At 36.3% G+C, this 144,179-nt stretch overlaps 10 protein-coding genes and 3 pseudogenes across 13 annotated transcripts; 6 read left to right on the top strand and 7 right to left on the bottom strand.

Annotated features, from left to right (window-relative positions):
- Nucleotides 1-2,424: 2,424 nt before the first annotated feature.
- On the bottom strand, nucleotides 2,425-2,895 carry LOC143620234 (uncharacterized). The gene has a single exon (XM_077091966.1). It carries the CDS (start codon nucleotides 2,893-2,895, stop codon nucleotides 2,425-2,427), a length of 471 nt encoding a protein of 156 aa, XP_076948081.1.
- A 2,448-nt stretch (nucleotides 2,896-5,343) lies between these two features.
- LOC143620311 (uncharacterized) lies at nucleotides 5,344-9,127 on the top strand. 2 transcript variants are annotated; one of them, XM_077092011.1, is made up of 9 exons: nucleotides 5,344-5,413; nucleotides 5,714-6,052; nucleotides 6,713-6,826; nucleotides 6,910-6,946; nucleotides 7,041-7,123; nucleotides 7,210-7,287; nucleotides 7,354-7,407; nucleotides 7,488-7,622; nucleotides 7,695-9,127. In XM_077092011.1, the coding sequence occupies exons 2-9, from the start codon at nucleotides 5,744-5,746 to the stop codon at nucleotides 8,853-8,855; spliced, it is 1,971 nt and encodes a 656-aa protein (XP_076948126.1). In that variant the 5' UTR covers nucleotides 5,344-5,413; nucleotides 5,714-5,743; the 3' UTR covers nucleotides 8,856-9,127. The 2 variants fall into 2 exon arrangements, with proteins under 2 accessions (XP_076948126.1, XP_076948125.1); XM_077092010.1 differs by lacking the exon at nucleotides 5,344-5,413 and having other exon boundaries at nucleotides 5,474-6,052.
- A 4,529-nt stretch (nucleotides 9,128-13,656) lies between these two features.
- On the bottom strand, nucleotides 13,657-14,958 carry LOC143620153 (uncharacterized). Its single transcript, XM_077091903.1, has one exon. It carries the CDS (start codon nucleotides 14,726-14,728, stop codon nucleotides 13,787-13,789), a length of 942 nt encoding a protein of 313 aa, XP_076948018.1. The 5' UTR covers nucleotides 14,729-14,958; the 3' UTR covers nucleotides 13,657-13,786.
- A 9,107-nt stretch (nucleotides 14,959-24,065) lies between these two features.
- On the top strand, nucleotides 24,066-24,779 carry LOC143620152 (dirigent protein 22 pseudogene; annotated as a pseudogene).
- Nucleotides 24,780-29,789: 5,010 nt separating this feature from the next.
- On the bottom strand, nucleotides 29,790-32,617 carry LOC143620233 (metal tolerance protein 4-like). Its single transcript, XM_077091965.1, has 6 exons — nucleotides 32,416-32,617; nucleotides 32,161-32,333; nucleotides 31,655-31,853; nucleotides 31,396-31,574; nucleotides 31,199-31,303; nucleotides 29,790-29,969 (listed from the first exon to the last, which is right to left on the bottom strand). Exons 1-6 carry the CDS (start codon nucleotides 32,615-32,617, stop codon nucleotides 29,790-29,792), a joined length of 1,038 nt encoding a protein of 345 aa, XP_076948080.1.
- A 2,940-nt stretch (nucleotides 32,618-35,557) lies between these two features.
- LOC143620232 (uncharacterized) lies at nucleotides 35,558-36,628 on the bottom strand. The gene is made up of 2 exons (XM_077091964.1): nucleotides 36,563-36,628; nucleotides 35,558-36,439 (listed from the first exon to the last, which is right to left on the bottom strand). The coding sequence occupies exons 1-2, from the start codon at nucleotides 36,608-36,610 to the stop codon at nucleotides 35,558-35,560; spliced, it is 930 nt and encodes a 309-aa protein (XP_076948079.1). The 5' UTR covers nucleotides 36,611-36,628.
- A 2,971-nt stretch (nucleotides 36,629-39,599) lies between these two features.
- Nucleotides 39,600-45,350, top strand: LOC143620309 (nucleolar complex-associated protein 2-like). The gene is made up of 11 exons (XM_077092009.1): nucleotides 39,600-39,805; nucleotides 39,896-40,011; nucleotides 40,362-40,436; nucleotides 40,523-41,074; nucleotides 41,565-41,867; nucleotides 42,403-42,732; nucleotides 42,999-43,205; nucleotides 43,293-43,379; nucleotides 43,901-43,995; nucleotides 44,208-44,375; nucleotides 44,928-45,350. Exons 1-11 carry the CDS (start codon nucleotides 39,787-39,789, stop codon nucleotides 45,214-45,216), a joined length of 2,241 nt encoding a protein of 746 aa, XP_076948124.1. The 5' UTR covers nucleotides 39,600-39,786; the 3' UTR covers nucleotides 45,217-45,350.
- Nucleotides 45,351-45,722: 372 nt separating this feature from the next.
- On the bottom strand, nucleotides 45,723-47,967 carry LOC143620308 (zinc finger CCCH domain-containing protein 14-like). Its single transcript, XM_077092008.1, has 3 exons — nucleotides 47,823-47,967; nucleotides 47,578-47,638; nucleotides 45,723-46,685 (listed from the first exon to the last, which is right to left on the bottom strand). The coding sequence occupies exons 1-3, from the start codon at nucleotides 47,902-47,904 to the stop codon at nucleotides 45,890-45,892; spliced, it is 939 nt and encodes a 312-aa protein (XP_076948123.1). The 5' UTR covers nucleotides 47,905-47,967; the 3' UTR covers nucleotides 45,723-45,889.
- Nucleotides 47,968-63,279: 15,312 nt separating this feature from the next.
- LOC143620306 (protein NRT1/ PTR FAMILY 7.1-like) lies at nucleotides 63,280-66,604 on the bottom strand. Its single transcript, XM_077092006.1, has 5 exons — nucleotides 66,566-66,604; nucleotides 65,822-65,900; nucleotides 65,509-65,726; nucleotides 64,763-65,328; nucleotides 63,280-64,552 (listed from the first exon to the last, which is right to left on the bottom strand). The coding sequence occupies exons 1-5, from the start codon at nucleotides 66,602-66,604 to the stop codon at nucleotides 63,715-63,717; spliced, it is 1,740 nt and encodes a 579-aa protein (XP_076948121.1). The 3' UTR covers nucleotides 63,280-63,714.
- A 3,528-nt stretch (nucleotides 66,605-70,132) lies between these two features.
- On the top strand, nucleotides 70,133-75,770 carry LOC143620307 (enoyl-[acyl-carrier-protein] reductase [NADH], chloroplastic-like). The gene is made up of 13 exons (XM_077092007.1): nucleotides 70,133-70,181; nucleotides 72,263-72,552; nucleotides 72,640-72,749; nucleotides 73,383-73,438; nucleotides 73,521-73,605; nucleotides 73,718-73,765; nucleotides 73,849-73,923; nucleotides 74,017-74,128; nucleotides 74,236-74,287; nucleotides 74,391-74,442; nucleotides 74,546-74,603; nucleotides 75,117-75,215; nucleotides 75,465-75,770. Exons 2-13 carry the CDS (start codon nucleotides 72,279-72,281, stop codon nucleotides 75,617-75,619), a joined length of 1,176 nt encoding a protein of 391 aa, XP_076948122.1. The 5' UTR covers nucleotides 70,133-70,181; nucleotides 72,263-72,278; the 3' UTR covers nucleotides 75,620-75,770.
- Nucleotides 75,771-76,756: 986 nt separating this feature from the next.
- Nucleotides 76,757-81,428, top strand: LOC143620151 (uncharacterized; annotated as a pseudogene). Its single transcript, XR_013151297.1, has 8 exons — nucleotides 76,757-76,986; nucleotides 77,723-77,832; nucleotides 77,911-77,967; nucleotides 78,055-78,355; nucleotides 79,388-79,635; nucleotides 79,730-80,036; nucleotides 80,120-80,393; nucleotides 81,032-81,428. The product of XR_013151297.1 is annotated as an uncharacterized LOC143620151 (transcript).
- Nucleotides 81,429-84,346: 2,918 nt separating this feature from the next.
- LOC143620150 (octanoyltransferase LIP2, mitochondrial-like) lies at nucleotides 84,347-85,099 on the top strand. The gene has a single exon (XM_077091902.1). The coding sequence runs from the start codon at nucleotides 84,382-84,384 to the stop codon at nucleotides 85,072-85,074; it is 693 nt and encodes a 230-aa protein (XP_076948017.1). The 5' UTR covers nucleotides 84,347-84,381; the 3' UTR covers nucleotides 85,075-85,099.
- A 14,750-nt stretch (nucleotides 85,100-99,849) lies between these two features.
- On the bottom strand, nucleotides 99,850-112,517 carry LOC143620303 (lipoxygenase 2, chloroplastic-like; annotated as a pseudogene). The gene is made up of 12 exons (XR_013151318.1): nucleotides 112,164-112,517; nucleotides 105,078-105,087; nucleotides 104,277-104,347; nucleotides 103,678-103,937; nucleotides 102,674-102,826; nucleotides 102,556-102,640; nucleotides 101,875-102,192; nucleotides 101,709-101,794; nucleotides 101,522-101,632; nucleotides 101,139-101,440; nucleotides 100,779-101,045; nucleotides 99,850-100,707 (listed from the first exon to the last, which is right to left on the bottom strand). The product of XR_013151318.1 is annotated as a lipoxygenase 2, chloroplastic-like (transcript).
- Nucleotides 112,518-144,179: the final 31,662 nt, after the last annotated feature.

Genomic DNA, 144,179 nt, shown 5'->3' with positions numbered 1-144,179 from the left:
GATTTGCATACTCATAGTATTCTACATCTAGAGCTGGTGATGCTATGAATTTGTGATTAAATAAGTACCTTAGAAATGAGGTTGTCTGAACGAGTGCATATAAATCATACATGATGTAACATGGTTCCCTAAGGTTGATTTCGAACGTGTAACCGTTGCCTTGTGGGGCTGTGGTGTAAGATGTGACGTAATCCAGGAAAATGCCAGGAGGAAATCCAAACCGTGAGACGAATTCGTAGATGGTTGGTTGTTGTGCAGAGGATGTGCAGGTGAGTGCTAGTAGGGCGAGAACAAGGACAGATACACGAAGAGTGGTCATGGTGAATTAATATGGTGAGTTGTGAAGACTCAATAGAGGCTTGCATAATGTATATATACGGGATAAAATATTTAAATTATATTATATAACATATTTAAAACGAGTGGCCTTAATAAAGTAGTATACATCCTTGATGGATATTTTTAAATATGTTGTTTTGTTATACATTTGTATTTTGTTTTGGTGGTTAATGATGAAAGTGGAGAGGTTGGCGATGATGGAATATTAGATGATTATTGTGTAGTTATATATATAAGTGAAAATGACAAGAATGGAATTATGCAGGTGGACGCTGATTTTATAATAATCTAGTTGTTATTTCTCGGTGCAGATGATTAATAAAACGTGTATAAATTGTTCATCAATTCGCCTAGTGGTTCTGTTACTTTTGTTAATTAGTTTTAAAATATAGCCATCCAAATCTAGTGCGGTTCAAAACTAAATCGTGTATGTATGACCCCGAGTCGCCTATTTTAGTAAGGAACCATGTAATAAGCAAGAACATCTATTTGATTCACCTGCTTCGGTTATGAACACGATTACACATCGAGGGTTTGAATTTGTATTCCGATTGGAAGATCCTCCGAAAAAAGAAGGCATTTAAACAGAATGTTAACCCCAAACCATGCAGAAGAGGAGGTTAGCTGTAACGTGGCGACAAAATAATTAGAAAACAAGTAGCTAGCTAGTTGTGATGTTTATCAATCACTGGGAATTAGGAATTGAAATGGTTCCTTTTGCTCATATGGTATGTTGAAGGTATGAAGCTTTATGTTGTTATATTCTTTAAATTTGTATTCAAGTATATTGTTCTTATATGTTTATGTGTGCATTTTACATATAGGCTTATTTGCTAGTTAATGGGAATTTATTGGGCTACAGTACACAAAGATGTCATGGGCTTAAGGATTCAAGAGGAACTTATTGGGCTAAAGTTGTTGGAGCTTGGTATTTGGGTTGTATATGGGTTTTCTAGAGACACGCCAGACATCCCCTACACGTCCGATATAGGGCTATACGAGACCCTATGTCTATACGGGGTGTCCCTAACAGGACCCTTGTAGTTTGATCAAAACAATTTAGTCATAACTTTTGGATCGATAAGCGGGATGTCTAAGTCGTGGTCTCCATCATCTTCATCAAAAGTTCTAATCTACTTGCTCAAGAAGAGATCATCTCTTCCAAACTATATCGTCGTCCCTTCGGTTTATATAAAACTCTTTGAAGATTGTGTAAGAATAGCATTCATCTTAAAAGATTAAAAAATTGTGTTTTTATTGGTCCCAACTATTGCATTTTGGTCATTGCCGGTCCCAACTCACGAGTTGGTCACTGATGGTCCCAACTTTTAATGTATCTGTTCCTAACGGTCTGCTGCTAACAGAATTCTAACGCCGGTAGTTTCAGGTAGCCAGAAAAACGTTTTTTGCCGGGAAAGTCAATTTTTTGCTAGAAAACACCACCTAAACACCGCCACCACCACCACCAATTGACTCACCGCCAACCAACCTCCATCACTTAAGCACCATCAACTGATTTCGACGATGGTTCTAGGGTTTTGGTGACCTCAATAATTGGGTCTTTTACTAGAAAAAAGTTCCTAAAAGTACGATACAAAGTTACCATGATGTTTGGGACAAAATTGTTGAGTTTTCGGGAAAAGAATGTGTGCTTTCAGGCTAAAAACGTTTTTCCGGCTACTTGAAACTAACGACGTTAGAATTCTGTTAGTCGCGGACCGTTAGGAACAAATACGTGAAAAGTTGGGACCGTCACTAGCCAATTCGTTAGTTGGTACCGGCAGTGACCAAAAGACGATAATTTGGGCCCATAAAAACCAATTTTTCTTATTATTATTAGAGCATGATGATCAATACAACCTATAGTGCTAATTATGTATAACAAACTAACAACAATATATTGCTTCATTTTATTTATCAATAACACATATCTCCAAACATCTCCTCTTCTACTCCATTATCTTTCTAGCAACTTCTTTCTCATTGTTTTGAAGCTGCAACGATTTGCATATTCATGATGTTAGTTTAATCAACTAAGAGTTCAGAAATCAATAGCTGGAGATGTTATATGATTAAAAGAGTACCTTAGAATTCAATGAGGTTGGATGAACGAGTGTGATTAGCACCTATGGGAAAACCACAAGTTGGAATCCACTCAAACTGTTCAATATCAAGATCTACTTTAATAAATGCGAGAGTGTAAGTGATACTGTCGTCGTTTAGTTTCATTTCATCGACTTGAAACCAGATATAGTTATCTGGCTTCCCTATAAGCCCTTTGTAAATGGTGATTTTACCATATGTGATGTATCCAGTGATCTTGGAGTCCAAGTGAACATATAAATCATACATGATGTAACATGGTTCCCTAAGCTTGATTTCGAACGTGTAACCGTTGACTTGTGGGGCTGTGGTGTAAGATGTGACGTAATCCGGGAAAATGCCAGGAGGAAATCCGAACCGTGAGACGAATTCGTAGATGGTTGGTCGTGCAGAGGATGTGCATGTGAGTGCTAATAGGGCGAGAACAAAGAGAGAGACACCGGGAGTGGTCATGGTGAGTTGCAAAGCCTCAATAGAGACATAATGTATATATATACGGGATAATATTATATCTAAATTATGTTATACTACATATTTAAAACGAGTGGTCTTAATAAAGTTGTCTGCATTCTTGATGGATGTTTTTAACTATAATATTATTTTCTTTTACATTTGTATTTTGTTTTGGTGGTTAATGATGAAGGTGGATTACATGGAATATTAGATGATTATTGTGTAGCTATCTATACTTTAAATAAGTGAAAATGACAAGAATGGAATTATGCAGGTGGACGATATTTTCTCGGTGCAAAAGATTAATAAAATGTGTTATATTAAAAACTTTACATGAAACTAAATGTCTCTAAAACATTTATAAACAAGGGTATAAATACTAGCCTCAGGCTATCGTGTACGTTTGTCTGGATCCTTACATATGTGGTGGGCACATCACACCTGGTCACAATTACGCTCGCCTGTGGGGAGTACGACCTCGTGTATACGTATAGGCACTCAACTAGTCGAACGATGCGGTGTTTGCTGGGGGAACCGAGTATAGAGACTTGAGTTTATAAATTGTATTGTTTTAACTTGATTATTACTAAGCCACGTTGGGCCGAGACCTACGCAGTCTCGAGGGGTGATTAATTAAAGAAAATATTTTTGCAGGTGATCAAGGTTAGCGCTTGGAATGAAGAAGTACTCAAGATATCTGATGGCTCGGATCTTTTTGTTAAACTTAATATAAAGTTAATGGTGGTTTTTGTAAAGTAAAACAAGTAATCTATAAACATCAAACGGGAAACTTTTAAATCGTCTTTTGTATATGTAAATATTACATTTTAAATCCACAAGTTTATAAGACTTCCGCTATTAAAACGTAACTCTGATTTAATTACAATTGTGGTACCAACATATGTGTCATACGCCTAGGCCGTGGTTTGGGGTGTGACAGTCGAACCGACAATCCGCCGCATGATAACGAATGAACTGAACCAGAATGTTACTGTGACATTCGTCAATTTTGGGTCCGATTCGTTTTCGTTATTTTATTCATATACTTATAAATCGACCCGTTTTGTAAACCGAAACCCCCGACATAATCAAAATGATATTTTTTATGTTACAATATTGTTTTACACTTGTTGGGTCTCGAAAACATCCTTTTCGGGCCTTAAAACGCGTTAAAAACACTTAAAACCAACTAACGCTTAAAACCAACTCCGGGGCCCAAACTGTCATTTTTGAAAGTTTAAAAATATTCCAGCCTCCACCTCGTCACGCCGCGCGACGGGGGAGCCTCCTACGGTCGCATAGCGCGAGCCCTATCATACCAGATTCAGCTTTTTGTGTTTTCTTGTTTGTTCTTTTGTCAAAAACTCGGTTTTTACACACCAAACCTCATGTTTAACCCTCCCAACCTTTCCCTATATATACAAGACCCCTCCCAACATCAATCCCTGCTCTCATTTCATTTCGACAAACCGCCACTGATTCCCGACTGTTTGTTTGGGGTGGTCGGGCTCAACTATAAACATTAGGCATTACTCACTAGCAATCCTTTTTAACACATCCCAACCCTCTAATAATATCGAGAAATGTGACATAAACCCGATAATGAATTCCTGATGCCGATGATTTGTTTCGAGCTTATCATGATGTCCCTCCGATCAGAGGTTGTTGACGAATTTCCGAGCTCTTAATCTAAGTAGAAGTGTTATCCAACTAATTACCAATACCCGACATATCATAAGTCGAAGTTATGCTAGAATCGTGAAGCAATTAAACCGTTACTGAACATGTCATTGTTTTAGTAAATATGCTAATCTAGCCAAACCATAGTCTAGGGTATAGTCAAACCTAAACATTATAATACTTATGAAAAGGTTTTGACAACATTTAAGTTTCATCATCAAGAATAAACATCTAGTAAGAAAATAAATAAAAAGTTTACTAACAACTTTTCTTAAATCTGAAACCGAACTGTTTAACTGCAGACAAGGCAAAGTAAAGTAGTGGTTCAATCAAGTATCTACTGCATTAACAAACATAAATGCTATGTTGCGAAAAGTATAGGCGTACAACAAACCGGTTATCTGGAAACTGAACCAAACCGTCAGTTTGTATAGTGGTTTGGGTATTTTTCAATCATACCGGTTTTAAAGCCGACTAAAATCAATTTAAACCAGTTTCTAAATCAAACTGGTTTGTCTCAAACCGGTTTGGAATATGCAAAAACCAAAACAGTTCGGTTTGTAAAAAAACCCGGTTTTATACACTTTAGGCCCAAGTATCAATCAGCCGGCCCAAAATATAGAACCAAAGCAAACCGATCGATATCGATCGGGTCGAATATAAACTTTGGTCGGCCATCCGCTTCGTCGACTGTAACACCGGGAGACCACCAGAGCTATAACAACAACAACAACAATAATAATAATAATAATAATAATAATAATAATAATAATAATAATAATAATAATAAATGTTGTCACCGGATCTCCACCGTTGTTCATCTGATTAACCGTTTCCGGTAACCATGCTCTTTCTCTCTCTATTTTTCCAATTTAATTTTAATGTATGCTAGTATGCTTGTCAAATTAGGGCATGTATGTTACCTTTTTATTTAATTAATTGCTTATTCTTCTATTTAATTAATTAACATTCTGTGCTTAGATATTATTCGTTTTGTTGCTCAGTTATTAGTGCATATCAAGTGTTTGTTCAATTTAAACTACTAAACACAGTTATTCTGAATAAGTGGATATTATGCCCCAATATATCACTACTTGATTAATAATTTAATATGCATTTGTGTGTTTATGTTACGAAGATTTGGTAAGGCAATGAACACAATAGCAAAATGAGTTCAAAGGTTCAACCGGTATCCATGGAGGACAATAATCAGGATGATGCTGTTATAACAACTACTGCGTCTGTATTGTCAACAGTGAGCCCTAAAGTTTCTCTCTTTGCCAAGAAATCTGGATTTTTAATACCCAAAAACAAGCTATCAGGTTCCTTGGTGCCTGTATTTCGTGGGAAGAAAACCCCAGGCGGTGCTGATGTGGAGGCCGAAGAAAGTGCTAAACAGATACTGAGAAAAACAAAATGGGGCCCCGATTTGACACAAGATGCTTTTGTTAAAAAAGGAAGAGCGTCTGCATATCAGGTACTTTTTAGTAGGCTTTTCATATATGAGTTTCGTGTTACTATGGTTCATTTTGTTATAAACTTATAATGATAGTTTGAATTTTTATTCATGAACACATTTGGTATCATACGTTCTGTTTTTATAATTAAGGAAGGGACATTTTATGTCTGTTGTTTTTGTGAATCTATGTATAGTCGATATCACTGATAATCTGATATATCACCTATATATCAGTGATATACCGGTTATCAGTCCCTTGGTAAAATATCGGTCAGAATATCGGTACCGATAATATCAGCGACATTGGACCGATATATCACCGATATTCCCGTTTTAAGTCTTAGTTTTCAATTTTTAATGTTCAATGTTGGTGTTTTAAGTCTTAATTAGTTCCTACTAGCTACGATTGTTAGTGTTTTGCAAGTTTCAAACGGTTAATTTGTTAATGGTAGAAGAGTATACTGAATTATTAGTGTTAATTGCTATATATATGAATTTTACATTATATTAAAATTACTGATATCCTGCCGATGTATCACCGCGATAACTAATATCTCAAATATCGGTCCTTGACCGATATCCGATATTTTTCCGCATTGATTGCTTAGCTGTGAATGTTCTGCATGTATTCCAATACCCAGGTGTCTGTTAATGACATCACTGCCTCTGTCATGGTAGACTAGACTGGATCAAATTACACAACAACTAAAATCTGGAATTCTGGAGTTTGGAGATGATCTTGATCATGATTCGTCAGCAGCTCAAGAATCTTCAGACCACCAAGCTCTTTTGGTTAAGTTTCTTTTTGGTACTTTAATTTCTATGTTACTGATTTCCTACTTAAAAACCATTTAAGATTATAGCTTTTGATGCAGAAATCAGAGTTGGAAGTTGAAAGGCGTGAGGTTATTGGTAGGTTAACCGTTAACCCGTTACATTAGTTTATACTTTCTATGCATGATACACGTGGATTCGAATTACATATGTTGTTTTTAATGTCTGTCAGGAGAAATATTAAAGCTGAATCCAAGTTATAAGGCCCCGCCTGATTACAAGCCGTTGCTTAAAGAGGATAGAGTTGTAATTCCGGTATGTTAAAAAATTACATGTTGGAACGTAGAAGGTAGAACTCCTTTATATTTTGTATGACTTCTTTTGTTTCTTTTGATGAATAGCTCAAAGAATATCCTGGACACAATTTTGTTGGGCTGATATTTGGGCATGCGGGTGATACTCATAAAAGATTAGAAAAGGTAACATTTTTCTCGATGTTAATGATGTCATTTTTACTTGAAACATTGTTACAATTTATGTGTTAGGAAACCGGGGCAAAAATACGAGTTTATGGAACCAAAGCCAATGCAAAGAAAGAGGTAATTGTACATTTTTACATTTTTATCTTGTCAAATGTTTCTTATCTGATTATTGTTAACTCGTTCTATGATTCAACTAGAGTGAGATAACTTCATCTGATGGAAATGAAGTTAATAGTGACTATGATAAGTTGTATGTGGTTGTGCATGCTGAAACTTATGAGAAAGTTGATGCTGCGGTTTCTCTTATCGACTTACTTGCCACACCAGTTTCAGTAAGTTATTTTTTAATAATATCTTTTAAAATATATATTTTGTTTTGCTCATATCAGATTTCCTTTCATTAGGCAAATGTTAATGATTCGGTTTCTGGAGATAACCTAAGCACAGTTAGTCTCAACCAAGACTCACCTGTGGCTGTAATTACAGGACCTGCGTTAGCACCACCGTTAGCTCGGTTCCAGCCGTACCCTAATCAATGGGTCCCACCCAGTCAGTTACAGTCGCAGTCACCACGATTCATTGCACCACCCTTTCCAACCCCTTCAAATTCTGGACCCATGACATCATCATTTAGTCCACGACCCATGGTTCAGACCCATAATATGGGTTATCCTGGTCCACCTAGGAATAATCCTTCTTTGCCACGTCAGCCTAGCTTTTTAACTCCAAATGAACCGAACCCGAACCCGAACGCGCGTCCAATGGGGTCTGCTATTCCTCGACCGGTTCCGCCTTATACATTTACTGAACGACCTTTGACCACTACCGGTTGGTCCCAACCACCGGCTCAAACCGTTGGTGCAAACGTGCCACAGATAATGCAGCCAATGGCTCGTCCTCAACCGTCACAGCCAATTGCACCGCCACCACCGGTTGGGTTTCAGACAGGGCCGCGTAACCCGGGTCCCACTTCATGGTTTTCCTCACCAACCACACCCACGCCAATACCGCCACCATCTATACCGTCCCCACCCGTAAACGCCGCCCTTAGACCGCAGCAACCAAGTTCTAATGATTTCACCTTTCAAACCAATCGTGCACAAATTCCTTATCGTGCCCCGCCACCTGTCATGCAAGGTTTTCATAGGCCACAAAATAGTCATCAAAGGGGTCAACATCAAGGTCCAGGTCAACAGCCAGTTTTTCATGGGCATGGTCCACGACCACCACCCAACCATGTGGGGCCCGGACCCGGGCCTAGGCATTTTGGTCCAGGTCCACCAGTTATTTCGTTCCCACCCAGATCTGGAAACTTTGGACCGGTTCAGCAAAGTCAACCGGGTTTTCGACCCCAGAACTTATCAGGCCATATGAATCAGCAATTTCGTGGCAATGTGCCATATTCTTTGAGTAGGCCTGGTTTGAACGCGTCTGGGCCACAACAGGTGTATGACCCGTTTTCCCCTACTGTCGTGCCACAAAAGCATGGTAACCTGCAACGTTCTAGAAAGCAAGATAGTGATCCTGAGTATGATGACCTGATGGAATCGGTTGGAGTGAAATGACGAGGTGTTTGTTATAGCTTTCTCTTTATGTAATGGACCTTTTATTTAAGTGTAACATGTGTGAGTTAGATGAAAGTTAGATGCACAATTCTTGACACATTCTACTTTGCATAATGGGTTTGGGTCTTTGTTTTAAGGTCATGTAGCAAATGCTGATATTGTGTCTTATTCTGAAATTATCTACTGTGGCATGTTATGCCGATAGTTGTGTTGAATTTGAGATTGTGAATACTTGTTCTTGAAATTGTCGTTGGCGGCAAAAAGTCGCATAGTTCGACCCGTCATTTACTAAAACACCAACACATAGGCTGTTACATGACATGATATGTTTTAGCACGATGAAGTTTAACCAGCTTAATAAAATGAATGTCACAACTAGGCATGTTCAAAACGGTTTGGGACTAGGAACCGGAACCGGTTCCTAACCGGTTCCTATATTCAAAACCCCCCTTTTAAACCGGTTCCAGGCTCGAACCGGTTAGGGAACCGAACCGGTTCTCCCACCCTCGGACCCCTAACCTATCTAACCGGTTCTTACCGGTTCCTAACCGGTTCCTGTACCGTAACCGGTTCCAACCGGTTACAGTGTAAAAATTTTTTTTTTTTTTCGTTTTTCGTTTGCGATTTGGATTCTAAACTACGATTCGTATTTGTATAACATGAAAAATAAAAAAAACAATTAACATAAAAATAAACAATTAACTGATGAGGAATACTCATCAGTGGGAACATTAAACTTATAAATATAAAGTTGTGACATATTATTTCTAGAAAAGCCTTCCTGTTCGTCGTAATTATTGAGCGGCGACTTCTTCCTCGGAATTACTTGTAGAAATGCCTTCTTGTTCGTCGTGCACTCGAACATCAAGTGGTGTTTCATCTTCGAGAGTGGTTACGTGTTGAATACGATCGATTGAGTCCAAGTGATCCTTTAAGCAAATGCACATCTCCACCGATTCCGAATTTAGTCTTGTTCTTCTCACCGATATTACCCTGCCACTAAGAGAAAAAGCGGATTCCGAAGCTACCGTAGAAGCTTGGACGGTTAGTAAATCACGGGCCATGGTGGCAAGAATCGGAAACTCGGTTTCCTTTACCTTCCACCAAGCCAAAACATCAAAAGTGCCATATTCCTCTTCGGATAAACCGGTAGAGTAATCATTTGCACTATACCTTCCTAGTTCGCTTGAAGGGGTGTTACCCCTTTGTTTTTTAGCCGTTACGTTGCGAACGGTGTTCATAAGGCTAATCATGGGATCTCGTACTCTAGTAGCACTTGAACTTGATGAAGACCCCCCCGGCATAGGCATGCGTATGTTTGACCCATATTTATTTAAATAAAAGTCATACATAAATTTAAAATTCAAGTTAAAATCATTTTTTGCCTCTGTTGAAAAGTTTTGGTCAACTTCATGCATATCTAAGGCTGAAAAAATTTCGTCTATCACACATTCAACCCCCGTAACATTTAACATTGGGTTTAAAGCGGCGGCGCAAGTAAAAACCGGTGGCAATTCAAGAAAGTATTTTTTTAATTTAAACTTCATTGGTAATATGATGTTTGAAAACATTGGACTTTTATTTTCAAATTCTTTAAGATTGTTAACGATTAAAAATAACTCCGAAAGAACCAAGGGACTTGTCGGATAATACGTTCCCGATAGTTTCGTAGTTGATGTTTTAAAAACTTCAAGAAAAGTCGATAAGTCATTGATAATTTCCCATTTCTCATTTGAAAAGGGGATTGCCAAATCATTCTCGGCAAGACTAGAATGAAACATTTGTAAAGTTTCTCTTTGTTTCAAAGCACTTTGAAACATTATGCAAGTGAAATTCCATCGATGAGGTACATCCCAATTAGCTCCCAAAGCTTTTCTTCCCGTATCTTTACAAAATTTTCTATATTCCATTTGTCTTTTTTTACTTTTCTTAAAAACTTCATGTATCATTAGTCTAAAATCGTTTATAACCGATGTAACCTCATCCGAAGCAAGTCCGTCTTGCACGATTAAATTAATGATATGTGCAACACACCTTGAGTGAAAAAATACACCATTGCAAATCGGCGTATATTTTAATTTTAATTTATCAACCGCCGATGTATTATTCGACGCGTTATCAAATGCCATTGAAAATATTTTATTTTCTAGTTTATAAGTTTTTATAACATAATCTAAAATTTCAAACAAATTATCTCCCGTATGTGGATACTCAAAGAGTTCGAAAGCAATTGTGCGTTTCATCATTTCCCACGATGACGGGTCTACCCAATGAGCGGTGACACAAAGATAAGATTCGGGTAGACCATGTGGAGCCGACCAAACATCACTAGTTAAGTTTATTCCCGTATTTATATTTTCAAAATATGCAATTAGTACCTCTTTGGCCTTCTTCCACAATTTTAAACAATAACGTTTAAGAGTATGACGACTTACGTGAGTGTATTGTGGTTGAAGCGTATCTCGAATCATGGCGGTTAAGCGAGGGTTGTCGAAGTGGCTAAACAGCAAAGCTTCTTGAATCACAAACTTCGCCATACGATCTTGAACTCGATCAATTTGGTATGTAAATATTCCGCCTTCACTATCCATTTGCGTTTGTTGCGAATCGACGTTCTTTTTCAACGCCTTGCAATACGGTTTTTCGATATGTTTCTTCAAATTTGAATTCGAAAGTGGGTTTAAATAAATCCCACAAAACTTGCACCGAGCCTTCAATGAATGGTCACTCAATTCAACCAAATCCCAATTGCACCAAATCTCTTGATTACGATTATGAGGTACAATACGAACGAAACTTGGTTCGGCGTTGGAACCTTGACCAACCGATGATTGTGAGGCAGCCATAACAACAAATATGAATATAGAAGAAGAGAAAACAAGAGATTAGAGAACTCAAAACGTTGTAATAGCGTTTTTTTTTGTATTTTTTTGCGTTCGGGTTTGCGTTTTGAGTGTTGTGATGAACCCATGACACCAAATACCTATTTATACTAGTAGTGGGGTGCTTGGGGGAGCCAAAAAACGGCTATTTTTGACCCCAACGGTCAAAAAACGGCCAAAAAAACGATTTCCAACGGCTATATTCGATCCAACGGCTAGAACCGGTTCCGGATGGTTCGGTTCCAGAACCGGTTCCGGTTCCTACCCGCCCCCACTCAGAAATGCAAGAACCGGTCACGGATCATCGGGTTGAATCACATAGGGTCCGGTTCCTACAAAAAACGGGTAGGAACCGGTTCGGGTCCGGTTCGGGTCCACCGGTTCGGTTCCAGGAACCGGTTTTTTTGTACACCTCTAGTCACAACATGAATGATTGTACACAGGTAAGTATAAGCATTTCAATAATAAGAATGGCATGATATTTTTATGATTACTGATTAAATTGATTAATATACAATGATAGAGCTAACATTATAAGGTAAAATTTATTAAAAATTACAATCTCACAAAACCACAACAAACTACTATTGAATGTGTAGATAAGTTAATCACTTAACACGAATAGTTAAGCATGTCATTTGTGTTGTAAATGGGCTAGGCGGTTTAAAACCTGTTCTTAAGCAGATTTTAAACTCATTAACGTGCCAATTTGTTTATGACCTGAACTCGTTTAATTGAAACTCTGACTTGTTTAACTTTATGTGAAGTTATGTTGTGTTGATAGGTCTTAATATAGATTGAAGGATATGGCATAAGTACAATCTTAAAACTTTGTAAGTTCAATGTTTTATTTTGATCAGATTTAACATCAAACAAAACCATAATTGTAAAGATTTTGCTACTAAAATCCTTAAATACTATTATTTCCAATTATCTCATTCGTGATTCAAGAGCTTCAACCTTGATAGATTGTTTTCAATGATCTCATTCGTGATTCAAGAAACACAATAATAATTAAAATATTAATAATTATACTAATGACTAATAAATTTTCTTTTGTTTATTTACTTTATTAGGGATTTTGTTTGTATTTAAGAGAGGGGGGGGGGGGGGGGGGGCATGGTTCGCTCCGTTTCCCCATTACTTAGAAAAGGTGACTCACCAAGTCAGGTACAAGATACTATCATTACCGCATGGGGAAGGAAAGACAAAAATGCTCCTCGTGTAAAGGGCATGATCATGTTTAATTGAAAATGGGTGTGGTTGGTATCACTATAAAATTAAAACCTTAATTTACGATATGTGAAAATATATGTTTTGACGGAAAGGATTAAATAGACCAAATCCTAAAGAACAAAATCCATAATTTACTCAAAATTAATCCATTTCAAATTCATCTTCTCCTGTAATGATTTGGGCAAGTCCAACTTCTCATGTTTATCATTTACTGATTTTTATTTTCATTTTTTTTAATTGGCAGGGTATAATTGAGAAGGGTATATTGATCATAAACATGGATTTAATCGAAAAATCTAATACTAGTAATTATATGATTAAACCTTGATTATTTATTTGTATTAAAATTTTGTTTATATCTTAATTAAAAAGGCATTGAATGTGAAGGCACGGCGGCTAACTAGGTGAGGGTGGCTACGGCTACCTACTCCATCCATCCAGCCAAGCCAAACCTTTGCTTCTACGACTCCAAACCCATCACTATCTTGGTAAATTCTCAAGTTTATCTATTTACTATTATTTTATTTCATTAAATTACTATATTATATATACTAACACATGTTCTTAAAAGGCATAAACCAATCATATTTAATTTACTACTTTCATATTATAACACGACCCTATACAAATTTGTAGTTCATACCATATGAACCCTTACTTTCTTGAAACACAACTTGAAAAACAAGAACCACCCCTAAAGCTAATAAAACAATAAATCAATCCAAATTCCAAACAATATAAACACACCACTTTCCCTAGCTTGTACTTTCCTTACAACTACTTACCTTTTAATAACTATATTAACACACCAAACTACCTAAAACTTGTCACACTACCTTCCATTTCCACCGGGGCAAATGCTTTTTCCATTGAAAGAAAGCTTTTCGATTCGTCAAGTTTGATTGCTTTATTTTGAGCCTCGATATCTTGATCATACTTTGTTAGTGGTTGATACTCAATTCTTCCCTCGTATATCTTATGCATAGCCAAATATAACGACATTGCGAAAATTGTCACCCATATTAAGTACCAACTAAATTGAATATTCACTAATGACTTAGCGCGTTCTAAGGCTTCATCCCCATGGCAACCGACCACATGGTGACCTTCTTCCAAGTTCAAGAAGCAACCTTTAGGAATCAAGCTTGGTGTCCAAAGCATAAATCCCATGACCATGAGCCAAAGACCTTGGAAGAATATGCTAATGGACCTAATGAAGCCAACTATGAAGCTTTTTGAATAACCAATGCTCATAAATGTGGTGATGAAAGACACAAGAATGAGTATTTGTAGAAGCATATGATATTGCCCTTCGACGCCCATATGGTCAGCCGAGTGAAGGTGAAAGAGGAGGAGTTGTTGCCCGAATGCGAAACCTCCAAGTAATTGAGTGAGTTCATATTGGACTTTGGGGACAAACTTGTCTAGTAATATCGCAAAAGCGGCGTAGACCAAAAAGGTCATGGAAATGAATGAGTGCTCAAAGTTGTGGAGATGATTGGGAGGAATGGTGCCATCGATGTCAAACGGTTGGTGACGATCTGGCCCGATAACTAGCTCCATAGCTATGGACATGGTGCAACCAACCATGATCAAGAAAAGTTCCAAATACCTTATTTTGGTAGAGGGAAACCATGGCAAAGAATGATAGGATTTGGGATTTTGGACATGTAGTTTAATATGGTTAAGAAGGTGCCATAAACCAATTACAAGAAATCCAAACCCCGGTGCAACATGTCCCACCAAAGTGCCCATGTGTTAGATTATGTGGGTTCAAAGTGTTGTGTGTGTGTGCAAGAAATGTGTGTAGAGAGAGAATTAAAAAGAACCTTAAAAAATGGATAAAAATTGAGAGAGAGAAAGGGGGTTTTAAAGGGGGTTGGGTTGAACACCTAGAGGCTTCCATAAGATGTGTCAAAATCTTTTTTAATATTAATCTATATGTTTCTTGTGAGTTTGAATGAGATTGGAAGCTTTGAACAAACTTGGGCCTTTGGGCACCTCATTTGATGGCTAAAGCCTAAAGAAATGAAATTAGCAAGAGTTGACTAAACAGCCTACACTTTTAGGAAACAGGGATAATCAAATTTTCTTAACACCATTTTTATTAGCTGATTTATAATGTTTTAATTCACTTATATGTATTTTAAATTGTAGCACTAAAGAACATAGTTTAACCTTAATATATTTCAAGTAAAAGTGTAAAAATGACGTTTTCGATACAGTTTGTTAGTGCATTATATGGTGTCCTTAGATGTTCGTTAAAATGTTTTTACTGTTTTACTACAAGTTTAGTTTTGACAACTACATTGAAAGTTGAAAACTATCCAAACTTCCAAAGGTGCATTACGATTCTTGCATCCTCTAAAATTGTTGGCAGTTTAATGACAAAACTATTGTCAAAATCCTTAATAACTTGTTTCTAGTGAAAATCATCCGCTTAAATATAGCACATTTCTTAACCTTTTTTTTTATCTTGGATGCTCACCATTTGTATGAAATTTCAGCCCTAAACCGCTAATTACGGTCTTAACTCTTATGAAAAGACCGAGTGGGTCTGCCAGACAATTTTGCTTGTTTGGTAGTTTGTGGTACTTTGATAGTTTGCACAAAGTTATTTATTTATTTTTTGCAACAATGTTACCTTTCTAACCGAACTTGAAAATGTTCGTTTTAAGTTCTTGCTAATAAATTTTTTATGATGTTGTATGTGTATATTGGTGCATTGATATATTATAACTATTTTTATTTAAATTGTATATTTTGGTTACTTTAACGTCCAAAAATATAGTTTGCATTCAAATCCTTACAAGATTTGGTGAAAGTAAAGTGAAAAAAATTTGGTGTTGCAAAAAGTTCCCCACTTCTACTTTCAAAGGTAGCTACGTAGTAAATTTTATGATTATTGGAAACATCAAGTCGTTGCGTTTTTTTTTAGTACTAAAGTAAGTTTGTTTTGATGTAATTGCTCTTTGGTTTGTGCTGTGGTTGTTTGTCTGTTGCTATTTGTGTGAATAAATTTTTACAGTTGATTAAGAAAATAGTGTTGTTGTCTGTGTAAATAAATTTTACGGTTTATTTAGAAAATAGACGCCAACCACTAAATCTTTGCTAAGTGATGAGGTGGCGCCGGTTTTAAAAAAAAGGATGAGGTGGCATCGCTAACCTTGCATATTTCTAGAAGTAGAAAGTTTGGAATTTACATTTTTAAATTATTAAAACGTTGAGCACACAAAATTAAATTCCCCTCGTTTATTTGTCAAACCAGTCCTGCTACTATGAATGATGGTAATAATCTATTTGAAATCTTATTTGTTCCCAATTATTATTTTTATAATTTATTATTGTTATAAGATAACTAGTTTTTATCCCTCGTATTACGAGGGTTATTTTATATTATTTATTGTTAATATTTATTTATTTTTTGAATTTTTATTTTTTTTATTGTATGAAAGTTAATAACATACTTATAGTTTGATGATAAATTGTTTCACAAATAAATGAGATGATATAACCTGGTTTAAAAGCTATATGGGTACCGTTTATTTTTTTTACTATAAAATCAGTTTTTTAAATATAAATTATATATATCTTTTTTTAAATAAATCATATATTAATTTTTAGTATATCACTACCTTATAGGATTTTTATATCAAATATTTGGTGAGATTAGTTTTTAATTTGATGAGATGTTATAACCCGTTTAAGAAATATCTGGGTTTGATATGACTCATACCTATGAATTCGGGTCAAATGCATAAGAAGCCTCCATTTAAAAATTAAGCAAATCTGGTGACTCCAAAAAAATGGAGAGCGGCCACATCGTGACACATAGGATTTTTATGTTTTCGTTTATATATATATTATAGATGAGTATGTTTGGCAGGAAGTTTTTAAGAAAAAAATTCTAATTAATTAAAAACATTGTTTGGTTCAAGAAGCTTGAAGCTTTTAGGTTAGGAGAAAAAACTTAAAACTTGAAGCTCCTACTAGTAGCGTTTAGAAAAAAACCACAAGCTTAAATTACTTAAATAACCTAACAAAATAAATACATATGCTATTATGTTTTTTTTTAGTTATGCCTATTTTGGTCATTTTATACATTTTATGAAAAGTTTCTGTTATTTTGTCAAACATCTAATTATATTTAAAAAGCTACCAGCTACAGCTAATAGCTAACGACTACCAGCTTCAAGCCACCATCTTACAGCTACAACTACCGACTAGTTTTGCCAAACATATCAAATATGTAAGGTTAACCTTTTGTTAGCAACCATGTGAGAAAAAAATAGTAAGTGTTAAGTTTAAATCCACATTTAAGGCATCCTAAAGAGACATAGGTTACATGCATAGCGTAAACTTCATTTTATCTTATTTGTTACTAAAATATTAGTGGTCGGATTTTTTATTTTTTAGACAGCTAATTTTTGAAACTTTCATTCATGACTCAAGTGAGACTAGAACTAATAAATATTGGTTGTTTGGTAAATTTTCTTTAAAGAAAACAAATTTTGACTTGAAAAACATAAACTTATAAATTTAAATGTGGTTTTCTTTGAAAAAAAATTGTGGATATTGTTGGGTAGGAAATTTTGACCAATAAAATTAATTAAAAACCTTTTAGAAAACAAATTTGTGACCAAGAAGATATGCGAAAGAAGTCCAATTAGTTCATCCCATCATAGCCATACCAACCCGGTTCAAACATAGCCACAGAAAAAACTTGAAACATTAAATAAAGGGCCTGAAAAAAGTAAAACAAAAGGTAATGACTAATGAATCAAATACTTATAAATGTTACATCTCGCAATTTTCTTTTGGCAGGTATCTAGAAGTGGATTAACTATAATAACTTCTATGTACTTATTTGCACTATCTATTTATATTTGCCCCGTCTAAAAAAAAGCCTATTAGATTTGTTATTCTTTTACTTTACCGAGTTTCTAAAATTTGACCTATTTTTTTACGTTATTGACTTGTTTTCCTTAAACACTTAATACAAATTTAATTATAGTGATAACTTTATAGTTTTTTGTTACGCCACACAACAAAAGACCCAAATCGAAATCTTTAGTTATTGTGATCCGATTTCGACTTAATAAATAATACATACATAACAAAAAATACATACATAATAAAAAATAAGTTATAAAATCTAAATGTCAATTCATAAAAACTTTTACATGCAATATACTGATATATTGTATTCTTATTAGAAACTAACATAGTTAAACATTATGCGAAATCATGATTGCTTGTCCACTTGGAACTACACAATACAAATAAAATTGCACACCCATAACGTATGTCTTTTAAAAACATGTAGCGTGAATAACATTAACTCAATCAATAAACATTTAGCTATCCGATTCAAGCTGTTTACATGATAATAAGACATAGGATAGTTACCCGATCTATGTGATACCGTTGCTAATTAACAAATTTTGGGTAATTAATAAAAAAAGAAAATCACAAGACTAGTCGTTTTTGCATTTTGATACACCTCTAGCTATAGGCATGTACTGATTATGTATACGAAATATTACAAATTAACTACTTTCATGATAAAAGAAATAGTACTACGAAACACTAAGAAAGCATTAAATGTGTATTTGGTGAAGATTTAGCATAATCATATAATATTGAAAATTTTCGTAATATATTATTATGTATTATTTAACTAGTGGAAAGTAAACATATAAATTAAATTAACGTGTTAATTGTGAGAATCAAGTACGGTAATTATATATATAAATAGAGTAATTATGTAATTACTCTATGATGTAATTACATAATTACTCTACTTATTATATATACAAATAATCTACTTGATTCTCACAATTAACGTTAATTTAATTTGTATTTGATCAAAACCCTATTTAACTATATATATGAATGCAGTGAAAATAATTACATAATGATAGTTTATTAAATCATATTTCTTGGTTATGGTTTAAACTAGTAATTTCAATAAACCGGTCATTACTAGCATAATAAAAACCTTTAAAATACTGAGTATTATTATTGAGCTATGTATAATTATACAATAAAAAAATAACTAGAAATGAAGCTTGATCAAGCTATACTTGTTTAACTTAATCAACCAGTGTATACTACTTTTCTATTATTTACTTTTTTTATTTTTATTTGTGGTTGTAAATAGGAAGCGTAAGGTTGCGAACCCCAGTTATTTTAATTTTGGTCTCCAAGCTTACTTCTTGCATTTTGGAGTTACTATATTTACTATTTAGCCACTTCAAATTAAAAAAAATAATAATAATAAAAAATTGTACGTGTTAATTATATAAAAAAAAAGATTATTACATAATATATTACATCTAATATAAATTAAAAGAAATAAGTATATGGATGAGTAAAATATAGTATTTGTATAATTTTAATATAAAAGGTAAAATAATTCAATAAACTCCTAATACGCATCTCGTTATTAAATAATAAATCGTTGATGCATTTAGATTTGAAAATCATATGTATATGTTTTAAGTTATTAATTGTTTGATTTTATATTGTTGAACATGGGACCTTCCATTGGTATAAGTTTTACTATTCTTTGTCAACGAATATTCTTTATCTTATAGCGAAAGAAAAGAATAGAAACTCTGGAAATCTATGGCGTCACGGCTGATATAAGTTTTGATGACCCCTCATAGCTCTTGTTAATGTTCAAGTAAATTACATATTTATCCATTTGCTTTGGTTCGGCTATAATCATAGTATTATCATATTGCATAATAGCAACTTAGTTTTATAAACCTTTTCATATATGCCTACGTATCCCTTGTATAAAAATGTTAGTTAGGGTTTTGTGAATTTTAACATGTTTAGCTTTACCTCTGTTCCCCTTGTATGAAGGTATAATAGTTATGTTTTAATTTTATGGTTTTTGTTGGCCGGCCTATGTGTATTTTGGTTTAGAGAGACTTGCGTAGAGAGGTGATAAGAGTTTTTACTTTTATGTTTGTTTAGGAACCAAAAGTAAAAGATTGAGTTTTTACTTTTATTTTGAATCCGCCATCTCATATATATATATATATATATATATATATATATATATATATATATAGTGTATTTAAATTAAAATATGAAAGTACAATAAGCACCAACTTTTATTATATAAGTGGCAGATCTAGAAGAAAAATTGAAGAGTAATACGTGATAAAAAATTTTTGTTAATGAATAGCCAATACATAAACGAAGAAGAAAAACAAAGTTATTGTCTTAAAAGATATTTCGTCAGGAATGTTGAGAGGTGACGCAGACTACCTCAACCTATGCTAGATTTAACATGCAATATGTAAGATGATAAAATTGTGAGTCTATCATTTAAAGCAAGAAACAATCATAATGCATGTTTGAAAAAAATTAACATATATTTTCAACACTTCTAATTTAAATGTTTAAGTTTTGTCAATGAAGCTAAGCTATCCTGTTACGTAACACCAGAACATATTGTAAGTGCAGGATATAACAATATTTAATATGAATATGAACATTAAACTATTAGATAAGAGATAGAGGGTGCGCTTGTTTATATTATAATCACGAGGATCATGAAGCTTCAAGCGTCAAACCAGTATTTGAATCCTTGATCGTCACGTACTATAGTTTCTTGATGACCACGTGATTCTTCTAACTCACTTTATTTGCTAATAACATTTAAATTTGAATTCTTTAATCTCCATGTTTGAATATTTTAATTACATGAAACAATTCGAATCGAACACGTAAGTATGTTACCCAGGTGTCAATATATCAAATGATGACCTTTTACTTTTCTGATGAAAAGGGTCATGAAAAGGTTAATACTTAATAAAACAAATAAAAAAGAGTAACAATGTGTAACCTAGAGGTGGGGTACATATCACATATGTCACTATATAAAAATATGGCACGAATATAATATATTCACCTAAACAAATTTGGATTAGGTTTAGATAAATCAAAACATATTAAAGAATTTATTTTTGAAATCAATTCATATCCATGGATTAACCGGTTGTCTCATATTAACTCACAGGTTAAATCCTGTTGCCAATTAGGTCAAAATTTATAAGTGAAATGAAGTTGGCTTACTATGGTATAAGTGTAATTGTTCTACATATATTTTTAACTTTGAGCATAAACGTATAATTTTAAAGCAGTAACGAATAGTATGAAAAAGTTAAAATCAGAGTGTTAAACATGTCATGTATGTGTCATCTTGCAAATATTCAAGTCATGCAAGTTCATTGAACTTTCTTGTCCGTATCATGTTCAACCCATCAATTCATCAGCCAGAAAACAAAACTTATTTAATACCGTAATAATTATGTTGGTGGAATGTCACATTATATTTATACTTGCATTTTAAAAAAATTGAGAATATTGACGGGGAAAAACGAAGAAAGTAACCACTCACAATTTGAAATGAAGTAATCTAATAGAAAATTAGGGGTCAAAACCATTACTTTTTTATTACTAAGCTACTTTTTTATGTTTATATTAGTTTTTATCCCCTGTATTACGAGGGTTGTTTTATATTATTTGTTTTTAATATTTATCTACTTATTAAATTTTTTAATTGTATAAAAGTTAATAATATACTAATAGTTTGATATTAAATTGTTTTACAAATAAATTAACCCGGTTTAAAAGCTATATGAGTTTGATGAGACCCAAGACCCGTTTATTTTTGGTTTTTTTAATTATAAATAACATATATCTTTTTTTAAATAAATCAGATATTAATTTTTAGTATATTCCTACTTTATAGAATTTTTGTATCAAATATTTGGTGATATTAGTTTTTAATTTAATGAGATGTTATATCCCGTTTGAGAAATATCTGGGTTTGATAAGACCCATACCCGTGAATTCGGGTCAAATGCATGAGAAACCTCCATTTAAACATCAAACAGATCTAGTGACTCCAAAAAAAGGGGAAGCGACCACATCGCGACACGTAGGATTTTTATATTTTCGTTTTTATATATTATAGATAGATAGATAGATAGATAAGATCTTTTAAAAAACCTAATGGTTACATATTAAAAATAGATGTCACTTAAGCGGCAAACGACATCTAAATTGAAATATTTTGTTAGAAATTTCCCTGGAGAAACTCATAATTAAATTACGGTAAAACTAATTAACGGGCCACACTTTAAACATCAAAGAGCTTCCTAAAAAAGACATAGTTAAGGTCGTGATTCTTTTAACGGTTCCTAATAGTCAAATATTTTGCCAGGTGAAAATAGAGGTGCACATTTAAACCAGTTAACCGTTTAACTGGTTTCACCTCAGAAAAAACCGGCGGTTAGTAACCGGTTATAGATTTTGGCCCAGAAACCGGTTAATAACTACAAAACTGTTTAACCGAAACCGGTTTTTATCCGGTTATTTACCGGTTAACCGGTTCAGTTATTCCCGAAACTGGTTATACTGGTTAGGTGTTTGTGCTTGAAAACCGGTTAGCATACGACCCGATTAACCCGACTAACCGATTAATTGACCGTTGACCACTAACCTCTTATTAAATTAACCTGTTTTCAAATATCCAGTTTGTGCGTGTCTAGATGAAAATGGGTTTAAAAGTCAGCTGAACGCCTGAACTGTTTGGGCTGTAATTAAAAATAATTGGGCTCACAAATGAGCCTTGTTTTAATCTACGGACCCAAGATTAAAAGAAGAAAAACAAATTTAAAGACGTTTTCTTTTGGGCGGGCAAGAAATTGAAATAACCGAAATAATCGAACATAATCGTAAAATGACTCATCGATTTTATGTTTGTTTAGGAACCAAATTTTTTGTTCGCTTTCGGCTTTGCATATACCGAAAATCAAACCAACCTGTAAAAACTAAACCGACTTTTATAACCGAAACTGATCCAGCAAAAACCAACTTTTAATATTTAATTTATAGATTATATTTTTTATTTTTGAATGCTAACTACATTATTAAAAAAGAAATAATAATAATAATAATAATAATAATAAACTCTGTAGCCAAAAAATTTAGACCCCAGGTCCCCAAATGTGTAATAGGACCAATCTTTTAAACGCAAATTTATTATGCTGGGTCATATTTTTCGGCTCAATAGTTAAAATTGAACTAGTTTTATCTTACTGCACTATCGTGCCTTCGGGCGAGTGTTTACGGGTGTTGTCCTTATGTGAGGGTTTTTCCCGGATCGAAAGACGAGTGTATCCCGATACAATGAATTTAGCCAGTATCCCATTTGAAAAATTCGTTGGCCGTTAAAAAAAAGACACATATAATTCTCTATAAATACTATTGAATCACGCATTTCCCCTTCCCTCTCAACGAATACAATATGAATAGCAGATTCAGCAACAACATAATTAAAACATCAATACTTGGCGATGGAATTAAAATTATGGTTATCGACCATAAGCAAGACTTTCTAGCATCTGTCTGAAATCCTGAAGTATAATTTTCATAAAAGTGTTCACAAATATATATACTTGATTTTAACAAAATCATATAAAATATATGCATAAAATCAGAAAGTGTTGTTAGCTTTGTTATTCTCACTTCTCAAATCAAATTTTGTTGTGCTTAATGTCTATTGAGATGCATTAAAAAAAAAAGAAAAATAAATACTTCCCTTCATTTATTGTTTTGTAATTTCATTAATGTGAACGGGTAAGACTGTCATGAAATTAGTGGTTTATTACCGGCTTGAAGTAATCCCAAATGCCAGTTCCAAACAATTCTCTACTATCAAATGTGTAATACGACCAAGACCCTATTTTTTACTTTAAATCAAAAAAATTATGAATTTTTATTAATCAATGAAAAATAGACTCTTTACTCTTTAGGTGATAATGCTAAATTTCTCTAGTTTTTTTATTGGCTAGTTATTGTGTGATCTTGCATATGTATTATATTTGATTATGAACATCTGGTAGACATGAGTGTGTTTTTATAAATTTTTACTAGCAAATGACTTGATTATGTTCATGTTCTAAATATTATAAAGATAAAAGATAAAAGACATTTCACATCTACTCTCCATCAAATCTATCAAAACTAAGTTTATTTAACATATATGATTAAAAGTTGAAGACACTCCAAATGAATGTAAACTAGTTTCATAATAAACATGCAAAGACAGGCAAGTTTTTGGTCCATGAAACCTTTCTTATAAATCAAACCAAACCTTTAGTTTCAAGTTTCAACACAAACATGGCCAACTTATGTTCAATCTTTACTCTTTCTCTTCTCACTTCCATGTCCCTTATAACGGTTCATGCCACCGCAACCTTCTGGCGAAAACCCCTCAAAAGCAAACCATTTAAGCTCGGATCAACCAAACTCAGCCACTTTCAGTTCTACTGGCATGACGTCCAAAGCGGATTAAACCCGACCTCCATTAACATTGTTAACCCACCGCCTAGTAACGTATCGCACACCACGGGGTTTGGCATTGTTAACATGTTTGATGACCCTTTGACCGCTAGGCCCGAAAATGGTTCAAAGATATTAGGACGTGCTCAAGGGTTTTATGGGCTAGTTTCGCAAGAGGAATACGCGTCATTAATGGTTATGAATTTTGTGTTTACGACGGGTAGGTATAGTGGGAGTATGTTGACGGTGATGGGGCGGAATCCGGTGTTTCAGAAGACGAGAGAAATGCCGGTGATCGGAGGTACCGGGCTGTTTAGGTTTGCTAGAGGGTATATTCATGCGACCACTCATACATTGAACACACAAACACGAGATGCTATTGTTAGGTACAATGTTTATGTTTTACATTATTGAAAGTGTTGTGTTGATATAATTATTTTAAAAAGAGAATAAAGATGTTACAATAAAAGTGCCATTTCACAATTTTACATAGTTGCAATTAGTTCAACATGATGCAAATGATACTCAATGTGGAATGATATGCATCTAGGATTTATGACTAGTTCGGCTGGTTAAACTTGTAACTGCGTGTGTTATAGGTCTGTTTACGAATTAACAGGTTGGACATAAATGAAACTGTCGATTGTGAGTGAACAAAACAAATCAGTGAAGACACAAAGAAAATTGTCCATGTTTCGAATTTAGCTTTCATTGGTTTTCTACCATGACCACTTAAAGGTCACTTCATATCACTTGACAAACATTACCTACAATTATCTTATGCACTTTGTTATCAGGGTATTGACAAGGTTTACTGGGTAATATGTTCTCATGCTTAAGAAAAAGGTCTATGCTTACTTTCGCCTTTAACGAACAATAGGAAATTATGACAAAACCTACAAATTGAACAGACGAATCATCATAACCACCAAATTAATTGTGTGTATTTCTAAAACATTTAGAATAAGCGAAATGAAATGTCACCAATCACATGCACACACGCTTCATTTTCCTTATTTAACTAGCAGTTTGCTCGTCCGGTGGACGGGAATATCAACGCAGTAAGGTGATACTAACATTAAGTCAATAACACATGGAAACAACTGATCATATAAAAACATAAGTCTAGCTCTGATAGTACTTAAAAACACAATATTAAAACATTAAGCGATACGGTCCTCAATCAAGGTCAACCCGATTTACAACACGAGCATTGTTAGTCCTCCTCTTAATAGGCACCCAAGCCTCTTCTGATTCATCTTCGGAACTTGCAATCTCTATCACATCCTCCCATTTTCACTTATCGAGTGCACGAGACCGTTTCTTGAGTCGGTCAGCATTGTGATTCTAAGACAAAATATGTTAATTAACTGTTAGTTATTTTCAAGTAAACACAAAGTAAGAAATAAGTACCTCATCCTTAATATCGACAACAATATCCTTTTGGCAAGAACAATACAGTGGGAGTTTATCAAAGTCCCCCCCCCCCCAAAAAAAAATAAATCTTCTTCCTATTAGTAGCATAATGGTGCAGGTGTTAGTATTTGATTTGAGTACGCTAGCGAGCAAATAAGCAAGTTAAGCTGTTACCTGCTTAATATAAGTGGGTTCACCAACGACATTCTCAGGTTTATGCAGCTAAAAACACAAATGAAAACCAGTTAGGAAGTTCGCGTAACACACAAACTCATATTTACAAGTTAGATCCTTACAATTAAGGAAACAATACACATAAAAAAATCAAAAAATAATGATAATAAAAAAGCTATATGTTGGTACTGTTTTTGAGTTTTGTAGAAACTTAGTATATATACAAAGACACAATCATGGTATCAAATTTCATATATATTATGTAATATCAAAATAATAAAAGTTCAGCAACAACAAAAAAGAATACATTAGAAACTCAAATAACTCAAACATGCTTTCCACCACATGTAACTCATAAAGCTTACTTCTTGTTTCAATAACTTTGTTCTACAAGTAGGAAAATATCAATCGTTAGAGGATAAAGTATAAGAAACTTGGAAACAAAAAAACTGAATTAAAGTACCTCCTCATCATACAAGGATGTGTGATGATTTAACTCTTTATTCATGACGGAAGCACTTAGCAACACAATTAAAAATGAACCTCATAACTACATTTATAAGCAAACAAAATCCAATTATATAGAGTGGTATGCACTACAATTTAGCAACTGCAACACCACATCCTAACTTTATAGGAACTGCAATATATACATTAACTGCTATGAACGAAAATAAAAATATGTAACTACCCACTACTACACCTATTCCCTTCCAACACATTTGATCCACCACACAAAATAACTACCCAATACATACATAATGTGGACATGGGTAGTAGGAAGTTAAACCTAAGTTAGTTACATGCACTTTTTTAGGTGGTAGAATTTAGTTTAATTATACTAATAGTCGAGTGGGAGTAACTATGTCTAAAAGTGGGTGGTTACACATGTAAATGGGTTAGTGGGGTAGTTACATGTAATGAAAAGTAACCGCTTTTTAATCCATCCTTATCAAAGGCCCATATTCGATCTTTGATCTTATCGGACGGCCATAATTAAATCTCACTCTTCTGTAACCTATTATTATAATTTATAAGTTGAATAATTACATACAAATGGCGTTGCAAAAATCCCGACTAGGCACCGATTAATCGCTAGTTCTCACTTCACTGTTTAATTTTGGGCTAGCCGGCCAATTAATCGGTCAACAGTCAAATCCGACCAAAATCAGTGTTTTCCGGCGATAGTCCGACCAAAATAAGCGGAATCCGACGAGATTCCAGCAAAAACCAGCGGTTTCAAGGGAGATTCCAGCCAGTTTCCGACTAAAATATGTTTTTGTAAGTATAAAACTGATAACTACATTTAAAAATGTGTGCGTGTATATATAAAACTGAAAAATATACACTAAAGTCGATTCCGATTAATTACAATTAATTGTTAGTCCCCATCTCACTGTCCGACCAACGACTAGTGATTTTTAAAACACTGCATTTAAAGGTAAAATAAAATGAATTAAATCCTCGCGTAGTCACTTTTCCATTTTTTTAGCTAAGCATGTCATCTAATATTATATTTTAATATAATAGAATAGCTTATGAACGTACAGTGATCACCGAGACCACTTGAAGATCTAATAATCTTCTCTTATTCTTATTCTTATTCTTATTCTTATACTACCTTTTAAAGGAAAAGTCTTTGTATTCATGAAAGCTCGCGAATAATTATAACATTATGAACGTACTTAATTTACGTGTCCACTTTCTTTCTTATTAAAACATTACCCACAAATGGTATTACAAGTTAATTCATGTTCTCTCATTCTCCAAGGTTCTTGTCCCATGGTCGGTGTTACGTGGCACCATATGATTCGTCAATATAAAACTAAAGAATAACACTCTTGAGTTGATATTCGGAATCCCTTTAACCAAAAATAAAGCCTCAACTTTCCCAATGCCAAGCAAAGCCACATATATACATATATATTTTGCTTTAAAACAAATCCACTTGTCTTGTATCAATATTTCGTTCTATAAATACAAGATATTCATTTTTTGATCTATAAAACACAAACTCTTCATCTCTTATTTCATAAACCAAAGTTCTTCCTCAAAAAAACATGACTAGGTACTACAACAACAACAATAACAAATCATACTATGAGTATATCCGAAACCTTTCGATCCCGATCCATTTCTTCATATTCTTATGTGCTGTTTTCATCTTCATGTGTGTCACTTGGTACGTAAACTACGAGTCAAAGGTTGAGAGTTTCATGCACAATGTGAAGATCTGCCTCATGATCTCCCCTGTAGTGCTTTTGGTTATTGTGCACTGGCTTTCTAGCGGTGAAAGACCGCGGTTGCCATCGTTGGTACCGTTGCCTGAGAAAGACTCGCTTCACCGAGCCGGAGGGTCTCCTTGGGGTGTGGGTGTTGTGCTTGTTTGCCTTATGTTTATGGTGTCTCATCAGTCTTCTTTTCATGAACGTTGGTTTCCTCTAGGTAGAATAAGATGAGTTATTGTTGGTGTAAATCTTTTTCTTGATTTGGGATGTTATGGTTTTTATTTAAGTGATTTTGTTTATGTTAATTTTAGAATAGTGAATTTGGATCATTTTTAATGACTAATGATATGTGGCTCGATTTTGATTTATATGCTTATGAATAAATGGGTTGCATGACACTACATTTTGCACGATTAAATATAAGTATATCATTACAGTTATCGACATAACTTACTAAGACAATAAATAAGTAATAATATATATAATAAACACGATACAATTAAAAAGTTACAATTCATTAAATTCTTAATGCTTTATGTTAGCTTTTTTTTTGTTTTTTGTTTTTTGGTTTTTTTTTTTTTTTTTGAAATGGCAAATGTTACTCTTGCTCTATTTTTAAACCAAATATACTAAACTACGTCTTTGCTCACGTAAACTTGAGACCTCCCATCTAAGAGACAATTGTCTCTATCAAGTTAGAGCCGGCTAAGAGGGGTGGCACGGTAGTCGACGGCCATAGGCCCGACACCCCGCTAAGCCCGAAATTTTTTATTTTGTTTGAAATTATATATATTTTTATAAAAAAATATATGTATAATTAATGTTTCAAAACAATTACATAACCACTAGCTTTGTCTAGTGACAAAGAGGTATGACATCTAACCAAGAGGTTGTGGATTCTAGTCTTATTTGAGACATTTTTAAGTTTATTTTTATACATAAGTTTTTTACACAACTCAAATATAACCAAGTAAGCCCATTTAAACTTCAATTGTTTAAACCAAATAAAATGCTCCTTTCACTTAACTTAAAGCCTAAAAAATTTTTCGCCTTTGGCCCAAAAATAAATTTCGCCTTCTCGGAACAGGCCCTAAGTTTTTTACACAACTCAAATATAACCAAGTAAGCCCATTTAAACTTAAATTGTTTAAACCAAATAAAATGTTCCTTTCACTTAACTTAAAGCCTAAAAAATTTTTCGTCTTTGGCCAAAAAAAAATTTTCGCCTTCTCGGAACAGGCCCTGTATCAAGTGAGGCTAGCCCCGCATTGGCTCTTACGTTAGACAGTTAAGAGAGATAATTTAACTATGTTAATTATTTGTAAAACTATTAATCTACATCGTTATGATAATAGAGTATTAAACGTGTCATATCGATTTGTTAACTCATTTAACAAATTTATTGTCGAACCTATTTAGACACGTTTATAAGCATGTCGACCCATTCATGAACAAAAAGACCATTTTTAACTTACAAATGAGATTTAAATGTCTCTTGTGGTTAACTTATTAACTCCTTTTAGCAAGACAAGAGCCCAACAAACATAATTTCAAATCAAAAACTGATATCACAAAATTAATACACACATTTAGCTCATGAATAATGAACCAGCCATCAGATGATCACCTCACGGGTCGCTATTCGGAAGCCTGGTTAGAACCGAGTGCTCTGGCTTGTGACCACATTCAAAGTCTAGATGAACAAACGCTCGCGCAACCTCTGCAAGTTTTTCAATATTAATTTGCAGCGATTCTCCAATGTCATGGGCTTCTTTTAGTGACAGATCTTCAGGCAGTTCAATATCAACCTTGTTCAAAAAAATTTATAATGAATTCATTTACATTTACACTGACCACAATGAGCAACAAAGAGACCGCAGCCACTAACCTCAACAAAGTACAAAACTCCAAATGTGTATGCGCGAACTGTGTCGACTCGCTCCACTTTAGGATGCCTTGTAACTAGATATGTTAACTACTGCAGGACCTCAGGGGGTGCTGCCTGTCCCACTAACGAAACTGTGTAATCATATCATATGAGTGTGCATTTAACCAAACAAACTGAATCTAGAACCGAAATAGCCGAACCTAAACAAAAGCCAACGGTTTGTTTTTTGTTTAGTAAAAACCGGATTTTTGGCTCGTTTTGGTTTTGCATGTAATTAAAACCGAAAAAACCAAACAGAACGTATATTTTCGTTTTTTTTTTTAATTTTGAATGTAAAGTAATTTATAAGAGTTTAATAAATAGTGTTTAATAATGATTTAGGCTCAAAATCATTACTTTGAGACAGAATTACAAATTTTGTCCTTTAAACATATGCAATTTATGGATAAGGTCCTTTAAAAAGTTTATTTGTAGGCGGTGTCCTTTACATTGTATGTTTGTTTGATTTTCGCATTTAAGTCTTTTTACGCATACTATTTAAGTATTTATAACTAAAAAACAAATTAAATATATTATTAGAAAATGAAACTAAATAAAATATGTTAAACAAAAACCCCGTTAAGTTTTAGCATGTTTGGAATTAACTAAGTTTTTGGATGACAGTTAGTGTAAAGGACAAAAAACGAATGTATTTTGTCATATAAAGGACACCACCCGCAAATAAACATTTTAAAGGACCTGATTCATAAATCGCATATATTTAAAGGACAAAATTTGTAATTCTGTCTTACTTTGAAAAAACTTTTTTTGACCCAAAAATTTTAAGCTCAAATGGTAAAACAGAAAATACCAAAAAACGCTTTTCAAAAATCGAATTTTGGGTTTTTGATTCGGTTTTAGCCCAAAACCGACCCAACACAAGCCGTCACATGCACACCCATGCATATCACATTAATTATGAGTAGAATAATGAATAAAATGTACCAACATGTTACTCATGAAAAGATTTATTTGGGTTGCGTTTTATCTCAAACGGGTCAGCTAAAATACGCTTTCTAATAAGTACAACCTCTCAACAAGTATAGGAAATTAATAATAGCTGCCTGCATTTTCCATAACCGTTCCCGACCAATTTAAAATCGTATAAACCGCAAGAATAATAGCACCAACCGGGTCTATCCACCAGTAGAATCTATCACCGAGAACAGCTGCAACTAATCCAACTACATTTGTTACCACGTCAAAGTAATGATCCTGTTAACAGTGCACATTTGTGTTAAATACAACTAACATTCCCAACTAACCACCACATTATTCTCAAGAATTTATATCCCGGAAGAAGTAACCTTTGCATAGGCACGAACAATCTCGTTTCCTGAACTCCTGCAGTACAACCATAACACAAGTTTGACTATCGTTGCGGTCAACATGATTATGTATAACCATAACAATTGTAGAGATGACATCTTCTCTGCAGGTTTGTTTTCAACTAGTTGTTCTACGGCCTGAATCAATACCTGAAAGCCTAAAAGAATTCAAGATTCAACTTCCGTTAACATTTTACTAATATTTTTATAAAGATCATAAAAACCAAGTGCAGTATACCAAGTGTGGCCATAATTGCAGCAAAGATAATGATTCCGACAGGCTGCACCCTGAGTTTGCCAATAGGGTACTTGTATAAGTTGATGCTTTGCATAGAAAGGTGAGTGAACCAAAGGATACCGCCAGCCATTAGATCAAGTAGCGAGTCCAGTGTAGATGCAGCTATCGCGATGGATCCGGTCTCTATTGTAGCAAATACCTGTATTACGCAGATGACATGATATTGACATAAACTGTTAAGTGATGTATAATCAACTTTTATGTTTTCTATGGATTAGACATTTTGGATTACACTGTAAATTAGGAATTATTTGCATATAAAACTTGTAGCAAGGAAAAAAAATATTATCATGTCCAACCTAAAATATTAAGCAAACTTGTGACATATTTGGTAAATCCTACATCGATCCGTCAACAGAAAAGATAATAAGTCATAAGGAATGCTCGACCTCAAATACCACTAACGTGTTTTGGGCGACAGATTCAAACTAGCAATGAAAGATTACCTTAAACGCGAGTAACAAAATATTGGCATAATTAGAGATTTTCATAGCTCTTTCTTGTTGAATTTGTTCATCCATATCTTCCTCATCAACTCCATGATCAGATGACACTATAGCATCAACCTCCTCAAATGACTTCAATGTTGCAAATTGTTTGTCATAATACTCCTTTTCACCTATATATAAAAAAACAAAAATAAATAAATAAATGAAAACTAATGAAACAGTAATGATATATAATATATTCATGATCAAAACCTTGAGTTAATGAAGGTGATGACTTGGACAATAGCGCAAAAGAAGACGACTCAATATCAACTGCAGAACGGACTTTATCAGGTAACCGAGTTAAGAACTCGGTTCTAAGTGAGTTCACCGAGTACCCTCGACTCAACCGCCGTCCACGGCGACTACCTCCTGGTGTTGATGGAAATAACAGTGCCTCTTTTACGTCCTCCATATTCTCTCTATATAATATATGTCTGAGAGAACTAAGATGTTTATAGAGAGCACTTAATGATGACAAGAATAAAAGTGTGTAGTTAGATTCTGTAGTTAATTATGTTAAGGTTTTTTATGACAAGAAAAGGACAGTGATTCATTTCATGCCATTTTGTATACCTGCCAACCAAAAGAAGGTAGTTGACCTTTGCACCTCATGATTTTAGCTTGTTTTATGTGTTATTATTCTTACTATTATTAATTGTCATGTTTGGCATCTATGAAAAGACAAAGTTATTGAAGAAGAATATAAATTTTGAATAAACGAAATATTAGAGTTTTGGTTGAAAATGATTTGTAGGAAATTTAATACAATTATATAAATAAATTTAATTTTTAGAAAACTACAGGTACCAAAACCGAAGTTCTCACTAAAAGATATATACGCATAATACACGTTTGCCTAAAATAATCTAATCAAACATAATTTATATCGGAAAACATTCTGCAAACCAATGATACAAGGGTTGAAAAGCTAACACTTTATTGTTCTCACCATTATACTCAATCACGGATTTCAAGTATCAGCAACAATAACAACAAAAACTCATTTAAAGATGGATAGCTAGTGAGGTTAGTTTGTGGGAATGGTAAACGTCGATTTGATCAATTTTATTACCATCAAGACGAACATATTAAATTATAGAGATGTGTGAGATTTGTTTAGTTTCACTCATTCGGTCTCCATCTTCTTACCTTGTCCCCTAGATTATAGAGTAAACGTCATATTTGGGGGTTCATTATTTATCTCATATCATGTGGTTGCGAGTAAAAGGAAGATTATTATATAACTGGTTATGATATATATATATATAGAGAGAGAGAGAGAGAGGGAATCCGTAATATAATATTTTAAAAAAGTAAACAAATTTTAGAGATAAATATGTATTTTAGTTAAATTATAAGGTAGGTTTCATCGTGAATGTTATTACATACAACACCCCCTATATGTATTTGTATTGTTTTCTTATCACATCTCTTTCAAAAAAATTTACTTCCGTACATCAAATTCTTAAACTCGTGATATGAAGTTGATTCAAAAGGAAGGGAACTCATATGTTAACCAAAGAGGAATAAATGGACTTGGTTTTTGAATTGAAATAACACCTTTTTTTATTTTAAAAACATTTTAAACTATGCAAAGAACGCTAGCAAACACATCATTATTTTAGATCACTAATTACGTTTTGATCAGATTTTGATTTCTTGATCAAGGTCTTAAACGGATAGTTGATCAAGCTCTTCGGTTTATGAACCTGTTATTGGTCAAGGCTCTGATACCACATCGAGTTCATAATCGATAACAATCTTGAATTGGATGACTCCCAAAATCACTTTTATTATAATAAAGAAAATGTAACTCAAAAGACTTTACTAGAATCGAGACTCATAACTCGCTTTACATACTCACAAAACCTTGTTAAACTATAACTTAACTTGATCGGACTTCAAGTAGCTACCACCTACTTGTGAACCAAGAAGTTGCTAATTAATAACTAAACAAGTCACTCTTTGGTATATTTGGAGAGCAAGAAACGACAAGATATTTCATGGAGTAAGCACTTGCCCTACTCAAATTGTGGAAAACATAAAAATACAAAGTTATCTTTGAGTAGTTTCAAGATCAAAGAAAATTGTAATCGATTGGAATAGTTTCAAGATCAAAGAAAATTGTAATCGATTGGAATAGTTGGTGTAAATTTGGTATGCTAAATTGAAAGCTCCTTTATTTTATTGTTAGGGACTAGTAATTGCTAGTTTGTCTTTTTTAATATAATGTCATCATTCCAAAAAAAAAGAAACTAACCAAACTTGTCATTACCCACCTTATATTGTACTCCCAAGTTTGGCTATCTTACTTGTCACCCAAGTTACTTGTGGCCCAAGTCGCTCAGAATTTGAACAATGCTGTTCATCTGAGTCAATGACTGTGTTCCAAATTTTTTGGAGTGACAAAACCTCCACTGATTAAAATGAGACTCGGAAACATTGTATTATTGTTTTGTTAAATTCACTCTGGCTTTCAACTTTTTTCTAGTATCAATTTTCATACCAAAAAACTTTTTATACATATCAAAATTAAGAAGTTTAAATTGCAGTAAGAGATAATTATAAAAAATGATAAATAATAATCAAGTTAAGTTTCTTAACAGTTTTGGATGATTCTTGAGCAATTTAATGGGTTTTAGCTTCTCTTTTACTCTTCTAATAATACACAATACCATTCAACTTTCAATATTGTCAATACTGTTTTTATGATGGTCAATTTCCTTACTATCACTCAAGTTATTCAATTTAAACAATTTACAAGTGGTTTTTATTTCATCCCATACTTATTTCATACCATGTCAGTGGGCTCTTTACGAGTCGAGCCATGGTGGTTTCGAGCTCGATCTTGAAATTAAAAGGGGCAACTCAACTAAGGCTCCAACTCGATTTTAAAGTTAAACGAGATTAAGATCGAGCAATGATCGAGCCGAGCCTAGGTCGATTTTGGCTCGATAACAAAAATGAGCCAACTCAGCTAAGGATGTTTCAAATCAAATTTTTTAGTTAGTTTTATTCGAGCTTCTATCGAGTGAGCCACCAGCCCGAGCTCCGAGCCTTTTGAACAACATTATTTATTTATTGTCACAAGGATGAATGAACATGAACCCAAGCAATCCCAAGAGTGCATACCAAATGCTTCAAAGAAAAAAACAAATAAAATGTGAAACAACCCAAATATCAAATTATCCATAAAAACAAGACCAAACGTTATCTAAAAACAGTAGATTTACACAATTTGCAAGTTCAAAAAACTAAAAACATAAAATCAAGAACTTAAAGGCTAAAGCCTAACCTGTTGCTGTTCATTGTTTTCTTTCCCATTCAACTAAAACTGAATCCACATTACTCACTAATTCACATAGCTCTCCACATTTGCAGCTATCCCATTTACATGATCTTCATCTTCAATCTTATTAGCTTCGATTTTCCGAATATTATCAGTCCCCTGCAAACCATTGTCACTATTAGTGTTCTCCTCCAAAACCTCACTACTTTCTTCATTCTCGGAATCATTCTTCGCAACCTTCGCTCCAAGACTCCGCGTCTCCAAGCACTGCAATCGCGCTCTCAACTTATCAAACTCCTTTTCCATTAACAACAACCGATTCTTCAACGTCAAGTTCTTCTCTTCCAGCTTAGCTATATGAGTATCCTGATCATCCACTCTGTTCTCCAACAAACAACCATTATTATTATTATTAGTACTATCCGAAACACCATAGTTAGGGCTAATGCTAATCATCTCAAATCTACTAAAATCATGATCCAATCTCCGTTCTACCTCCGAACAATCCTCAACATCGCTCTTTTCGTCATTATCAGGCGATCTAACCCTAATTAAACCGTTCATCGAGCCGTAACCATCGACACCCCATTCCTCCTTCGCCATATCAATCAAAACCTCCCTGGATGGGGAGAACACAGGCGTGTTAAGCACCGCAGGCGTAACCGGACACGGAGACACCAGCGACGCGATTCCACCTGCTTTTTTCGCTCTAATTAGAAACGAAGTCGTGTTCCTCGGTGCGAATTTACCGCCATTACTAAACCGCTTCTTCGATATGTATCGTTTCGGTTTAACCTTATTCTGTTGTTGCAGGTCCTTATATGCAGCTACTTCCTTCCAGTTATTAGTATTCCTGTTATCAATTCCTCTATTCACCTTCCGATTATTATTATTATTATTATTCACACGCGGCGGTGGTTGCCACATCCAGTAAGCTTGCTGTGACTGCAATTGATTCGTAATCATGTGAGACTGATTATTATTATTATTATTATTCAGCTGGTGCATCATCATCATCATCTGAGAGTATTGATTATTAATAATATTATTATTGATATTATTAATTACCTGCTGTGATTGACTTACTACCGGCATCAGCTGCGAATGATTCAGCATATCGATTACGATATAGTAATCAACAACTTAAAAACCCTAAGATACAATACAAAATTGAATCAACAAACCCTAAATCTAGCAATAAACGAAGATCAATTAGTCAATTACAGGTAATTGTTTGATCCAAACGTTCAGATTAACAGATTGAGCTGATTTTTGAAATGAATTTGTGTTTGAATTAATGAATTTGAAGGATTTTGGATTTAATTTTTTGGCTCTGGTTATTGAGATTTGTAAAAAGCAAAGGGTTATGTGGGTATTTATAGGAGGTGAAGGATGAGATGGGATAACAGGCTGTTTGTTTATGCGTGATGTTTTGGATTTGATGAGGCGGTTAAGAAGGGTTACTTGTGCCGGTGTCACATCGAATTACTTTATTGAGTTTTAATTGTTTTTAAACATGTTTTGAATAGAGTTAATAAATTAAATAATATTTTCAGACACGAGATATGTTTCTTTGTTTTTGAAATTATTATGAGATATATTTTAAATCATATATTCTTAGCGATTTGAATAGTTTATTTATCTAAATCTGTGGAGTTGTTTTTCATTGTTTTCTTTTTCAATATTGTGAATATATTTTTCTGGTTTTAAATTTATTTGTTGTAAAAAAGTTAATAATGTTTGATGATGAAAGTCTTTCACCAATAAATTAGGTGTTATAATCCGTTTAAAAACTCTATGGTTTTGGTGAAGCCCATGACCCGTTTTTTTTTACTATAAAATTGTTTTTTAGTTTTATATAACATCCTTTTTTTATAATCGAAAATTGATTTTTAATATATCCCTATTTTATATGATTTACATATCAATTTTTTGATAAGATTAATTTTTAATTAATGACATGTTATAACCCGTTTAAGGGCTATCGGAGTTTAGTGATGCTCATATCCATGAGTTCGGGTCAAATGCATCATAAGTCTCCATATACAAATGAAGTAATTTGGTAACTTGAAAAGGGTTGGATATTAACCAAAGAGCTTTTAAATATTTCGTTTATATATATTTAAGATGTTGAAATCAACTATATGTTTTAAACGAAATTAACATAAACTAGACGTATAATACAAAAATTAAAGTCATATAAGAGCATATAATTTAACTTGAGCCAAATTCAATTATGAAATCAGATCCATTCACCTTTAAACCAACTAACAATTTTCCAAAGCAATAGATTAAATATCCAAATTTTTAGTCCTAAATAATTTTAAAATATATTGTGTTGATAGATTTTTAGTTAGACCCAAATTCATGATTACTCAACCCGTTATAACCTTCAAACCAATTAATACACATCTGCTTACATGCTACTTTATTGTAATTTTTTTATAATTTTAACAACAAAAAGTTTATTTTATGCGCACTCAAGTATGTTAGAAAAAATAAACTTGAAGTAGGATAAAGTGAGAAAGAGTTATGAAACAGTTTATATTTGTTTTATTAAAAACTGTTAAAGAAAATCACAAATCTTTTAGACCATTACCCATTCAACATATATTGATGGAAAACTTTGAAAATTAAAATCACCCAAACCATGATGACAAACACACAAGAGGATATAATATAATGCCCTTGCATTGCATCAACCTTTTCTTTTACAAGCTTCAACATCAACTACACCTTTTCTTTCACGCATTATCCAACTTTATCCACAATAACGTTACAACGGTCCAGCCCATTTTGAAAAAAATAAATAAAATTATGATCATCACATCTAAGGTAAAATAACTTGTCACTAACAAATCCATCATTGGGATTTCTTTTTTCAAATTAACACAAACATCATTTTTTCAATACCCTAAAATTTTTAACAAGACATAAATATATTATTAGCTAAAGCGATATTGGTATGCATTGGAAGCATGTAAGACATTGTTCAAATTTGTTATTTTAATTTTTTGTATCAATATATTGGGCATTAAAACTCAAATAACTATGTCTAACAAATGACACGCACGTTAAAGATATTCACTCACCATGAATATATATATATATATATATATATATATATATATATTGCACATACAACATTGGTTACTAACTTATCACTTATGTATAAAGGTTTAAATACCGATTAACTAGTTTCGAAGGCTTGCATAAAAGGTGTACAGAAAATTCAATCCGTAGAACATTTTCATTTATGCATACGTTTGCGTTTTTGTGATGATGGTTAAGTTATCATGGATATCGCTAAAACCGGGGAGGATTGTTGGTTATTTTAGTGTTATTGGATTAACTTGTTGATCGAGGAAATAACGTTAGAGATTAAACGAGTTAGGGACGCGGGAGTGCGGGCTCGTTTAACAATAATGTTATTTGGGCTTTGTTATTCGGTTTTATACTTCGGCTTAAGTATAATATTAAGTGGGCTTGTATTTGGTTATTTTGGGCTCATGTGGGAATTGATCATAGATATATTAATCGATGTCATCCTTGGGATAATAACTCTCGATCAGATAGATACACGCAGAGGAGAACAAACGGTTACTGGGTTCTCTCTGGTTCTTCAATTCACAGACACAATCAAAATTCAGTTCCATGTACAGAAAATCTTTGTCTTATCCGATAAACCATTGCGTGTAACCCGCAAATAGGTTTATCTGAAAGTGATTCACGTTTCAGAGATTAATCCAGGCAATTGTTCAAGAAACTAATATTGAAATCATGATTGCAGGTTTGCATCATTGATCGAATTCATTCTCCAGGTACGCAATATTATACAACAACCTGTGGGTACGACTCAATACAGGATTTCTCTCTGGAGTCGTACCCGGAACGAAACCGCCCGGACCCGCTTGAACCGGAATACGCGGTCAAAAACCTTACCCGAAAACCGAAAAAAAAAACACGGTCAAATACCCGAATATACCCGGAAACGGTTGCTACCCTACCCGGTTTTGACTTTTGTTGACCATACCCGGATTTTACCCGGTTCCTGTTTCTGAAAATATCCGGTTTATGCACATTTAGGCCCAAGTTCTGTAGTCCAAAACTCCAAATAAAACCCCAAACACAAGCCCAATTTGTAAGTACCCAAAAAGCCCAAAATATCAGAAGGCATAAAACATTAAAACCTCAGCGCCACCGTTCACCTGAGTTCAGCTTCTGCTTCCACTGACGGCGGGACGGCCACCACCCTCAGCCACTCTCTGTTTATTCCAGTATCCATATACAACATGGGTTCCAAGAATAAAGGTCTATTCTTTGTTTAAATTCTTTGTTTTCTGCTGCAAAAGAACATTACAATACTGATATTTTATTCTAATTTCATGCAAATTATTTTAGATAAAAAACTCAAGAAACGTTTGCAAAAAGATGAAGATAATACAGAGGAAGCACCTGTAAAGCCCGTGGAAAATGCTAAAGAGCATAAGAGTCAGCTACAAAGGCTTGCAGAAAAGGTGAGTTTAATCTACTGGCACTTAAACCCTAAATTCTAATTGCAAGACTAATCCCAAAAGCTCAGTTGTTTAAGCATAATTAAGGGTTTTGTTTGTTGGCTTAAACCCTAATTGCAAGACTGTTGCCAAAAGCTTAAATCTTTGAGTAATATTATCAAAAAAGTGTTTTTTAATCACTTTTAGCAGATACCACTTTGGATTAATAAACATTTTGTAGAACAACAATGTTGAATGATTTAGTAACATGATATATGGTTTTAATAATTTGTTGAAAAAATAATTGTTAGTTTAGAGGCTATTGTTGTATAATGTTGATTGAGTATACGAATCTTACATTTTTGTTCTTACAGGATCCAGAGTTTTATAAGTTCTTGGAAGAAAACGATAAAGAGCTTTTGGATTTTGCAGATGATGATGGTGATGAGGTAAGCTAAGCATATGATTTTTTTTTTAATTTTATTGTTTGTTTATCGTATTTACCCTCTTTCTATTTGTATATGATCATGCGTAGGAAGATGTTGAAACTGACATTGATGATGAGGCTTCACAAGATGATGAAGGTGAGGATGAAGAAAAAGATCCAAAAGATCGCAGTGTCCGTGTGTCAAAAAAAGAAAAAATAAAAACAATTACAAGTGAAATGGTCGACTCATGGTGCAAATCAATTCGCGAAGAGCGTAGAATCGGTGCAATTCGTAACATTATGAGAGCTTTTAGGAGTGCTTGCCATTGTGGTGATGATGACCACGAGTCAAAGTTGATGTCCATGTCGTTTCCGGTCTTCAACAAAATCTTATTGTTTGTATTAAGTGAAATGGATGGAATTCTTAGAACACTCTTGAAGCTTCCATCAAAGGGAGGAAAGAAGGAAATGATTCTTGATTTGGTTGGCACGCGAGCCTGGAAAAATCACAATCATTTAGTGAAGGCGTATCTTGGTAATGCTCTTCATGTTTTGAATCAAATGACCGACACGGATATGATTGCGTTTACTTTAAGACGCTTACAGTTTTCGGCTTTGTTTCTTGCTGCTTTTCCAAGTCTTCTAAGGAAGTATATAAAGGTATGCTTTACGTTTTATTTGTGTATAAATTCTTTTTACATTGTAAGAATGATTATGAATGTTTATAAATTAATTAAAAAGAATAAACGAGGCGAGCCAGAGAGCTCAAGCCTGAGCTCTAGTACGTTAAAAGAGCCGATTCTAGTCGGGCTCGACTTCACTCATTTACACCCCTATTTATATCTTCAACAGCCAATGTAAAACGAATTTAGCTAAAAGTTGAACAAATCATATGGGTTAAGCGCGTTGAAAGTTGACCACAGTTCGTTTTTAATGCATATAACCTTTTAAATTGCTTTATTGTCAGATGGTCATTGTTGTTGTAATATTGTTGTCATTTTGAAATCATAATTCGCATGTTACTTGTTTGCCGAAAAAGAATGAAAATGGTTCAAACTGAAACAGTGCATTTTGACCCGTTATCCAGTCTGCCATCTTCATCTCCAATATTAATCGTTAACCTTTACTTTATTTGTTTGTTATTATTTAGGTGGTTCTTCATTTCTGGGGTACCGGTGGAGGTGCATTACCAACAGTCTCTTTACTGTTTTTAAGAGACATGTGCATTCGGCTCGGTTCCGACTGTATAGACGAATGTTTCAAAGGAATATACAAAGCATATATTTTGAACTGCCATTTTGTAAATGCAACTAAACTTCAACACGTATACTTTCTTGGAAATTGTGTCAATGAGCTTTTTAGGGTTGATCTTCCGTCTGCATACCAACATGCGTTTGTTTTCATACGCCAATTAGCTATGATTTTACGTGAAGCGTTTGCTACAAAAAGAAAGGTATTTGATTTCATGTTATTTTAATTGTTACTGTTAGTTATGGAAGTGTTTTGATTTTTGTTCTATGTTTGATTTTCTGATTCTAAAGCTGTGCACAAAATCAAAATAACTGAACCATAATCGAACCTATATAACCGAATTTAAAAAAAACTGACAGTTTGCTTTATGTTTTTTACTAAATCGATTTTTCTGGTTTGTTTCTGTCAACCAAAAAAAAATGAGAACCGATTTTAAGTAAATTATATAGGGTGTAGCGGTGGAGTCCAAAATGGTTTGGTTCAAATGTGCAATAATCAATAATTAACAGAAAAGTTTAAGACTTTAAGCCCAAAGTTTCAGTCACAGAATCATTATTTTGGGCCACTTTTTGGGTCAAAATTTTCAAGCCTTTATTGGTAAAACCGAAAACTGAACTGTTTTCAAAAATTTCGAGTTTGAATTTTTTTTTCGGTTTGCTTTTAGCCCAAACCAACTACGTCTGTTGATATATATTATTTAAAATCAAATAGTCACTTGTTTGCTATATTGTTAACAGGAAATATTCAGGAAAGTTTACGAATGGAAGTATATGAACTGCCTTAAACTCTGGACCGGGGCCATTTGCGCATACGGTTCAGAAGCTGATTTTAAACCGCTCGCGTATCCATTAACTCAAATAATATCAGGTGTTGTTCGGTTGGTTCCAACCGCACGATATCTTCCTCTCCGATTAAGGTGCATTAGGATGCTAAATAGTATTGCTGCTTCTACAAATACTTTTATTCCAGTTGCTGTGTTGCTTACCGACATGTTGGATATGAAAGAATTAAATAAACCACCTACTGGGGGTGTTGGGAAAGCTGTTGACTTGCGCACTATTTTAAGGGTAACCATTTTTTTACTTTTTGTGCATTATTTTTAGTTTTTAATGAAATATTAGTGTGTTTAATTTTATTTGAAGAATAATATTATTTGACAAAACCTGATTATTTTTGGGTTGTCTCTGAAATTGGTCAATATTGCCAATTCAATTTGAGCTTTGACCCATTAGAGATGAAAAAAAAAGTTGCTTCATAAGAAAAGCGTTGGTATAGTCCGATTACTTATATGAATAAATTTATTATTATTTTTTAAAATGGATTTGAAATACAGGTCAGCAAAGCGACTATAAAGACACGATCTTTTCAAGAAGCATGTGTTTTTTCTGTTATTGAAGAACTTGCTGAACATTTATCACAATGGAGTTATTCGCCTGCGTTCTTTGAGCTTTCTTTTGTTCCCCTTGTCCGTTTGCGTAATTTCTGCAAATCTACAAAAGTTGAGAGATTTCGTCGTGAAATGAGGCAATTAATTCGTGAGGTTGGTCTGCATTGTTCATCTGGTGGTTTTTCTTGATATTGGTGGATTAAAACATTAATGTTTTGGGTGTTTTATGATATTATGCAGATTGAGGCTAACGCTGAGTTCACTAACAAAAAACGAATGTCGGTTTCATTTTTACCAAATGATCCTGCTGCATCATCATTTATAGAGGTGTGTGTATAGTTATATAATTTAATGAGTCGTGTTTGGGTTGACCTGATTGACCCGTTTAGTTAAACAGCTCGGCCCATTTATTCCATTTTTTACAATCTACTTTTTCGATTTACACGCTTTCAACTTGGTTGTTGTCAGCCAGCACCCCAACTCGTTTGACACTTTTAATTTAATGAGTTAAACGGGTCGTGTTCGGGTTACATGATTTTAAGTGTGAGCACATTATGGGTGATTTTACACGTATAAAAATGCGGGTTGGCGTCCAAGCATTTTTTTTTTTGACTTTTAGTTTTATAGCTATAATTTAACAATTAAATATGTTTTGTAACTATATTAAACAATTACATGATTTTTTGGTTATAATAATCTAATGGGTCAAAACGGTTTTAGTGTCTTAGCATGGGCAAAGTAGGGTCAGGATGGCAAACAAACACCTTTTTTTATTTATTTGTATAAATAACTAATGAAATTGTTAAGTCTGTTATTGGAATAATAATATGGTTTTTGACCTGTAACAGGATGAGAAAAAGGAAGGTTTGAGTCCTCTGTCTAAATATGCTGCCACACTGCGCGAAAAAGCAAAACAAAGAAATGCTTCATTGGTTGAGTCCAGGTTCGTATAATCGTCACGTTTATATTTAAAAAAAAAGTAAATTTAATTTCATTTCTGTGTTAGGCTAAATTTTTCGACTTGTTTGCATGATTTTACATTTATCTGTTGATAAAGATTTTCAAGAAATCACATTTTCGAGAGTTTTAGAATTTTGATGATACACTAGAATTTATTAGAGTTTCGCTAAAGATTGGGTGTGTGTGTGTTTTCAGTGTAATTGTGGGTGAAAAAGCATCAATCTTTGGTAAAAGGAGATCAAACCGTGATGATGATGATGACGACGAGGATGACGAGGATGATGATGATGATCTGGATGTAGACGTGGATGTGGATGGTGCTGCTGCCTTTAGCTCTTCATGGTTACCGAGTGGGGACCACAAGTACGGGTTTCTTCAATCTTTTGGTTTCTTTTTTTGATCGTATTATTCTAGAGGTGATTTATTTTGACCCGTTAATATACAACCGGGTGATTTGCTTGTGTTATATCTCTAGCAGGTCAAAATGGGATATATTAAAGAGGAAATGGATAGAACATCATCCAAATTGTGTGTTCAATCGCATAAAATGCTAGTAAAATAGTAATGGGTTATATTTGTTATGATATAGTTTTTCCAACCATAGTTAAGTTTAAGCTTATGCTATTTTTAATGAACTTTTAAGTAAAAAAATAAATAAATTGGTAACGAATCAACCCACGAACCTGCTGGGCTGACCCGAACATGACCCGCTTAGCTAAACGTGTTCACAGGTTCGACCAAACCCATTTAGACCAGAGCCAGGCCTGTGAATTTTATGCTAGGTTTGTGTCGTATGAAAAGTTTACACCTGTAGATCCAGTCCGACCTTACTAAAATCACCATTTTTGACAAAAGCTCGTTTGCGTATTTTTTCAACCTAATATTTAGTTATCCAATGCGGTGGTTGAATTACAGGGCGAAAAATCTCGAAGAGGATAAAAAGGAAAAGGGAAAGAAAGGAAAGAAAGATGGTATAAAGGCTGGTGGTGATGAGGATGTTGTGGAGGATTTTGTGTTAAGTTCAGATGAAGAGGAATCAATGAGTGACGATGACGACGATGTGAACGAAACCGAAGATGTTGAAGTGAAGAAACCCGCACCTGTGAAACAAGGAAAGCAGAAGCCGAAGCAGAAATCATCTAATAAAAGGAAAGGAAACTTTCATGCAAAGAACAAGTCTAGGAAAAAGAACAAGGCCAACTAACAAAGGATAATGATACTGTTAGATTGTTATAAATCAAATGTTTATTTTGTTGTTTCTTCATTTCATAGTTGATGGTACTGTTTGATTCTTATGTTTTAATGGGATTTGAGATCCTGCAAATTTTGGTCCTTGTAATGGATTAGATTTTAAAGTCTTGAGAGTTTTGCAATTCGAGTTGATTTTATTTTGTTTTTTTTTTCTTATAAAATATTTGCTGTATCACAAAATATAACCGATAAATCTTAAAGTTGGCCGGATCGGTTTTCATATTAAAGTTTCGGACAAGTTATGAAGTGAGCTATTTGAATCTCAAACTGACTAACTTGTTTCGGTTTGGTCGGTCGAGATGGTGTAACATTGTTGGTTCAAGATTTGTTTCAGTTAATGATTTCTCACTTGTCAGGGTTTTAGTTTTTACCAATAGAATGTAAACATGTTTGGAATGCTAGATAAATTTGACTTTAATCAAGTTCAAAATCTCTAAACTCAGGTGTATTCTCATTCATGACACAATACTAGTACACAACAAACAAACCACAATAACAAAAACCAAACTAAAACTGGAAAAAAGAAGAATAACCTTGGCAAGCACCTTAAAAAGTCACTACTGTCTAATAATATCCATCCTCAACATCACAAATTCAAAACATTTTGGCACAATGCAAACACAAGCTCATGTTCTAAACGGATCAACGGTCAAAACATCAGACGCGCGCAACTCTTCTGCACCGTGTGCAAAATGACACTTTTCACCAAAAGTACATGACCCCTTCACAAAGTTATCACACATTTTGGTCTTAAAGTTGGCACGCGGGGCCGAACCAAAGTTCTTTTGTGGTCCAACTGGTCCCGAGGCTGACTTTATGTTGACTATAAGCTCACGAACCATCTGACTCGCTTGTTTGATCTGGTCAAACGTGCCCTCGAGCTCAATGTTTTTAAGGCTCGGGTCTGACTCATGGTCTCTTATGGAAAGTTTTACTCCGGTCAACCGGCAAATTTGTTTAGAGTTGACACCGTTTTTACCAATGATCGGTCCAGCAAGGGTACCATCGACGCTGATCTTGGCAGTGGCAGAGGCGCCAAAGCCAACAGCAGCTGCATTGTTAGCTGCCGGATTAAAATCCATCCTGCCGGCACCACTGCCAAATCTGTTACCAGGTGGAGGCCCCATGGCACGTGGGTCTTCAAAGTGAGACGGGGCTGTTGGTTTTCCTAACTCCCATTCCCCATGTGCATAGTTACACTTGTCACCATACCGACATCCTTCTGCAGTGTTGTATTTGTTGCACAGGCGGTTTTTGACAGCTGGCGGTGATGACCCGTCTGGAAATGATGGTGGGAGTACAGGGTTTCTGATGGTTGGAGGTAATGATGGGTTGCCACCTGCCATTTGGTTGACAGCTTTGACCCCTCCGGGTACATAATGCGAGAAATGGCATCCCTCACCATATGGACAGCCAGAAGTACTGCACATCAAATACACAAAAAAGAAGATAAAAGGTTTGTGTAAAAATAAATAAATACACACTTTTTTTGTATCAATACCAGATACTTATCCAAATAACTTATTAAGTTAAAACACTAGCAAAGTAGCAATTCCAAATTCTTATTTTAACTGTTCTTGAAGGCACGTATAACATGTTACTGTGTTACTTTTATACAAAATTTGGGCAATACAGAATTAAAATCTATATCACAAGATAAGTATTAAAAAAAAGGACACATATTCTTGATTATCATAAGATACATTAAACACATCAACAAATGTTCTCAGCACTACTATTTAATTTCAGCAGGCTCGCTCGTTTGGAAAACTGAATTCATTTAACACGCTTGTAAAAACAATTTAATAAAAACATACCAGACATAAAGAACACCAGAAGTGACTAAAATAAATGTACTTACTCGCTTATAAAGATCAAATATACCTATATACTACACCAAACAGTATCATAACTTGCACAATACATATCATGTAATGTGCTTAACAATTCCAGCATACCATATAATTTTACTTGCTAAACGACTCTGCTAAAAGAGGGGGAAAGGAATCCACTCGCGCAACCATACGCGATATAAAGTTGAAGGTATAAAGATATATCATGTACTTAATTGTTCAATGTAGTTTCATTAAACAACCATTTACTGTAGTTCGGTTCTGTACTCCTTGTTATTATCTTGATTATGTAACCTGTACCAAAACTTTTAATTTCCAATCCATTAGTCCAGATGATATGACACATCTTTTACTTCAACACAGTATAGTGTCCATTAAGTTTTTAAAATAAAGAACATTATAAAATATAAATAATTAATCAAGTTTAGTATATTGATTTTAGGCTAAGTTAGAATTATAACCTGAAAAACTTTGTGCAAGGCTTGGATTTGCTTCCTAAACCAGATTGAAACGACTCCATGTCTGTTACAGCAGATTCATTATTTAGATTTTACTAACTTCTTTCAATTAACACTGAACAGAATCGTGAAAATAACGACGACAGCTGTTTCCCGTAGGCATGAAAGCTAATAAAAATAAACACAATATTAAAGGAAACTGTAACCCTAGATCTAGAGTGAAGGAAATAGTTGTAAATAATGTTAACCTTGTTTGGACTTCTTGAATCCATGGTTGCCGTTCAGACCGGTTTCCGGCCGGAAACGTTTTTTAGCGCCTGCGAAGTCCATGGAAGATTGAAAGCAGATCGGTTTCTAGGGTTTCGAAAGATGTTCGAAGAAAAACCCAAAAGAACGATGATGATTATTATGGTACTTGTATCTGGTCAAAGTCAAAAGCTTTATAAATCATAGCCCAGAATAGGTTGATCGCATACCGAGCCTTCTTGGGCTTCAAATCTAACTTGTTTTTTGGTTTATATATCTGATTTTCATCTCAACGTTAGGATTAAGTACAATAAAAATTAAAATCTTGACAGGATTGTTGCCAACCACTATGACATAGTCCACGTATATAAGAGCAGCCACAAAATCTTTCCCTTCTCGTCGGCTAAAGAGAGAATGATCGACTTTAGATTGTTTAAAACTGAGGTCAAGGAAGAAATTGGTGAATTATTGGTACCAATTTCTTGACGCTTGCTTCAAACCATAAAGTGATTTCTTTAACCTGCAAACTCTTGTTTCTTTCTCTTTAGCAAAACCTAGCGGGATCACTTCTTCGTTTAAATCTCCGTGCAAGAATGCATTATTCACATCAAGTTGGTGAATGGTCCACTCTCTTTTTATAGCTGCCGCCAAAAGGGTTCTAAGGGTTACTAGTTTTGCTACATGGGAAAAAGTGTCATGGTAATTAACACTTCAACACCTTCAATTGTGTGAAACCCTTTGCCACCAGACGCGCCTTGTATCTTTCAACTTCACCGTTCGGTTTGTACTTTACTTTATACACCCATTTGGAGTCAATGACACGTTTCCCGTCAGGTAGTTCTTGGAGGATCCATGTGCCATTTTCTTCAAGGGCACGGATTTCCTTTGTCATGGCTTCTTTCCACCTCTCATCTTTAATTGCTTGGTGAAAATACCTGGCTCATTGTTGGAATCAATAACCGCTAAGAAAGCTTTGTGAGCTTTAGAAAATTGTTCATAAGAGACAAAGTTTGTTAAGGGGTGTACCGTTGAGGATTCTTGATTCGATGGAGTGCATGCATGGTCGACCGATGGGGGAAGCTTAACAATAAAATCATTGAAGTGTTTTGGTTGAGTTTTGTTTCTTTTTGCTCGGACCTGCTCAACAACTTCATTGTGTGGTAAAACATTATGATTGCCTTGATCTGGCACATATTGGCAGATTGTTTCAATTTCATTTTCGTTCATGTGTTGGGGCAGTAGGCTTGCCAGTTGCCACCTCCACACTTGGGCTTTCTATAAAAGGTGTTTGACCCACGTTGATGTTTTCATTTGGACCTTGGCTTTCTGTTAGTTCTTCATTCACTATTGGCGTTTTGGTAGCTTTATTTGGTCTCTGCTCTTCATCATAGTAATGCCAAAAAGGTATTTCCATATGATTCAACTCCTTTAGGTTGACCACTTCTTTTCTAAAAGAAAAATGATCTTCATGAAATTTGACATCTCTAGAAGTCTACCATTTTCTTGCCTTCAATGTCATAAATCTTATACCCCTTTTTTGTTCCTGGTGTATACCCAACAAACACTCCAGGTCTCCCCCTTTCTTCAAATGTATCTCCCTTCGTTTCGGTGCTTCTATAGTAGGCAAGACAACCCAACACTTTGATGAAATCATAATCCGGTTTTGGCCGTTAATAATTTCATAGGGAGTTTTGTTTCCAATTACCTTAGACGGTAACCGGTTTATGATGTATGCGGCTGTCAATACACATTCACCCCAAAGCCTCTTAGGAAGATTGGCTTCAAATCTAAGTGCTCGGGCGGTTTCAATTAAGTGTCTATGTTTTCGCTCTACAACCCCGTTTTGTTGTTAAGTATGAGGACAAGTTGTTTCAAGTATCATTCCTTGTTCATTGTAAAATTTGAGCATATCATTAGATGTGAATTCACCACCGTTATCACATCTAGTGCATTTTACTAATTTTTCAAATTGTGTGTTTATCATCTTGCAAAAGAAGATTAGGCATTAGCTTGCTTCATGCTTATGTTTTAGTAAGAAAACCCAACAACCCCTACTAAAATCATCAACTATAGTAAAAAAAATAACCCGCACCCGTAAATGACAGAGTACGACATTTTCCCCAAATGTCACAATGTAATAATTCAAAACACTCGTTTGTTTTAGTATTACTGTCTTGAAAAGGAAGATGGGTGTGTTTTGCCTTTGAACATGAACCACACAATTTATTGAAAGAGGATTTACTGAGGAATTTAATATGAGCTAGCTTGTCAACGGAAGCGTGTCCCAACCTCTTGTGCCATGTCTCTCCGGACGCCATCATGGCCTTTCTTTTGTTGCCAATTAACCGCATCCGGTACAAACCTCTTATGCACTCGCCCACACCAATCAAGCTCCTCGTGTTTAGCTTTTGCATTACACAATATCACCACGTTATCAAATTTAGAAAACCTATAATTACCTTTTGTCGAAACTTCATTCCAGTTGAAACATGAGAAGAAAATAAAAAGTTAGTATTCAAAATTTAGTTAGTAATCGATTTAACCATCAAACAAAAAATTAGGGTTCACAAATAATGAACAATGTGACTACATATGGATTTGTGTTTGAATACTTTAACATTAAATCGATTGATATTGAAATTAAGCGCTGAATCGATAAGTAAAACCCTAAATAATCAATTAATAGATTCGGATTCAAATTAAAACCTTTAACCAACAACCGATTATACACTATAGCGATTAAGAGTGATAATACCTTCAATCGAGCGAATATTGGAAGGGAGAAATGACGGTATAGAATGAAGATTGGAAAAGATAGAATGAGGATTAGATTATGGTTATGTTTAATTGGATGGTGTTATGGGATATGGAATTAAAAAAAGGAATGGTGAACGTAGGATTAAAAATCATTATTTTGAATGTAATGTAATTTAATTTTGAATTATTTAATTATGAAAAAAATTTATGAAGTGATTGATATTTATGGAAATAACAGGGATTAGCCAATAAAAAGAGTCAATTTGTTGGAAAACTCTATTGTTTTAATATATATATATATTAGATATAATTAAAATATAATTGAACAAAGTCTTTTTAAACGCAAGTAATGTTTGGCTATTACAACTTTAAATTTAACATAATTCCAATATGATTTTTTGTAATCTTTGTTGTGTTATTATTTTGCCTCATGTGTCTTAGTTAAATTTGATGATACAGTTAAAGTTATAATCATTTTAAACAAAATTTGTTATCAAAGTTTAAACAGTAAAACCAAATTGGAACCAGACTGTTAATAACAGTATGGTTTCAATTTTCAATGGTTTAGTTTTGGTTTTGGAAGACAAAAAATCGAAACTAACGGTTGGGTTCATATGTTTAACTTAAAAACCATCAAAACCAACATTGAACACCCATACATAACATATTAATTTTAATAGTATTTTAATTGAAACTTATAGCAGTATCATAATCAAATTAAAGAGAATAAAATGTTCGTTTTTAAGGTAAAAAATTTTTATAAAAATATTAACGCATGAAAAAGTTAATTTTATTTAAAAATCGTGGGTGGGAAGGTGGTTTAAATTGAAACTATAAACATAACATGGTTAAAGATGAAAAGCAAACTTGTAAGTTGAGTGAATTGTGTTTAAAAGAAAATTTTACCCCTTTTTACACATGTACTTTATGCTTTAACTTTTGTAAAACTTTTTGGGTGTGTTTGGTATGAGTTAATGGAATGAATGAGAGAATGAAATGTATATGGTAATGGAATGGGTAAACGAATGAAATGGATTATTACCATTCCATTGTCATGTTTGGTTACCATGTAGGAATGAAAATAATTCTTCACTTTATTATTATTATTATTATTATTATTATTATTATTTTAATTATATAGTAATAACAACAGCACCATTTGAAGGAATTCCATTAGCGCGAGATGGATTATTACCATTCCATTGTTGTTGTATGATAGCCATCAACCAAAAATATACATCAACCAAGATAGCCACAATTGCCTACCTTTTTAGGGTCTTTTAGTATATTTTTGTTGCTGTTGTTGTTGTATGATGAGCAACCGAATGCCAATTGGAGAGGCCCGAATCTATAAATGGGAGCTCGAAATGGCTGCAAATTCATGGTTGCATAGTTCATCACCATACCGTCAAGATCTTGCCCTGCCATTATATGAATACGATCATAGTCAACAGGATTGAATTAGATTATATATAGAGCATTCAAAAATTTAGACAATAATGAAAGCAACATCAGTTTATGTGTTCTAGTACTTTTTTTGTTAACTATCCCTTTTAACAAACTATATAACTCCATAAGTGAATACTTCTAAAATAGTTATTTGATCGGTTTTTCTGATGGATCATGAAGAAGTAATATCACATCAACCACCGTTTTTAGAATCTGACAACAGAAATTTCGACTATACACAACAAAAACATAAATTGGGCACACAAACTACGATCAACAAAAAAACATAAATTAGGCAAACTACATACGCCTCAGCAAAAACACATAAATTGGTAACCAACATATGCCGCAAAGCGGCGGGGGCGCCCACTAGTATTGATATATAATATAATTAACTGTGATATAATAATATAATATTTATATAATAAAAAATTATATTATTATTATTATTATTATTATTATGGTCTGTTTGGTATAGGGTAATGAAATGAGCAAGAGAATAGAATTGATGAGGTAATGAAATGGATCATTACCATTCCATTGACATGTTTGGTTACCAAGTGAGAATTAAATGAATTATTAATTGGAGTATAATATTATGGTAAGCTAGAAAAACCTGAATAAAATAAAAATGGTAGTGAGTGGCGGTGGCCAGCAAGTAGTAATGGCGGTGGTGGGCGGTGATGACGATGGGGGGAGCTAGGAGTGATTGTTGGTGGTGGTGGCTGTAAGCCGAATTGGGAATTTTTCTGATAGGAGATAAGGGTGTTTTTCCTTGGCGATATAAAATTCGACCGCCGGGGCTTATTAATTTGCAAATTCTTCCTCAGTTAGTTAAAAGAATGAAATTGGCTGATATTATGACGATACTAGGTAGTATAGATATCATTATGGGAGAAGTTGATCGTTAAAATGATAATTGATACAACAGAATTACAAGCTATCAATTCTTTTTCTAGATTGGAATCCTTAAAAGAGGTCTATGGGATCATATGGGTGCTTATCCCTATTTTTACTCCTGTATTAGGAATTACAATAGGTGTACTAGTAATTGTTTGGTTAGAGAGAGAGAGATATCCGCAGGTATACAAACTATGGTGGTAATGGTCGGGAGCAATGTATGGTGGTGGCGGTGGTGGGCGGCACTGGTAGGGATTGATGGTGGCGGCGGAAGCGGGTGATGGTGGTGGCCGGCGGCGGCGATGGTGGTGGATGGTGGCCGACGACGGAGGCGGTGGTGGTGGTGGTGGTGGTGGGAGGGTGGTGGAGGTGATGATATAGAGTGAAAGAGGGATGTAATAAAAAAAACAAGGGGGTGGATGAAATGAATTTGGGGTGTTTTAAGTGGAATGAAATGGACATGGTAATGAGTGATTCCATTTCATTGACCAACCAAACATATTTTTTTCATTCCATCAAAATGGTCCATTCCATTACGCCTCTCATTCATGCATACTAAGCGTTGCCTTATTATTAATGGGTTCATTCCATTCCTTGATGTCACACCTCAACCTACGGCGGAAATGTCGGGGCGTGAACTGATTGCTCACAGCTCTCAAGGTACTATCATGCAATATTGGAAATTTCAATTTCTATTAAATTAAATTCAATTAAAACCAAATATTCAATACAATATCCGAAATCAAATAATTCACCAAACAAACATATATCATAAATCAAAAGTCTTATTTATTTCTCTATATTGAAACCTAAATTCTCTTTCAAATCCTGACTTAACTTCACATCACACGATGACCTGCATATGCGTTAAAAATAAAGTAGATTTTTCAACACAAGGTTGAGTGAGTAGCACACCAGTTTTGATGTATATATAATAAATAATTAAACAATGCAACAAAGTTAAATGAGATAAATAATTCAGCCAATGAGCAAAATAAATGAGTTGTCGATAAGCATTATGCCAGATAAACTGGACGATGGCTATTACAACTGTCGTATAATAATACTATTATGAGATTATGCTAGACATCTCCGAATGCGATTCACATAAAGCATGTAGGCACATAACAAGTAAGGTACAAATTGTTAAACACAAGTGGCAATAGTTGCAATTTGTGTATTAAACAGTAAGGAAATAAATATAAAACGCACAAGTCCCCAAAAGTTTGAAAGCGGTAAAATAGGGGAATGTGATACTCACATTAATAGATGAGCAAAAGTGAAAAGATAATATAAGAATGGCGATCACGGATCACGCGTTGATGATATAGCCTATAAAGGATGATGAAAAGCGGAGATACTAAGTATATGTAATAGATCGGATTTGATGGTTAAATATAATTTATCAAATCCCTTTTAATCTTAATTAATATTATATGTTATTATATAGAAATATTTGTATAAAAGCGAAATACATCCTTTATAATTAATTAATCCGTTAAAATATATAAGTATAAAAATTTACCTCTTTAATATATATAATATCTATAGATCCGAGTTATTAATTGCATGATATTATTTATACATATATATACATGAACGGATTTTTAAAGCGAGAAAAACATAAGAATCATAGTCGATTTTATAAAAGATTGTTTAATTACTAGTTATTATTATAATTATTATTTAATAAAATGGTTTTAAAAGTAAAAGATACCAAAAAAATAAAATAAACGGTTAATTTATAAACAAACGTGGCCAGAACAGATTCAAGTATGAACCCTAAAAACATCAATCGGTTAATCCGATTAATGTTGTTGCAATCAACGATATGGCTTTCGTTTCTGACACTAAAACGATCATAATACACTAACTAATTACCTCAGACGATAAACGGAAATGGGTTAATTGATTCAAACAGTTGCCGACCAACAACGTTTATGAACGAGCACGTAAACGATGAAACTAATACAATTATCAGTAGGGTTAAGGACGGTTAGGATTAGGAGATCGTATATGTGTAATTAACTGAAATATAATCAACGATTTCTTGTCCAACAAGATTATTGGGTTTTCGGTTTGGTTAATAAGGAAAAACGGATCTTTAATGATCGAATTAACATGTTTAGGGTGTCGGTTAGGCCGAAATTAACATCAATAATATATTTACATGATCAATTAACAATAATAACACGAATTGTGTGGTCCAAGTTATACAATTTGATATCCGGGTACAAGAAATCGAATACAGATTCGGGTTTGGATCCTGGTAATCCATTTGATGATATGGGTTATAACAATGTTTTCATTTCAGTCCCGACTGAGGTTCAAGGATGACACATAAATGGATAAAAGTTTATATTTTTGGGTTAAAAGTGTCAAAACAAGAAAGGTATAATAGATATATAATATATAAATAATTTAAACAATAATATATTAATAATTAATCTCCTTGATAAACGCAATATTTTTATTTAATAAAATAACCCGAACATCGAACCGAGTCGGGTATTTATTAAAAATATAAATTCGAAAACCCAAGTTGTTACACTTAAAGAATGAAAATTCTACAAATGAAAGAAGTTTCATTCCTTAAGGAATAATTCATTCCATTAACACATGACAACCAAACATGTTTGTAACATCCACAAAATTTCGATCCAAATTCGACAACTTAGGAAAGTTGAGGGATCAAAAATAATATCACGACAAGTCATGATAAAATATTAAATAAAGAAATATAAGAAAAATAAAAATATTCTCTAAAGTAAGTCTTCTCACATGAAGGAAATAAGATAAAGAAAACCCATCCCACATTGAAAAATGCAAGAAAGTGGAAGCATTCTACATGGGTATAAATAAGGAAAATGGAATCCATCCCATATGGAAAGTGGTAAAGAAATGGAAGCTCTTTATAAGAGATAGAATTTCCATAGTTATATTCTTTTATGAATATCATGCACCAAGTAGTCCTAGCGGAGAGTGTGCAACATTCGAAGCGCACGCGCACGGGCTCGGGCTCGGACGATGGCGATGGCGAAGGGCGCTGGGCGCAATGTGGCTTTTTGATGGCACACTTTGCACTTAGTATTTTTGGATATCGAGAGTTAGACCCAGACGTGACAAGCTATCAAAGTCAAAGGACTAAAAATGAAAAATAATATACATGGACCCATCGCGCTACGCGACGAGTAGGGCTGTGCAAATGAATTAACCCGACCCGGCTTAAACCCGACCCGACCCGAGACTGTAAAACAGAGAAAACCCATAACCGAAAACTGGACCTTCACAGAAATACGGTATCGGGTATTTTAGGTTCGGGTCTTCGGGTTTGCATGCAAAAACCGAAACCGAAAAAAAGGGTTGAATTCTTTACAAAATTAACTTCAAATGTTACTCCATCTTCTTTGTGTTGAACACCTATTAGGGTTGTTAATGGTTTAGGGATGAAGAGAACGATAAGAAGAAAAGAAATAAATAAGTTTTAAAGTGTTTGTACCAGAAGAACAATAAAGGTAAGTTGCATGAGGAGGAATGATATAGTGAAAAAGTCAAAAAGTTGTATGTGGTTTTTGTCTGACACACACAATTTGTTCGGTTTAAATAAGTTGAAATCCAACTAAAACAAATTAAAAAGTACAAAAAAACATAAATAAGTATGTGTAATAAACTGGCATCATCACTTTGGTTCTACACTGGTTGGGACTTTTTAATGGAAAATTGGAAATTTAAGAGTAGTAATTTCCTAGGCTGACAAAGTAAGTGTATGCTTGCTTTTTTTTGTTCCCCATATACAATGTATTTTTTCATAAGCTATTATTATTTCTATCAATTCTTCTCAGTCTCTCTTCTATCATCTATTTTTTCTTTCTCTCTCTAAACCTATACAAATGAATAATCAGGAGATCTTCACGAAGATGACAATCTGGAACAACACGCGTTTACATGGTTGAAGGAGACACAAGGGTGTATTCGGGTCGGTCCGTAAATAGTCGGTTAACCCGGGTCTTGACCCGCTACCCGACCCGAAACCGAAATCAGCTGGATACATGACCCGATATATAACCGATTGTTACAATACAGGTTCGGGTTTCGGTCTTTTTCGGTCCGGTTTTTCGGGTTTTTCGCTCTGGCCCTAATTATGCACACCCCTAGCGACGAGTCCAAGAAGACGGACATCGCGTACCGCGATGACCCGTGATGACTCAGTAACACGTGTCACACCTGGTTGACACGTGGCAGCATGACAAGACTTCTCCCGAATAGCTGTTCCATTAACTTCACTCACAAGAAAAACAATTAAGTTTGAATGGGGACTGAAGCAAGAGGAAGCATTTGAAACACTAAAACAAAAGTTCACTAATGCACCTATTTTGGCTTTTCCAAAAGGATTGGAAAACTTTATCATTTACTGTGATGCTTCGCACACGGGAATGGGAAGTGTTTTGATGCAAGGAAAGAAAGTGATTGCTTATGCTTCAAGACAATTGAAAGTTCATGAAAAGAATTACACCACGCACGACCTTGAATTAGGTGCTATAATTTTCGCGTTGAAATTATGGCGACATTGCTTGTATGGTGTAAGGTTCACAGTATACACGGACCACAAAAGTTTGAAGCATATATTCGATCAAAAGGAATTGAATATGAGACAAAGGCGTTGGATGGAAACACTTAATGATTATGACTGTGATATCGTATATCATGAAGGAAAAGCCAATGTAGTGGCTGACGCCTTAAGTAGGAAAGAATATGAAAAGCCAAAGAAAGTTCGAGCTCTTAGATTAGAACTTAAAATTGATCTAGCGAGCCAAATCAAATAAGCTCAGAAGTTGGCACTGGAAGAAGGGAACATTAAGGCCGAAAAAAACGGCACAATTGATCAACTAGTCAAAGGAAATGACGAAATTTTTAGACTTGGTACAAGAATTTGGGTACCAATGTTCGGAAACCTAAGAGACAAGATTCTCGAAGAAGCACACAAATCAAAGTACATGATGCATCCGGGTAGTGACAAGATGTATCACAATCTAAAGGATGATTATTGGTGGATCGGGATGAAGAAAGATATTGCCTTATATGTAGCTAAGTGCCTGACGTGTTCAAATGTGAAAGCTGAACATCAAAAGTCGTTAGGACTACTACAACAACCGGAAATCCATATATGGAAATGGGATATGATAACTATGGATTTCATCATGAAGTTACCGAAAACTTCACGCCATAATGATGCGATCTGTGTTATTGTAGATAGACTTACTAAGTCTGCCCATTTCATACCAATTCAAGAAACGTTTAGTATGGATAAGTTAGCACATCTATACGTCGAAAATATAGTATCCTTACATGGTGTACCGCTATCCATAATCTCTGATAGAGATAGTCGTTTCACTTCAAATTTTTGGTCAAGTTTTCAAAAGGCTATGGGGACTCGACTAAACTTAAGTACTGCATACCATCCCCAAACTGATGGCCAAAGTGAACGTACAATTCAAACCTTGGAAGATATGCTTCGTGCCTGTGTTATCGACTTAGGAGAAAGTTGGGACACTCATCTCGCGCTAATGGAATTCTCGTACAACAACAGCTATCATACGAGTATCCAAGCAGCACCATTTGAAGCATTATATGGGCGTAAGTGTAGAACACCTGTATGTTGGTCAGAAACAGGTGATAGTCAGTTGTCAGGACCTGAAATTGTTCAAAGAACCACTGATCAAGTTATACAAATCCGAGAACGATTAAAGACAACAAGAGATAGACAAAAGAGCTATGCGGACGTTCGTCGCAAGCCTTTAGAGTTTAAAGAAGGCGATAGAGTTTTATTGAAAGTGTCGCCTTGGAAAGGTGTAGTAAGATTCGGGAAGAAAGGAAAACTGAGTCCAAGATTCGTTGGACCATTCAAGATACTTGAAAGAGTTGGACCAGTTGCTTATCGGCTAGAATTACCCGATGAAATGAAAGGTATTCATGACGTGTTTCACGTATCCAATCTACGCAAGTGTTTAGCCGACGAAACCCTTGCAATGCCATTGAAAGATGTCAAGATCAACGAGAAGCTTAAGTTTTTTGAACAACCGATTCAAATAGAAGATAGTATGATTAAGTTTCTCAAACATAAACGACTCAAGCTCGTGAAAGTCAAATGGGATTCAAGACGAGGACCCGAGTATACGTGGGAACTCGAGTCAGAAATGAAGAAGAAGTATCCCAATCTATTCCAGTAAATCTCGAGGATGAGACTATTCAAAAGGTAGGGAGGATGTAACACCACGTCCCTAGCCCTTTTAATTTAGGCTTAAATATACTAACTTAGAAAGTACAGGGACCAGAATTGTAAATTTTGAAAATATTGTCCCGTCGCGGTACGCGACGGGGTAACATGTAAACCCATCGCGGTACGCGATGGGGTTGATGAGTCACCGGACACGTGTTAATACTGTATCGACACGTGGCGCAATATGACAGGCCACGTGTCAACACCGCATAAGGCGGTGTATTTTCGCGGCGTCGCGGTACGCGACCAGTCCCAAAGGACCGGGCGCGGTACGCGACGGGGTCCAGGATTGGCTATATAAGGGGGGTGACGAGCATGAGCTCAAATCATCCCAAAAACACCTTCCTTTACACACACATAGCCTTGGAAAGCGTGCCCCGTTGCCGTAACGAGCCGACGTGCTGTTTCTCGATATTTGTGCAAGAAACGAAGTTATAATCAAGAAACAATCATATAAGCGAGTAGATCAAGATCCTTCCTTTTTATATTAGCATTCTAAGTATCCGAATTGAGGTATGAGTTATGTTTAAGTTATTTGAATTATAGCTTAGACTATCAATCGAGGCTATGACCTTTAACCTTGATCATATTTTACAAACATTCATTCACAATCATGTTTTCATAAACGTTACTTCATGATGAAGTAATGTTAAACGAAAGATATATTTTGACGGGCATGTAGTAACTGGAAGGGAGATATCACTAGTAGTAAGTTTTTTGCCTAAGGAAAAGTAATTCGCATAAATCCCAATCAACCGAGGGACCCGTTTACTTACCTGGAGAAACTTACCAACGTGATAGAACCTGTTAGGCCAAAGCATGCTATATCAAACGTCACATAAAACTAAGTGTTTTCATTTACAATCAAAGATAACGATTTCAATGTTAAGCTTACAATCATAGCTTAACATCATTCAAAACATTCATACGAACCTATTTATGTATAGGTTAAATATCATTCAAAGTCGACCAATCAATCAGTCAAGGTTTACAACACCGACGGTACAGGTGAATACGTCAACCTTTTCATCAGTCAAAATATGTTACACTCAATAAGACGAACGGGTGTTTGTCTTAACGAGTCAATCAATATTTATATAAGATAATGAAATCTCTAAAACGTTATAAATACAAAGTAGAGAATAATATTAACTCAGACCGAATACGCATATGTATGGATCCAAACATAACTGTTAAAAGCTCAAATCAATCAACCAATGGCAATGAAGCCACGAGCTTAAACGGTCACGACCAGTTCTCAGATTAGGGCCGTTTGGCTCGGAGAATACCGTTGTATGTGTAGGGCAATGGTACATATACCGGAAGTAGAAATGCTTCCGCTGAGATTGTCAAGAAAACTACGTTTGTATTATAATGTCATTCAAAATGTTTTATTGAGTCATACGTGTTCACCAGCATATAGCTGACGTATTTTTCCCAACCATTGCAGGTAATTAAGTATTAATAGCAATAGCAAGGATTGGAGTCGTAATGAAGATGGATGCGCGTATCGGATGGCTCCATTTTTGATAACTATTAATCCTTGTAATATGAACATATATTTTGTAAACTAATGCTCGGGTGTTTAATTCCCGAGTAAATTTTCAATGTAAATTAATATTATATTCAAACCTAAAGTCTTCCGCTAAAAACAACCCAATATTTGATATATTTACAAAACATGTACCAACTTGTAGTCACACGCCTAGGCCTTAAGTCGGGGTGTGACACAACGCAACGATGGAATATATTTATATCATGGAAAAACGTTTCAGTCATTGTACAGACGAACTAAAAAAAAATACGAAAGCAAAGGTTAAGAAAAGCATTTAACCGATAAATAAACATGTAAAATCGACACTTGTCTAAGTTTAATGTTTAAATATATAGTTTGTATAAATAATGTAATTAGTTGAAAAAAAAAAGTAAAATAAAGAAAATAAATCCATCATTATTATTCTAGGCTAGTATAATAATTTAATTGTTGTAAATAATATTATATCAAAAAGTTAAATAGTAAACTGAATATTATATATGTGAGAAGGAGTAAATCTTCTTCTTAATATATATACTAGTCAGGTGTCCGCACTATGCAGCGGAGTACGTGCGCAAACCCGATGACAGTGCGTTCGTAACTCGAAATTGGGCACGTAACTCGTGCAAAGCCAGTACGTGTGCAACTGACAGTTGAACACACATAACTGGCAACTGAATGCATGTTACATGCATTAAAATGCTTAACCAACATCATGTGTGTAACTCACGTTGATTACTTGTGCGTTACGTGGTGTTGGGCGCTTACCAAGGTTGGGTTATGCTCGTTATGTGGTGTTGGACACGTGTTTATCGGGCATGGTACGTGTAAACAATGTCATCACGGAACTGATGCCTAAAATGTACGACAATTTCAAATAAATCGATTTTCAAACCAACCCGTTTTGACCCGAAACCTATCTGGACCAGACACTGTTTTAATTCGAAACCCGTTTCGATCCGATACCCCTTTTACATGACCCCTTTCAACCTGAACTCATCCCGGCCTGAACCAAATTAACCAGCTTTTGTATTGACAAGTTCTGACTCTAATTCATTTTGACCCATGATTCGAACCGCCTGACCTGACCCTTGTTGTTACAAACCGGTAATCACGCAAATGTTATTTTTTTTTAAATTAATAAACTCTAGCAATATCATACTCAAATTAAAGAGAGTAAAATGTTCGTTTTTATAGAATAATTTTCTTAAAAAAATATTAACATGTGAAAAAGTTATGAACCTTTAAAATTCGTGGAGGTAGTTTGTTTTAAATAAGGGGTAGATGTGTAAGTATTCTATAAATTAACAAAATTTTATTATAGTTAGATGACTAAAATTGAAACTATTATGTAATAAACTAAAGTAACTGTACATGTTCATGATGTGCTAACAATATTGCCCTTAAAATTTCTTAAATATATGCATAGCATGTTGTACAATAAGTAACAAGTTAGGTACCTCTTAAAATTTAAGAGGTCCCTAACTCATGCTTTATATATAATAGAGATAACTATATTTTCATCCCGGCGCGTTGCGCCGGGGCAGCTGACAAAACCCATAAGTTGAAACCAGGACGTTGGTAAAACCTGAACATTACGACGATGAGTCGACACGAATTCGATCAGTACCGGCTGTGTTCATAACAATATAGACACCATTGGTAAAATTTGAGGGTTAAACCCAAAATATTAATTCGTCAAATTAACATATAAAAACATTAACATATAAAAAAAACAAAATATTGAAAACGATGTTTAGTTGGTTGGCAAACCCAGGCGGTGGTAAAACCAAAGCATTGTCGGTCCCGAGCATTGAGGCGGTAACTTGACACGAATGTGGTCGGTTTTGCCGGAATTAAAAAACGAAAAAAACAAAAACTTGAGGTGGACCAACAGCCAATTTGGGGTGGGGGTGGGTCGGTCGGTCGGTAGCGTTGTCGGTCATGAGCTTTAAATAAAGCCGCGAGTTTGCGCGAACTCGGCTGGTTTCTTTCAGATTTGTTATGGTACCCGAACTAAAAAAATTGACGTTTGATCAGTTTCCATTACGTTTATTGTGGTAACTAAACTAAATAAAATACAAAATTCGCCGACCAATACGGTGCCGCCAAGTGGCCCAATAAGCCACTTGCGGCACCAAACTTGTAAATTATATATAGTTATAATATTGTGTTTAGTGAAAAAATAAACTAAACTGAAATTATTTCATTCAAAGTCACTTCATTTGAAAGAATTCAACAATATAGTAACTCATATGCTAGTAACTCATATGCTATGCCTTTATGCGTTTGGTTACACACCGCATGAATGCATTTAATTTGGCTGCATATCATCAAGCATACATTTGTAATATGTTTTTCCAAACATCGCCTTCATGTGTTAAATCACCTTATCCAAGTCAATGAGCCATATATGATATGAAAACTCACATGCCATGTGCTGGAACCGGTAAACAATTTCCGATAGGCAAATTCTCACCATGTGTCCTCTCTTGGAGATTATTCATCCGGACGAAGTAAAAGATATACAAATCAAGGTCATGTAAGTGTCATCCGACCTATACCTGAAGTACTCTTAAGACAATATTAATGGTTTGTACAATATGATTGTTTCATAACGACCAACACTTGATATGAGTCTATCATAGCATAAGTAGCACTACATCATATTAAACCCGATACACTGAATTTTGAGCCGAATCAGTAAGCTTCGACTATCACTTTAAGGCTTGGCCCATGCCTTCTTACAAAAAGATAGCTAGCTAGCCTCATATAGTGAATAACTTATTTAGAACACGATTGAGAAAACAATAGCATGTAACTGTTTAATTTGAGCGTCTTTCAAGTTTGTAATAGATAATTTATTTAATATTTAGGCCATCTATATATTACAATATTATTTTTACTTTTATTCAAGGAAACCCACATAATAATATGTAAAACACGATTACAAAACACAAAACGCATACTTAACGAACTAGACTTGTTCCTTCTTCACCTCATCACATGCATCTTCATCCACACTAATGCACTTATACCTCTTAGCACAATAAGCATATAACACCAAGTCAATCACGGTCAACAGCGCAATCAGAAAATAAAACCTATCCATATGACCATCATTCAAATTCTCAGGAATCCACCCCACGTCATCTCCCCGAGACGTAATACTCATCACCATATGAACCAAAAGACTACTAACATAATTCCCCAATGATATCGACGCCATACAAAGCGAGCTTCCAAAGCTCTTAATCCCATCAGGAGCCTGACTGTTAAAAAACTCTAGTTGTCCAACGTACATAAAAACCTCGGATGCTCCAACAAGCACGTATTGTGGGACCTGCCAGAACACACTCATTGTACTCGTATGTAGTCCGGGAACTGACTGTTTAAGCCTCTCAACCTCTGTGACACCCGCAGCCACCATTGCGAATAGACCTATTACTAAACCGACGCCCATTCGTTGAAGCTCGGTTAAACCTTTGGGGTTTCCGCTTATTCGTCCTGCTAAGGGGACTAGTATTTTACGATAGAGTAGCGTGCATACTAGGACGCTAAGGATGTCGAACACTGACATGCTGGCGGCTGGCAAACGGAAGGTGCCTATGTGGGTGTTCATGACGGCGCCTTGTTCGACGAATAGTGATGCCATTTGGGTGAAGATGACAGAGTATATGATTGTGCAGAGCCAAATTGGTAGCATTCTGATCACGCATTTTGCTTCTTCTACTTGTGTTACGGTGCATAGTCTCCAGTTGTTTTGTGGTCCGGATAAGTCGTTCTCCGTCACCATCGCCGCCTTATCTAGACATCTGAAAAAAGTTAAGGTCATTTAAATATGCAACATAGTATAGCGTAATTAAGTAGTGTAACTATATATGTTATTACACTACGCTGTAATTACACTATACTATAATTTATATTATTTTGTATATATAATTACAATACTTCGTGCAGTTGATACTTTAATTTAATTTGTATTTGATTCAAAGTTATCCCGTAATATACTGATATGCACTTACTTGTATTCCTCACTATGAAGTATCTTTCGACTCCCTTTAATGGCCGAATGCAAGCCATCAACTTCATACAATTTCTTCTCATCATCCACCGGTACCCTACTTTTTCGACACGCTACAACAAACACCTGAGCAATACGCGGCAAAGGGTTTCCCGACGCCTTAACATAGCGGTAATGAAACGAACCACATAAGAACGATAACAAGCCAACTAGTGCAGACCCCATAGACACCCAAAATCCAATAGTCCAGTGGCCAATATCTTCATAGTACGCCAAAATGGTGTTCGAGAACAACGATCCGATGTTGAGTGCCGCATAAAAGTAGGCAAAGAAAGCCCCTTTCGCGCCATTTTTTTTATACTTGGTGTCTGACTCGTCGAATTGGTCCACACCAAGAGTGGCTAGTGTCGGCTGATGCCCACCATATCCTAATGCAACCATGTAAATCGACAAGTAAAACATCATCATACCCTTCGTTGATGTCGGCTTGCAATGTTTTACTCCGTCTCCACATCCAGAAGGTTTCAGTAGAAATAGCGAAGATGTTAATGATAATAACACTAATCCCTACAAAGCATGATACATATTGATATTAATCATATTATCATGTTAGAATTTCTTATAAGGTTATAAAAGCATATGATAACTACAATAAATTATTAGTTTGTAACATAACATGTCATAAAACAAGAGATTAAATATATATGTAACGTTTTTGTGTGTAACAAAACACTATGAAGTACTTACCATGACTAAGATAACTTGAAAGAACATGCAAGTGAGATAACGACCCCAATAAGAATCACTAAGAAAAGCTCCGAGAAGGGAGCACAAATAGACAGTGCCGGTCCATTTGCTGACTGTATTGGCAGCATCAGCGTTGCCTTGACCCATGACTCGGGTCAAGAACAACACTAAGTTGACTCCAACGCCAAAGAATGCAAATGTGGCGAGGGCTTGATTTGCTGCAAAAAGGGACCAATGTTAGATTTATTTGAAGTTCATAACAGGTGAACAATGTTTGTCAATAATGTAGTTTGATTTCGATATGATTACGCACCAAGTAGGAGAAATGCTGGAGCCCACCCTCCTATTTTTCGTTTCGGCTTGTGCTGAACTACCTTTGCGGGTTCTTCTTGCTAGTATATATACATGACACGTAAATATTAGTATCCGTATATTGCAAATATAAACTAACTTAATAAATAGTAAAGATAACCATGTTTTAGTACTTTTATATGTAGGTATCTTTCGTGGCCGGCTCGGGCTACCTTTAGCCAATAGGGGCCGTATACGAGGTACCCGACGTTACTTAGTTTGTCGTAAAAAAAAATGGGTTCTACAAATCTGACACTTATTATTATTATTATTATTATACATTAAATTCTTATTGTGTATATAACTTAATTAAATTTTTAAAAGTGAGTAATGCTCGAATTATGATGAAACACAAAAATAAAGCAGAAACGTATGACTATAAAATATGACTTTTAAAACATTCTTTAACATGGTACACCATAAAGTATCCTTAATTTGGTGGTGTTGTATCATGTGCTACATAAGTATCATAAAACATAAATCATGATATACGTGTTATCTCACTACTATAAAAAAGGTGTTAAAAGCTACCATCTTTTACCCAAAATTATGACGGATTTTTTAAGACGGGTAAAGACAGTAGTAATTAGTGGCGGATTGTATGACTAGACGTTTTTAACGGCCGTCTTTGACCTTTTTTTAGTAAAAGAATTATATCGAACTATGAGATTAATTAAATATGGAATAAAATAAATTAAGTTCTTACAATTACGGAGATCTCCAAGGGGACATTGTTTGAAGCCATTGGTACTTCTGATCAAGGATTCCTCTGCATATATATGGATTCATCAAACTTGTTTGAATATAATAAATCATGAAAAAAAGAAAAATAAAAAAATCGAATACCAACCAACGACGGTCAATTCTATTGACAATCTGTCGATAAATGTGGTTATTGAAGAATTAACGACGTCAGAATTGTGGATGTGACTCGGAGACCGAGCTCATTTGTAAGAAGTTACTGACAAATATTACTGAAGGACTATTTAGGTAATCTGTCGGCAATAAATCACCGACAGATTGTTGGAGTAAAAGGTTACAGTTCTATAACAAAAGTAGGTTGTCGGTTGTAAAATTTAATACTAGGTTTCCTGTTACCATGCATGTATTTAAATTAGGTTCTAAAGAGTGATAACTTGTAAAAACAATTTTATGCAAGATTAAGGTATAATAAGTGTCCAATAATCTAACCGATCATGCATACATGCCTAATTAATACCTTGAATAGCAGTAAACAGAAGCCATCACGTATAAAATTTAGATGACAATTAAACAATTAATTACGTTTAGTTCATTAATTAAACTTTTATCCAAAAAATTGAAATAAACATAATCACAAAATATCAAACCTTTTATGGAACTTTGCAACGAAGAGGATGACTGATTCCGGTGACGGTGAGGAGGTTGTGTTGGTGGATACGTACGGTGGCGCCTCCAGATCAGGCGAGTTTACAAGCACTTGACGTAGACAAATTCTATGAAATCTGTGGAAACTTATTGTCATTTACGTTAAAACAACAATCGGTGTCTAGATCGTACTAAACGCGCACAATCTTTGTCTTTCAGAATTGAAAGTTCAAGAACACTAATCTGGACATTAGAGACATGAAGGTATAGGAAATATTAGAAAATCAAGTTTAGGGATTTTTGCTAATTGGTGAGATGAAGATATATGATAAGTGTATGAAGTATTATTATAAGTGAGATGATAACATTTAACAGTGGTGATATATATGTAGATGACTAGAGGGGATTGCGTAACAAACTCCTAATAAGACTCCAAAATTGATGTCTGTGAGTTCACACTAATCTATTTTCAAGGATGTTATATCGGGTAACTATATTAACAACTTAATTATTCAAGTGTCTGAACTCGTCTAGTAACAGTCTTACCATAAATCGGACCGGTTATAAATATTAATGAATGTAAAGTTTATAAAAAAAATAAGATTTCGAAAAGAAAAATAAATATTTTACCTAATTACGGGTAAAATATTACAGGAGTGTCTCCTCTTGTTGGGCAGGGGGGAAACACGCCTGTGTGGATCTTACAGGAGTGTCTCCTCTTGTTGGGCTCAGGGACCGTGGGTTTGTTGTGGGTCAGGCTGCGTTGAAGGCTGAATCGGGCAAAGTTGTTAAACACGAGAAAGCTTGTTTAGATAATCAACATGTCTTTCTACCATTTGCCTTTGATACATTTGGTTTTCTGGCTCCAGAGGCTGTGAAATTTTTGAGTAGGGATCAGCGCGTCGTACACGGAACCTCTTCAGCTTCCAGGTCCCAAAACTTCGTTTTTAGCAGGATTGGCTTTGCTGTTCAAAAGGGGGTTGCGGCGCAACTTGTTGCCCGTTTGCCTGCCACTTTATTGTAATCGTTTTATAGTAAATTATATAAAAATTAAAGTTTATTACGGGTTAATTTGTCGTGAAGCAGTGTTGTAGTAATCATTAGCCGCTAGTCGGACCGATGGGATGAGAGTAGCGATTAATTATGATTAGCTGGGATTCATCTGTGATTAATCGGCCATACTCAGAATTTTTTATAACCGTAAAAGGTTGCCGATGACGCTCACTATTATAATTTTGGTTTCCACTTTTTTAAAACTAAAGTCACGTTTTCCAGACTTAAAACTTTAAGAATAAAGGTGGAAAACTTTTAGAATAAAGCAGGAAACAATTATGATTTAGCAGGATCTTAGGTAAAAGGAAAACAAAGGTTAAGAATTTATTAATTTATATATGAATTATTCCGTGTTATCATGTGAGGAATTATTGTTGTTATCTATCATCTTTATATCAGAGTTGAAATTGATTCTATTAAAGTCGTTATTCTTGGATAGTTTATTTAATTAAAGTTCTCAAATATAACATATTTTGTTGAAGTGTCTAATTTAGTTGTACCAAATACATCGTTGCATTTGTAGTTTTGTACTAATGTGGGCTAGATTAAGAGTTTGGAACCCTCTTATCTCCAAGTTAAAATATAAAAATAAAAAAACACAAATCTTTGTATGATTTTTCATTAATTTAGTTATTTTCTTTTGTTAGACCCCTAGTAAGATTATAAAGTAACTAACTAAAAAAACTAAGTGTGTTCAATTAGCCATATCCACATAATAATTTATGTACAAATAACATTGTTGTAACTAGTTTTCATATGATTTATTATTTATAAAGAAATTAAAATTTTAAAGGCGTTTATCATTGCTTATATGATAACTCAGTAAAAAAAAATCATATTACGAATTATGTATTATAGTCTAAACCAACAATGCTTGATATACTGTCGATATGTTTGGACATAACATATGTATGTTAACATGCGACAAAATCGATCACTTTCATGTATCTACTCATAATTGCTTCAATTAATCCACTTGATATTCACCAAAAACAAACTCAAAGAAATTGATGACTTCAATGTCATAAGTAGCACCAAATATAGTATGATGCTTGCCAACGGGAATGGCATTGCCAAACATCTAACTAACTGAGTCAACATTTACATTTTAAGAAAAACATAATTAAAATCAATCTTGTATTCACCACCTAAAAAACAAGAAATCAAAACTCTCACCAAAACAATTTCTTATCAATGTGATAACGAATTGGATTTTAACATGTTTGGCATAAGTTCGAGTCTTTGTGAAGAACGTAATACCTATTTATAATCGTGAGTGAACAAATGTTAGTTGGAAGCTTGATATGAGTGCCTATTTATTCAATTCTTAAGCCTGTCTTAGATAAAATGTCGCATTCGATGCTAGCTAAACCAAGAAATGAAAATCTATATTCACATGATATAATTGGTCAAAAACTCAAAATAAAGCTTTATGTTGTGAGCGGTGCTGATGTGGAGAAGCCAGGTTAGCTAACTGGGCGCAGAACACCACCACACGTGTGTCGCTATTGGGCGTTAAAGAGCTTGATACACGAGGCAGAAGTTTGTTTTAATAATTTATTAATTTGTTTTAAACTATATCATAACATATATATAACCCAATCATATACGCTGAGCATGTGATTTTCTTTTTAAAATACTTTTTTTTAAAATATTTAATGCGTTTACAGAGAGAGAGAGGTTTGGTATATGTAGAAAATTATGTAAAAAGAAACGTATAAAATATAAATACTAGCATAGAGCCAATGACAGTCTCGTGTGACGTGTCAGGGTCATCAGGTCATGAAGCCCATTATTAGTTCTTGAAAGGCCCAGCCCAATCCAAGGCCCAATTAAGTTGCAAAAAGCAACCCTTTCTTCTTTCTCACCAGCACACTGCACACAAGATCCACCTGTGAGCTATTGGCGCCTCACGTTGCAGAGTAAGCTCACTAACTCTCAATTTGATGCAGTTGTTGTTACGTACTGTTGAAGTTTAAGTTTACTGTCACTTAACAATATACTAATGTTTGAATGTGCACAATCTGAACCGAAATTGCGTTCAGTTTAATCATCGCATTTGATTTCGTTCATTTGATATTCTGAATGTGTTGAATTTGCTCAATAGTTTGTTAGAGAGCGTTAATACATTAAAATTATGATGAAATTGAACGAACTTTGTAGAGTCTATCCACTTTGATTTTTGTGTGAAAAGCTTCTGTTAGGTTACATTATTGGTAATCTTATTATATAGCATTTGAATTTGGTAATGTAGGTGAAATAATTTAAATAACTGTAAAATGCATAGGTGTATGATATTTTCTGTAGTTGTAATAACTGAGAACCAGATCTGTTTATATAGAGAGTTTATAACTGTCATAATGTTCAAACTATGGATAGAATAATGACTAATAAACAAACTTAAAGAATAGCGATACATAAAATAATACTAGCTGCGTGCCCGCGCGATGCGGCGAGGTATGCACGCAAACATGACATCGGATGCGTAACCGGTGTTACTGTCTCTGTATGTGCGTGACTTCATAATAATACGCGCGTAACCCGACGATATTATACTCGTATTGCGACATTGGAATCTTAACAGGTGTTAGTAAGCACGTCACACAACGATTGTGCACGCTCAGACAGGTGTTGGTGCGCACTTAACGCTACATTGAACTCATCTTGACCCGCAACCCGTTCCACTTGATAATTTTTTAACCGAAATTCGTTATGACTCGACTCCTTTCAACCCAAACCCGCCCTGACCCAAACCGAATTAACCTTTTTGTATCGACTCATTCCAACCTTAACCTTTTAGACCCATGACCCGAACGGCCGAACCCGCCCGATTCGTTTGCCGATCTTTAATAATAATCATGTAACACGTTAAGTTTTTGAATGAAAAAAGTGTTGCAATACCATACTCAAATTAAAGAGAATAAAATAATCGTTTTAATGGTATAATGTTTTTAAAAAAATATTTGCGTGTGAAAAAGTTATAAACGTTTAAACGTCATCGGGGTAGTTGGTTTAAAATAAGGGGTATATATGTAACTATTATATAAATTAACAAAATGTGATTAAAGTTAAAGGACCAAACTTGTATTTATTTTTGAATAAATTAAAAATAAACCGTAAGATTTTGCTTTTGCTAAAAGACAAAATTGTCAAAATACAAGATTGCCCCTAAAATGTCTTAATTTTATGCATTATACTTTGTACTAAAAGCAACAAGTTTAGTACCTCTTAAAATTTAAGAGGTCCCTCACTCATGCTTTATATATTATATAGATGTGATTAAAGTTAAAGGACCAAACTTGTATTTATTTTTGAATAAATTAAAAATAAACCGTAAGATTTGGCTTTTGTTAAAAGACAAAATTGTCAAGATACAAAATTGCCCCTAAAATGTCTTAATTTTATGCATTATACTTTGTACTAAAAGCAACAAGTTTAGTACCTCTTAAAATTTAAGAGGTCCCTCACTCATGCTTTATATATAGTATAGAAAGTATAGAATAATAATAATAATAATAATAATAATAATAATAAGTAGTTGTGAGATCCGGTACAAATAAAATTAACATACTAAACATACAAATAACTAGAATAATTATAGTTTTGAACTAGAGTAATAATAATTACTCTAGTTCAAAAGTTATATAGTGTAATAATAACTACTCTAGTGTTAACATAATTACTCTAGTTATGTGTACACTTCTCATGATAAAAGTCATTTGTATTTGATCCAAACCCATAATAAGTATAAGTATAATAAATAATAAACGCAGTTAACAGTAGGCTAAGCAGCATTTTACCAATCTCCCTCACATTCAGCAGTGATACTTGAGCCAAATGTAACTTCAATTCTATATTCATAAATTCATAATTTGTAACATTATTTGTAATCCTATTATTATGCTAACAATGGGTTTTTTCTTTAACTGTTAGTTTAATATTTACAAATTCACATTTTCCATCTTATGCAAAATTTGAACTTCAATTATGTTTTCTTTGCTAGATTGCATATACTCAAAATGATGGCAATTGGTGCTTCAGCTCTGCAAATAACTGCAAGGCCGTCTGTTTTTCTTACACAAAGAAGTCTTGGGGCTACAATGGCAACTTTTGTACATGAGTCCGATAGAACTTTGTCATCTAAGCTTACCAGCTCGTCTCATCTGTCATCGGTTCTAAAGTTTAACCATAAATCTACAATAAGTCGTCCTAGGTTTCATAAGTTTGTTACGAGGTCGATGTCGGACGCTTCTGGAAGCAAGCCTGTTTCCCAGCTGTCCATTGACTTAAAAGGTTCGAATAAGTTGGATCCTTGTATTTCATGTTTTCTAAATGAAAGATGCCATAATGGTTATGTTATTTGTTAATTGTAATGTGTAGGTAAAAGGGCATTTATCGCCGGTGTTGCTGATGACAATGGATATGGTTGGGCTATTGCAAAATCTTTAGCTGCTGCGGGTGCTGAAATTCTTGTTGGAACATGGGTGCCTGTAAGTAAAGTAGTTAAACTCATATTGGTCAAAGAAAAAAAAAGTTATTTAAAAAACACAGGTCAAATGGGTCAAAAAGGTTGAAATTCACACATGTTCTGTTTTTACATGGATTATTTCTATTCATAACTTAAGATTATAGTTGTAGTTATATTATTTCTGCAATCATAATTGACACATTAGTTATATATAGATAGATGTGTGCATGCATGTATATCAAATTATTGTTCCAAGTCTTACGCCCCCTTAACCAACTGAGCTGCACGGCGGGGACGTATATCAAATTATGGGTCAAGGCTAGGGGTGTAAACGAGCCAAGCCGCTCTTGAGCTACTTGATATCGGCCAGCTAAAAGCTCGAATCCGATTTTAAACACGCTGGAGCTTAAAAATAAGCTTGTTTACTAAATGAGCCCGAGCTCGACCCGTCTTGCAAGCCTAAACGAGTCTAGTAATTATATAATTTGTATATAATGTATTAATATATATATTTATATAATATTTCTATTATATATAAAATTATGATAAAAGTAACTAAGCAATACATATTTTGTTATATATAAAAATTATAAATACTAAATATATAAAAAATAGTTATTATTTCTAATTTGTCTATTTTGACCTTTTGATGTAGGCGTTAAACATATTTGAAATGAGCCTACGCAGGGGCAAATTTGACGCATCACTGGTGTAAGATATTAACTTATTTTCAACGTTAGTACAATAGCAAGTGGAAATTTATAATGAATAACGTCATCTTCCATTCTTTCAGACTACCAGATGGTTCTTTGATGGAGATTACTAAAGTTTATCCACTTGATGCCGTTTTTGATAACCCTGAGGATGTACCTGAAGATGTTAGTAGTGTTTTTATATAATATAGTATAATACAACTGTCATAACAAAGTGTTCAAACAATGAGAACCATATCATTGACTTATATTGATGTGAATTTAATCATTTATGCAGATTAAAGCCAATAAACGTTATGCTGGAGCAAGTAATTGGACAGTGCAGGTGCATGCTAAATTATAATGTATTCCACTAAAACTATAATTTTTCAATTGTGTACAGGTTTTACTAATTTTGGTTATATTCAGGAAGTTGCAGAATCAGTAAAGCAAGATTTTGGTAGCATTGATATTTTAGTCCACTCACTTGCCAACGGACCAGAGGTTGACCGTTGACCTATTCATGAACCAAATATAGCATAATTTGTTTTGTTACCTAACAAATGCATAATCATAGTAATAATAATACATGATTAGGTCACAAAACCGTTGTTGGAGACATCGAGGAAAGGTTATTTAGCAGCAGTATCTGCATCAAGCTATTCCTATGTTTCTCTGCTTAAACATTTCCTTCCAATTATGAACCCTGGTATTCACTTGCTACATATCACAATATTTCATCATTTTCTGTTTTAGTATATGTTATTATGTATCGCTTGTTACATTTTAATTAATCAATTATCGGGGCTCTCACAGGTGGTTCCTCAATATCTCTTACATATATTGCTTCTGAGAGAATAATTCCCGGGTACATTCCCTTTTCCAGTTTTGATCCGTTTACTTCAGTGTAACTTCCGTTTTTCTGAAACAAGTCAAAAACATTAGTTATTTACTTATTTTATATAACACAGGTACGGTGGGGGCATGAGTTCAGCAAAAGCGGCACTTGAGAGTGACACAAGAGTGAGCTTATTTTCCATCTTCATTTCTTTTACAATATCAAAGAATTACTAATTATAATGATAATGCATAACGATAATACCTACCTATTTTATATTTTGTCCAGGTGCTAGCTTTTGAAGCAGGAAGAAAGCATAAAATTAGGGTGAACACTATATCTGCAGGTGATTTTTTTATCACTTTCTTTCATATTATTATATGATAAAGCGGTGCGCACATATAATGTATATATGTGTGAACCCTTGGGTGGGCAAAAGTAAAATTGCACTAATTTTGACGTTATTTTACTAATCACGTGAAAATAACGTTAAAAGTGGCGGAAGGTTAATCAGGCATCATGTGGTGGCGTTGATAGCCGAAAGACAAGGGCACATGCACCAATCAGCCGGTGTCCCGATGATTGAGTGTTATGTGTCTTATGTCCAAGGCTTGATTCAAAACTACTATCGAGCCGGGGGTCTCACCGGAAGCAGCCTCTCTATCCTTATGGGATAGAGGTAAGGCTGTCTACATCTTACCCTCCTCAGACCCTACCATAGCATTGCTATTGGTGGGATATACTGAGTACGATGATGATGATGATGATGATGATATGATAAATATATTCTTGCGAGTGCACACTATTTTCCTGCACCTGAATTGCACTCTAATCATTCCTGGAATTTAAAAACTTTCAGGTCCACTTGGAAGCCGTGCTGCTAAAGCAATTGGATTCATAGATACAATGATTGACTACTCTTTTGCAAATGCCCCCCTACAGAAAGAACTATCTGCAGGTACTTCATATAATAAAGTAGCAATCTTGGGCCATCTGTATATAAACGGGTCGATTTGGGTCATGTGTTATTCCAATGTTTCACATGGGTAAAAATCTAAAAAACAAAAGAAAAGAGAAGAAAACAGGTCAAATGGGTCGAAAGTCATTCAAAGTGTTTCAAGTACCGACCCAAGAAAAAACTGTTTCGATCCTTTAACCATCATATACAAATTAATAATTTGCTGAAGTTTGAGAAATATATGAACAGATGAGGTGGGGAACACAGCAGCATTCCTGGCATCACCATTGGCTTCTGCAATTACGGGTGCTCTTATATATGTTGATAACGGGCTGAATGCAATGGGTGTGGGGGTTGATAGCCCGTTGTTCAAGGATCTTAATGTTCCAACAGACAAACATTAGTAAATTGCACAGTTGGCGGCTATTGAGAATAAAGTTTTTAAAGTGGCGGCTAGTAGGTTTATGTTTATATATTAGTTGTCTGTAAGTTAAACTATGATTATGACATTTTAATCATGCAAAATTTTATAATGCAAGTCGTAAATTGTTGCTAAACGGTGCCGTGTCTAGTCAAGCATGTGTTGGACTTGTTATTTGGATCCGAGTGGTAGTTAGGGGTTTTCATGGTCCGGTTTAGCTGCTTATAACAAAAATTCTAGGCTGAACAGCCTGAACTGCTAACCACGGTTTTGAGAAACGACAAACCGACTGGGCTGGGTGGGTTGGACGGACCGGCCGGTTTGGTGGTTTAACGGTTCAGTTTTTAATGTTTGGTCGCTTATACTAATTTTTTTAGTTAAATATCATTGGTTTGTATTTAAAAATATTTATAAAGATTTAAATAACTTCTGATTATAGCACATAAACATTATTACATATTTCAAGACTGGAAAAATATATTATAAAAAATGTCAGATGGTCGGTTTTACATTTTATACCGTACTGTTAGACTGTGAAAATGATTGTTTGGATCTCAAACTGGTTGACTTGTTTTGGTTTGAACTGTGTCGGTTTCAATGGTACTTTGAGTTATGAGGCATATATCCGTTAAGACAAAAATACCCTTTTAAAATAACTTTTTTATTTATTATTTATCAACCATATTAGATGAGTAGATGCAAAAATCAATAACAATATAAGCAAACCGATAGAAACGAACCGACAATTCTCCCAAGCACTCCTATCAGAATCGATCCAGGCTTAGAAGGCGGCAACGGTTTATACCATTACATTTATTGTTTATTCAGAAACGATTCGACACATTGGCGTCATGACGCTACATGAGAAAACACTAGACTAAAAACTTTTATAACAAAATAAACAAAGGTACGTGTTTTAATGCTGGATGTACACTTTTATATTGCACTTGTGGTTCATAACTTCACATTCACAATACATATCCCCAAACCGTCATTTCATTTCATTTCATTTCATTTCATATAAACGTAACGTTGAAAATATCATAACTAAAATAAACAAACAAACAAACCATGATTTCTCATTTCACTCTCTCACACCCCCTGTGCCACCGTCTCTTCCCTCCAAAACTCGTGAAACTTAACCGATACACACCCTGCTTCTCTACCAACGCGTCCATGGAAACAACTACCGGTGTATCTATCGATTCGGTTACCGACGGATTAAACAAGCAGAGTCTGAGCGGTAATGATGATAAACGAGTGAAATTGAGCCTTGAGGACTTGAACTTTGATCACTCCTTTGTTCGTGAGCTGCCCGGTGATCCTCGCACAGATGTCATGCCTCGACAGGTTATTATTATTATTTGCTGCCTCCTCCTGATTGATTGTTTATTTGATTTTGTTGATTGAGATTCAATTGGATTCATATGCAATTATTCCAAACCCTAACATTAGATGCCAAATTTTTAGAATTAAAATTAGATATAGCCTTTTGAAATTAGGGGTACAAATGAAACTAACTATTATTATTATTATTCTTATTATTATTACTCTTAGTTTTTAGTAGTGTAATTACTCTAGCTCAATTCTGTACAAAAGTGTAGACATAGTTGTCAATAGCGACAACCTATCTATACACTATGTAGCAATAGCGGTGAAATAGCGGGCGCTATTTGATGTTTAGCGATATGGTATTAGAATTTTTTTTAATGTTTTACACTGAAGTACTCAACAATAATCAATATAATCAATAAATACTACTATAATAGCTATTATAATCAATAAGTACCATCAAAATTGATTATAAAATAAGAACAAAAAGAAAAAAGGCAGATGGTCGGTATTTCACGCTATTTGGTCGCTAAAGACCACTTAGCGCTAACCCGCCACTATGTTACGGTATTCACTATAGTTGGCGCTATGGGCGCTATCGACAACTATGCTCTAGTTCAAAAAATGCAGATACTCTAGTTATTTGTACGCTTCTCACGATATGAATTGTTTGTATTTGATCTTAACACTTTGACATTGAATCATTCTGGATTGTAATTAGGTTATATTGGTTGTATAATTTCACAAAAATTAGGTGCATCATGCGTGCTATTCAAAAGTAGCCCCTTCTGTACAAGTGGACAACCCTAAACTAGTTGCATGGTCAGAATCCGTTGCAGAAATTTTTGATTTAGATCCTAAAGAGTGAGTTTCTTAGTTCCTAATTAGTATTTACTTTCTAAATCAGTGACATAGTAATATTTATTTATAATTGTGTTACAGATTTGAAAGACCAGATTTCCCACTTCTGTTCACCGGGGCATCCCCTTTAGTAGGAGGGTAAGGAGTAAGCACCACTATTTATTTATAAATGGAAAGTTAATTACGAATTTGCAACTTAAAAGTAAAATGTTTACTTACTTTCAGATTACCTTATGCTCAATGTTATGGCGGTCATCAGTTTGGATCGTGGGCAGGTCAATTGGGTGATGGGCGGGCCATAACACTTGGTGAGCTTGTGAATTCTAAGTCTCAAAGGTGGGAGCTTCAGTTAAAGGGTGCTGGAAAGACTCCATACAGTCGGTTTGCTGATGGTTTAGCGGTTCTTCGTAGTAGTATACGCGAGTTTCTTTGTAGTGAAGCGGTTCATAGTCTTGGGAAACCCAACAACTCGTGCACTTAGCCTTGTAACTACCGGGAAATATGTTACACGTGACATGTTTTATGAGTAAGTTTTATGTAGTTAAAGAATCTCTCTTTTTTTAAACACTCTAACATCATAGTAGGCTAGTAGCCAATTATTCAGTGTATGACAGATATTGGTTATTTAAGAAATTAGTGTGTGTTGTACTCATAGCCGTAGTCCTGTAAACGAACCGAACGTTGAGTGGACTGTTCGTGAATCGTTCGGTCATGTTCGTTTAGTTAATAAGCGAACAAACATGAACAAATAATTTTGTTCATTTAGTTAAACGAACGAATATAAACACAACACGTCTTTTTTGTTCACTTATGTTCGTGAACATTCGTTTATTTAAATCCATTTATGCTTGCTCATTAATGTTCGTTAGTTTACATTTGTATAAGTAGCGTTCGTTTATGTTCTTTGATATTTAAAGCATACTTATCAAATGAGCTAGGCGCACTAAAGGCGCATAGGCCTAACATGGGGCCTAGGCGCAAGGAGCAAAAAAACACACTTAAATAAAAAATTAATAATACTATTCTTCAAATAAAATAAACAAAAGCTATTATATAACCTTTAACATCATCTACCAAAAGTTTTAAAGCAGTCAAGATTCAAAAAAAAAAAAAAATTCAAAACTTGTATAACAAAAGGTTCAATATAATTCCTATAACCTCTCCAAGATCTAGGTTTCAATAGCACTCCTTGCGTTCCTTTTGCTTGGCTTTTATCTTCTCATGTTCCCGTTGTAAATGCTGAAGTGCTCGCCTAGGAACTAGAAGCGCATTTATCGAGCCTCGCCTGAAAAATGGGCTTAGGCACAAGAAGTGAGGGCTTTTAATAACTATGATTTAAAGTTTTCATGGCCCATTACATCTTAGTTTAGTTGTAATAACTTTTTATGCCCAACACATAGTTTTTCGCCTTGTTTTTAACTGTTTTAACTCAGTGTTTGTTCAGCTATGTTTAGTTGTGTTCATGAATTGATCGTTTATACTGTTAACGAACAAACATAACATCACAAAGCTGAACACAGTCATCTGGGTTTGACATATCTATAATGTGTAAATGCAGTGGTAATCCAAAAGAGGAACCTGGTGCAATTGTGTGCAGAGTTGCACAATCGTTTTTACGCTTCGGCTCGTTTCAAATATACGCGTCACGAGGGAGAGAGGATCTTGAACTTGTTAAACGATTGGCCGATTACACTATTAAACATCACTTTCCTCATATTGAAAACATGAGCAAAAGTGATGGCTTATCTTTCTCTACTGGCCAAGTAAATGATTCTGTCGTAGATCTAACTTCAAACAAATATGCAGGTAAATAGTAAATAATATAAAGATTTAATCAGATTTTAAAGATTATGTATTTTGTTTTAACAGTTAATGAAATTTTTATCTGATGGTGAATCAGCTTGGGCAGTGGAAGTTGCTGAACGGACCGCTTCGTTAATCGCCAGCTGGCTGGGTGTTGGTTTCACACACGGTGTTATGAATACTGACAACATGAGTGTACTGGGCCTCACGATTGATTATGGGCCGTTTGGGTTTCTTGATGCTTTTGATCCAAGTTTCACCCCGAATATCACTGATCTTCCAGGTAGACGGTATTGTTTTGCAAATCAACCCGATGTTGGTTTATGGAATATGGCTCAGTTTACATCAACTCTTTCTTCTGCTAATTTGATTAACGAGGACGAGGCTGATCATGCCCTTGAAAGGTATTTGGTTATTGACCCTTTTGCCCTTTCTCAGCCTATTTGACTTCAAAAAAGTCAACTTTATTGTTTATGATCTGTTGCAGATATGGTACAAAGTTTATGGATGAGTATCAACTTATAATGACCAAAAAACTTGGGCTATCGGAGTATAATAAACAACTTATAAGTAAACTGCTTAACAATATGGCGGTTGACAAAGTTGACTTCACAAACTTCTTCAGATTACTATCCAACATTAAAACTGAGTCAACGACCCCAGATGAAGAGTTGTTGGTCCCACTCAAGGCTGTTTTACTAGATATTAGTCAAGAACGCAAGGAGGCATGGATCAGCTGGGTCAAACTTTACATTGAGGAGGTAATTTGATTGCTGAAAACCTGTTAACAAAATCATGCATTTTTAGGATCTGTTGTAAAGTCTTTATATTGTGTCAAGAGGTGGCAGTTTTGACCCGTTTGGCGAATATTGGGCTGGTTTGAGTTGTGTTTTTTTAAATGGCCCAGATGTGTAAATAAATACTTAAAATAAAATGGAAACAATCAAATGGGTTAAAAGTCAACAAGTGTTTAGCTTAAAAGTTAAAACCTCTTATGAATCACTTTACTTAGAAAAAAATGGGTAAGTGTTTTGTATTAATTATAAAAAAGAAGATCAAATTGTAAACAAGTCTAATGATGATGCGGCAGTACTTTTGAAAATCTTGAAGGTCATGTTGATACAAAATATATAGAAAAGCTTGATATCATGTTCATACTGTTGTATATTTTTACCTGTATTTCAAAGGTTGATCGTTTTGACCTGTATTTCAAAGATTGACCGTTACGATCTGTGTTTTAAAGATTGACTGTTTTAACCTGTTATTCAAAGACAGACCATTTTGACATGTTACCTTAACCCTCATGACCTCCCCATCTTCCTCCCTTTAATTCTATCTGTTTTTATTTAAAGTACTTTTACAATGAATTCTTATATTTGTTTGGTATGATATTTAACAGTTATCTGGTAGTGGAGTTCGAGATGAGGATAGAAAAGCTTCAATGAACTCTGTGAATCCAAAATACATTCTTAGAAACTATTTGTGTCAGACTGCAATAGACATGGCTGAACAAGGTGACTTTGAAGAGGTCAGACGGTTGCTTAAAGTGATTGAAAACCCGTATGACGAGCAACCCGGTATGGAAAAGTATGCTCAGTTGCCACCTGCATGGGCTAGCCGTCCAGGTGTGTGCATGCTTTCTTGCTCGTCATAAGCATGCAGATTTTAGAAAGCGTATGTATGCATGCGCGTATACAACATTTACATATTACAGTTGTATATCTATGTTTGTTGTGCAGCTGGTGATAATCAGTTATTAATTAATTGCTTGTTAGGTATGGTGGGTTTGTGGATATTGGAAAACATGCCAAGTGATCATTTTGTTTTATATACATTTATACAGATTAGAACAATCTCAAATAAAGAAGCTTGAGTATCGTATAAAAACATTTTTATAGCAATATGTATGAGTGTTTAGGAGGTTTTCGTAACTTTTTACTTGTATAGTTATTACATTAATAGCAGGTTCTCTAACCTCACTCTAAATTTCAATATATATTTAGAGAAGTCGGTTAAATAGTCACCTAATTAGGATTCCCTATATACATATCGTTCATCGTAGAGGGTGGTTCAAGATCAGGAAAAACAATGTGGGCAGGGTCGCTACTCACTAGACACACAACTATTTGTGTGGACCTTTGCATCTTAGTCCAAAAGTCTATAATAATGACGCTAATTACATCATTGGCGACGTCAACACACAATTCTTGACACCGGTATAGGTTTTAGGAGGAATTCCATGTATCGTATTTTGCAATGGAAGCATGGGGTTCTCATACTTAGAGTACCTCTATAAGTTGGAACATGAATGTCTCAAGGAGTGGACATATGAGAATGCAACGTTCATCTTCCTCTTAGAACCCTTGTTTTCCTCCTAAGGAGAAAAAAAATATCCAAAAATCTTCAGTCAATCCAAAATGACGAGCGCTAAGAAGAACGCACTTAAAGCTACAATGTGGATATTCAATATACATATCGGTCCGATGTAGTCATGATGGCAAAGCGTTCAAACACCGTGGCACACACCCCTTCTCCTCTGGTGTAGAATGGAGAGAAATAATATGTTCCTTATATTTGTTTGTGGAAGAATAAAAATATACCATTGGATTAAATAAAGAGATATATGGAATGTGATATGGTTTTTAGAAGATAATCGAATTTCAAGAATAATTCTTTTTTCTTTCTAAATCAAATAAACAAGGATACAAATCGTAATGTGAAAGCTCTTAGTAGAAAACCATATAGTTTGCCAGTCTTTTGAGATCATACTAGTATGTCGTTTTGTTTGTTACACCACCATCTCTACTTTATCAAAAGCTTCAGCTCTTCCAAACACCCATATCTAAAAGGCTACAGCTATCGACCAACAACTAGGTTTGCCAAACATACCCTTAGTCCAATATCTTCTTCATATTACCCCGAGTAACAAAACATCCCTTCTTATTTTTATTACATGATAACTAAACCACAAATGTGATCGTAATTTTAAATTCTAGCAAGTGCAAAGTAAAATGAAACTCGATATTAAAAAACAAACGTAATTTTAAATGTTCAATCATGAACAAATAAAAAAACAGAGGGCAAAAAGGTAAAAATGAGATAGGCAATAGTCAAATAGTCAAAACAAACGGCTTAGCCGAGATCGAACCGCCAGCGATACTACGACCGGAGTAGGTAGATGTAGGGCCGTCCAAACCGCTCGTCGCTTGCTCGGAAATTGCTCGCTTGTTTTTTCGCTCGATTGTAAACGAGCCGCTCTGCTCGATTCGGTTTGTAAACGAGCCAAGCAACGAGCAAGGGTTCGCTCGGTTCGGTTCGGCTCAAATATTTTTAGTTTGTTTTAAGATATATGTGTACATATCATTATATATACACTTATGTGTACAAATATATAGATATATTTAGTAATACTGAAATATTAAATTATATTTACTATTAGTTTACTTGAAATATTAAATAAATAAAAATAAATATGCAGTGGTGTAACACAAACCCAAAAAGTCTAAATTCACATTTCACAATATGTCAATTATCTTATAAGCCGCCACAGTCCACTTCAACAACACTTTCATGGAGAACCAAATCCCTAAATACTAACCTGCATCGATTCAAACCAGCACAATCACAACATCAGCTGTCACCCTCAATGCCACGACTCCAGTACTCTATATCCACGCCGTTGAATCGGAGAATCCAAATCGGAGTCGCACGCTAACAGCTATTCAAAGGCCGCTTTCGGTCTCTCGTATTCTTCATTCCAATCTGAGCGAAAACGAGCCGAGCCGAGCCGAGCCGAGCCGCTCGGTTTCAATTCGAGCCGAGTTAAATCCCCAGGTTCTATCCATCATTCCAATCTTTCTGCATATTATATTACCTGTTTGATCTAATGTCGCACTGACTTGCTTCTATAACTTTATAAGTTATATGTTTATCTTTTAAGCCTTTTGTAACCTTAATGCTGGCCTAATTCAAAGTTAAGAATCCAATTGATTTTTATTATATGCAAACACTTGAATTCTTGATAGTTGATGAATGTGCGTATTAATTATTTAGAAATATATAAGCAAGCCATTTTTCAAAATGTTGTAAGTTTTTATTATATCATTCAAGCAAAACACCTTTTTCATGATCGTTCTTTAACTTCAAACGCGATATGATGACTTAGTTATACTAGCTACTTCATGGTTTAAAGATTGAGTCTTTTGACATCATAAATGAATAATCATATCTTTTTTTTGGGTAGAGCCCAATAAACACTACTGTCACATTACTTAACGTGTCATACATATGACATGGAGAAAATGGCCATATGGGTCGTATGAGGGGCAAATCATACAGCCCTGTATGACCATTTTTTCCCTATTATACGGCTAGTATAATGCGTCAGGCTCAATGCGTTGAAAATATCGAGTAAAAGTCATATGGGTCGTAGGATGTAAAATCAACTCTGCACACCATAGTTTGTCACGTCATACATGCCATATGATAGTTGAAAAATGGTCATATGGGCTGTATGACTTTGTCGGTAGCCTGTATTATCATACGACCCGTATTTCAAACCAAAGAGTGTATTTTAAGGTTTAATAAGTTTGAAAATACAAATGACACTGCAACAAACATTTACTTGTACTTTGATGAAAGTATGAAACTACTTTTTCAACAAATATATATATATATATATATGTAAAGCTGCTATACAAAATGATGATATATACATATATTTTTTTTGCAGGTGACCTCAAACCCGAAATGAGAATTCCACGTAATCTTGAGGTATGGAGACTGGGTACAGTAAATTACTTAAAAGCCCTTAAACTGCAAGAAAAACTAGCATCCGATAGAAAAACCAACAAGATTTCAGATACCCTTTTGTCCTTACAACACCCGCCTACATACACACTCGGTAAGCGTAGAACCGATCACAATTTACTCGTTTCCGAATCAGAACTTGAAAACTTAGGCGCTGAACTTCACTACACACAAAGAGGTGGTGACATCACATTTCATGGCCCACATCAAGCCATTTTGTACCCTATTATTTCCTTAAGAGATATCGGGTTCGGTGCTAGAAAATATGTTGAAAATCTTGAGTCAACTATGGTTGACCTATCAGCTCTGTATGGAGTCAAAGCGCACGGTCAAAGGAAATGTGAGACGGGTGTGTGGGTTGGGGATAGAAAGATTGGTGCGATTGGGGTTCGGATTTCATCTGGGATAACGTCTCACGGGCTAGCGTTTAACATTGACCCGGATTTGACTTATTTTAAACATATCGTGCCGTGTGGAATTGCTAATAAGGATGTTACGTCGTTGAGGCGAGAGACGAGTTTGGTGCTTCCTGATGAAGAGGTTGTTCAGGATCAGTTGGTTTCTTGTTTTGCAAGGTTGTTTGGTTACAGTGATATTATTTGGAAGGATATAGATGTTGAAATTTATAGTTGACTATCAAAGTTGACCAATGTTTGGTACATGAAACATGACATGCTTGTACTTCTGAATATTTTTTTCTCATTCTTTTTGAAACAAACATATAATTTATAAGCATTAGTGATTTCATATGTGCATTTTAAATGTTACATACTTACATGTGCTTCATTTACTATATAGATTTGAGGTGTTTTGTAAAAATTATTAACATACAGTACAATAATACACCAAGTTTGGTGGTGCATGAAGTAGTTTTAATGGTATGCATAGAAATGAATTAATCTTTAAATGAAACGAGTCATTGTCGACAAAAGTGTATTTTTAATATATAAAACCATCTAATTTTATTTTTTAAAAACGAAACTATTATTGGAAAATGAAGTTATTGGTCATTTGTATATTTATTTGATAACTGAAATTAATCTACCCGTCGTTTTCAACAATCTAAACTTTTGGTTAGACCATTTGATTTGTTATGGAGGCGCCATCCATGCCACATGGGCATGATGCCCCCCTCCACACCGCCCCCGGAAAGACATGGAGCGATGCCATGGTGGAAAGCGTCATCACCATAACGTTGTCTTCCTCCGCAACTTGAAGTTTGGAATATCCAAATCACCCCACTTTACCATCTTTTTATAATCTTTATTTTTTTAAACAGTTTATTATTTTAGTGGCTAGTTAAAGGCTTAAAGCACAACACTTAAATTAACGAGACGGCTAGTTACCTATGTGACAATGATGTGACGCGATAACTAGCTCTTGCTAGTTATTCCACAACACATGGTCTTATGATTCAAGGTAAAATCAAGCCGAATGATATACACTCATAAAGAAAATAATAAGCAGACACACACTTTTAAGTTTTAATAACAATCTCAACCACTATATGATAAATAACCTTATTGTATGATAATATAGAATTTTGAGATTTATATTTCTTAATTTATAATCTTTCCATATTTATGGTTTTCATCCAACTTGAAGAGGTAGGTCCCAGCAGAGCCCAGTTGGACCCGCAAGACTCACCTTAAACAGGGACGTCTGCGCAGAGACCAACTGCACCCGCAGGACCAACCATGCTCAGAGACGTGACGTCCTTACGAACAGTACGCAAGCTGGTCCCGCAGGAAATGCCTCCCAATGGTGAAGGACTCCGCCTGTTCCCGCAGCCTCGGATACAAGCCATTAGGGAAGGCCACCCGCGCAGCATGGCTACACGCACAAGGCACTTAGCTCTCGATCCTTCAGTGTCACCAGAGGACGAGGGAAGACAACGTCCTCACCGCCCGACTAAATAAAAAATGAAAGCTAGGCATTTGGCAGTCAAGGGTAAACTTTGACACCTCATCCGGCTTACAACATCGGTTGGGCGGAAGGGATAATGTACAGTCGCACCGGAACTCCAGATGGACGCCTCTCACCAAAAGCGTCACTGAGATATTCGCCACTGAAGAGCTCCCATGGCCAAAGCCTCCAATAATTCGACATCGTCACGATGCTGATCGAAGCAAATACTGTGACTTTCACAAGACAAAGGGCCACAACACTGAAGAATGCATAGATGTAAAAGACATGGTCGAAGCATTTGTCAGAGATGGGACGCTCGCGCACCTCGTGGCGCAATAAAGGCTGAGCAGGCGGGTGCGTGTAGAACCCCAGCTGCGGAAAACACGAATCAATTCCAGCTTCAAAATCGAGACTACATGCTGCGTAAAGAACGAGATCCCGAACCAGGTGCGTATCGGCTCGATGGCGCTCCCATCCCAACAACACGGAAGGGAGCTCATTTACACAGTTTGCATGTAAATCAATTCCAATCTGTAAAGAAAAGGCCAAAGAGCCACTTCTAATGGAAATGATTCTCTTTAAGAACATCGAAGCTGATGATTTTACATTTACACTTTTCTGAACTAATATGCCGGTTTTCACCGCATAATTACGTCAAGTCATTGCATGGGAAGGCGGTCTTACCCGCACGAACCCAATAACGTGGCAAACCTTCACGCAGGTCAGTTGAAGGGGAAAAAAAAAATTTTCAGCACCCAAAAATGAAAGTGTCGGTTTATCCGCATGAATCATTAAAGGAAACTGAATAAAAACCTATCAACAACCGTGCGTCGAACGGTTAAACTATGCAACACTGGTAACTAGAGGTGTTCAAAAAAACCGGTTACGGAACCGGTTTGGCCGGTTCAACCGGAAACCGGTTTTTTAAAAACCGGTTTTTTTAAAAACCGGTTTGACCGGTTTACGTATCGGTTATACGTTTTGGAGCCAAAACCGGTTTTATAACCGGTTTTTTTTATAACCGGTTTTTTTTAATAACCGGTTATTAAAAAACCGATTAACCGGTTTTTAAAATAACCGGTTTATTACCGTTATAAAAAAAACCGGTTAACCGGTTTTTTAATAACCGGTTAACCGGTTAAACCGGTTTTCGAACGTTACCAAACGGCTTTATAGCCGTTTTTTTTTTTTGACCGTTTTTTAGCCGTTTTTTTTTTGTTTTTTTACCATTTTACCCCCACAAACATCTATATATAGTTTAGGTTGGGTATTGGTTAGATCACACTTGATTATACAACTCCAAACGCTCTAAACGTTTATTTCATACGCGATTATACAACTCCAAACGCTCTTCTTTCGTAGTCGTTTATTTCATACTCGAGTATACCACTCTTAATTCGTAGTCGATTATCATGGCCTCCCAAAGTGCTGCTTCATCGGTCAACGTGGGTGCCTCGAACACGGGAGAAACCGTCGTTCGGGTCATCCCCACGAAACGAAACCAAGATATTTGGCAACATTTCGACCTATGCGAAATGTCTAACGGAACCCAAAAAGCTAGATGCAAACATTGTTTGAAGTTTTATAACAAAGAAGCAAACTCCAGTTTAAGAGCTCATGTAGAAAAGCCCTCTTGCAAGGTCTTGAAGGACGAATCCGGAAGTAGTTCGCAGCCGGAGATGACGAATCAAGGAACGGTGTTTACGTACGACCTTGAAGCGGTACGTCAACAGTTTGGCAACTTTGTGATTCAACAATCACTTCCTTTCAACCACTTCGACAACCCTCAATTCACGGAGATGATGCAAAAGTATGTTCAACCACGCTACCAACACGTAAGTCGTTCGACCCTTAGAAGAGATTGTCTTAAAGCATGGAAAAACGCTAAATCCGAACTAATTTCATACTTTTCAAACTTACAAACTGGTGTGAACTTAACAACGGATGTGTGGTCGGTACCTAATGGTTCGCCCGACTCATACATTTGTGTGACGGCTCATTGGGTTGACCCCCGGTCGTGGCAAATGATGAAACGAACCGTTGCGTTTCAATTGTTTGATTACCCGCACACGGGTAGAAATATTTTTAAACTCTTGGATAAAGTCATTCGACAATACAAGATTGAAGATAAAATCTTTTCAATATCGTTTGATAACGCGTCCAACAATACGGCCGCGGTTGGCCATTTAAAATTAAAGTATAAACCTATCTGTGATGGAGCGTTTTTTCATAGCCGATGCATTGCACATATTATCAACTTGGCCGTGCAAGATGGGTTAAACGTGATCGAAACGCAAAGAAACAATTTTAAAAGAATGTTACGAGATGTTTTTAGCAACAATTCAACATTTTCAAGATACAAAAAATTTTGTGAAGAAGCTAACTGTCAATGGTTGGGGCCTAATTGGGATTGTCCAACAAGATGGAACTCGACTTGTGAAATGTTTGAGAAAGCCATCCAACAAAAACAATCGTTAATTGCGTTTCATCAAATTTTGTCAAATAGGGGTAAATGTGCACCGTACGATCCTAGAAACTGGTTATTGATTGAGATCGTTACGGAGGTTCTTCAAATTTTTAAATCTTGCACAACTAGTTTATCCGGGGTTTACTATCCAACAAGCCCCATTGCTTTACCAAAAATTGCTGTCATGTGCACAAAGTTGACTGAAATTCATTGTAGGGGTGCACCTTATTTTGATATGGGTGCAAAAATGAAAGAAAAATTTAGAAAATATTTTCAACAACTACCCGCTGTTTTGACCTGTGCGGCTGCGTTAAACCCTTGCATCAATGTTGGTGGTGTTGAAGCTTTAATAGAAAAAATTTGTGATGAGCTAGAGTTAAACGACGATCAAAACCCCCATTATAACCAAACTTTAAAGAATGCTTTCAACACCACCTTGGCAAACATGTATGATGTTTACCTTACAAAACACGGGTCGTCTTCCCAAATTCATGACTCGTTAAGAGCTGTTGCCCAATCCCAATCCCAAACCGACCTTGAAATGGGGATGTACTACATGATTTGGGAAGACGCCGGTAAACGTCAAAGGGTAAACACCCCAAGCAGTGAACTTGGAAGGTATGGTGGTACCAACTTTGTGAAACACATGACTCCGGATGAATTTAGAAGTCTTGATATGCTGGCTTGGTGGAGAGGTAAGGAGGATGAGTTTCCGATCCTCGCCGCCATGGCCAAAGATTTACTAACGGTCCAAGCTTCCACGGTAGCTTCGGAGTCTGCTTTTTCTGTTTCTGGCAGGGTTATATCGATTAGGAGGACTCGACTCACTCCACCAGCTGTAGAGATGTCGATTTGCTACAAGGATTACTTGGACTCTTTAGATAGGGCACAACATCAACGCTCACTCGAGGGGGAAATGGAGTATGAGGCGGCCTTGTATGAAGACGAGGTCAATCAAGGACACACTCAACCAATGACCGATGAAGAAGCCGCGTACGACGATTACCTAAGGAATAGCTCGGGATCGGGTAGCGAAGAAAATGAGTAACAAACATCAACTTGTTAATGTAATCGTGTCTAAGCATTCTTTAATGTTTGTATTTTTGAGTTACGAATATGCGATAACGATTTAATGTTTGTATTTTTAATGTAAAAGCTATAAATGAAAGTTATGTGTTTTTAATCTTCCAAGCAAAGAATGCTAACAACGAAACCCTAAACCCTAAACCCTAAAGCAAAAAAAAAAAAAAAAAAAAAAAAAAAAAAAAAAAAAAAAAAAAAAAACCGGTTAACCGGTTAGACCGGTTATTAAAAACCGGTTGTAAAAAAACCGGTTTAATAACCGGTTCTAACCGGTTTCTAAACCGGTCCAAACCGGTTTGGCCGGTTTGAGTTTTCATTGACAAAAACCGGTTAATAACCGGTCCGGTTATTAACCGAACCGGTTTTTTCAAAAAAACCGATTTGTGCACCTCTACTGGTAACGGCATTCACATTACGTGAAGTCGTTGCGTGGGAAGGCGGTCCTACCCGCACGAACCCAATAACGTTGCAAACCTTCACGCATGTCAGTTGAAGGGAAGTTCAATTATCCCATTAAATGAAAGTGCCGGTTTATCCGCACGAATCATTAAAGGAAACTGCACTAACCTATTGACAATTGCGCGTCGAACGGTTCAAAACAAAAATCCTAAAAAGGATGAGGAAAACCTACACGCAGGTCAGATAAGGGTAAAGTTTTGCCATCCTACTAAGTGCAAGTGACGGTTCTACCCGCACAATCACGAAAGAGGAAGCAAAACTTACCTATTATCAACCACGTTCAAAGGTTAACTTATCCTCAAAAGGTGAGGAAAACCTACACGCAGGTCAGATAAGGGTAAAGTTTTGCCATCCTACTAAGTGCAAGTGACGGTTCTACCCGCACAATCACGAAAGAGGAAGCAAAACTTACCTATTATCAACCACGTTCAAAGGTTAACTTATCCTCAAAAGGTGAGGAAAACCTACACGCAGGTCAGATAAGGGTAAAGTTTTGCCATCCTACTAAGTGCAAGTGACGGTTCTACCCGCACAATCACGAAAGAGGAAGCAAAACTTACCTATTATCAACCACGTTCAAAGGTTTAACTTAATGCCTTAGAAATTTCGAAAAAGAAAAACCTACACGCAGGTCAGATAGAGGTTAAAGATTAGCCATCCTACCAAGTGCAAGTGATGGTTTTACCCGCACAATCATGAAGGAGGAGGCGAAACTTTAACCCATCATCAACCACGTTCAAAGGTTCTTATTCTAAACACTTGGAAAATTGCTAATTCAAACTAAGTATGCAAGTCATAAGTTTATAAAGCAAGGAACCCAAGGAAGGAAATAACAATCTTATACGCAAAAAGATTAGTATCACAATCTATTACAAGAATGGCTGGGTAACTACCCGCCTAAAAGAAAAAACTATACAAGTCTAAGCAGGGATCTTCAAGATCAAGCTTCAGGGCCGCTTCCACTTGGACCCGCTCCGTCAGAAGAACGGGGTGGTTCGAGGAACGCTTTGAGGACAGCTAACCCATCATCAGCAGCAGCTACTTCGTCCACCTTCTCCACCACTGGATGCGGGAAGGCGGCGTATTGGTTCAATGCTTGGTCATAAATGGTTTCGGTATCCACATCGAACAAAGGGAAGTTGGAAGGCGGGACGCCTTTCTCAACAAACCCTAGACCAAGCATGAAGCCGGCCTTTTCCCCATCCTCATGAGAAGCGTTGAGGGCTGCGGTCATTGCATCATCGTAAGAGGTCTCCGAAAAGACCCGACGCACAACCTACAGAAAAAAAAAAAAAAAAAAAAAAAATACAAGTATTAGAACCTTTTCTTACAAAAGAAAGCGTGAAGACAGTTAAAAGTACCTGAGGCAACGCTTCTCGAAGTAGCCATTGGAGGGTAGCTTGCACTTCATCACGGGCGCGTTCGGCTTCGCTTCGGTTCAGATTGGCAAGTAATACTTCCTTTGCGGCAGCCTCTTCGACGCCCTTAAGCTTCCGCTCGGTTTGGTCAAGCACCCCCCTCTGGTCAAGAATCTCCTGCAGCTTCTTGGCATCTTCCATTGCCAAGGCGTCATGAGCATGCTGAAGAGCCTTTAATTTGCATTTAAGCTGCTCATTCTCTTCGCGAAGAGGCTCAGCAACAGCTTCAGCCTTGGCAGCCCTCTCGGTTGCGTTTCGCGCAGTCTCCTTAGCTAGCCGAAGCTGTTCATTAACAGCTTGGGCAGCCTTAGAGCGGGCCTCGAGTCGCGCCTGAACTTCAACCTCGAGGGCCTTGAAGGCCTTCTCTTTGTTGGCAGCAGCCGCGGCCAACAGTTGGTTCTCCTCCCGCAGAGCCCGCGTTTCAGATATTTGCTTGGCGTGAGCTGCTTTTAACTTGTCGTTTTCACGACAAAGCAGCTCGACGCGGGGCTGCATCCGGGCCTGGAGAACCCGAAGCTCATTGGTTAGCCTACCCTCCTGGTAGCTAGCCATGGCTTCCCCCAACGCACCATGAGGAGCAGCGTGGCGAGCCCAGTCCACGCACTCCCCAGGGGTGCGAAGGGTTGTTCCTCGGCGGATGTTCCATCGTGGAACATACACTTCATTGGAATCCGACACTGCAAAAGAAACAAAGACAGTAAGGAAAAGATGATAAAAAAAAATACAAGGAAAAAGAACCCTACGCACCTGTAGGGTCAATGGCAGGCCGATATCCGCCAAACCCATCACCTGAACCTAAAGGAAATCCATCCAACAGGTCAGGCAGATGGGAATGTGGCAAAGATCGGCGGGAAGCCCTGCGCGTACCTGATGGTCCGGCTGTCGGTACCGATGGCGCGGGCATGGTGGCAGCCGCCGTGGTCACCGTTGTCGCCGCCGCAGTCGCCGCCTCCTTAGCAGCAGCAGTAACCGCCGGTTCCGTGAAGGATGCTGTAAAAATCGCACTCACGGCCGGTGGTGACGTCATCACGGCCGGAACAGTTGGCTCGAAGGAATGAACTGGACCAGCGGATGCAGGCGTAGGCGCCTGGGTCGACGCCTCAGGAAGGCTGACCGAGCCTACCGTCATTGGCGGGGAGATACTCCCCTGCGGCTCACCCCGGAATGCGTCAACATCCACGCCTGCATAAAGAGTGTTAGATAAATTTATAAAGTGACATCTACGAAGGCATTTTGATTATACTTACGGGTTCTCTTGACCTTGAACGTACGGACGGGCGGGGAGGAACCCGATGGAGCCGGTCTCTTGGTACCGGCCACCGTCGTCTTCGTTGATTCTCCGGAGGTAACGGTCGTAGCCTCCGGAGCAGTGGTCTTCTCACCACCGGGCTTCCCCGCCACCTCTTCACTATCTGACCCCGAGTCAGATAGAACCACCGGATCAGCTGTTGAGGCCTTCTCCTTCCCCTTCACACCGGCAACAGCCTTTTTCTTGCGCACCAACGGAGGACCTTCTGCGGATTCCTCAGAAGAAGAAATGTCAAGAACTCCAGCAGCAGGCACAGCATTGAGGGGTTCAGGGTAGAAGATAGGCTTACCTGGCCGTCGGTGGCTCAGGATCTCTTGGCCCGGCGGGTAAACCTCCACGAACCGACTCGCAGTTTGCTCTAGGATGGGCAACTCGTTCTCATCCAGAGCACGAGTACCCATCCGTGCGGGACCATCTTCCTCCCGCGGATTCAGGAGCGACTGTAGGTCGTTCCCCTCTGAAATAAACAGGAAAGTTAGAAAAAAGTCAAAATCAACAAAAAGAAACAAGACATACCATAAGGGACAGAGTTCGAACCATATTCAAGGACGATCGGAACCTTCTGCGCATTCGCCGCCTTCCACACTCGGCTCATCCCCAGCATTACCATCGCTGACTCCGGAAAACGGAAAACCGGGGATTGGACCCGGGATATCTTCGAGAACCATTCCGCCTCCTCGTAGTTGGGGGCGTGAAGGCTCTGAAGTGCCTGGCCGTTCTTGAACTTCATAGCAATGGGGATGGCGCGAGCGGATATGAAGAAGAACTCTCTTCTCCACGAGCGAAGACTCCGCTCGGTGGTACAAATCTTTAAACCCTTAATCCGGGTTGTAAGACTGTACCACCCCTGGATGCACCTCCAAGTGTAGAAGGTCATCAGGCGGTCCACATGGGGCTCGATGCCCAGAATCCGGCACACCCACTCAAAATGACGAATCTTGGCGATCGCCATGGGGTGCAGCTCGGTCAAATGAACGCCGTGCCTCTCAAGGACACGGTACACAAACTTTGTCAACGGGAACCTAAGGTTCCCGTAGACAAAGAATGCAGCATAAACCCCGATCTTGCCACTGGGGGCATCGTACACAGTATGGTGGGGTTCAGGAAACTCAGGCTCGAGAGACTCGAGCATGAACTTCCTGACGATATACTGGTACAGATCGACAGGAAGAGAACACTGGCACTCACCAGCAGTCTTCTGATCGTCGGCATCATGAGAAGACATTTTTGCAGAAAGAGAAGTGATTTCGGGAAAATGCTTGCCTGAAAAAGGGGAGTATTTGCCGGAAATCACTAAGAAGAAGAAGAAGAAAGGTGAAAGTGTGAATTGCAAATAACCTTCTTCCCCTTTATATAGTAATCGCAATTAATGCGGTGAATTTAATGCGGAGGAGAGAGAAATCAAAGGTGCAATGAAACTATGACACGTGGCAAAAAGCAGGCTGGCAACAGCTGTTGAAAGGACGTGTGCCAGTAATTTCGCGGCCACGCGCCCGAAAAATCACGCCCACGCGCCTGAAAAAGCGACTGGAATGACCATGTTCTGTCACGTCACCATAACTTCCTGCACGTCCTGACACAGTCAGAAGAAACTGTCGCACGACGTTTCAGATGTTTGGATTATTCTTATCCTTACCAACCTTTTGAATTTCAAAATTCAAAATTCGAAAATATTAAAAAATAATAAGCGGGAAAAAACCCCTTACCCCTTGGCAAACAAGTAACCATAAGACGGATGCGGGTACAGTGTTAAGGCAAAACCCTTCACATACCTAGCACCCGCAGGGAATTGAAGCCAAGTAAACCTTGAACAAGTAACCGTAAGACGGATGCGGGTACAGTGTTAAGGCAAAACCCTTCACATACCTAGCACCCGCAGGGAATTGAAGCCAAGTACCTCGGCAATCAAGTAACTATAAGACGGCTGCGGGTACAATGTTAAGGCAAAACCCTTCACATACCTAGCACCCGCAGGGAATTGACGCCAGGAATACCTTGGAAGTAAAGTAACCGTAAGACGAGCGCAGGTACAGTGTTAAGACAAAACCCTTCACATACCTAGCGCTCCGCTGAGAATTGAAACCAAGGATCTTCTGGGCAATGCTTGCGGAAACGGAAATAACATCCCCGCATAACAGGAACGTCGAGAACTACGTTGTTTGAAGCTCCAGGACGGAATTGGTGGTCTAAACATAATTGATCACTATGTTCATACCTACCAAAACCTCATGGAAAATCCATACAACTGGAACTCAATGCTCCTGACTTGCGAGGAGGTTACAGACCTACCCGCATCATACCCAAAGATCAAGCAGGAAACTCGGGCATTTCTGCAAGTGACAAGGACTTCCGCGGAAAGAATCCCCATGGAAAACCTTACAAAACCCTTTTCAAAACCCTTTGCTTAAGTCCAAAAGTTCACCTCACTTTATTAAACACGCATGAGAAGAACATTGGACTGGGGGGACTTGAAGAGGTAGGTCCCAGCAGAGCCCAGTTGGACCCGCAAGACTCACCTTAAACAGGGACGTCTGCGCAGAGACCAACTGCACCCGCAGGACCAACCATGCTCAGAGACGTGACGTCCTTACGCGCAGTACGCAAGCTGGTCCCGCAGGAAATGCCTCCCAATGGTGAAGGACTCCGCCTGTTCCCGCAGCCTCGGATACAAGCCATTAGGGAAGGCCACCCGCGCAGCATGGCTACACGCACAAGGCACTTAGCTCTCGATCCTTCAGTGTCACCTGAAGGAATGAGCCAAGCCGGGAGCAATCCCGCACAGAGGCGGGAGGGGGAATACTCCCGCCAAGCCAGTCCGTATACTGAAGGATCTTTTACTATACCTGACGAGGTATGGGCGAAAGATCTGATCAGAGATACGACAGCTCACTGATACAGTATGGCGAGCAGCATGCTCCTGTACTGTATCACTATTAGCCGCTGCCTACTCACCAACTACTGTCATACCACGTGCGTAGCCGGCAGTTGGTGGAAAGGGAATAGTGTGCAGCAGGCCTGGTCACTATCAGCCACTGCCTACCCACCAACTACCAGCAGGGCACGTGCGTAGGCTACTGTTGGTGAACAGGAACACTGTTGCAGCCGGCCATACCTCCTTGGAAACCTACCTTCGGCTATAAATACCCCAAATGGTATGACCATCTGATCTTATCTGGTATTATCCAATAACATTACATTATCATATTATCATCATAATATACCTGATATCTGCTCTAGCAATCTCTTAATATACTTTTATATTTAAAGAGCAATCTAGTCTGATTCTCACGCCGGAGGGTGGTCACAAGGAGGAACCCCCCCCCCCCCTTCTCAGTGACGAGCTCACGGTGTCTGTTTTGCAGGTTATCAGAAGAACAATCTTCCAAGGGTCTAACCCCTCGTGGGAAACAGCTATCCAACCCCCAGGTTACCAGTAATCTGCCCGGGGTCCGGTTAGTGTTTCTTCACAACTTCTGAACCATCTTCCAGTCTGCCTAGGACATAACCACTCACTCCATACCAGACATAACTTTAAGCCAAGAGTATCTAAAGCGTAGAAATGGACAAGCTATGCATCTCATTCATTGCTTGAGGTACAAGTGACAATGATTTAAGAAAAGATGGTTTAAAAAAAGATATATATTTTTTTAAAGAAAAAGAAATATAATGCAAATCAATAATGATACGTAATGTATGTGTCAAGATGCGGACCAACGGTACAAGACATACCTTGTGTATTAGAAAAAGAACTGAATAAAAAAATTCGTTCTTGGGATGGCAAGACATCTCTTGTGCTTTCTCTATCTTTGAAGGATCGGTTGTGCTTTCTCTATCTTTGAAGGATCGGTTTATGGAATAATGGTTTAACCACCAGATTAGAAAGAGAGATTGTCAACATGATAGTCAACATGATATTTTGTATAGTAATTGTATACATGTTATGCAAATGCATTAATCTGTCTTTCCAACATCAAGAAAGGTGTCGCTAAGTCGCTAACGTCACCAATTTAAAGAAAGTGTCAATGAAAGTAGCAAATCAGATGTGTGATGTTTTACTTATACATAAAAAGTATGGACACAATGATGTTGAGAGTATGGACAATCTCTAGATAGTGAAACCAGTGTGAAAATATCTTGTAAACCATTTGTCACAAGAAAAACAAAGAGTTTTATCAAAAATTTCTAGAAATATACTTTTTATTACTCTTCTATTAATCTGCCACTAACTCACTACCAACTCAACAAGGATTAAGTCAGAGAACTAGCCCCAATCAAATAGGATAATTAAGTCCTTTTTTATAGGGACACATGACCTAAATCACTCTAAGCTAAACCATTAGTTCTAACTTGTTATTTTAGTGTACTAATGCATTTTGCAATTGATCTACAATAAATGTTAAATTCTAGTACATTATCTCAATACCTTTGAATATATGCAAAAAGAAAAAGGAAAAAAGTGGCTAGTAGATTTGGTGTACTATAAGCAGTTACCTTCATTTTAAGGGTATCATTTCTGGCCTTATATAAATGTGACTAATTCATATCAACACAATTTCATTATACAACATAATGACAATCAGATTTGCCATAAATATTTTCTATATCATGCTTTGTTTGTTTTATCATATGTGTTGGTATTTGGTGGTATGGTTTTAAACTACAATTGTCAAGTCATTTTCGTCACAAATATATAAGGAGAAACATATTGTTCTTCATTTAACTTTAAAAGTTTAATGAATAATAAATCTTGACATTATATAAACTATTAACATGTTTCAAATAATCTAAATGAACACATATTTAGTTTTTTTTAGTGACTTTAAGTAGGAGGTAATAACGAAAAATTCACTAAACAGTAACCATGTTTTACAATATATATTGTTCGGTTGAAGTCAAATTAAAATTAACTTTCCATTTAGTTATAAAATTTTTGTCATTTATAAAAATAAAGTCACAACATTTGTAAAATTTGAGTGAATTTAAAGGTAACAATTTTAGAGTGATTTTAATGTTAAACTTGAAAAAACTGAGTTACTGAGTGAAGAAAATTGTTCAAAAAGAAAAGAATAGAAAAGAAGATAAACTACTTTTTCCAAGATTTACCAAATCTACCCCTGGACCTTGTCTTTGGATTTGGACTTAACTACCAAACTACCCATTCATTAACCAATCAAACCACACATATCTTCTTATTCCATATCTCATCTTTCTTCATCACATTATAACACATCTTTCTTAGATCTAGTTTCCTGTTTCTTGTTCTTGAATAATATTAAAAAAGAATGCTTTAACAAGTTCACTGCTTTCAACATCACATGGTTAGTTACTTTCTTCTTAATAATATTGTGTTTCATCATTCATGATTATTATTTTCTGCTTAAACATGTTTTTATCAAAATCTTGTTTCTTGGATCTATGATTTATGCATCTTTGTGTGGTTTCTAGGGGTTTGATTCAAACAAGTTTTCATCTTTAGGATTCTTGCTAGTTCAAATCATTCAAACTAACAGTTTTCTTGAATATGAAACAGATTTTGTAGCTAGTTTTATAAGTTTCTTGATTGGTTTTCAAGAATGGGTAGGGGTAGAGGAAAAGGTAAAAAGTTGAGTTTAACAGACAACAATGGTGATCCTGCAAGTGGAGAAGATGATAAGACCCTTGCTCACAAAAGAAGGGGTAGGCCCCACAAGCCATTAATGGATGAAGATGTTGAGAAGATTGAGGAAGATGATGATTATGATGAAGATGATGAAGAAGATAATGCAAGTTCTGATTTGAATGGGAGTAAGAGGAAGAGAGACAAGGAAGGAAAGAAGAAGGGTAGTTTGGTAAAAGAGGAGAGCCCAAATGGAACCCGAACTAATGGTTTTCGTCATGTTGGGAGTAGGAGGAAGAACAAGCCTCATCGAGCGGCTGAAGTTGGTGTTGAGTGCACGTGAGAAATGACGTGTTTGCCCCTTGTTTTAAGTCTATCGTCGGTTTTTAGTCATGTTTTGTTGATGTCATGTTGTCGGTTTGATTTTAGGAGGCTTTTAAGTTGACTAAACATTAAGTGTATGTTTCTTGCTCCGGGTCGTATTCTATGTGTCGGTTTATATGTTCTTGGGACCAATGAGAATACCCCGTTATCTTGTTTAGTGTTTTCCTTTTCCAAATATCTTGTGAATTTGAGTATGATCTTCGCTCTAGTCGAACCTGTTGGATATGAAATCTGATTTGAATGGACGTTTCGGAAAATGGTCTTTTTATTTATTAGCTAAGTATCATGATATCAGGTAAAACGTAGCTTGTGCTTGTGCTTGTGCAAATAGGTTCAAAAAATAGTTACTATTGAATTTGTGTGTTATATTTTAATGTTTGGTGAAAAATGAAAATGCATGCTTAAATTCAAGAGTTACATAAGCTTAAAATATATGGTGATAGAGGTTATTGTTTAGGTGAGTAATGGTTAGTGTTGTTGAGATTTCATACTCAACTGTGGTCCATGCCAGTGGGCTGTAGGGCCTGCTAGTGATGAGGACCAACTTAATGTACCTTTTGTGGCCCAGCCCATCATAGCTGTGTTGATGGTTGCCTGACCTGCTACGACTTGTCTTGATAGCAACTATATAGTAAAACAATGTTAATCCTATGTGTTGAAGTTATCACCATCCTCTAGCTTACATTGGACACAATAGAGTGAAAAAATAAATAAATGTTTTTTTAATTGTTTTCTATAAAGCTATAATTGCTTGTTATAAACAACAGTGGTTAGTTATTAAAAAAACAAGACACAAAATGAACTTATTCCATATTAAAATAAAACACAACAATACCATGGATTATGACCTTATTATCACACAAACCATTACTCCACCAAACCAACTAGATGGATATGCTGTTTGGAACACCTTTCCCGGTCACACCTTTACCAGAATACGGCTTCATAAGTTGGTACGGAACCAACCCTGCACCACTTCGGTTCAACAAAAGCGGATCACGGTTTCTAGAGTCTATAATACTTTCCAGCTCGCTTAGCTTTCTATGAAACTCCTCAAAGGCCACCTTTATAGCCGGTACCGCCTCCCACGCCGGCTCAATGGTCCCACCAATATACTCCTCATCCGGTGAATGACTTGATAAAACATCCAAAACCGCCATCACTTTAGTAGCTTGAATTTGGGACGGGAAACAATTCAACAACACATCTTCAGGCCGCTTTATAAACGACTCCCATTCGTCTTCTGTGGGGTCCTCGTTAGGCATTTTGGTTCTTGCAATACTTGGCCTGTTCGGGAAGTAACCAGCAAAGTCGTATTGACCAAAGTTGACCTATGAATGATGACCAGAAGCCACCCACATCATGGTTGAAACGATTCCAACTAAACATCACCGGTTTCAAGCTGTGGCCACCATGTTTCATCTTTTTTGTCTGCGTGACCGACTGTACGGATTTCATTCCACCATGCTTGAAGCTCTATATCAGATGCCACAAGATCTGATCTGGGTAGTAGTAGTTGACATACGAAGTAGCCCATTGTTTGATGGCATCATAAATAAGTAAACCATCATTTGCAAAAGGGTAATCCTCGATCGTTAGTTTTACACCATGCGGTGCGCTTTCATCTTCAACCGCCATACCCCTTAACAATACCATACAATATTATTAATTTCATATAACTACTAACTTCATTATTATTTTTATTAAGGGTACCTGCTAATTAAGTCAGCCGGAAGTGCCTCATGATCAAATCGCCATAGCTGATCATATGCATCAGAGCAAATTTGCATACAATATCTTCCAGGAGAAAATGTTGACTCGATGACACCACCAGCGTTAATGAGAGCTAATCGAGCTAGAGAATTGATTTGCATAGTGTAATGGAAATGAGGGAGAAGTAGTCGTTTAATAGGGTGCATTTGGCTGAGATGGCGGTTGGTAGCAATTATATAAGGCTCTGTAACACAATGTGTTCTTAGCCTGCATAGTAAAGAACACCAAAAACAATGTTCAACTCCAACATATGCATAATATCATAAACATGTAAATTGCTATAGAAAATAAAGAACCAACCAATGGCTAACAAGCTCATGATAAGCCGAATCTTGGGAAAGAACTTGAGCCTTGGCTAGCTTCCATAGCCAGGCACCAGTAGCATTCCAAGTGGGAGTATACACATGATTCCACAGTGGTATCTCACCAAACGGTGGGCGAGTCAACTCAATGGCTAGTGGGCGTAATGTTCCTTCAGGCGTAAGGAACATTAGAGTTCTCGAACCATAAAGTGTTGTCCCTTTAAGCTCTCGTGTTTTATTCACATAAGGTAAGAGCAAATCATGGTAATCCAACATGAACAGTTTCTTTTGTGCTAAAGCCTACAAGTGCATAATTAGAATATATTTAATTTGATAACACTTTATAACCTTAATACAGTAATACACATTATGTTGCATTACCTCATCGAAAGTCATGACACCACCGATCTCTTTCTGTACAATCTCCTTAGTGATTGCTGATTCAGGCGGTCCGTATATTTCAGGATCCAGTTTACTCATCAACGGCCATTCCTAGTAATATAATCTTAGTTAAAATGTGATCTATCATTTATCCTAACAGTGAGATTAATCTTTAACATGAACATACCGTGACCAACTGTATGGCATACGGGTTGAGACCAGCAAGCATTTGTCTGCAAAACTCCTCATCACGAAACCAAGAAAACGTGTCCCCTGTGATTAAAGCCATAATTGTTACACAAGCAAAACTTACACAAATAAACCATGAGGATGCAAAAAGAATAAATGCTTACTGTCAATAGTTTCAGGGGTCGGAAACTGGATAACCGCATGTGCAGCATCAACCGCTTTTACAAGTTTAGGAATACGCGTTGCAATGCCATTATCAGTGGAAGGAACATCAACACCTTGGTTATAGAGCAATTCTATGTCTGTGAATAATGGAAATCCCTTGTCTTTGTCTGTGTATTTTGCATCTAAAGCCGGTATGAGTTCATGGAGCACATTGAACAAAAACGTTGCTCCAAACTGTAAATCCTTTATCTCTGAAAAATCTTCATCCCATGGTACATAGAACGGGGTATGTGGAGGTCTGCTCTCCGCCATCGGATCTGCAATTTCAAAATGCTTATATTAATTCATTCGTGAACTGTTCGTCAAGAAGTTTGTTTATGTTCGTTCGTTTATTAAATGAACGAGCATGAACAAGTAATTTTGTGCGATTGATTAACTAAATGAACAAACACGAACTAATAGACGTATATGTAGCATGTATTTATTTCCATATCTAGTATTATTATTATTATTATTGAAATCATTCATTTCAATATATCAACAATAATACTAGATATATGGAAATAAATACATGCTACATATAAGTCTATTACGAACAAAGGCCATGTTCGCTCTATTGTGTTCGTGAATGTTATATGATGTGATTGTTTTCGATAATGTGTTGGTGAACTAAATTGTACTTATAGGGGACATAGGGCGACCAGTACGGCACCGCCTAGGGTAAGGATGTTTCTCGCCTCCAAGCACCGGCCGTGCTAAACTTAACTTCGTTACTGGATCTCCTTGATCGTCGGATACATACGTGTCTGGATCTCCTAGATCGTCATAAACATCATAATCGTAAATCCTGTCGTGCGGTTGACGCTCTCCTTCTCCGTTGCCTCGTAGAGACTCCAGATCTTCCGCTCTTAAAGACTTCAGTGCCTCGGGCGTTTCCGATGGAAGGTAAGACTACACAAACAAACCAACCATCAAATTAGAACAATTGGCGGGAACAAAGAAAACGTTTTTTTTTTCTCCCTTTTTGGTCCTCACAGTTATATTGTGCTAAACTTTGTTTCTTTTTAACTATAGAATTGAGTAGTAAAACTTTCATTAAGGTATGTTTGGCAAAACTAGCTATTAACTATAGTTGGAAGTTGCTAGCTGGTGACTGAAAATTGTAGCTGGTAGCTGTAGCTTTTTAGATATATTTAGAATTTAAATGTTTGACAGAGTAGCTGAATTTTTTAATAAAATATATAGAATTACTAAAATTGGCATAACTAAAAACAATAATAGTAAATGTATTTATTTTGGAAAGTTTTTTAAGTAAATTAAAATACTAAAAGCTTATAACTCTTTCTAAACGCTACTAGTAGAAGTTTTAAGTTTTTTTCCTGGCCTAAAAGCTTCAAGTTGCTTGAACCAAACAAAGTTTTTAATTGAGTGTGGGCTTTTTCTTAAAAGTTTGAAGCTCCTAAAAACTTCCTGACAAACATACCCTAAGTCACAACATATCAATTTAGATTATAAACTATTAACCGGGCCGATTCGTGTGCCAGCAAAAACAAGGTATAGACCAAAATAAGGTCTTTAGGCTAACACTTTATTAAAGTTCTAAGTAAAAAAAACATTATATATAATGAGTAAAGTACCTTTAAAATAATGTATTTGTGTGGTCTGGAAAAACTTGTAGTAAGAAAGTTTTTTTTCTTAACAATTATCATAAAAAGATCCTAAAATCTTATTTTGATTTACACCTGCACATTTGTTAACCAACTCTGACATTAATACAGTATATAGATAAGTAAAGAGTGGACCTTATCGGTGAAAAGGATTCTTTTCTTCCCGGGGACATCAGCTTTGGGCTGGATCCAAGATTCACATGTGAAAGTAATACCGTTATCAAGAGCAATGGTCTCAAAGAACATTTTTTTTATCATACTCACTTTCCACATAGCTCCTATTTCCCCAAAACTTTCAGGGACCTCAAAGCTGCATGTATATGTGTACTTATTAATGCTAGAATCCGATTTTTCTTATGTCGCGGGCGCCGGTAACGTCTTCCGGTTTCCTTGCACTATAACAAGTAATGAAAAATTAATACTACCTCCGTCCCATTAAAAGTGTCATAGTTTGAAAACACAAAGTTTAAGGTAGATTGTAGATTGAATGATTATTTTTTTTTGCTTACCAAATAACAATAATATCATTGAAAATTAGGTTCATCAATATTATTTATTAATGACAGTTGTGTGTGTTTATGGGTAAACTTGAAAATTGACTAATTAATTTTAAAAGTGGACATTTGTAATTAGACAAATAAAAAAAGTAAATATGAACACTTTATGAGACAAATAAAGTAACTTTAAACCTGATACATTGAATTATATAAATAAAAATGGGTATATATACGTACGATCAAGATGATTAGAAACGAGCTCCAACGAGAAAGACCCGTCTTTAAGATCCGAGATGGTAGCAAAATGACTACTAGGACGTAAATCACCAATGGCATAGCTAATGGATGGTTGGATGGTGATGGTACCAATTACGGTAGTGGTCTTGGTAACAAGGGGAGTCGTTACGGCTCTAATGTTACCGACACTTGAGGTGGATCGAGTTAGAGTAGAGTTATGCTTCTTGGTGAATGTGTGTTGGCGGAGGATGGCGAGCGAGTAGGCGGAGGAGGAGTGATTGGTGGTGCCACCATTGATGAAGGGCTTATTGAAGAGGTAGGTCCCAGCAGAGCCCAGTTGGACCCGCAAGACTCACCTTGAAGAGGGACGTCTGCGCAGAAACCAACTGGATCCGCAGGACCCACCATGCTCAGAGACGTGACGTCCTTACGCGCAGTACGCAAGCTGTTCCCGCAGGAAATGTCTCCCAATGGTGAAGGACTCCGCCTGTTCCCACAGCTTCGGATACAAGCCATCAGAGAAGGCCACCCGCGCAGCAAGGCTACACGCACAAGGCACCTAGCTCTCAATCACTCAGTGTCACCTGAAGGAATGGGCAAAGCCCGGAACAATCCCGCACAAGGGCGAGAGGGGGAATACTCCCGCCCAAATAAGCCAGTCCGTACGATAAGGGAAGATCTTCTGTACTGTACCTGACGAGGTATGGGCAAAAGATCTGACTAAAGATACGACAGCTTATTGACAACAGTATGGCGAGCAGCATGCTCCTGTACTGTATGTCACTATTAGCCGCTGCCTACTCACCAACTACTGCCATACCACGTGCATAGCCGGCAGTTGGTGGAAAAGGAATAGTACACAGCAGGCCTGGTCACTATCAGCCGCTGCCTACCCACCAACTACCAGCAGGGCACGTGCGTAGGCCACTGTTGGTGGAACAGGAATACTGTTGCAGCCGGCCACACCTCCTTGGAAACCTACCTTCGGCTATAAATACCACAAATGGTATGATCATCATATCTTAACATATTATCATCATATTATACCTGATATCTGCTCTAGCAATCTCTTAATATACATTTATATTTAAAGAGCAATCTAGTCTGATTCTCACGCCGGAGGGTGGTCACAAGGAGGAACCCCCCTTCTCAGTGACAAGCTCACGGTGTCTGTTTTGCAGGTTATCAGAAGAACCATCTTTTTTGGGTCTAACCCCTCGTGGGAAACAGCTATCTAACCCCCAGGTTACCCGTAATCTGCCCGGGGTTCGGTTAGTGTTTCTTCATTGGCGCCATCCGTGGGACAAAGCTAGAACTTCATTTTTCTCCAGTTTTTTCAAACTTCTGGAAAGATGGTTAAAGAAACTCCGGTAACCACAACCCCAGCTACTGGGGGGAATACCGGCTACACAGTTTTTACAAACACTACCCCGGTTACCCAAGCCGGGGCAAGTGAAGTAAATTTTACGAACACTACCCCAGTTACCCAAGCTGGGGCAAGTGCAGTAAATAATCGCTCACTGGGAATCACCGATACCCAGTTAGAAAAACGAACAAGACTCCCCCGCCAAACAATCGATGAAGTTAAGGCATGGGCGGAGGCACGTCAAAAGGAATTCCAAGCTGTGTTGGACGAACGCTTGCGTTCCGTCCAACAAGCTGACGAATTCGAAGAATACTGGGACGATGACTCGGAGGAGTCCGACTCCGACGCGAACCCTCGCCATAGGGCAAAAGGGAAGCGTAAGGAAACGGACTCCCAACCGAGAAGGCATTTTGGAGAAGCCTTCAAACCAAAAAACACAGGTGGAAGTCCACGTGACTTCTCCAAAACATTCAGACCAAATGTTGCAAATGCAGGAACGTCCAAATTTGCAAGGGACATTGCAAAAGCAATTGCCCCAAAAAGTGCCAAACAAATTTCCAGCATAGGCACATATGATGGTATATCCGACCCAGATGATCATTTGAACAGATTCATAGCGGGGGCAACCGTCAGTAGTTGGACGGAACCCACGTGGTGTTACATGTTCCAAATGACGCTTGTCGGGGCTGCTAGAGCGTGGTTCGATCGTCTACCGGTCAACCACATCTACGACTGGGCTGACTTCCAACAGAAGTTTAGCCAACACTTCAGCCAACAACGAAAGTATACCGAGGAGCAATGGACAATCCTCAAGTGCATTCGAGAAAAAGATGAATCTTTGCTAGACTTCATCACTCGCTTCAATTCGAAGAAGCTAAGCCTGGGTAACATTAGCGAAGATCTTGTTCGCGCTGCTTTTATTCAGGGCGCGAACGACCCAGAGCTCATCCGCACCTTAACGGGTAAAGATGGCATGCCATCCACATGGGATGCCATCATGACAGCAGCTAAACGCTTTGCAGAAACGGAGAAGCAACTGGGTAGAGATCTCCCATAGAGCACAAACCTCTACACCCAGAAAACAAGAGAAGACAACGTTCTTACCGCCCGATTAAACAAAAAGCGGAAGCTAGGCATTTGGCAGTCAAGGGTAAACTTTGACACCTCATCCGGCTTGCAGCATCGGTTAGGCGGAAGGGATAACGTACAGTCAAACAAGAACTCCAGATGGACGCCGCTCACCAAAAGCATCACCGAGATATTCGCTACTGAGGAGCTCCCATGGCCAAAGCCTCAAATAATCCGACATCGTCACAATGCTGATCGGAGCAAATACTGTGACTTTCACAGGACAAAAGGCCACAACACCGAAGAATGCATAGACGTAAAGGACATGGTCGAAGCATTTGTCAGAGATGGGACGCTCGCGCACCTCGTGGCGTAATGAACGCTGAGCAGGCTGATGCGTGTAGAACCCCAGCTGGGGAAAACACGAATAAAAATTCCAGCTTCAATGTGGAGACTACATGCTGCATAAAGAACGAGATCCCGAACCAGGTGCGTATCGGCTCGATGGCACTCCCATCCCAACAACATGGAAGGGAGCTCAATTACACAGTTTGTATGTAAATCAATTCCAAATTTGTAAAGAAAAGGCCCAGAGCCACTTCTAATGGAAATGATTCTCCTTAGAACATCGACGCTGATGATTTTACATTTATACTTTTAACTATCAACACTGATGCCGGTTTTCACCGCATACATGTGTGAAAGTCGTTGCATGGGGAAGGCGGCAAAACCCGCATAAACCCAAAAAACGGCAGACCTTCACGCAGGTCAGTTAAAGGGGAAAAGTTCAGTCATCCTACTAAATGAAAGTGCCGGTCTATCCGCATGAATCATGAGAGGAAACTGAACACTAACCTATTAACAACCGCGCGTCGAACGGTTAATTTATTTAACACGGGTATGCCGGTTTTCACCGCATAATTACGTGGAAAGTCGTTGCGTGGGGAAGGCGGCAAAACCCGCATAAACCCAAAAAACGGCAAACCTTCACGCAGGTCAGTTGAAGGGGAAAAGTTCAGTCATCCTACTAAATGAAAGTGCCGGTCTATCCGCATGAATCATGAGAGGAAACTGAACACTAACCTATTGACAACCGCGCATCGAATGGTTCAAAACAGAATTTCTAACAAAAGGATGAGGAAAACCTACACGCAGGTCAGATATAGGTAAAGTTTAGCCATCCTACTAAGTGCAAGTGACGGTCCTACCCGCACAATCACGAAAGAGGAAGCAAAACTTCACACCTATTATCTACCACGTTCAAAGGTTAACTTATCATCAAAAAAGGATGAGGAAAACCTACACGCAGGTCAGATATAGGTAAAGTTTAGCCATCCTACTAAGTGCAAGTGACGGTCCTACCCGCACAATCACGAAAGAGAAAGCAAAACTTCACACCTATTATCTACCACGTTAAAAGGTTAACTTATCCTCAAAAAAGGATGAGGAAAACCTACACGCAGGTCAGATATAGGTAAAGTTTAGCCATCCTACTAAGTGCAAGTGACGGTCCTACCCGCACAATCACGAAAGAGGAAGCAAAACTTCACACCTATTATCTACCACGTTCAAATGTTAACTTATCCTCAAAAAAGGATGAGGAAAACCTACACGCAGGTCAGATATAGGTAAAGTTTAGCCATCCTACTAAGTGCAAGTGACGGTCCTACCCGCACAATCACGAAAGAGGAAGCAAAACTTCACACCTATTATCTACCACGTTCAAAGGTTAACTTATCCTCAGAAAAGATGAGGAAAACCTCCACGCAGGTCAGATGTAGGTAAAAGTTTAGCCATCCTACTAAGTGCAAGTGACGGTCCTACCCGCACAATCACGAAAGAGGAAGCAAAACTTCAACCTATTATCTACCACATTCAAAGGTTAACTTATTCTACACTTGGAAAATTGCTAATTTAAACTAAAGTATGCAAGTCATAACGTTTATAAAGCAAGGAATCCAGAGAAAGTAGCGGTCTTACCCGCGCAAAGATTTATATTTCATAATATTCATTACAAGAATGGCCGGGTAACTACCCGCCTACAAGAAAATAAATCTATACAAGCTAAATCTATCCTAGCAGTGGGAAGGGATCTTCAGGATCAGGCTTCAGGGCCACTTCCACTTGGACCAGCACCGTCAGTAGAGCGTGGCAGTTCAAGGAAAGCTTTAAGGATAGCTAGCCCATCATCAGCAGCAGCAACTTGGTTCACCTTCTCCACCACCGGATGCGGGAAGGCGGCATACTGATTCACTGCTTGGTCGTAAACAGCTTCAGTATCAACATTGTACAAAGGGAAGTTGGAAGGCGGGATGCCTTTCTCAACGAACCCTAGACCAAGCAGAAAGCCGGCCTTTTCCCCATCCTCGTGAGAAGCGTTGAGAGCTGCGCTCATAGCATCATCATAAGACGTCTCTGAGAAGACCCGATGCACAACCTACAAGAAAATATACAAGTATCAAAACCTTTTCTATCTACAAAGAAAAGCGTAAAGAAATGAAAAGCATACCTGAGACAACGCTTCTCGAAGAAGCCATTCCTTGGCAACCAGAGCTTCTTGGAGGGCAGCTTGAGCTTCGTTACGGGCGCGTTCGGCTTCACTCTTGTTGAGGTTGGCAAGCAACACTTCTTTAGCCGCAGCCTCTTCGACGCCCTTTAGCTTCCGCTCAGTATGGTCAAGCACCCCCCTCTGGTCCAAGATCTCCTGGAGCTTTTTGGCGTCTTCCATCGCCAAGGCATCATGAGCCTGCTGGAGAGCCTCTAATTTGGCTTTAAGCTCTTCATTCTCCACGCGTAGAGGCTCAGCAACAGCTTCAGCCTTGGTGGCCCTCTCGGTTGCGTTCCTTGCAGTTTCCTTAGCCAGCCGAATCTGTTCATTAACAGCTTGGGCAGCCTTGGAACGGGCCTCGAGCCGGACCTGAACTTCAACCTCGATGGCCTTGAAGGCCTTCTCCTTTTCCGCAGCAGCTGCGGAAAGCCTTTGGTTCTCCTCCCGGACAGCCCGCGCCTGAGCTACTTCTTTAATGCGAGCGGCTTTTAACTTGTCGTTTTCACGACAAAGCAGCTCGACGCGCGGCTGCATCCGGGCCAGGAGAACCCGAAGCTCATTGGTTAGCCTACCCTCCTGGTAGCTAGCCATGGCTTCCCCCAACGCACCACTGGGAGCAGCGTGACGAGCCCATTCCACGCACTCCACAGGGGTGCGAAGGGTTGTTCCTCGGCGAATGTTCCATCGTGGAACATACACTTCATTGGAATCCGACACTGCAAAAAACATAAAGCAGTTAGGAAAAGATGATAAAAATATATATATAAAATAGGCCAAAAGAACCCTACGCACCTGTAGGGTCAATAACAGGCCGATAGCCGCCAAACCCATCACCTGAACCCAACGGAAATCCATCCAAGAGGTCAGGCAGATGGGAAGGAGGCAGAGATTGGCGAGAAGCCCCATGCATACCTGAAGGTTCGGCCGTCGTTGCCGATGACGGAGGCATGGTAGAAGCCGCCGCGGTCGCGGCCGCGGAATCCGCAGCAAAAGTAACCGCCGGCTCGGTGAAAGATGCGGTAAAAATAGCACTCACGGCCGGCGGTGACGTCATCACAGCTGGAACAGTCGGCTCAAAGGAGTGAGCAACTGAACCAGCGGAAGCAGGCGCAGGCGCCTGGGTCGTCACCTCAGGTAGGCTGACCAAGCCTACCGTCATTGGCGGAGAGGTACTCATCTGCGCTCCACCCTGGAATGCGTCAACATCCACGCCTGCGTAGAGAAGATAAGTGTTAATGATAAGAGCTATGAAGTTAAAAGTAAAATTTGTACTTACGGGTTTTCTTGAGCCTGAAAGTACGGACGGGCGGGGATGAACCCGATGGAGCCGGCCTCTTCACGCCGCTCACCATTGTCATCCTGGGCTCTTCGGTGACAGTTGTCACAGCCTCCGGAATGGTGGTCTTATCACCACCGGGATTCCCCGCCACCTCTTCGCTCTCGGTCTCCGAGTCAGACCGAGGCACCGGATCGGCAGTGGATGCCACCTTCTCCTTCCCCTTCCCGCCGGCAGCCTTCTTCTTCCGCACCAACGGAGGACCATCTGCGGATTCCTCATCAGAACATACGATTAGAGGAATTCCAGCAGAGGTTTCAACATTGAGGGGTCGAGGGTCGAATAGCGCCTTACCTGGCCGCCTGGCGCTAAGGATCTCATGGCCTAGCGGATAGACCTCCACGAACCGATCCGCCGTTTGTTCTAGGATGGGCAACTCGTTCTCGTCTAGAGCGCGAGTACCCATCCGAGCGGGACCGTCAGCCTCCCGCAGGTACATGAGCAACTGCAAGTCGTTCCCCTCTGAAATAAACAGGAAAGATTAGAAGAAATTCTAAACTAACAAAAAGAAACAAAGCATACCGTAAGGAACAGAGTTCGAACCGTATTCGAGGACGATCGGGATCTTTCGCGCATCCGCATCCTTCCACACCCGGCTCATCCCCAACTTCACCATCCCGGACTCCGCAAACCGGTAAACCGGAGATTGGACTCGGGATATCTTCGCAAACCATTCCGCCTCCTGGTAGTTGGAGGCGTGAAGGCTGGGAAGTGCTTGCCCATTCTTGAATTTCATGGCAAGGGGGATGGCGCGAGCGGAGATGTAGAAGAACTACCGCTTCCACGAGCGAAGACTGCGCTCGGTTGCGCAAATCTTCAAACCCTTAATCCGGGTTATCAACGTGTACCACCCCTGGATGCACCTCCAGGAGTAGAAGGTCATCAGGCGGTCGACGAAGGGCTCAATGCCCAGTATCCGGCACACCCACTCGAAGTGGCGAACCTTGGCAATCGCCATCGGATGCACCTCGGTCAGGTGCACACCGTGCCTCTTAAGGACACGGTAAACAAACTTTGTCAATGGGAACCTAAGATTCCCATTAACAAAGAATGCAGCATATACCCCGATCTTGCCTCTGGGGGCATCGTACACCGTCTGATGGGGATCAGGAAACTCAGGCTCGAGAGACTCGAGCATGAACTTCCTGACGACGTACTGATACAGATCGACAGGCAGAGCACACTGGCACTCGCCAGCAGTACTCTTGTCATCGGCTGTAGACTCGAGATCACGTGAAGTCATCTTGCAGATGAAAGAAGAAAACGATTTCAAGGGAATGCTCGACTGAAAAGATGAGTAGTCGCCGGAAATCGTTTTGAAAATGAAGAGAAGAGTGAAAGTGTGGATTACAAAGAACCCTCTCCCCCTTTATATACTAATCGCAATTAATGCGATGAATTTAATGCGGAAGAGAGAGAAATCAAAGGTGCAATGAAACTATGACACGTGGCAAAAAGCAAGCTGGCAACAGCTGTTGAAAGGACGATACCATAAATTTCGCGGCCACGCGCCCGAAAAATCGCGCCCACGCGCCTGAAAAAGCGTCTGGAATGACCATGTACTAGGACGTAAATCACCAATGGCATAGCTAATGGCTGGTTGGATGGTGATGGTACCAATTACGGTAGTGGTCTTGGTAACAAGGGGAGTCGTTACGGCTCTAATGTTACCGACACTTGAGGTGGATCGAGTTAGAGTAGAGTTATGCTTCTTGGTGAATGTGTGTTGGCGGAGGATGGCGGGCGAGTAGGCGGAGGAGGAGTGATTGGTGGTGCCACCATTGATGAAGGGCTTATGGAGTGGTAGTAGTTTTTGAAGAGAGTGAGATTGGTTGATTTGTGGCTTCAACATGATTTTTTTTGTTTGCTCAATGCTCTTATTTTGTTTGTGTGATTTAAATGTTGGAACAAGAATGTCTATTTATAGGCCGATTGAATGTGATCGAGATTGCATGAAGGGTAAAAAGGTAACTAGACCCACGAAATTAAACACTTGTGTGATATATAAATATAATAAATATATCAAGTTTATTATATTTCATAAAATTAAACGTTAAAAATCACACATCACGTGAAAGTTATAATCGGGATTCGATTTCATCAATTTTGTAACTAGTTATTTTATTATAAAAATGTACATCAAACATTGATAAAACACATTGAAATTAGAGTTTGTACTTCAACTTTTAAATATGTATTTCATTTATCTTAATTTATGAACGGTATAAAAACTATAAAGATGTTATTAGTAATCTGATGAATTCTTTATATTTTATTATTGGAGTATCACCAACGAAAGGTTTCTTATTGTGTACATATTCTAAGAACATGAGAAACCTATACAAAGGAAACCTATTTTACATAGTCTGGTTCGTGCATGTTGAAGTCTTGATGGACACACACTAGGTTACCATAAACACATATCACATAAGAAGGATCCATGGCCACAAGTAGAAGATCGACAAGCCTTACATATATACACCTGCTTTAAGATACATACATATGGTCGATTTTAATTACGAGAACTCAATTCCAACAAAGCTACGCCAAATAAAGAGGTTCATGTAAATATACATATAGAAAACATGAAGGTTTAAAAACCAAGAGTATTTAGAAAACATATGTTTCATTGGCAGTCAGTTAGAAGATGTGCTTATAGATACAACTTGAATATCAATTGTTTTTAGATGAATAATTCGCTTAATACCATTCATCTAAAAACAATTGATATTCAAGTTGTATCTATAAAGGTATTAAGTGAATTATTCATCTAATAACAATTGATATTCAAGTTGTATCTATAAGCACATCATCCAACTGACTACCGCTGGAACATCTGTCGCAAAATGTCTTTGACGGACAAAATTCTGAAAAATTATGTAAGAAATTTGTTAGAAATAATATTTTTAGAATTAGTGACAAATTTTCGGGAAACTATTCATCGGAATTTGTGCCCGTCGACAACGACTATTTAGAATCTCATCTAGACTCTAAGGCCCTCAGCTGTGGGCTGCAAAGAGGGATTTGGGCATGGAACACCGCCGAGGGGCGTCTTGGAGGGGCAATTTGGGTTTGGGTGGAAGAAGGGGTGACATGGGGGATGGAGGTGGGCCACCCTACTTTTCACTCCCTCTCTCATACAAACACATACATTTATATTCATATATATAATGGGGACAATAAAGAGACTTTAAAGCACAATGAAACGTTATGGAGAGAGGCTTCGATGCTCCGTTTCTTACGTGACGATGACGTGGATGAGCAACAAAGCCCCTCTGCAGAGGATGGTCTTATCAGGTCCGTAGTCCATTATAATTACCCACTGACAAAGTTTGTTAGTGATTTATCTTTAATCACATATAGATTACTAATTGGCCCTTATAAGATTTATAAAAGCAAAAGGTTCAAAGCATGAACCAGATAAGTTGTGTCGGGACCAACCTATCTTACTAATCTATTAAATCAATACAATTCTTTCACATGTCTTTCTACTAGGTTGTCCACCTAGGCCTCCAACTCACCATATTTCCATTCTAAGAATGTCTATTATGGTGCCACGTGTCATATTAACCACAAACCCAAAAAAACTTATTTAAACCTTAAGATTTTTCCATCATAATCATTTTAATCTCTCTCTCTCTCTCTCTCTCTCTCTCTCTCTCTCTCTCGGCTTACTAACTTCATCATCCACCATCTTCTATATTCCTGTAATGTAGATCGAGATTAATCGTTTTCCGGTAAGGTTATAATATTATACTCTAATGACCAACAATGTTATATGATTTTCCAGCAAAGTTATATTTTTTTCCGGCAACATCATATTTTATTCCGGTTATTTTAGATCTAACCTTTTTATCGTTTTTTTCATTGTTAACTGATTTTTTTAAAATCAGTTTAGGTTCTAAATCAAAAACGGCGATGAAGCTAATATTTCAACGTATTTACGTTTTTCCGGTAAGTTTTTCCGTTCATGTGTTATGCCTATAACAATGGTTGTTTTATATTTATTTGAAGTTTTATATTTTTCCTGTTTTTTTTCTTTTACATGTTGTTCTTCTAGGTTCTAAATAAAAATCAGTTTAATCCATGGACATTATTATTATTCTTTTTCCGGTAAGGCCAATTTAATTTTTCCGGTTATAAATTATAATTCAAATCTTTCATAATATCAATGTTATAACAAAACTTAATTATTTCAGGTTATTGTCCCGATTAATTTAAGGAATATTTCATTTTACCTTCTAAATAAAAATCGGAGATACCATCGTCATTATCACTATTTTGTTTTTCCGGTAAGACCATTCAAATTTTCCGGTTATAAAATTATAATTAAAATCTTCCATAATATGACTATTAATATTTGACTTTATAATTTCAGGTTATTGTTCCGACTCATATAAGCTAATTGCAATGATTGAACATTAGTTAATAAGATGTATTTTTTTAATATTGATGTATATATTTTTTAATATTCATGTATGTTCCTTATTTATAAAATTATAATATACATTAAATTACCTATATTAATATGATCATTATTTTATTGTTTTTGTCAACTTCCAATTAAGTGACAAATATTTCGTTTAATTTAAAATCTCATTATAATTTCCAATATTATATTAGTCTACAATTTTAGATTTATACACATTCAAAAATCTCATTAATACAATTTGTAGAGTTTGACATTTCTTATTTTTTTAAAAACCGAATAAACAACCCTTTTTAATGTTTTTAATTTTTTTCATTTTTGTAAACTCATTCCTTAATTTGTGGTTTGACCAAAATAATAACCTAATTATCCCATTATTACAATTTATATTTTTTGACTTTCCTTATTTGTTAAAAAAACCAAATGAATAAGTTATAACTTAAATAAATTTCCGACCGATTTAAGTATTTGACAATTCATATTAAATCGTTTTTGACAATTCATATTAAATCGTTTTTGACCATTGTAAGGCCCCGTTACCGGTAGCCCTACTTTCGCGTTGGATTTACTCATAAACGCAGTTCTAATATCAGAGTTAATTAAAACATTCGCGGAATATAAAAGCTTTCATAAAACATTTCCTAACAAAACACATCTTGTCTTAAAACAACATCTTGTCTTTCAAAACAAACAAAACATTAGACTTAAACGTCTTGAGTCTTCCGATACCAGCCTCTTATTCAGTGCCACGTGTCTCCTCAAGCGAGCTGCCTCATCCTACTCACCTGCGTGCATACTAAAAGTCAGCTACGCTAAGTGAGTTCTAGTTAATCATACATTATACAATACACATAAACTTATATTCTTTCATTCATACTTTCATACTTTCTTACTTTCATACTTTCATACTTTCTTTTGTACTAACTTGCTTTCATATCTTACGTTATAAAGAGCATTACGCCCTACATTCCTCGAGTATTATTAGGGCTCGGTACCCTCCTTCCTCGAGTATTATTAGGGCTCGGTACCCTCCTTCCTCGAGTATTATTAGGGCTCGGTACCCTCTTTCCTCGAGTATTATTAGGGCTCGGTACCCTCTTTCCTCGAATATTAGTAGGGTTTGATTCCCTCTTCGTTACCATACAACCATACATCATACCTCGAGTATTATTAGGGCTCGGTACCCTTTTCGTAACCATACAACCATACAACCATCATTTCCTTCTTTTATTAACTTTATCACGTTCATACATATAAGCATACATATCATACTTACCTTATACATAGCGTTACAACCTGACAGTACGTGCAATATCCGAAGATCGTTCACGTACCATCAAGCAATCATTCATACATTTCACATTATTCACATAAGGCATACACTTATCTCTTAGGATAAGCGTATTAACAAACATATTGAGTATGCACACAGCCCCGAAAACATAACACATAAATGGGGCTAGAAACTCCCTGAATCCTGTTACGCTCTCCGTTAATCGTTATTCCCTTCTTGAACTGTGCACAGCTAACTGTATAATATTTACATGTATCAATTAACTACTACTACTCATGTTGTACTTCTATCTTTATATAACCCACAACGAACGGGGGTCCGGGGGCAGCGCCCCTGGCAGCCCCTAGCAGGGTCCAAGGGGCAGAGCCCCTGGCTGGGGTCAAGCTGCCAGGTCAGCTTGGAAAAATTTTATTTCCATTAACTGTCTTAACACGTTTTTCATTAGGTTTTTAATTTATTTTCTAATTTGCTAACTCAAGCGAACTTAACATTAAGCGAACTTACTGTAAGCGAACTTAACATTAAGCAAACTTACTGTAAGCGAACTTAGTGTTAAGCGAAGTTAACATTAAGTGAAGTTAAGCATTGAGCGAACTTATCACCAGGCGAAGTTAAGGCTCGGCGAACTTAGCTTTAGGCGAACTTGCTTGCAAGCGAAGTTAAGCTTGCAGGCGAAGTTAAGCTTGCAGGCGAAATTAAGCTTGCAGGCGAAGTTATTCAGTTCAGCTACGGGTTTGGTTTTTATCAAGCATTTTGGCGATTTTAATACCCTTGTTATGGTTCGACATCACCCACTAACGTTCCCTAACCGTTTTCGTTCGTAAATATATCCCGTATATACTATAAAGCTTGGACCTTTAAGCTTAAGGACGTTCAATACAAGATCTACGGTTTATCTTAAACGAACCGTACATGTTTATGGGTTTATTAGGTTCGTTCTAGCATCAAGTTCGCTACTTTACGCTTCGTTTAGATCCGATCTATTATCGTTTCAAGTTTCAAGGCTAAACGTTCAATAAAACGTAAACTTTAAAGGTCAAGAACATACCTTTTTGTGCTCGTTCGATCTTGGTTAGCTTGTTTAATCACAACTAATCTTTACTCTCTCTCGGATCTTGCTCGTTTCTCTCTCTCGGCCGCCGGCCGTATATGGCGGTGTGTGGTGTGTGTGTGTTTTGGAGTGTGTTAGAGAATAAGATGGAAATGAATGATGGTTTAGGGTTTAAGGTTGGTTTATGGGATATTTATATCCCTTAAAGCCCATGGACCTAAGGCCCATTTCCTTTAATCCATCTTAATTAGTCCAAGTCCATGATCTTTTCCTCATTAGACGTTAATTAGTAACATTAAACGCACGACAATTTAACGCAACATTCTCTATTTATTATTAGAATATTTAGGATGTTACAACCATTCATATTAGTTTACATTTTTATATTTATACACATTTAAAAATCCAATTATGGCACTTTATAAAGTTTGACATTCCTTATTAAAAAAACGAATGAACAACCCTTTTTTATGTTTTTAATTTTTTCCATTTTTATAAACTCATTGCTTAATTTGTGGTTTGACCGAAATAATAACCTAATTATCCCATTATTACAATTTATATCTTTTGACTTTCCTTATTTGTTAAAAAAACGAATAAATAAGTTATAACTTAAATAAATTTTCGAGTCTTACTTGCAACAAGGTTTATTGAGTTTGACTATCCTTATTTGTTTAAATAACTAATAAGGATAATTAAACTCAATAAATTGTATTAATGGTTTTAATATAATTTAATTAACATATTTAAACTTCTTTTAAATTCGGAATTTGACCAATCTTTCAACAAAGTTTTAAAGGTTTTAATACTCTCCATAATTTTAAACTCACTTAAAAATCTTTCCATATTTTTTGAAGTTTTCAAATTAACCGATTTGATTTTCATTTTTGTAATTATTTCTAAATTAGTTAGTCATATTATTAAAATTAGAACATATTTGATTTTAATTTTTTGTAACATCCTCAAAATTTCGATCCAAATTTGACAACTTAGGAAAGTTGAGGGATCAAAAATAATCTCAAGATAAGTAAAGAGAAAATATTAAATAAAGAAATATAAGAAAAATAAGGAAACAAAAATATTTCCTAAGTTAAGTTTACTTACATAAAAAAAAATAATAAAACTCCATCCCACATTGGAAGATGTAAGAAAGTGGAAGCATTCCACTAAGGTATAAATAAGGGAAATGGAATCCATCCCACATTGAAAGTGGTAAAGAAATGGAAGTTCTTTATAAGAGATAGAATTTCCATAGTTATATTCTTTTATGAATATCATACATCAAGTGGTCCTAGCGGAGGGTGCGTAGCACCCGACGCGCACGGGCTCGGGCTAGGACGAGGACGAGGACGAGGACGAGGACGAGGACGATGGCGAAGGGCGTTGGGCGCAATGTGGCGCTTTGTGGGCGCACTTCGCACGCTCGCATCGCCGCGAGCCGCTTTGAGTGCCGCCTTAGTATTTTTGGACAACGAGAATTAGACCAGAAGTGACAAGCTGCAAAAGATGTAGGACCAAAAGTGAAAATAATATCCAAGAACCCATCGCGCTACGCGATGAGTCCAAGAAGACGGCCATCGCTTATAGCGATGGGCCATGATGACGCATCAACACGTGTCACACTCTGGTGACACGTGTCAGCATGACAGGACACGTGTCAGACCACGTGGCGACACGTGGCAGACGTGTCAGGCCACGTGGCAACGCATGATGACATGTATCATCGCGATACGCGATGAACATGAGAAAGGAGCCTATCGCGTATCGCGATAGGATCCAATTTTGGCTATAAATAGGAAGGCTCACGGCATTTCTCACACACACATCTCCACTCTCTCTCTAAAACAACTTTCTCTCTCTACCTCGGTTTACGTGCCGAACATCGTTTTGCGTGCCACCGACCCGACAATCATCACCTCGTAATCCATGCCAAATACCCGGTGTGTTTCCTTGAAGTGTGTGCCATCCAAAAGTAACCCGACGTTCCGCCTCGAAGTACGTGCACGACCCGGCGACCGAACATTGACTCGATTTGCGTGCCAAGGAAGGTGGATCAAGAACGCCTCGATAAACGTACGTATAGAGTAGAAGTGCTGCCCGTATAAACTTAGGAATATCTAAACTCCGAATACCGTGCGAGGTAAGGAGTTCTACCTAAGTTATTATTTTATTATTATAAATGGCTTAGACCATAGTCGAGGGTATAGCCCGAACCTTGATTACGATTAAGAATAAAATAACTTTTCTTAAGCAAATGTTATAATTAAAATATAGTTTCTTCTTGATTAAGAAATGTAAGCAAGTTTATTCAATGGATATAATTGAATAGTATTTATTTATTTTTAAGAAATATAATATTATAAAGTAATGTTTCTTCTTGAAGAAGAAACATCGTGTGTAAATGATAAACAAACAAAGGGACTAAAGGTCCAAATGTTTTGAATAAACAAATGCTTTTATCAAGGTTAAAGCTATACAAAACAGACTAAAGGTCTAAAGCTAGATCGATGATCTAGTTATTTATACAAATGTTATTCTCGTACTATAGGTCCGAGGTAACAAAACAAGAAGAGGAATCAGAAAATAGGAATCAGTAAAAGAAACTGATTATAAACAGAACATGTGAATACGCCCCAAACCTTTTATAATGAGTCTGAATGTTTGCATAGGATTTACGAATCCTTAAAACTTTGTGTACAATAATAAGAAACGGACACTCTGATTAAAAGTATACACGTGTCTGGATCCAAACATACATGGTGACTCGGAGTTCACCGAGGCCATGCATATCATCAACATGCCTCTGAAGGTCTATGGGACTGTTCATAGAAATCATATTGTGTATATAATTAATTGTACATGGTACTTAGGGTAATTTGATCCCAATTTAGTTGGGTGCCTAATGAGCAGTCACAAAGGTATTATTGTTGATTTCACAAAGGTATTGAAAAAGAGATTTTAGAGTCAGCGTTATTCACCAGCTTTGTGCTGACGTATTTTCCCCCATGTTACAGGGAAACAAGAAAGGTTAGACTATACAAGCAAAGAGGAATAGAAGATTGGAGTTATAGTCATTAGATGCTATCTGATGGCTCAGATATTTTATTTCAAAATATTATAAAAGAAATATGTTTTCGAAAGAAATGTATTTGAAACATTGAACGGGTATTTAAACCCGAGAGTTTAATAAGTTTTCAAATAATAATATTTTATTAAAGACTTCCGCTAAAGTAAAACCCGCAACTCTGATGAATTTACAAAACAGGTACCAACTTGTGGTCACACGCCTAGGCCCTAAAGTGGGGTGTGACATTTTTGTCATTTGGCAATAACTAGAATAAGTTATCATTTTAATATTCAAAAAAATGATTGTCAAACTAAAAATACTTGTCATAATTGTAATGTAATCTTACTTTAAATTACATGCATATTAATTATTACACTACAAGAAATTAGGATGTTTACCCACACATAATTTACCTACACATATAAATGTGTGGGTAGTTACCTACACATGTTTTTATATGTGTGGGTAATAGATGATAACATTTTTTTTATTAACTAACACTTAATATGTGTTGGTAATACATTTTAGCTACATTTGATGCTAGAGGGAAAATTCTCCCCAAATTTGGCGATCTATTTACCCACATATGTGGCAAAAATTTTATTATGTGTAGGTAAAATATTTACACATATATTCGTAACTAATATATGTGTGGGTAATTAATTATGTTTATCAACATATAATATTTGTAAATGAATATGTAGATAAATGAAGTAAAAAAAAGTTTATTTTATTGTTTAAAAAATGACGTGGCAAAATAAATACCTACATATATTACAAAATTTATAATATGTGTAGATATTGGATCTTAATTAAAGAATACTTTATTCTATTTTTTAGAAATGACATGGTAAAATAAACTAGTAAAAGCCAAACTTGATTTCCTATTGTTTAAATCTAAAAGGCTTGAGTTTGAACTATGTTTCTTTAATATCTTTTAAATATATAACTATTTATTTACATAAATTATAACTATACATATTATTATAATTTGGAAAAATTATGTTTGAGCTTGTTACAAGGTTATACAAAATCAAATAAATGAGATTTTATAAACTAGTTTAAAAGCTATTTGAGCTCGGTGAGACATATGACCCTCTTATGATCTTTTTTACTATAAAACAGTTTCTTAATTATAAATAACACCGTTTTTCTAAAAAAATCATATATTATTTTTTAGTATATCCCCATTTTATATGATTTCCATATCAATTATTTGGTGAGATTAATTTTTAATTTAATGAGATGTCATAACTCGTTTAAGGGCTACCTGGGTTCCGGTATCGTCACGAACGTAACGTTACCATTAATTTATTTTCAGTTCTGGTACCGTCACGAATGTGACAGAATCTGACCGACTTCGCGTAGACGACTGCCTCAATGTCCGGGACCAAAAACGCTCTGGTTTGACCAACGCCCAAGTTTAAGTTTTACTGAAAGACACCACCCCATTGGTCCACCTCAAGTTTTATATTTTCTTTGTTTAGTTACAGTATCGTAATGAACGTAATTAATGCCCGCCAAAAATAATAACATTTGGGTTTTCCCAACCAACCGAATAACTAAATTTGAAATATCATATCAAATGAATCACTTATATGGCTTACCTTACATGTTTTAAATTTAAATCAAATAAATATTATAACATTCATTTGCCAAAGAAAAGTGATTCAGTTGCCAAAAACTCCAACTTTATTCCGCCACCACACCATAATGGTGAATGAAGGAGAAAATTTCTCACTTTTCATTTATAAGCGATTTTATTATAGCAATGAATTGATTACTAATCAAAAGAGGCTATATATTCTCTTCTTCAATAGAGCAGAACTTCTACTCCAGAAACCCTAAGTTCACTAGCCTAGTTGAATACAGAGGTTAGTAGTTTTTGTTTCACATCACTCAATTGGAATATTTGCTATGAAGTTTAATCACTTTGCATATGTTTTTGATTGGCATAACTATAAACATCCCTAATTCATTCCAATAGGTTTTTTCTTTGATTTGCTTTATTATAATTATTCTGATACTAAAATTTAATTGGTGTATTACGTATGTTGTTCACTATAATTTAGGGATTTTTAAATTCCTTGGTGATTGAGCCTCTGTAGTATGCCTAAATCTGAAGTGTACATTGTGTCTTAGGTTTATCATCAATTATGTAGTTCTTGTTTACTCTTGGGCACTCTAAATCTGAGTGTTGCTTTAATTCAAATATACGAAGTCTCATCTTTATTTTGTGTTAAAATAATATTTAGATTGGTTTTCGTAACCCGTAATCCGACTCATACCACAATAGCCCTTTTCTTAAACGACCAGTTCTGAACTGACATGTAGTTCGAACACATTAATTAACCAGATAACTGTATGCATCTATAATCTAATTGTATACTTGAATTTTTTTTAAAAAAGCGAGAATGTTGGAGTATGAGAAACAGAGAATGAAAAGAATAGAAGAGAATACTGCGATAATGAAAGCAATGGGTTTGAATAAAAGGACCTCTTCGTTTATGGGTACAAAGAAGAGAAAAGGCGAAAATAGGGCATATTTGGAAGACGATGAGGAGTATATGCCACTAGCCATTAATGAGGAACCATCTTTTTCAACCGGATCAAATACCGAATGTAGGGGTATGGTACTAAACCCGGTTTTATGACCCTAAATTTATTATGTTTGGCTTATTTTATTATATGGACTAATACAATGTTATTGGGCTGAGGGGGTTTTGTGGAGGTAACCCTAACTGGGCTAGGCCCATTAGGGTACCATGATGGTGGCCATGAGGCTCCCTATATAAGGAGGTCTCCATTTCCTTATTAGGGGTTGGTCATTCTCAATAAGAGCCACCACCATATTTTTGTGTCTGTGAACAAAAGATCCTGGAGATTTCTTAGCGGTCACCTCCACACCCCCAAAAAGTCATTGCAGATCCTAACCAGCCGCAGAAGAAGATCAAGACGTGGTTCGTTCATCTCGAAATCCGTGGAAACATCGTCATGGATCAGGTCAGATTCATCTCGTGCTTCGACATTGGCGCCATCCGTGGGACGGCAATGAACCACGCTCCGCTTCTCGTCTCGGCCCTCCGATCTGTTCATCAATATCTCGGGTCTACGGTTTCTTCTTTCAGATATGTTCTATGGAAATCCAAAAATCCGTAGATCTAAAAAATACTTCCAGATCTGGAAATACACAAGAAGAAATACCACCGAACTTTTGGGGAAAACCCTTAGATCTGTGTTTTTTCTAAGTGAAATATACCAAAGCTAGTTATGATTTTTTCAGATCTGGGTTCGTTTGAGCAACAGTCACACTTCATATTCATAGATCTATAAATCCTATTATATCTGTTGGTTTTACATAAAACCTACCTGATGTGGATATTCAAAATCTCTAGATCGTGCGCGCCACCGCGGATCAAAATCGCTCCCTGTGGATCAACTTCGGATTCCGCATGCGCGCTCCCGGCGATCACTCTACGCCACAGCGGGTCGCATGCGCGCCCCCGGCGATCACTCTACGCCACAACGAATTGCATGCGCACTCCCGGCGATCACTCTACGTCACAGCGGGTCGCATGCGCGCTCCCGGCGATCACTCTACTCCACAGCGAGTCGCATGCGCGCTCCCGGCGATCACTCTACGCCACAGCGGGTCGCATGCGCGCTCCCGGCGATCACTCTACGCCACAGCGGATCGCATGCGCGCTCCCGGCGATTACTCTACGCCACAGCTCACGCATATCACATGCTCATGAAGACAGCCAAAACCTATGCTCGTGGCGCATATCACATGCTCACGCATCACGCATGCTCACGCATCACGCATGCTCACGCGTATCACGTATGCTCACGCATACCACATATGCTCACGCATCACGTATGCTCACGCATCACGTATGCTCACGCATATCACATGCTCACGCATCTCATATGCTCACGCATCACATATGTTATTGGGCTTCACGTATGCTCATGCATATTAGATGCTCACGCATCATGCACGCTCACGCATCACATCTGCGCGTGAGAATAAAGGAGACATTGCGCAGGCCTCGCGTAAGCGACATAACAAATGAACAGTCTAATCCAAATCAGGATAAGAACAACCATGATTGTACTCACATGGCTACGCGCCATACTTAAAGGTTGGGAATCCTCATAATATCCCATATGGCTACGCGCCATACTTAAAGGTTGGGAATCCTCATAATATCCCATATGGCTACGCGCCATACTTAAAGGTTGGGAATCCTCAAAATATCCCATATGGCTACGCGCCATACTTAAAGGTTGGGAATCCTCATAATATCCCATATGGCTACGCGCCAAACTTAAAGGTTGGGAATCCTCATAAACCTATAGGCCACGCGCCAAGCTTAAAGGTTGGGCACACCTCATAATTTGCCCGATGATGGGAACCATGCAATACATCCACTTTTAGTTGACATGTTTTTGCAGGTTCGGCTACGAGCCGCACAAACACCTATGACATCATTATTATTATCTGGCCATTTGTGCCTCCATTATTATTTTGAAAACAGGCCGGGATATTCATCCTGCGCGGAGGAGGCCCTTGTGGGCCAGTCATTATCATCATTTTATAGCTCGTAAGACGCCTCGTGCGCAAGCTTTTATTATTCTTATAGCTCGTAAGACGCCACGCGCGCAGGCTTCATTATTCTCATAGATCCGTAAGTCGCCTCGCGCGCAGGCTTCATTATTTTTACAGCTCGTAAGTCGCCTCACGCGCGCAAGCTTTATTATTCATATAGATCGTAAGACGCCTCGCGCGCAAGCTTTTATTATTCTTATAGCTCGTAAGACGCCTCGCGCGCAAGCTTTTATTATTCTTATAGCTCGTAAGACGCCACGCGCGCAGGCTTCATAATTCTCATAGATCCGTAAGTCGCCTCGCGCGCAGGTTTCATTATTTTTACAGCTCGTAAGTCGCCTCGCGCGCAGGCTTTATTATTCATATAGCTCGTAAGTCGCCTCGCGCGCAAGCTTTTATTATTCTTATAGCTCGTAAGACGTCTCGCGCGCAAGCTTTTATTATTCTTATAGCTCGTAAGACGCCACGCGCGCAGGCTTCATTATTCTCATAGATCCGTAAGTCGCCTCGCGCGCAGGCTTCATTATTTTTACAGCTCGTAAGTCGCCTCACTCGCGCAAGCTTTATTATTCATATAGCTCGTAAGACGCCTCGCACGCAAGCTTTTATTATTCTTATAGCTCGTAAGACGCCTCGCGCGCAAGCTTTTATTATTCTTATAGCTCGTAAGACGCCACGCGCGCAGGCTTCATTATTCTCATAGATCCGTAAGTCGCCTCGCGCGCAGGCTTCATTATTTTTACAGCTCGTAAGTCGCCTCACGCGCGCAAGCTTTATTATTCATATAGCTCGTAAGACGCCTCGCGCGCAAGCTTTTATTATTCTTATAGCTCGTAAGACGCCTCGCGCGCAAGCTTTTATTATTCTTATAGCTCGTAAGACGCCACGCGCGCAGGCTTCATTATTCTCATAGATCCGTAAGTCGCCTCGCGCGCAGGCTTCATTATTTTTACAGCTCGTAGGTCGCCTCACGCGCGCAAGCTTTATTATTCATATAGCTCGTAAGACGCCTCGCGCGCAAGCTTTTATTATTCTTATACCTCATAATTTGCCCGATGATGGGAACCATGCAATACATCCACTTTTAGTTGACATGTTTTTGCAGGTTCGGCTACGAGCCGCACAAACACCTATGACATCATTATTATTATCTGGCTATTTGTGCCTCCATTATTATTTTGAAAACAGGCCGGGATATTCATCCTGCGCGGAGGAGGCCCTTGTGGGCCAGTCATTATCATCATTTTATAGCTCGTAAGACGCCTCGTGCGCAAGCTTTTATTATTCTTATAGCTCGTAAGACGCCACGCGCGCAGGCTTCATTATTCTCATAGATCCGTAAGTCGCCTCGCGCGCAGGCTTCATTATTTTTACAGCTCGTAAGTCGCCTCACGCGCGCAAGCTTTATTATTCTTATAGCTCGTAAGTCGCCTCGCGCGCAAGCTTTTATTATTCTCATAGCTCATAAGTCGCCTCGCGCGCAAGCTTTATTATTCTCATTGCTCGTAAGTCGCCTCGCGCGCAGGCTTTTATTATTCGGCGTGCTATATCTTATTCATGCTAGTGAACCATCATTATCATAAAAACCACAACACGTCACCATCATGAAGAAAACCTCCCAAAACTCAAAGACAATAAAGATAAGGCCGAAGAAAAGGGAAAAAACCGCCTCACGCCCTAACACACCTCATAAAGTCCAGCGCTCCACCTAAACGCTTGCGCGCCCAGGAGCAACGCTGGACTTGGGGGGCTTGTAGGGGTATGGTACTAAACCCGGTTTTACGACCCTAAATTTATTATGTTTGGCTTATTTTATTATATGGACTAATACAATGTTATTGGGCTGAGGGGGTTTTGTGGAGGTAACCCTAACTGGGCTAGGCCCATTAGGGTACCATGATGGTGGCCATGAGGCTCCCTATATAAGGAGGTCTCCACCTCCTTATTAGGGGTTGGTCATTCTCAATAAGAGCCACCACCATATTTTTATGTCTGTGAACAAGAGATCCTGGAGATTTCTTAGCGGTCACCTCCACACCCCCAAAAAGTCATTGCAGATCCCAACCAGCCGGAGAAGAAGATCAAGACGTGGTTCGTTCATCTCGAAATCCGTGGAAACATCGTCATGGATCAGGTCAGATTCATCTCGTGCTTCGACACCGAAGATAATCTTTGTGCATCTAAAACAAAGGCACTTGGTTACATCAGGATATCTTGACTTCACGCAGGTGTGCTAGCGAGTTAAACTTATGGTGGACGTACACTTTGTCTTATTTGACTATTATATATATTTTTTAGTTTTTGGTGTAGTTCTCTGTGTTTTATGTTATTAATATTTTACGATCTTATATATTAAATTATGATTATCCAAATTGTAATAGTTTTAATTACTCTTTTGCATAATTTTCTTGAAAGCTTTTTTAGTTTTGAGTAACAATCTCCTTTTTTCTGTTTAATTTAATGTTATCTATTGATTTATATAATGCTAATTTTTTTTTTTTTGTATTTTCAAAGAGAAAAATGACAAGTCGAGTTTGCCGAGGTAGAAGACGAGGTGGCCTAGGTGGAAGCCGAGGTGGCCGACTTAGAGATGGTTTGCTTTTTCTTATTGGATACACTAATTTATATATATGTATTTTTAGTTTTAAATTAACGTAACATATTTTACATGAAACAGATCCAGTCCCTTCACTCTCAAGCCATGAACGTGATCCAGTCTCTCCAAACCTGATTATTAATGTTGAGCAATCTCACGGACCTGAGAAAGAAACTGATAATGGTACGACCATCACAAAAAAACATGTTCAAATATTTAGTAGGCAATGTTGTAAATATAAATGTTCTTTTACCTTTTTGTAGACACAATTCATGAGACCGAGGAAGAAATTGGTAATGGTGTGACAAGGATAAAACGTGGCATTACGTGCGGTAAGGGAGCTCGAAAGATAATGAAAGCATCTAAGAAGAGATTGTTAGTGGAGTTCAATTTTCAAATGAGGCGAGTAATATGTGAAAATGACTCATCTTTCATGTATGAGTGTGGCTACATTTTGCGTAACAATTGTAGCTTACAATATAAAGAGTGGAGGCTTGTACCGAATGAAGTTAGGTTGCCGTTACGTCACAAGCTAACTGTAAGTGTCTCACTTTTCTTTCATTTTTTTTTTATAATTCAATATGATTTTTAACACCAACATTTACTAACTAGTTAATTACATTTGTTGCTTGAAGACCCTATTTGATATAGACGTGGAGAATTCGAATGTTTGTAAGGTTATTGATAGCTACATGGCAAGGGCATGGAGGGGTCACCGAGCTCAACTGCATGATTACTTCAAAGAGATTGGAGGACTAGATGACCCAACAAAGGCAAAGACCACACCCCCTTCTAATATAAACAAAGAAGACTGGATATATCTCTGTGACATGTGGTCTGAGACAAAATACTTGGTACTATTACAATAATATTCTAATTATTATATTATTAACAATTATTGAAAAATGTGTAATGTTTTATGTGGTCGTATGTCTTTGAAGGAAACTGCAAAAAAGAATGTTACTGCACGTGGAAAGCGAAAGTTGAATAGTAGAAATGGTTCAAAGAGTACAATACGCTATCATATTGAGCGTGGACTTGATTTAGATTCATCATCGGGTCAACTTGAGACTTGGAAGCTTACACATTGGGATGAAGAAAAAGGTTGGATATCTCCGGATGCAGCTGCATTATATGTGAGTTTATTTGCTCATGCTTACTGATAGGTAATAATTATTTGGTAAATAATTAATTTATTGTATTTGTCTTTTTTTTTTCCTAAAAGGAAGAGATGATTAAGCTAAGAAACCAACATTCTTTGGAGTTAATGAGTGATAAGTCGATTATTGAAAGTGTACTTGGACGAAGCTCTGTTCGTTTACATGGGTGGGGACGTGATCCAGTTATTACTACAAACACCATGGGGCCACCCAAAAATCAAAGCGTCTTACTTATGATGAACTAGTGGATGCACTTGAAATAGTGAAAGGTAAATGTGCAATTATGGAACAAACACTAATTGCGAACCATATAATGCCTCCACCAAGTGCATCAGGACAGTCTCGTGGAGATACAGCAGAGTGTGATGAAAATACCGATGACTGAAGTAGTTTTGTTATTTTTTATAAAGTTGTTACTTGTTAGTGACTTATGAATGAATACCTTTTGCTTTGTTGGTTCAAGGATTTCAATTTATGTAACTAATATTCTCATTTTGGGGTTTGAACAATGATGTTTCAACATTTTTAAATAAGAATGGTAATTTGATCACAAGTGTTTTATTTTGTTTTTGTATTTGTTTATATGTATTTTATTACAATTATCTACATGTATTGTGGTTATTGCCCACACATACGTATATTCGTTCTACACATATTAAAATCAACACCTACACATCAACCACTTTACCTACACATAATAATACTTTTATCCACACATATATCCTGACACATGTCATCACCATAGGCCACGTCACCAGACACGTCACATGACATGTCACGTGCCACGTCACATGCCACGTCAATTGACATCTAAACACATCGTCATACTTATAACTACACATATATATTAGTTTTAGCTACACATATATGTGTAGGTATAACATGTTAATACCTACACGTAGCTGATGTGTGGGTGATGATCTATCTCAACAGTCGCGAGTCTACACATAGTGACACTTAATTTATGTGTAGGTAAAGACAACTATCAACATATAATAGGCTATTACCCACACATACTATGTGTGGGTAAACACCCTAATTTCTTGTAGTGTTAATTAATACTAAAATAATAATTGCGTTATTTTAGAACACACTATTCAAATTGACATAATTTTAATAATCAATACTTAATATATCATAAATTAAAGACAGAATTACAAATTTTGTCATTTAAAAAAAGTCAATTTACGGTTTGTGTCCTTTTTTTAGTTTCTTTGCAGGCGGTATCCTTTAAACATTTTTTTCCTACACTTTATGTCATTTATGCTAACTGGGTTAGAAAAACTCAGTTAAATACGCTCACGTGAGTTGCATGTGAGGGCATTTTGGTCTTTTTAGTCTACACCTGCAAATTTATAACCCCTTCCCCCTTCTTTCTCTCTTCTTTCTCTCTCTACGCCACCACCATTACCACACCATCACCATACCACAACCACTCCGGCCACCATACCCCCACCCAAAACCGAAAATCAGTACAAAGCACCCGACATAACTGATTAGCACATAATCAAGCTACCAATTGAATCCCTTTAATTTAGCTTCATCATCATCTTCATTCCAAACCTACATAAAAAAATCAAACAAACAAACTTAAATGATCAATAATAATAATAATAATATAGAGCAAAAGTAAATATTTTTAAGTCTAATATTAATATCACCTGCTGATCTGTTGTTGAAGAAGAAATGGCCTTCCTTTTTTTATTACATGAAGTTACTTCACTCTCTGGTTCAGATTTCACTTGCACCGGAACAACACTAGTAGCAGGTTTTGAAGAGGGTTTCGGATACGGGTTTGGAATACGGGTTTCGGATACTTGAATGGGGATCCTTTGCGTTTGTGAACGGGAAGTGTGGCGGCGGTTTGTGAGATGGAGAGGAGGTGGTGGAGGAGGGTGGTGGTGGTGATTGGAGATGGGTGGTTGACGGCGGCGGTTGACGGCCACCTGAACCATCACCTCTGATTTCCGACAACCTGAATCACTGATGTGCTTGAAGTAGTTATAAAATAAATAACTAAAATTATACTAATCTAGACACTAAGTAATAATTCTAGACTCTTAACTTAACTAAAAATACTAACCGGCAAGTGAACCGATCGCCTCTAGTACAGCCAAGTAAGTCCGGAAATCGAACCCACGAGACTCTTTAAATTACGAAACTAGCAAATTAGACTCAACTACAAGACACGGCTATTTAATAATAATATTTGAAGGGTGTTTTTAAAACCTAATCATTACTTAAAACCTAATTAATTAAATATAATAAACTCTTAAAACACTTAGATTAATTCAGATGATAAAGATAACTTAGGCTAGAATCCCCGATGTCACGACAATCAATTAAATGGGAAATTTAAGTTATGGAACTGGATCGTAAAATAGACCCTTGACAGAAAACCCGAACAGGACCCTTGACCTTCAAGAAGACACCTATGGATTTCTAATAAGTTTTAAGACTCACCAGTTTTATGAATTAAACTTCCTTACGGTTATTTAATAATTTATGTCTAAGTATCTTTATGACGAAATTCTACCTTACAGCGCGGAAATCAAAGATAGTTAAGAAGACTCAACTGGCTTAATAGACTAAGCTGACAATCAAACCTAGACGGACTCCTTACGAAGAACTAAATCTAGCAATCCTGACCAACAAAGATCTATCAATAACCTATCACCTTACAGCTTTCTAGGCTAGCAGCTCACTTTTATCTATTTAATTGATTTTATTGTTTCTATGATTTTAATGCATATCAATCATAAACTAGTCAAGAAGACACAGTAAATGACCTAACAAAACCCTATCCTAAGAAACAATCACCAAGGGTAATGTGAAACAATAAATCCAAGTAAATAAAAACAAGCAATCATACGCATCAATTAATTCAAACTCAACACTTTACTTAGAACATAAAATCCATAAAGAAAAGAAATCCCAATCAAAATCAAACCGAACAAAGGTTCATCACGACCTAGGTAGTTTATGAAGTTTAGCCTAGCATCATATAATCTAAATCAAACAAAGCAAATAAAACTGAAAACATGGTGAAATAATGAGAAACGAAAGATTAAAGGCGATAAAACACGTAGTCTTCGATCTTGAACGTAAAGCTCTTCACCGGCTATTCTCGTGCCTTAAAAATCACCACAAGACTCGAAAGTATGCTCCAAAAAACTCTAAAATCGGCTGGTGGCTTTCAGGTTATGTCAGGTTTAAGTTAAAGGTGTTTAAATAGCGAAAACAAGGCCCGACAACAACCAAAAACTAGTTAAAAACCCATCAGCAGTGCCTAGACGCCGCGCTAAGGGCTTTTTGCCTTTCCCCTAGGCGCGACGCGGCGTGCTCCTCCAAGGGGGGCGGTCAGACCGGCCCGGTCTGACCGGTTCTCTGTTCTGGTTCTTCCTGATGCGTTCCGGATCTCCGTTTCGGCTCGTTTTTCGCCCTTTTTAATCACGATCAAATCCCAGAACCTACGACACACAAAAACGTTAGTATTATACAAATCTAGACTAAAAACGAACAAAAAATTAAAATATTAAATAAAATAAACAAGGGAAACATATATATTTAGCATTATATCAATCACCACCTTCTTTTTCCGGCCACCTGAACCACTACCATATTTTTTCGGACCAGATCTGAACACCATCCTTCACCGATCTTCACCTTCACCGATCTGAACACCGTTTTCGGGCCAGATCTGAACTCCAGTTTCTTCTCCGATCTTCACCTTCACCATCAAATTTTGAGTATCCAAAGTGTTTAAAGGGATTCAATTGGTGGTGTTGGTGGGGGATTCAAAGATGGGAAAATGGGGTTTTTTTAATTAAAGATGAGAGATGGTGGATTTTAGGGTTTTATAGGTACAAACGAAAGGACAAAAATGCCCTTACATGCGTCTCACGTGAGTGTATTTAACTGAGTTTTTCTAACCCAGTTAGCGTAAAGGACATAACGTGTAGGAAAAAAATGTTTAAAGGATACCGCCTGCAAAGAAACTAAAAAAGGGACACGAACCGTAAATTGGCTTTTTTTAAATGACAAAATTTGTAATTCTATCTAAATTAAATAACCGTTTTATCATCATTTATAAATATTATTCGACACATATGATTTAGTGAATATTATTAAACATGACACATTTTCATAATTTATTAATATTATTATTCCCAATAATCAAAATATTTCAAATTATCTATATCTTTACATGGAAGACCAAATTTAAACTTAAAACTACAAAATTTAATTAATATATTTAAACTCCTTTTAAATTTCAGAAATTGATCAATCTTTCAATAAAGTTTTAAAGGTTTTAATACTCTCCATAATTTTAAACTCATTTCAAAATCTTTTCATAATTTTTTGAAGTTTTCAAATTAACCGATTTGATTTTCATTTTTGTAATTATTTATAAATTAATTAGTCATATTTTTTTAGTTTTAATTATTTTCAAAGTCAACATAAATTTTTTAATCTTTCCAAAGTTATTTGAGAATTCATTTATTGTAAAACATTTTTAAGTTTTGCAAATTTAACAAAATATTAATGTCAGTGATTTAAAAGTTTGTTGCAAAATTGGTCAAAAATCAAAAACAATTTCATAATTTTTTGAAGTTGACTAATTCCAAATTTTTTATATTTTGTAACTATTTTGAAAATATTCCAAAACGGATTGTTTTGAAATAGTACAAATTAGTTATAAAATGACGGCCAAAAATGTTTTAATTGATATATCTTTTTGGTTTAATGGTTTAAGTTAGAAAGATGTTTTATGTTGTCATTTTACTTTGTTTGTTGTTATGTGTTATTTTGTTTTAATAAATACAACAATTTAATAATACAATTTTATTAATGTTCAAATGTTACTCATTATTAAATATGTTATTATGGTATATTTAATTTGGATGCTATAGTTTTATTATATTTTCAGGTGGTGAAGCAAAATGAGTTTCTTTTGATATAATGTTTGAAGAAGTTGATAGTGGAATAATACGAAAGAACATGATGTCTTTTGTTAATGTTTTTTGGTTGTTTGATGTACATTAACTTATTGTAAATTTTAACTTTTAATATCTAGACAATGTAAATGGTTAACATTTTGGTCCGAAAGTTTGAAAAAGTTTTGTGTTGTTTGAATTTATTCTGTTTGTTGACATGTTTTTTCACCCGTGTGTAACACGGGCAATACCCTAGTTTACATAAAATCTTAACACGTAAACTTTATCAGATTTTAAATCATGTTTAAAAATTAAAATCCATTTCTAAAATGGACAAAAAACTTCGAAATCAAAATATTGAGCTGGTTGAAGATCTTTGCTTATCTCATATCAATGTAAGAGTACTAATATATTGTTTATATATCCTTCGTTATACATGTGCTAAAGATGAGTGATCAGATTTCAATTGTTGTTGAATCAGTTTCACTTTATATTATTCAAGAGCTCGTACAAGAAAATACATTTAATATCATATCTTATAATTTTTTTCCACGTGACTATATATATGCTCTATTATATATTTCTTACCACATGACACATGTGCGTGTATATATTGATAACCAAACCAACGTGATTCTCATTGATATTCTGGTCTCCTGCTGTATAATACTTGAAACCAACCTGTAAATTATATACACATGTACCGAAAATATATTGAAAGATATGGGGATCAAATTGAGGAATCTGATGTTTTTCTTGGTGTTTTAAAAACCGGTTCAAACCTGCGGATTTCGCACATCATGCCAATATTTGAGTCCGGTATTTTGTCCGGTTTGCTATAGAACATCGTACCGGCGGTTTTTGTCTAAAATACCGGTTTTTACCGGCAAACCGGTTTTATGTCCGAGAATATTTTTCATATTTTTTCAAAATGACTTTTAACCCAACTATAAGCATTCAAATGTGTAAACTTTAGGACTATTTTTTTATTTGAGTGGTTTTGCATTATTTTTTTAATATGGATCAACTTTTGGATTATTTTTTGTTATGGAATCATTTATTTTTGGGTTATTTTATTATTAAATTTACATTTATAGGAAATTATAAGGTAAAATATTCAATCGGTTGAACATTCAGGTATAACCCGGTCCAACCAGTTGTATTATTTTTTAACCTAATCCGGTACAAATAAAATACCGGTTTTTAAATTATTGGTTTTTCTGTTCGTTACTCTCTACAAGTTGTGACTTGTGAGGTTTTAAATTATTATGCACATTTATTTATTTACCATGTACTAGCTAGTTGTGGAGATATGATTGGTAAAAACTTATGGCCAATTTCTTTCTGATACAAGTGGTGATCAAAATTTAAAAATCGTCTTTGAGGGAAGACAATGAAACCTAAACATGATGAGAAAACTTGAAACTCGAAACATTTAGGTATGGAACTGGTTTTAGATTACTTTTGAAATTTTTCACAAGTTTAGGACCGACTACTGAATTTATAAAATGTTGATTATATTCTTGAGACATGGCAAAACATAAACCCTAATATGTTGAATCATATATAAGAAATTAGACATCATAATAATAGTACTTGTATGAAACGAGACCTAAGAGAAGGAAGACGATGACATGACATGATTCCTGATTCGGTTCCGTTATGATATCATGGAGATCTTAGGGAGAAAGTTATTGGTGAGTTTTTAATTATTTGTTATTGGCAAGTGATATCTAAGGGAAGAGGAAAGATCAAGAGAAAACTTCTTCTCTAAATAACTATTTTTATTTAAATATAAAAAATATTTTCTATGTTTTTTTTCTTTCATCCTTCTTATATTACTCTTCACCATAAATAATAATTCGATGTAATTCACGTATGTAATACTGTGCAATACTATTATATTACATAGTGCAATGATGTGTATTTTATATGCTCAATAGTGTTTAATTACATATATTCAATAGTTTGTATTGTATATGTGCAATAGTGTTGTAATATATGAAAAAAACATAAAAAAAAATAAAAGTCGATGTAGTGAATATATGCATTAGTGTTGCATTACATATACACACTAGTATGTATTCGATGTGTGCAATAGTCTTGTACTGAGTATATACAATAGTGTGTTTCAAATATGTGCAATAGTGTTGTATTCTATGAAATACAACACTCTTGCATAAATGCAATATATTGCACATATGCACTACATCGACGTACGTTTTTTATAATAATATCAACATATAAGAAGAATGAGGCTAATTATGTTATTTGACTAATCATAAATACTTAAATGGTAACGAGGCCACATTTTATGGGCTTTTCCAACATAAAATGCCCGATTACCAGACTCGATTACTTGATAACATAGGCCCGATTATACACCCATATAACCTGACATAGTGACATATAGTACGGTGGAATTTTGTTTATTTTTGTATTTTTTTTTGGTAAAAGTGAATGTATTTTATGAAACTTGGAGCATTAGTTATTTGTCAAAACTTGCTTATAACAATTATTTATTGTATTTGATTAGTTTTTAACAATATTTTATGGTAACTATTTTTGCAATTGATCAATGGTTAAGTACCTGATGTAATTGACTGATTATAAATTGCCAAAGCCATATAAATACCTGATGGCCGATGGGCATACCCCGAAACCCAATAGTTTTCCTAAACCCGAAGGGTAATTACTCGAAAAATATCCAATGGGTATAAGATGAAGCTTATTAACCATGTACAGGTTTAAGATTGCCTAATTCCATCCCAAACCTTGCCCATTACCGTCTCACTAACTAGCACTTTGGCAGGCATGACCTGACTTGGATCTGAATCATTTGATACCCATTTGGGTAAAAAATACATAACAGAAATCCTACCCTTTAAGCAACAATCTGATTCGGGTTTAATGATGTTAGAAGACTGATGGTCGGGCAAAAGTCGTGTATATTATTATATTATTTGTTTAATTTTAGTTTAAATATTATGTGAACTTTGGTACTTCAAGCGTGTTTATGTGTTTCAGAATACTTAACGTTAAGGATGCTTATCGGGATGAATTACGGGCTTGGAACGAAGATATAGAAGACTCATGACGATTGGCACGCTTTCCTATGCAAAATAAATGAAGAAAATAAAGAAAATTCTGTCAGACGCCTTTAGCGCGGTGCTAAAGGGTCCTGATGGTGATGTCAGCGTATCTCTAAGATCATTAGAATTTTGAGTCTTTAGTGCGGCGTGAAAATCACACCCCTGGGATGTTAGCGACGCGCTAAGATCCTCCTGACGTGAAAAATAACCCTAACTTTGATATAATCAGTTTTTCAGCCCCCATTCGACCTATCCTTCATTCCTTCAACCAAGTACAAGCCCTGGGACGATTTTCCATCATCCCGAAGCCTCCGGTTCGTCCGTTCATCGCATGCTTTCATCCTCTCATCAGATAAGCGAATCATTCGTGATGCCAATGTCAGGCTAAACCATTGTATTCACTTTAGGCTAGGGTTTTGTGTAAACTAACTTTGATCAGATTCTATGTTTTGAATGAGTATGAACTTGATTGATTGTTTTTAATCTTGTTTTACATTATGAATTGATTGTTTAAAAAGTTTATGATTTTGATTATCAAACTTTGCATCACTTATTTGGTTGTGTTCATCACATGTAGGGTTAGCTCTTATGACATTGAACCATTAATCGTTAGTCATTTCTTAAAATTGGTTTTCATATTTTAAACTGGTAATTGGGTAAACCGGAGTTCAGTTGTGTCAACAATTCGGTTAGGGTATCATTTGTCCTCACAACCCAACTGTTAGGTTTAGTAATTACTGCGCAATTAATATTAAAGAATCTGTGATTAGTCGGTTATCACTTTACCTGAACCTGAAGTGAATCTTTCTCTCATAATTGTTTACAGCTTTAAAAGTAATCGTGTGTTCTTATAATCATCTTTACAAACTGCTTGACATCGACTGTCCGCTTTAGTTATTAATTAATAATCATGAACTTTACTTGCACTTTCCATTGATCCCTGTGGAGACGACCTTACTTACCCATACTAATTATAGGTATTTAAGTTTTATAAATACTTGTTTTTGATTAGAGCACGACATCTACATTAAAGACGAGTCCAACCGTCCAAGTAGAGCCGTAGAGGTGCATATAGAACCCGGTTAACCGGCTTCTAACCGGTTCATACCCGAAAATGTAACCGGTTACTAACCGGTCCAATTCTAATCGGTTACTAACTGATCCTAACCGCCGGTTAGTAACCAGTTAATATTATTGATTTAAAAACCGGTTATAAACAGGTTAACTGAACCGGTTAACCGATTTATTATTATTTTATTAAAAATCGGGGTTTTCCGGTTATAAACCGGTTGAAACCGTTTCTCTAACCTTTCAAAACCGGTTACTACCCGACCCGAAAAACCGGTCTAATCGGTTAATTTCCGCAAAAAAAAAAAAAAAAAAAAAAACGGTTAGTAAATAACCTGTTTACGGTTAACCGCTTTGTACACACCTCTACTTAGTCCTGGAAACAGGTTATGGAAGCTGGTTTCTGCCTCAAACAGCCACACTACTCTCTTTGTTTAAATGCTGAAAAAGAGCTATGCGACCAAGGTACCAGTGTACCACATTGTTTATAATTTTACATATTTGTGTCTTCAACTGTTCTAATTCTTTAATTGTATTAAGTTAATGTATAGGAGTTCGCATGTATTCTTTAGTTAATGATATTAAGTTAATATACATTTCATTCATCACAAAATAGAGCACGAAATAGTTCAGATGAGTAATATAGTCATTCTGTACAGTTATTCAGATACCCAATCAAATAACACTTACTGGTTCAACACTTATTGATTCAGAGTCTCTTAATCATTCAGATCTCTTACTAGTTTAAAACTTAATGGCTCAACACTTGCCAAACAGCCCTTAAATCGATTCTACAAGACCAGTTGAGTTAAGCACTTAACTTAAGCGTGAGTATTCAATTTTCTAGCCCAATAAACTTAGGCCCAGTATAATGCTTAATTATGGGCAACTCCAATGGCTTAATGAAACTTAACATTGATGCAACTCAAAACACAAACCAACTTGCAAAATTTGTTGGTATTCAATTTCAAAATACAAAATATTTTAACAAGAACAACAAAAATATCATTTTATAGAAACAAACCAACTTAAATCAACGCAATAGTAAAAATAAATATTCAAACCCCAAAAATTCTTTAGTCTCCCAAAAAATATAGTACCTCAATTTTACTATTATTATTTATTAGAGCTGACTCAAAAATCCCAATTGATATCATTGGTTTCTCCATTGTTTCATAGTCTCATTTTTTATTCTTCTTTTATAGAATCACCATATGGCCTGTTAATTTTAAAAGAACAACGATTGTAGCATGTTTAGTAAAAAGATGCATCTATTTATGACACTTCAGGTCTTAATTCAAATACTTCGCTTCTTGCGGTTTAATTTAATTGAGAATAAACACCACAGATAATACAACACAATGAAATTTTATTCGATATCAGAATAATACAAAACTAAACCATTGATTAAGACCTTATTACCACGGTAACCAGTACACGTCCATCATAACTCAAACCAAACCGAACCGAACCAACTAGATGGATATGCTAACACACTACCTTTTTTTTTACTTATTTTCCTAAATTAACAAATACAAAGTTAATTATCAAGAAATATTTTTTTATTAAAATCATGTAATATATGTTATTCAAAAATACAATTTTTATTATTTATTATTTTCAAAATAACATTATGTAAAAAATAAAAAAATTTTGATTAAAAAGATTTTTTTATTGAAAACACTAATATATATAATTTAAAGAATACATGTTTCAAACATCCGCCATGATTAGTAACTTATTATTATTGTTGTTGTCTACCAAACATCTAACCACTCCATCATGATTAGTAACTTATTATTGTTGTTGTTGTCTACCAAACATCTAACCACTCCATCTATATGTATCCAACTTCCCTTTTTTGCACTATTAGAAAATTAATAAAAAATAAAAAGAAAAAATGTATTTTTTAAAATTAGTGTTTATAATATTTAAAAAATCGTTCTTAATATTAAGAGTTATTTAGAATAATAAGTAAAAGTAACAACACAAAGTTGTCTAATCAACCGGAAAGTATATTATTCACATCCGCCATTTGAAACGGCGGATGTCAGGATGATATCTTCCATTTCAAATGACGGATGTCTATCAAATATTAAAATTTATAATTACACATGTACCATACTTAATAAAAAATTTTAATATTACATTTTTTATTTTTAAATAACGATAATTCGAAAACTAATAAATAATAAAACTAAAAAAACGTATTTGATCAAAATTATATATATTACTGTTTATAATGTTAAAAAACTTTTTATTTTTTTAAAAAAAGGTTATTTAGAAAATAAGTAAAAATAAAAATAAAAAGATAGTGTGTTCAAATCAGCCAGAAAGTACACTATTCACATCCATCATTTGAAATGGCGGATGTCATGTTCACATCTGCCATTTCAAATGGCGGATGTCTGAAAAATGTATTCTTTAAATTACATATATTAGGGGCTGTTTGGTAGTCTCTTAACAGTCATTAAGAGGTTATCTCTTAATGACTCATAACCTCTTAATGGTTAAGATATAACCTTAACTCTGAATGGTTAAGAGGCTACCTCTTAATGGTTATCTCTTAACCATTCAAGTTTTAGGCTACCTCTTAACCATTAAGAGATTATGAGCTATTCCCCTTGGTGTTTTTAATAAATAAAATATTTTTAATTCAAACGACCGTTCATTTACTTGCCACTCTAGTAACAAAGCACTAAGTTGAGTACGTCAAAGTAACAACCATATTGACTATATGGTTATAAATTAGTAAACAAAATTTCAGCAAACCAATTATGTTTAATCTGATACTTTAATAAGAAAATATTTCTTAATATTAACTTTTTTTTTGTTAATTTACGAAAATAAGTAAAAATAAAAAATAAAAAGGAAGTGTGTTGTCAAATCAGCCAGAAAGTACACTATTCACATCCGTCATTTGAAATGGCTGATGTCAAGATGACATCTTCCATTTCAAATGACGGATGCCCTTCAAAATATTAAAACATGGTGTTTTTATTAAAAGAAATCTTTTTAATAAAAAATCTTTTTAATATTACATTATTTGTTAATAATAAAGAGACAAAACGTATTTTAAAAAAGTTATTTGTTAAATACAATTTTTATTTGTCAAATAAGGTCTTTAAAAAATGTTATTAAGTAAACAATAAAAAGGAAAAAATTACATAAGATAAGTAAGTGTCAAAATTAAACTCTCATTTGTGAAACATGCCTTGTATTTATGCAGTTAGTAGACGTAATATTTACTCCAACAATATTTATGTAGTTGTCATAATTCATATAATACAAATTTATGTAGTTTTCATAGTTGAAATTGTGATTTATTTAAAATATATGCATTATTTATTAAAGAAATTAAAATATGGCTTTTTGGTATATATGGGTTAGACTGAGGGGTGTGGGGCTTCAACGGGGGCGCTAGAGCTCCTCCGCTCGCGCCCCCAGGCGCTAACACCACACCACCAGGGCGCTAGCGGGGGCGCTAACGCGAAAAACAAGGCAGGCGTGACCTGGTTAGCGGGAGAAGAGAGAGAGCTGCACAACTTTTGATGATTTTTTGACCGTTGGGAGCCGAACAAACCAAAAAAAAAATAATATTTTTCCTATATAATTATACCCCATTTCACCCATTTTTATACCAAAACTTCAAACCTTCACCCAAAATCAATTCATCTTCTCAACTTTTTTTTAAAAAAATGGCTGGAAATTGGTTCCCAAACCTTGATTCAGATTATCTTGACGACGATTTATGGTCGTCACCGCACCAACCGATGTTTTATTCGGAGCCGCAAGAATCATCCGGCTTTCAACCATCCAACACACAACCGTCTCCTAACTTTGTTGTTCCGGAGACACAAGAATCACATGGTGAAGCTACGGGACCAAAAAGACGCGTCCACCGGAAAAAACCAGTTGCAACGGACGGGTCGGGACCGGCTTCGACTCCGAGGACGAAACGGAAAGCCACTCCGTGGTCATCGGATGAGAAGGAAGCCTTGTGTCGGGCTTGGATAGTCATTTATGAGGATTGGCGTTGCGGTAATTGTTTTAACGTTTTTAAAAAAGATTTTTAATAAAAAAGTTAAATAAAAAAGTTAAATGGAAATCTAATTTATTTATTCATTTTGCAGCCGACTACCAACAGAGAAAGATTTTTTGGACAAAGGTTAGGGAGACGTTCTACATGCTCGTTGGGAGTACAGAGCGGAACCCCGATATGATTTCGGGTCGGTGGTCCGAAATCAGAATATTTGTCGGCTTGTTTACTAATCTTTTCAACAGGAACATCGGTCGTATGAGACCAAGTGACAGTGATGATTTGGCGGTTTACAATTTCACGGTCGAAGAGTGGAAGCAGGAGTGTTTGCGGAGGTATGGGATGGTGAAGACGTGGGACGATTTAAAGTTGTGGAACAGGTTGAAAAGATGTTCCAAGTGGGTTGAGCTGGTGGCGCCGGACTTTGATGCGGAAGTAGGGCCGAAACGGACTAAAACTAGTTCGTCTGGAGCGTATAGCACTTCAACCGGGTCGGATTGCCGCGTTAGATTCGACCTAAACATTGCGGAGGAGGAAACGCCTTCACCACCGAGGAGGCGGCCATTGGGAAGGGACGCCAAGGGGAAAACACCGGCTGAGGGGGAAGCCGTAAACATCACCAATCTTGTTGAATCCCTCAATAAATTCAACAAAACCATGGAGGTGGTCTCTTATGACAAAAAGGAAAAAAGTCGAATGAGATTTGGAGTTTCTTACTAGAGACTTCAGTAACCTAAATCCGGTCGATCAAATGCTAATGGAAAAGCAAAAGGAACGTATCCGAAAGAGATTGATCGAAGAAGACCAAGCCGAAGAATAAAAAGAATGTTTCTTTTTAGTACTTTAATTTTTATTTTATTTTTAGATATTAATGTGTTTTTTTATTAATGTGTGTTTTTTTAATAATTTATGGGTTTTTTTAATAATACGTTGTTTGAATATATTTATAAAAAAATAAAAAAAAAAATTTCGCTGGAGCCCCTCTACACCAGGGGCCAGGGCTCCAACGGGGGCTCCAACACCCCCCTTATCCAGTTTCTCTCTCTGCCACACGTCATAATATTATTGGTTGGAGCCCCCACTAAAGCCTCTCACACCCCTTAGTCTTACTTATTTATTAAAGGTTATTAAAGGATGAAGGAAGCATTGATGCCTACTATTGTGTTACAAATGATAAGTTCTAAGAATTATAAGTTGAAGAAAAACATGAAGAGTCTGGGGATTAAATAGAGGTGAACAGAGTCAACATATGTACATGTATTAAATACATATGATGTCCTTTTACTAGAACTTCTAGTCAACAAATTACATGTCAAGTCAATAAATATTAAATTGTGAATTACTTAAAATATATGTATTATTTATTAAACAAATTTATTCTAGCCATTCACATATTTCAAAAAAAAAAAGAAAGTCAGGTTGACAAAAACGAGGGTAGTGTGTGTTGTCCAAAAACGAGGAGTCATTCAACTTAAAGGGTAGCGTGTGTTGTCATGTAAATCAGTCAAAGTTACTACTTGGCGGATGTCAGTTGACATCTTCCATTTTAAATGACGGATGTCCTTCAACATAGAGCATGGTGTTTGTATTAAAATCTTTTTAATATTACATTTTGTATTTTTTTTAAATGATGAGAAAACGTATTTTAAAAACGTTATTTGTTAAATATAATTTTTATTTGTTTTAAGGTCTTTAAAAAATGTTATTAAGTAAAATAATAAAAAAGAAAAAAGAAAAGTATGTCAGGTAAAAAAAAAACGTTTATAAAAGAAAAAACTAAATTAATGAGTCACTATTCACTTTTCACAACACACTATTCAGTCACTTAAGTGTGTGGTTAAATCAGTCACTATTTACATCATCATTTGAAATGACGGATGTCAGGTTGACATCTTCCATTTTAAATGGCGGATGTCCAACAAAATTCATTTTTACCAATAGGGGTAGGCTACTTTGGGATATGTAACCTGCCAGTCAAAATGATGGATCAATAGTGTTGACATCCGCCATTTGAAATGGCAGAACACGAATAAAATATTCGTGATCCGCCATTTCAAATGGCAGATGTCAGGGTTGTCGTCCACCTCACCAGACAATATCTGGCCGGCCCAACATGTTTGTCGAGATCCGCCATTTCAAATGGCGGATCTCCTAGTTTTCTAATACTTCTTTTCTCTCTCCTATAATCCATCTAAACCTTCTTCTTTTTCCTATTTTGAAAATTTTTTCCAACCAATGAC

The sequence above is a fragment of the Bidens hawaiensis genome, unplaced genomic scaffold (assembly GCF_021521415.1).
Source record: "Bidens hawaiensis isolate Kalapana, Puna unplaced genomic scaffold, B.hawaiensis_p1.1 tig00002553_1, whole genome shotgun sequence".
Lineage (NCBI taxonomy): Eukaryota > Viridiplantae > Streptophyta > Magnoliopsida > Asterales > Asteraceae > Bidens > Bidens hawaiensis.
The sequence above is the reverse complement of the archived record's forward strand: the minus strand, read 5'-3'. Positions and strand labels throughout refer to the sequence as shown.

What these genes read in the sequence shown, in the direction of transcription:
- LOC143620306 (XM_077092006.1), bottom strand. Translation starts at nt 66,604, where the DNA reads ATGGCTTCAAACAATGTCCCCTTGGAGATCTCCGTAATT. An exon ending in CCTTGGAGATCTCCGTAATT is followed by an intron (nt 65,901 to 66,565) that starts GTAAGAACTTAA and finishes TATATATACTAG; the next exon opens with CAAGAAGAACCCGCAAAGGT. An exon ending in CTTCATAGTGAGGAATACAA is followed by an intron (nt 64,553 to 64,762) that starts GTAAGTGCATAT and finishes AACTTTTTTCAG; the next exon opens with ATGTCTAGATAAGGCGGCGA.
- LOC143620233 (XM_077091965.1), bottom strand. Translation starts at nt 32,617, where the DNA reads ATGGAGGACGTAAAAGAGGCACTGTTATTTCCATCAACACCAGGAGGT. An exon ending in ATCACCTTCATTAACTCAAG is followed by an intron (nt 32,334 to 32,415) that starts GTTTTGATCATG and finishes TTTTATATATAG; the next exon opens with GTGAAAAGGAGTATTATGAC. An exon ending in TTGTTCGTGCCTATGCAAAG is followed by an intron (nt 31,304 to 31,395) that starts GTTACTTCTTCC and finishes CACTGTTAACAG; the next exon opens with GATCATTACTTTGACGTGGT.
- LOC143620311 (XM_077092011.1), top strand. Translation starts at nt 5,744, where the DNA reads ATGAGTTCAAAGGTTCAACCGGTATCCATGGAGGACAATAATCAGGAT. An exon ending in GAAGAGCGTCTGCATATCAG is followed by an intron (nt 6,053 to 6,712) that starts GTACTTTTTAGT and finishes CTGTCATGGTAG; the next exon opens with ACTAGACTGGATCAAATTAC. An exon ending in TGAAAGGCGTGAGGTTATTG is followed by an intron (nt 6,947 to 7,040) that starts GTAGGTTAACCG and finishes AATGTCTGTCAG; the next exon opens with GAGAAATATTAAAGCTGAAT.
- LOC143620232 (XM_077091964.1), bottom strand. Translation starts at nt 36,610, where the DNA reads ATGCTGAATCATTCGCAGCTGATGCCGGTAGTAAGTCAATCACAGCAG. An exon ending in TAGTAAGTCAATCACAGCAG is followed by an intron (nt 36,440 to 36,562) that starts GTAATTAATAAT and finishes AATCAATTGCAG; the next exon opens with TCACAGCAAGCTTACTGGAT.
- LOC143620234 (XM_077091966.1), bottom strand. Translation starts at nt 2,895, where the DNA reads ATGACCACTCCCGGTGTCTCTCTCTTTGTTCTCGCCCTATTAGCACTC.
- LOC143620307 (XM_077092007.1), top strand. Translation starts at nt 72,279, where the DNA reads ATGATGGCAATTGGTGCTTCAGCTCTGCAAATAACTGCAAGGCCGTCT. An exon ending in CACTTGCCAACGGACCAGAG is followed by an intron (nt 73,924 to 74,016) that starts GTTGACCGTTGA and finishes ATACATGATTAG; the next exon opens with GTCACAAAACCGTTGTTGGA. An exon ending in CCTTCCAATTATGAACCCTG is followed by an intron (nt 74,129 to 74,235) that starts GTATTCACTTGC and finishes GGGCTCTCACAG; the next exon opens with GTGGTTCCTCAATATCTCTT.
- LOC143620153 (XM_077091903.1), bottom strand. Translation starts at nt 14,728, where the DNA reads ATGGGCACTTTGGTGGGACATGTTGCACCGGGGTTTGGATTTCTTGTA.
- LOC143620308 (XM_077092008.1), bottom strand. Translation starts at nt 47,904, where the DNA reads ATGGACTTCGCAGGCGCTAAAAAACGTTTCCGGCCGGAAACCGGTCTG. An exon ending in ATTCAAGAAGTCCAAACAAG is followed by an intron (nt 47,639 to 47,822) that starts GTTAACATTATT and finishes CTGCTGTAACAG; the next exon opens with ACATGGAGTCGTTTCAATCT. An exon ending in CCTTGCACAAAGTTTTTCAG is followed by an intron (nt 46,686 to 47,577) that starts GTTATAATTCTA and finishes TTTGATGTGCAG; the next exon opens with TACTTCTGGCTGTCCATATG.
- LOC143620309 (XM_077092009.1), top strand. An exon ending in CAGATGATGATGGTGATGAG is followed by an intron (nt 40,437 to 40,522) that starts GTAAGCTAAGCA and finishes GATCATGCGTAG; the next exon opens with GAAGATGTTGAAACTGACAT. An exon ending in GCTTCATTGGTTGAGTCCAG is followed by an intron (nt 43,996 to 44,207) that starts GTTCGTATAATC and finishes GTGTGTTTTCAG; the next exon opens with TGTAATTGTGGGTGAAAAAG.
- LOC143620150 (XM_077091902.1), top strand. Translation starts at nt 84,382, where the DNA reads ATGAGAATTCCACGTAATCTTGAGGTATGGAGACTGGGTACAGTAAAT.